Source organism: Lynx rufus, unplaced genomic scaffold (genome assembly GCF_022079265.1).
Source record: "Lynx rufus isolate CCGP_SWC_20201006 ecotype Redwood Valley unplaced genomic scaffold, mLynRuf1.p SCAF_25, whole genome shotgun sequence".
NCBI lineage: Eukaryota > Metazoa > Chordata > Mammalia > Carnivora > Felidae > Lynx > Lynx rufus.
The window spans coordinates 6,346,085-6,483,638 of record NW_025814840.1 but is presented as its reverse complement, the minus strand read 5'-3'; the positions used below and the strand labels follow the sequence as shown (position 1 = coordinate 6,483,638).

Sequence of the window (137,554 nt, the reverse complement as noted above, 5' to 3'; positions counted from 1 at the left end):
TGTTTCCCTAAGTGCCCTTATCCCTCTGAATTGTGTCTCCTCTCCTCAAGACTGGTTCTAAGTGAGTTTCACTAATCAAATTCATCCCCAAAACCCAAGACTTGCCGTTGGTGTAGATATTAAAACAAAAGTGTTAGTGGATTGGAAGTCAGTCCTCAAAGAGCAAGATCTAAAATTCATTTATCTGTTCTTTTATCGCTCACTTACTCGTGGACCCATTCAATCACACAGTATTTATTAACACCTACATACCCAGTATTGTACTAGTGTTGGGCCTTGATAATTAGTTATCATATTTGAGATGAATGTGTAAGTGTCAAAAGGGGACCGTTGGTGAAGAAGAAAATACTCAACTGAGGATATCAGTTTTGGAAGGCATTTAAAAAGCAGTCGTCTTCAAGTCCTATCTCACGTGTAATCTGTGTTGGGTGCTCGAATTTTGGGGGAAAGAGGCTCCAGACAATTTGGACAAAGTTGTTTCAAAAGTAATTTGAGGGCCTTATGAAATTCCCAGTCCAACGTCCCGAAGAATGAGATAGGACAATCTGACATTGATTACCTGAATGTACCAATTCCATTTAAAATTATCCAAGTTAACTGGAGCTAGCTCCCAGGCTACAAAGGAAATTTCCCAAACCCAAATCATGCTTCTGTATGAATGGCAGAGCTTTAGCATTTTAGGGAAAAATCAACCTTAATTTCAAAAACAAACTCTACAGCTTGAAAATAGTAATGATGCTAATCACGATGAGACTGACATTCATCTAGCTGTGACTCAACATGCCGTATTGCATTGGAACAAACCCGGAACACTTTTTGATGACCCAGGGCTCTGGTTCTATGCGAGTTCACGGCTGGAGAATTAGCTCATCAGGATTCCAAAGGGTAGCGATCATTTTTCCTAATGACCCGCACTGTTTGCTATCACAGTTCAGAGTCTTCCCAAGAGCAAGGAATTCTGAAAGTAGTTGACCTTAGATAAATTATATCAGAACTGATGATAAAATTGTTCTCATGACTCAGAAGCGTACTGAATTTTTTCCCACTACCTCCATGCCTCCCACTGCAACTTTCCTCAGTGGACCTGTGAGTCCCTGTCGTTCACTTGGACCTGTGCCAAGCCAGACACTGCATTGCCTCGTACCGATGCTTCTGCACCAGCCCTCTGTCCACCAGGACTCCTGCCCCCAAAGAACCCGCAGAAACCTGTCTGCACGCCCGCTGCCCTCTCTTCCAATCCAATTCCATTTTCTGCATTTTGTATGTAAAAATAAGACCAGATCCTGCCGCTGTAGAAACCATAGCTATTCACTCGTGCGTAAAAGAACACCACAAAAGAGGCAGTGATCTGTTAACATACAAACCTAGATCCAGGCTGTGTCATTGGATCCAGACTGTGGGGAGAAAGCCCCTGAAATTGGCGGCGAATATGGGGAAAAGGGGGCTGCTTGGGGGGGAGAACACTTCTGCAGAAGATTTTGTGTCTCATGTCAAAGTGTCTGCATTTTGTTGTATTACAATTTTCGATGAGTATTATATCAATTGCTTATATTCAATATAAGACTTAATAATAAATCACTGAATACAATTGTGAATGTATGGTCTATGGAGAAGTGGAACACTTGTTTTTCTTTTTAAAAACATTTTTTTAATGCGTATTATTTTTGAGAGAGAGAAACAGAGTGTGGGTGGGGGAGGGGCAGAGAGAGAGGGAGACACAGAATCAGAAGCAGGCTTCAGGCTCCGAGCTGTCGGCACAAAGCCTGATGCGACGCGGGGCTCAAACTCATGACCATCACGGGGCTCCAACTCACGAGCTGTGAGATCATGACCTGAGCCGAAGTCGGACGCTCAACCGACTGAGCCACCCAGGTGCCCTTTGTTGTTTTTAAGAGATGGACTGAACGGTGCTGGATTCCATGTGGGTCAGGTTGAAAAGTGATATGGATGGTCTCTGTAAGTAACCACCCAAACATAAAGGGTCCACTTGGTCCGTTCCTGCGCTCCAAAGATGTGTTGCTGGAAAAATACATACGGTTGAACATATTTTAGGACTAGGGCAACCAAGAGTTTCCTAGGCAGGTAGTTATCTGTAAAATTGTCTCATGAGCTAATTCTGAAGATGCTAAGAATGACTATATTCGTGAATATGTTTCTCCAGGTTGCCTCCTCATACATCTCCAGCATAGGAAGACACACCGCCCTTTTTTTTTTTAATTTTTTTGTAACATTTATTTATTTTTGAGACAGAGAGAGACAGAGCATGAATGGGGGAGGGGCAGAAGGAGAGGGAGACACAGAATTTGAAGCAGGCTCCAGGCTCTGAGCCATCAGCCCAGAGCCTGACATGGGGCTCGAACCCACAGACCACAAGATCGTGACCTGAGTCGAAGTTGGACGCTCAACCGACTGAGCCACCCAGGCGCCCCAACACACCGCCCTTTTCTAACATCGGTGCCTGGGTTTCATCTTTAGCCAACCAGTTTCGTCATTAGATGATCCTTTTCATGCCTTTAGCTCTTCAAATAATGATTTTGCTTCCGGTATCCCAATGCCACCTGCTGGTTTATAGTGGCTTTTGGAACATCATGCCTTACATGAGGCCACAGAGGAAAATTTGCATGTTCGTTACATAATTAGAATGTGTTCAGCTGTAACAGCATATTACTGGTCAACAGGGGTCCAAGCGCTAAAGACATTGACAGTCGCACATAGCAATGTCTTAAGGTGACCAGTTCAGGTTTGGTGCAACCACTCAATGATGTCACTGCTTTTTTTTCTTTTTTCTTAACCTATTAACTTTAATTTTTTGGCTGTCGCCTCAGTCTAAAGAGACCTACCTTGTGTCTTCATGCCATTGTGTGCAACAGCAAGAAGGAAGGGGAGAGTTCTTGGAATCTCTTTTTGGAAGGTGAAAAATATTTAGTGGGAACCCGAGTAGAATTCCCTTTCCATTTCCTTGTCTGGAATTGTGTCACATAGCTTTAAGGGAGCCTGAGAAAGAGAATATTTGGCATTTTCTGCCTCTAGAGAGGGAGACAAGTTATGATAGCATATCTGTTTTAGGAAAGAACACACCCTGGGGCTTGATGGTGACAGGGATTGTTTTCTACATTGTAAAATATATGCATTCATTCAGCAAGTTCACACTGAGCGACTGTATACTTTGTGGGCATTGTGCTACCCCCTGGCGATACAGTAACGATCAAAGCAGAGCAAGTTCTTGCCATCAAGGAACTCAGACTTAATGGAAGGAGCAGACAAGTAAACAGGCGATTCTGTACAGAGTGACTCATACTGCTGCAGTTTAGGGTGTTAGAGATGGGACCTTATATGGTCTTGGGGAGAATGCGGGAGGTTTCCTGGAGTAAATAACGTCTAAGCTAGGACCCAAAGGATATTAGCTAGAAGAAAGCTACTGGGGTGTGTGTGTGTGTGTGTGTGTGTGTGCGCACGCTCCTTTCCATGCATGGATGCAGGATGACTAGACTATTTCAGGTAAGGGGAATATCAAATAGCTAATCACGTCTGTAGTTCTCATGCAAGGGAGGAATGGCCAGAGAGGTAGCACTGAACTTCACCTTCATAAATAGCAATTTGGTTTTACGTTCATATTAGCATTTTCTCCCTTAAGACCCTTCATTTATTATATGCATGTGCTTGAATGTATTTTCCTTTTGCTAAACTAATAAAACACATCTTTTATAACTAAGGCAACTGATTTTCCCAGTCTCCAGTGACATTGGGCATCACCCTTCTGTCTTCATAGTCTGTAAGTGTTTCTTGGAATTGGATTTATTGACATTTCTTTTGCTTCTGTCCTCATGTTTCCAAATCTTGATTTCCTTTTGCTTTTTTGTGCCTATGAAGTGGGATATTACAGCCAACAAAGACCACTCTCTCCCTTTAGATGGAGTCCAGAGTTCCAGCCTACATCTTTTAAGTACTTATCAATACTAAAAAAACTGACCCACCCACATAAACTTCAAAGTACCTCGGTGTACGTAACTTCAAGTTATCGGAGATCCAGGCTGTGTTGACCTTTTTCTGGCTGTGTTTTAGGATAATGAGCAATCCAGAGACCTGGGATATTGGCTTAACACTAGCAGAAGAGAACAAGTCTACCAGCCCACTTTCTGGAAAGATTGACTTGACCATATTGCCTGTTTTATTGGCGCTTCCTTATTCAATACAAGACCAGGGTAAGCTAAACGAACCTAAGAACTTAACATCTCAGCAATTACAACCTTGCAAAAAAGTCCAACATGGACCCACAACATTCTTAAATGGCATTTCAGTAAACTAACACGATGATTTTATAGATAAATTTGATGGCACTACAATGAGGAGAGTATGTACTTTGTCCTTCTGAAACTGTGGATGGTGTTGTGCTGACCTATTGCAACTCTTTTATCAGTTTCTCTTAGCCTCAAGTCCACAGATTCAAAATAGTTTATGAGGACTGAGGGATAGCTTTTAACCATGGGACATAAGTTGTATAAAGTGAAAGAAAGAATCTAGATTTTGCAATCTGGTCAACTTGGATTGAATTATGTCTGTGACCTTGGGAGGGTTACTGAGCACCCCTGGCTGATAAAATGGTGTAACAATAATAACCTTGTATGATTGATATGGGGTCATATAATTTAAAGGCTAAGAGAGAAAGCTAATTGGAAACTAGCAGGAAAACTAGTTGGTTCAAACTTGGTTCTCCCATTTATTCAGTGTCCAGCCCTGAGTAAATTAATTTCTTAAAGCCACAGTTTCTTAATGCATCTCAACTTCTTACTATATCAATGAGAATAATAAAAGCACTTACAGTTTTAGTTTGTGAAATTAGAATAAGGTAAAGTTGTTGGCAGAGTGTCTGGCATATGGGATATGCTTAATTTATTTATTTAGCATAATTAATTAACTTAGCAGTCACTGAGTTTTATGTAAGATGAAGCATATAAATGTCAGGAAGAGAGTAGGAAATAAAAAAATTTCTCCATTGTGAACTGAATCCATAACTTGCTCCAGAGACATGCTTTTCCTGATCTTTTGACATCTCCAATATTAGTGTAGGAAGAATTGGAATGGGTGACAACTGAGGCTATGAGAGTGGTCTAGACTGAGAGGCAATGGAGGTCAGAACCAGAACCACTTCAGAAATGGGTCAGAAGGTGGGAGCGTATAATACTCTACACACAAAATGCTCTTGAGTTACTGATTGATGGGGCGGGGAGGGGGGCAAAGACAGTTTAAAAAAAAACCCTAAAACTTTGGGTGACAGTAACAGTAAAAACAAGTGCCAGAATGAAAGGAAGAGATTTTGAGAGGCATGAAGGCAAATCTGGGTTTGGATGGCTGAGACTTGACAAGACATCCAGGTGGCAAAGTCTAGCACACAGTGAGAAATGGGGAGCTCAGGTTTTGCAGAGAAGTAGGGCAAAACAGAGAGATACAGGAAGTGCCCGTTTCGGTCCAATAGCAGAAATGAAGGAATTTGATGAGTTACAAGAAGGAGAGCAAAGAGCAAGAATAAGCCTGGATGACAGGCCCATGGGGAACACCTACTTTTAGGAAGGGACAAAGGAAGGAGGCCCAGAAAAGACTGTTACTAAGAAGAAGAAGAATTAGAAGAATTAGGAGAGTAGGAAGAGAGAACTCCAAGAAGATCAATTATATAAAGGTTGTAGAGATGCTAAAATGGTTAAGAATTGAGTTAAGGCTTTGTAACTTGAGCGTGAACACTTTCTTAAGAATGGTAGAAGGTGGGGCGCCTGGGTGGCGCAGTCGGTTAAGCGTCCGACTTCAGCCAGGTCACGATCTCACGGTCCGTGAGTTCGAGCCCCGCGTCAGGCTCTGGGCTGATGGCTCGGAGCCTGGAGCCTGTTTCCGATTCTGTGTCTCCCTCTCTCTCTCTGCCCCTCCCCCATTCATGCTCTGTCTCTCTCTGTCCCAAAAATAAATAAACGTTGAAAAAAAAATTTTTAAAAAGAATGGTAGAAGGCATATGCCGGAGACAGTGGGGGTACTACAGGGTTGATGGGATGTGGCAAAGGCAGTGGCCATTCCGTATCTTCTCCCCCATCCATAGTGAGAGTTTGCATTGGTCACAGGGACAGGACTCCATTTTCAGGCTGGCTGTGTCCTAGGACTGCGTCTGGCAGCTGGGAATAACCATCTAAGTTCTGTTCGGTGGGGTGGGAGATGTGAGATGTCCTATTTCCCCATTTGTGCACTCAGAAGGGACAGTCATACACTCCTTTGTCTGGCTCCCTTCCTAGTAGCTGTGTAACAGACATGGTGGACAGAGCTGGGGCAGCCACCTTGAGCCCACAGACTGAAGCTCCATGTCAAAGATGGCAATCTTATAAAAGACATTGGGTCCTTGATAGTCAAATCATCCCTTGACTCCTTCATTTCAGATGATTGAGGGGGAAATAAATTCCCACCTCATGTTTACTATTCATGTCATTGTTAGAACAGCAGAAACCTGTATTCTAACTACTATACTGATTATAGACTCCACAAAGGCTATGATTTAGACACTTTCTTCTACTGTGGCTAAGATAAATATCAACATATTTGTGTAAAATCAGAAAGCAGATCTTTACTGGCTGGCCTGGGGGACATGGTATGGTGATCTCTTTCTATTTTTTGACTCTCTGTTATGGGTTGAATCATGGCCCCCCAAACAATGTGTATCTTTAAAAAAATATGCCACATCAAGGGATACACACAAGGAGAACGCAGCATGAACGCGAAGGCAGAGATTTGAGTGTTGTGTCTACAAGCCAAGGAATCCTAGAAGATTGCAAGTAAACCGCCAGAATCCAGTTGAGAGGCATGAAGCAGATTCCCCCTCACATCCCTCAGAACAAATCAACCTGCTGACACTTTGATCTTGGACTTCTAGCCTCCAGAACAGTGAGCCAACAAATTAGTGTTGTTTAAACCATCCAACACCTGGCGTTTTGTTATGTCAGTCCTAGGAGACGAGTGCACTGGCCAATGGATTAGTTTGCACCCTATAGACACCTGTCAGATGAGATCCTTGGGTGCCTTCCAGTTTAGAAGACATAGTCATTATGTCTGTTCTTTACTCTTTGGGACAATATGGTCATTTTATGGCAACTGGTCTCATCTCTCATTGGTTGCCTGCGAGTGTCACCTGTCACCGTCACCATCAAAGACTATATAGTAAATTCTGAAACTAATTTACATATCATAAAAAGCCAAATGACTCAGCTATGATGCAGCTCTAACTAAAATTTGATGGAGAATAAACATTCCATATTTTTGGAAATTGATCTTTTATGGGTTGTGGATGAGACCATGAGTATCTATTATATAAGATGACAGAATCAGGACAAATATAATGACGCATGTTTATTCTCACTTCTTATTGAACTACATTGGTTTTTTCCCCTCTCCGATTTATCATGCAAGTGTTATTAGCTCTGAAGCAAATGAAGGACATGTCAGTACAGCGTCTATCATTCTGTTTACATGGTGGCAAAGCTAGCAAGGAATCATAACATACTTTAGGAATTTGGCAGTGCTAGTTTTAAATCAAGGCAGAAGATGATCTTTACCATGTATTAGAGAGGTGTTGCAAAAAGTAGTAGCTGTGAATTTTTATTCTCAATGAATAATTGACTTAATGTTTACGTAAATATTTCCTCTTTTAAGAAATGCTTTTATAAACGAGAGAATGCTTTGAAGATTACTGAAGAGAAATCTCATGTTTGGAGGGATCTTATTTTCTTGGACTTAACAAAGTAGTATCTCAATATCCACGTTTTACATAAAATCAACTGGGACCCGTTGGGAAGTTTCCTCCTGGTTGGGTGCCATGAAACCCACCCATAGGAGTCTGATAATCTCCACCATGGTAGGAACATCGTGAGAATGCCGTCATGATTACAAGCTCAGACTGTCATAGGGGCGCCTGGGTGGCTCAGGTGGTTAAGCATCTGACTTCGGCTCAGGTCATGATCTCACGGTTCATGGGTTCAGGCCCCGCATCGGACTCTATGCTGACAGCTCAGAGCCTGGAACTTGCTTCGGGTTCTGTCTTTCCCTCTCTCTCTCCCCTTCCCGCATTTGCACTGTCTCTCTCTCTCTAAAAAATAAATAAACATTAAAAATTAAAAAAAAAAAGGTTAGACTGTCATTGAACTTTTTGAGACCTCAGGACAAAATATTATGGAAAATTTGAAACGTACAAATACAGAGAATAGTACATTAATACCCCATATATTTCAGCATTTGGCTTCAGAAATTATAAACAGCTTGCTCTTTGTGTTTTATTTCTCCCTTCACATTTTGCTGGGTGGGACTGGGGTCGAGCTGGACTATTTTCCTTATAAAATTTTAGCATATTTCTCCAACAAATATATTTTTTTCATTTACTTAACCAGAAGGTCACTCTCCTATCTTAACAAAGTTGACAATAACCGTGGTCAATTTCAGCTAATAGTCCATGGTCAAATGTTCCTGACTGTCTAAAAAATACCTTTTTAGGGGTGCCTGGGTGGCTCAGTCAGTTAAGCAGCAGACTTCAGCTCAGGTCATGATCTCATGGTTTGTGGGTTCAAACCCCGTGTCGGGCTCTATGCTGACAGCTCAGAGCCTGGAGCCTGCTTTGGGTTCTGTTATCTCCCTCTCTCTTTGCCCCTCCCTTGCCTGCATGCTCTCTCTCCCTCAAAAATAAACATTATAAAAAAGAATAAAAAAATCCCTTTTTATAGTGGGTTTGTTTAATCAGGGCCCAAGCAAGTTCTGCACATAGCATTTATTAATCTCTTCAGTCGCACTTAATATATAACATCTCTCTTCATACCATCCTCTTTTTCAAGCTGTTTAAGAAACCATGGTATCTAATAGATTTTCCTACATTATGACCTTTTGCATCTTTATGATGTGTTTTAGCTTATTCCTCTACCTTTACTGTTTCCTGGAAACATTAGCTCTAAATGCTTGACTAGATTCAAATTAATTTTTTTTTTCTTCAGGCAAGAATACTTTTTTGGGTGGGCTCTTTATTTCCTAGTTCCTAAAACAGGAGATATATAATGTCTGGGTGTCTCTTTCAAGTTAGGATTGACCTGACTTTCGGGAGTCGTCAGGCTGACCCATTCATTATAAAAGTCCCTGTCAACTTTTGAGCTTTGGGTTTCCACAGGCAAAAATCATCGTTAATCAGATCCATTATTTCTTTAGGGATTACAAAATAGTAGTTTTCTTTTTTTTGATAACTTTATTGAGATATAATTGACAAGTAAACTTGTAATATATTAAAAATGTCTAACGTGATGATTTGGTGTATGTATATATTCTGAAAAGATTCCCAGCATTGAGTTCATTAACACACATCACCTCACATATGTACTTTTTTTTTTCTTTTTTGGTGAGGACACAAGTTCTACTCTTAGCAAATTTCGGCTATGCCACACAGTACCATCAACTATAGTCACCATGTTTTTCACTAGATCCTCAGACCTTGTGTATAACTTATAATCACCATTCTACTCCCTGTTTCTGTGTTTGACTTTTTTTTTTTTAAGACTCCATGTTGGGGCGCCCAGGTGGCTCAGTCGGTTAAGTGTCCAACTTTGACTCAGGTCATGATCTCATGGCTCGTGGGTTTGAGCCCCACGTCGGGTTCTGTGCTTATGGCTCAGAGCCTGGAGCCTGCTTCAGATTCTGTGTCTCTCTCTCTCTGCCCCTCCCCCCACTTGCACCCTGTCTCTCTGTCTCTCAAAAATGAATAAACATTACAAATTAAAAAAAGAAAAGATTCCATGTAGAAGTGATACCGTGTGGTATTTGTCTTTGGCCTATTTCACTTAAAATAATGCCCTCCAGGTCCATTCATGTTGTTGTCAATGGCAGGATTTCCTTCTTTCTCATGGTTGAACAATATCCCATTGTATATTTAAACCACATCTTTTCATCCATTCATCCATTGATGGACACTTCAACATTCTTCCATATCTTGGCTGTTGTGAATAAGACAATAAATATGAGAGGTCACCTATCTTTGTGATATCATGTTTTCATTTCTTTTAGATATATACTCAGAAGTATGATTGCTGGATCACACGGTAGGTCCATGTTTGATTTGTTGAGGAACTTCCATACTGTTTTCCATAGTGGCCACACTAGTTTACATTCCCACTACGAGTGTGTAAGGATTCCCTTTTCCGCACATCCTTGTTACCACGTTCTCTCTTGTCTTTTTGAGGCTAGCCATTCTGACTGGTGTGAGGGGATATCTTTTTGTGGTTTTGATTTGCATTTCCTTGATAATTAGTGATGTTGAACCTCTTTTCATGTACCTGTTGGCCATTTACATGTCTTCTTTGGAAAAAGATCGACTCGATTCCTCTACCCATTTTTAAATTAAATTGTTTTCGTTTTTGTTATTGTTGATAAGTTGTATAAGTGTTTATATATTTTGGATTGTTAACCCTTCATCAGATATATGGTTTGTAAATATTTTCTCCCATTCAGTACGTTGCCCTTTCATTTTCTTGATAGTTTCTTTTGCTGTATAGGAGCAGTTTGATGCAATTCCACATATTTATTCTCATTTTTGTGCCTTTGCGTTTGGGTTCAGATCCAAAAAAATCATTGCCAAGACTGATGTCAAAGAGCTTATTGCCAATATGTTGCATTTTTATACACCAATAATGAAGCAGTAGAAAGAAAATTTAAGAAAATAATCCCATTTACAATTGCACCAAAAATAATACGATACCTAGGAATAAACATAACCAAAGAGGTGAAAGACGTATGCTCTGAAAAATATAAAACACTGATGAAAGAAATTGAAGATAACACAAAGAAATGGAAAAAAATCCCATGCTCATGGCTTAGAACAAATATTGTTAAAATGTCTGTACTACTCAAAACAATCTACACATTTAATGCAATCCCTATCAAAATACCACCAGCATTTTTCACAGAACTAGAGCAAGCCATTCTAAAATTTGTGTGAAACCACAAAAGAGCATGAATAGCCAAAGCAATCCTGAAAAAGAAAAGCTAGGCTAGAGGCATCACAATTCAAGACTTCAAGTTATATTACAAAGCTATAGTGATCGAAACAGTATGGTACTGGCACAAAAATAGACACATAGATCAATGGAATAGAATAGAAAACCCAGAAATGGTCCCACAACTATATGGTCAATTAATCTTCAACAAAGCGGGAAAGCAGTGGGAAGAGGACAACCTCTTCAACAAATGGTTGAAGAATGCAGAAGAATGAAACTGGACCCCTTTCTTACACCAAACACAAAACAAAACCAAAATGGATTAAAGACCTGAATGTGAGACCTAAAACCATAAAAATCCTAGGAAAGAACCCAAGCAGTAACTTCTTTGACATTGGCCATAGCAACTTCTTTCTAGATAGGTCTCCTAGGGCAAGGGAAGTAAAAGCAAAAAGAAACTACTGGAACTTCGTCAAAATAAAAAGCTTTTGCACAGTGAAAGAAATAATCAACAACACTCAAAGGCCACCTGAGGAATGGGAGAAGGGCTTTCAAATGACGTATCTGGTAAAGGGTTAGTACCCAAAATATATAAACAACCTATAAAACAGAACACCTCCCCAAGTGAATAATCCAATTAAAAAATGGGCAGAAGACACGAACAGACATTTCTCCAAAAAAGGCATTCAGATGGGCAACAGATACGTGACAAGATGTTCATTGTCACTTACCCTCAGGGAAATGCAAATCAAAACCACAATGAGATATCACCTCATACCTGTCAGAATGGCTAAAGTCAACAACACAAGAAAAAACAGGTGTTGGTGAGGATGGAGAGGAAAAGGAACCCTCATGCACTGTCGGTGGGAAGGCAAACTGGTGTAGCCACTCTGGAAGACAGGATGGCGGTTCCTCAAACAGTTAAAAATAGAACCTACCCTACAATCCAGCAATTGCACTACTAGGCATTTATCCAAAAAATACAAAACACTGATTCAAAGGCATACATGCACCCTGATGTTTATAGTAACATTATTTACAATAGCCAAGATATGGAAGCAGCCCAAGTGTCCATCAATTGAGAATGGATAAAGAAGATGTGGTGTATATACACAAGGGAACATTATTCAGCCATCAAAACGAATGAAATCTTGCCATTTGCAACAACATGGATGGACCTAGGGCGTATTACGCTAAGCGAATTAAGTCAGTCAGAGAAAGACAAATACCATATGATTTCACTCATATGTGGAATTGAAGAAATAAAACAAATGAGCACAGGGAACAAAAGAGAGGGGCAAACCACAAAACAGACTCTCAACTACAGAGAAGAAACTGATGGTTACCAGATCCCAGGAACCAGGTTACCAGAGTTCAGGGGGATGGGGGAAACAGGTGATGGGGATGAAGGAGGGCACCTGTCGTGATGAGCACCGGGTGATGTAGGGAAGTGTTGAATCACTATTTTGTACACCTGAAACTACTATTACACTGTATGTTAACTGGAATTAAAAAAAAAAAAAGACCCATGAAGTAATTATGGGAAAACACAAACATCTGCTGGTGGTTAATGCTGGATATATAGGTATCCATTATGTTATTATTGTTTTGATTTTTTCTAGATGTTTGCGGTACTTCACTGACATTTGTAAGAAGAGCGCAACAGGCGGAGGTTAGCATGACCGTGAGGATGGGGGGAGGGAAGGAGGGACTCAAAGTAGGACTTCAGATTTGGGTGACAGTGCACTTGCCACGTGAGAATCAGGGATGAGCTGGTGGGTGACAGCAGCACTTCTGGGTCCATAATATTTATTTTTTATTTGAGAGCGAGAAAGAGAGAGAGAGAGAGTAAGACAGCGTACGAGTGGGGGAGAGGCAGAGAGAATCTCAACCGGGCTCCGCGCTCAGTGCCGAGCCCAACGTGGGGCTCGATCCCATGACCCCGGGATCATGACCCGAGCTGAAATCAAGAGCTGGACCCTCAACAGACTGAACCACCCAGGCGCCCCATTGAGCGCATGATATTTAAAATTCTGGCTGGGTTTCATCTACAGGTGCCCCAAAGCCCACTGGAAATGCTCATTCTGACATTATCGGTAGTTTGGAGAAGAAAAGTAGCAGGATGATGTTTAAGAGTTTCACCTCAGCTTTTCCTGAAGCACTTTAAAATTTTTTTTTTCCAACGTTTATTTATTTTTGGGACAGAGAGAGACAGAGCATGAACGGGGGAGGGGCAGAGAGAGAGGGAGACACAGAATCGGAAACAGGCTCCAGGCTCTGAGCCGTCAGCCCAGAGCCTGACGCGGGGCTCGAACTCCCGGACCGCGAGATCGTGACCTGGCTGAAGTCGGACGTTTAACCGACTGCGCCACCCAGGCGCCCCCTGAAGCACTTTTAGAGTGACAAATTAGAAGCTGGAAAACCCGGGGGTTGGGGGTGGGGGGAAGAACATAGAAAAACCATAGAAAATTCCCGAAAAAGCAATATTAATGACAGGACCTGCCATTGAACTCGAAACTGGTACCTGATTGTCTTCAAAGCCAAGGGGTAAAAAGCCTTGGCACGTGCAGGTAGTGGCGGGGGCAAGAACATCTGGAGGACTGGGCCATTCTGGGCCAACAGAGCAGGATTTCCTGGACAGTAGGTCCGCAGTGCCACCTACTGGGGAAGACAGGAAACAGTGCAAAGCCCGTAAAATATGTCCCATGACACACGGAGGAAATCTTTTGTTTTTTACTTAAGACCACATAATTTAACCAGATAATTTAGCTGCACTTACCTGATGATATATGTTTTTGTTTTTGTTTTTGTTTTTGTTTTTTGCGACAGAAATCACGAGTGGAGGAGGGGCAGAGAGACAAGGGCAGAGAGAGAAAGAATCCCAAGCAGGCTCTTCACTGCCCTGACGCGGGGCTTGAACTCATGAAACGTGAGATCGTGACCTAGGTGGAAATCAAGAGTCAGACACTCGATTGACTGAGCCACCCAGACGCCCCTTACCTTATGATATTTTAATAGGTGAAGCCTTTTGAGAAGCTTTTACACCATTTTTAATCTAATATGAACAAGAATCATGAGTAGGTTGTCAATACATGTTGAATCATGGTTTCATTTTTGTAAATTATTATTTTAAGTGATAGAGTTGAAGATTAAGAACCCCAAACCCCCAACCCCAAAGTGTACTTCTGATGCCCTTCTAATCACAAGAATGTTGGTTTTAGGAGGTAAGCAAGTCTGGGAGGGAGAAGAAAAAGGCAAGCGACATTTGGCAAGGGTCTCTTGGGTTTTGCTCCAAAGTGCTGTTCCCAGGACTGTTTCTATCAGTGTCAGGAAAGAGTCTCATGATCTGGTAAGTTTGGGAACTACTGTGTACTAATCCCTTTCTCACTGACTCACAGGGCACATTAGAATAGTAGAGGTTTTTAGATTCTCTGAAGGCAAGAACTCTGTTTAATGCTAATTCAATGTTTCCTAAACTTAGTAGAACACGACTTCTTTATTTTAAAGCATTTCGATTTGGGGCTCTCACGTGCCAGATACAGTGCTAGGTGCTTGGTATACATTAGCTGATTTACACCTCATTACAGCCTGTGATTTGACAGAGAGGAAGATGCTGAGAGCCGAGGGGACTTTTGCAGTGCACATTTTCAGCGGCAGTGCAGGAACTGAAACCCAGGCCTGCCTGACACCTGAGCAGAGGCTGTCCCCAACGTTGCCACATGGCCTCCTGACACAACATTGTGGTTTCACATGGCCGAGGGCAGGCTCTTCTGCTTGGCAAGGGGTGGGGTGGTCACAAGAGCCCCCATTTTCAGCTGGCCTTTCTCTGGGGTGAGCACTTGAAACGGTCCTCTTGGAGAAGCAAATGATTTGCTTCTCCTGGACATTAGACATCGCAGCCTGCCTGTGACAAACGTGCTTTGTCACTCCTCACGAACTCAGCCGGCTCTTTCCAAAGCTGGCCTCATTTTGCAGGATACCTGGTGAGAAAGGATGTCTCTAGGGGATTGGTAGTTTGCACACCATGCATCGGCTCTGGTTCCTTCCCAGGGCTGTACCGGGCTTGGGTTTTGTAGCCCTGAAAGCAGAATTTATAGCTGAATTCTGCGAGATTCAGAGTTCAAAGACATCTCCTGCGGGGATCATGGATTTTGTACGTTACCAACAAGGCACGGTTGGGAGAGAACAGACAGTTCCAGAAGGTCACCTGTCCAGAAGCTATTTTGAGGCAGACTATTTTGGGTGCTTTATATATGAAAGTTGAATGAGAGCAGGCCTTTCGATCTCTGTGTCCTCACACGTGCAGAGGAAGCAAACGTACCTCGCTCCTCAGGCTGGACTGAGTCCCAAAGGGGATCTCAAAGGCCTTCATTCTCTCATTCCAAATTGTTGTCAGCCCATGATACTCAACAAACACCACCGCATAAAACACAGCTGACCGTTTGTCGACATGGTAGAGGAAACCTCTGTGTCTGACCCATGTTTTAGAAAATATTTTGGATCCCCTCCCCCTGACTTCAAATGGTGGATTCAAAAGAAGGCGAATTTAGGAAGTTTGAGGACACAGGGGGAAATCTCAGACTTTTTACGTGGATCAGAAATATGATTACGACATGGGGCACCTGGGTGGCTCAGTCGGTTGAGTGTCTGACTTCGGCTCGGGTCGTGATCTCACGGTTTGTGGGTTCGAGCTCCGCGTCGGGCTCTGTGCTGACAGCTCGGAGCCTGGAGCCTGCTTCGGGTTCTGTGTCTCCCTCGCTCTCTGCTCCTTCACCACTCATGCTCTGTCTCTCTCTCTCTCTCAAAAAAAAAAAAAGAAAGAAAGAAATATGATCATTGCATTGGACGTCCATACATTGGACGACAGAGTAGTGAACTGCCCTGGGAGCCCCCAAACCAAGGTCAAAGCTCCAGGGCTGGAGGGCAAGCCTGCCCAGGTCTCTTTGCGTGAGGAGACCAGGAGCTCAGAGGAAGAGAAAATTAACTCTTGGACTTTGGCTTCTCCACAGGACCCCTCTCAGTTTTAGGGGAGCCATGTAATTTTTGTTAACGTTTATTTTTGAGAGAGACAGAGCACGAGCAGGGGAGGGGCAGAGAGAGAGGGAGGCCCAGGGCCTGACGTGGGGCTCGAACTCACAAACCTCGAGACCATGACCTGAGCTGACGTCGGACGCTCAACCGACTGAGCCACCCAGGTGCCCCAGGGGAGTCATTGAAACGCCAAACCTAAGCCTCCTCCTTACTCTGCTTGTAGAGACGCAATAAGATATTTGAGTAGTAGAGAGCATATTCTAGTAACCACTCCATGACTCCGTGTGGTTGAGGACTCCTTGGCTGCCCCCCGACGTTGCTGGTTACTAAGGTAAACGCAGCTCCCTGGCTTCTGGTGTGTGAGCGCAGTCCATTGGCCTCTGTCGCTCTGGGACCTGCCACCCTCGCATATCCTAGCGCGTGCAGCTCTGTGACCGCCTCTCCTGTGTCAGCCCCGGCCTGTGGGGGAGAGCCACGAGTACATTCTTTACGGCGTGTGCTCTGGGCCGTCCGCTGCCGGGGCTTTTGGACGCACAGTCTCTCCAGCCGGCATGCTGCCTGTCTGTACCTTTTAATTTCCTCTACCATTTTTCAGGGCAACTCAGGCATTTCTGCTTCAATCAGAGCGGGCCATCATTTCCTCCAGGCCCTCAAGAGTCACCTGTTACGTGCACGGGGATATTATCCAGGCAAAAAACCAAAAAAAAAGCAGAGAATCCTGCTCTTTGCCACAACACGGATGGAGCTGGAGGGTTTTATGCTAAGTGAGATGAGACAGACAAGAGAAAGACAAACGCTGCTAGATCTCATTTCTATGTGGAATCCACACACACCCAGAAAGGGACTCACAGACACAGAGAGCAGACTGGCGGTTGCGAGGGCTGGAGGGTGGGGGCTGGGCTGAATGAGTGGATGTGGTGGAAAGGCACAGAGTTCCACTCGGGAGAGAGGTAAGCGTCGAGCGCGGCAGGGTGACCCTGGTTAGCCACACCGTGTCGCAGATTTCAAAGGTGCCAAGAGGTTTGAGCGTCAAGGTTCTCGCTGCGAGAAAAACATTGGAAGGATGGGAGGCGACGGATGCGAAACCAGGCTTCCCGTGTGATCCTGTCACGATGTCAACAAGCACCAGTTCATGGCGTGGGCCTTAAAGTAATGCAATGTGGCGTGTCTAGAAAAATGTCGTCGGAATCAGGCAGAATAATGCCCCGCCCCAGCCCCAAAGATGGCTGTGTCCTCATGCCTGGACCCCGCAAGTATGTTACCTTACTCTGCAAAAGGAACTTGGCAGCTGTGACCAAGGACCTTAATGTAATTAAGATCAAGGATGGGGGGAGCGGTCCTCAGCTACCCAGGTGTACCTCCGTGTGATCACAAGGGTCCCTATTAGGGAAAGACGGAAGGGGGCGGCCAGGCAGCGAGACTGAAGGTACCGTACGAGGAGGGGGGGCCACAAGCCAAAGAAGGCCAGCAGCCTCTAGAAGCTGGAGAAGACGAGCAAGCAGATTTCCGCCCTGTCTCCAGAAGGAACACAGCTTTGCCAACGTCTGGATTTTAGCAAGATCCGTTGTGGCCTCCTGACCTCCACAGCTGCAAGACCCGAAACGTGTGTTGTTTTAAGCCACTAGAGCTCGTGATAATTTGCAGCAGCAGAGAACGAATACGGCCCGTGCCGGTGAGTGTGCCCCTTCCTGAGGGATCAATCCAACCCCACGGGTCCCCCTTCGTGTCTGCCTCTGTCTGCCGGGTCATTTTTGCCATGCCTGCTGGGGATATAACTTCTTTCCTCTCTTATCAGCCCCAGCATGCGTGAAGCATGAGTTATGCTGGAGTGGACGTCCCTGTTGGCCAGGCAGTCAGGAGATGGGGTGGAGCACTGCCTTAGGGGGACATCTGTTGCCTTGTGGACAAACTTCCCCCAGCGTCTTCCCATCCTGGGGAGATGCTAGTTCTCCGGAGGGGCGGGCCGCTTCGGCAAGCTTTTGGTGGGGGTGGTGGGGTGTCTGCAGAGCCAAGACCCTTGGGGGCATCCATTCCATATTCCAGGGTCCCGTGTTTTCCCAGCCAGAGCCATGGTTTTAGCTTAACTGCCCTATTTTGGCTGAGTATTTATTTCTTTTAATTTTTTTCTTAATGTTTTTATTTATTTTGAGACAGAGAGAGACAGAGCATGAACAGGGGAGGGGCAGAGAGCGAGGGAGACACAGAATCCGAAGCAGGCTCCAGGCTCTGAGCCATCAGCACAGAGCCCGACGCGGGGCTCGAACCCACAGACCGTGAGATCGTGACCTGAGCCGAAGTCGGACGCTCAACTGACTGAGCCACCCAGGTGCCCCTTGGCTGAGTATTTAAATGTGAGTATGGAAAGGCGGCTGGAGTCCTGCAGCTTTCGCTATCAGGTTCTGAATATGGCCCTCAGCTGTTTGGCTTTTCTGCTGCAAGATAGAAGCCACCCGCAGAGGCCCTGGGGTTCTCTCGCTGAGCCTGGAGCCCTTTCACACCACCCGTGGGGCTTTAATACAGCCTGGGAGTGACTAAGCCACTCCCCTCGTCTTTGCAAGAGTTTTTCCCAAACACCCGAGTCCTTGTATGTTGAAGGCGTTCCCTTCCGCCAGGGCTTCCCCTCCCCCCCCCCCCCCCCCCCCCCCCGCACCGCTTAACCCCGGTGGCATCTTTAGGGATTAGGCTGCCGGCGGTGCAAAGGACTCCGTTGCATTAAGGATGGGGTCGTCCCTGCCGGCGGGATCATGAGAGAGCCGTCCTGAAACCTGACCACATAGCCTCTTGTCTCAGACACTTCCGGTGTCCCCTGTGTCAGCCGAGAGGCAGATGGCCAAAGATTAGACAGGCAAGAGATCATCCCTTGAGGATGCAGGGAGGGCGCGGAAGCAGGTTGGAGAAGCTTCAGGGCGGATCTGGCATCGGTGAAGGGAGAGCAGCTGACGATTCACAGACCCAGTGCCTTCCTGAGAGAGTCTAGGTAGGGCTGATGGGGGGCCTCCGAGCAGAGCTTGCGTGATAGGTGACATCCACGCTGGGCAGGGACGGTCCTGTCCCAGTGCCCCTGCTGCGCTCGCTGTGAGGGCGACACCCGGAGAAAGTGTGGCTTGCTGTGACCCATGTGGTGGACCCAACTGTGGCGGGTCCTCCCTTAAAGGAGGTGTGAGTGGCAGCCCTCCATGGCCTTGGAACGGTCGGTAACGTCAGTTCCTGAGTGAAGCTGCGAACGTTTGAAACGTGACAGAGCCGCTTATTAGCTATGGGATCAATTTCCGTAAGCCCTCGTTGTCATGTCCGAAATCGTGAGTTCGTAAGAACTATCTCATGGGCGAGCTGTGAGGCTGGAGTGGGTGACTACGTGTGAAATGGGTCGGACACCAGTGGGCACACAGAAGGGACATCAGAAACGGCAGCTGAACAAATCAACAAACCAGGACGGTGGCTGGAGAACCCGTTTTCCCGTTTGAGCCTACCTATTGCGCTAGGAAATGCTGTAGGGTGTGCACCCTTTCCTCTTGATACACGTGACAAGTGATTAGTAAGAGGCCCCTAGGCACCCCCATAACACTTGGCTGACCTTGGGATGCCACCTTCACTCAGGAGTGTTCTGTGAATTCTCTGCAAGCCTCGCAAGCTTGACAGGTGTGGTTACCGCACGGTCCCTTTCACCGCATTCCCCTTGTGTCCGGGAACTCGGATTCTAATGGGGAGACACAGCCGTAGGAGGAATAATCACAATGCAAGGCAAGATGGAGAGAATGAGCAAAGGGGGAATGAAACATGCCGAGGTAGTAAGAGGAAGGCATTCTCCCAGTGACGGGATCAGGGAGTCCTTTAAAGGGGAGACTTTACTGTATTTGAGTTGCACCCTAAGGCGGGACGTAACTTTCGAAAAGTGGGAATAGCTAAAAAGATAAGAGGGATGGGGAGGGAGGTAGACGTGGGGGAGACACTTGAGCCATAAGATGTCGCTGGTGGAGAAGCAGAAGAAGCTTGTCCTGGGGGTTTTGAAGAGGTGAGTCCTAGAGCAGGCGCAGCGTGGGAGCAAAGAAAATAGGACAGGAGACACCTTTCGCCAAGATCACTGTGGACTTTCTATTTGAATGCCCTTCAAAGTCACTGGGGAGATACAACAAATGAATTCCTTAGCAGCTGTTTCTTGAATGGCTGTGAGAGTGAATTGAAGAGTTGGGTTTTATCAGGGAAGAACAGGAAAGGGGGTGCTGGACATAGTTCTTGTCTGGAAACGGTTCCCCCGTTTGTAGCATAAACTACAGATGGAAGGTGGGAGAATCCCTGGCCAGATGGGAGATGCCATCCGCCTCCTCCGATGGACTATGTTCATGGGTTTAGGATGCGGCAAACCTAAGCCGGTCTTCAAGATAAGCTATCTTACTGCACAGAAAATGTTCACTGTCCTCATTTTCGATGTTAAATCTTGCTAAATTAGATTCCACATTTCTTTACTTGGTTAAGCATAGGACTCTAAGAATAATTTAATCGTTAATGCCTCAGGATCGTCATGGCAGGCATGAATTACGATGCTGGGCTGTATGGAGTAAAACATTGAGAGTTTAAAGTGTATCAGACTGGGTCGCCTGGGTGGCTCCATCAGAGTTAAGCGTCTGACTCTTGATTTTGGCTCCTAAGCAGGCTCCAGGCTCCGAGCTGTCCGCACAGAGCCCGACGCGGGGCTCGAACTCACGGACCACGAGATCATGACCGGAGCCGAAGTCGGATGCTCAACCGACTGAGACAGGTGCCCCCCCAAATTAATATTATTAATTCTTCTTTTGCCTCCTTTCTGCTGCCGACTCTTGATAAAGGGCATTTCTATTATGGTCAGTTAATTATGGAAAGATTAATTGGTGGATCTTCTGTAAGATGTGGCTTCTAGCCTCAGCCCTGCCCCCAAGTAGTTATTTTATTTTTGGCATCATGTAACTTCCTCACCCTGATTTCCACCCGACGGAGAACACTTGTTACGTCCGATTCCCTTTCTTCAACTGAGGTCTGTTCAGCAAGACAAAGGGCCTCCAGGTCAGAATTCCCCAGGCTGGTCCAAAGTGTCTAAGTGTCATTAGCCAAGGTGACCACTGGATGTCACACTTGATCTAAGTTGCCACACACACAACGTCCCGTGCACGTCGGCTTGGACACTCTCAGGCTTTTAGGAGTTGAGTAGACCTTAGTGATCTTTGAAACCAGAGTCAGTGGCCGGCGGCTGGCAAGTTTTATTTCGCGTATGCTTTATTGTTTTTCAGCTTCAATGGAACTTGAATTCGTTAAGACTTTGTCCTATTCTCCAGAATCCTCCTTGGGCCCTAAACTCACTTGGGTTATTACCCAGCAGGTTCCTCAAGGCAATAAAGGGGGGAGCACCCGGTCTCACTTTACAGGGAAGGCGACTGACCCCCAAGACACCTTCACAGTTTGACCGAGGACACAGGTTAAATTCATAGTAAACGTGGGACGGGAACTGCTGTCACTCGACTCCCAGGTTGGCCTCTGGCATTGAGCCTGGCGCTTGAGAGATATATCAAGATTATGCACCTTTAGGATATTTTTATAGTGCAGAAGCAGATGAGATCATTATGTAGCTGAAGCTCTCTCGTAGCTGAAGCTCTCTCCTAACCTCCGTCCAATCCACAAGCTTCAGAAAACTTTGGCTGTCACATTGGCATTCTATCGGATGTTTTCTCTCGTGCATTTTATTGGGGTTGGGGCTGTGGTTGGACATTGGAACGTGTTTCCCAGGGCACTTAGCAGAGATACATCAGGCTAACAATAAAGTCCACAGCCGCTAACAGGAAACCAGTAAGACAAGTCAAGGGTCACGATTTATCCCAGCTCTTATCGGAAAAAGCAAGCCAACAGACCTCACTCTGAGTACTAATAAGTTACAATGTAACCGCACACACACGTTTAGATTTTCATAACTACCAGAGGGAGGATAGGCTAATGTTGCTCACAGTCTACCCGTTACCTTTGGAAAGAGCAGGTCAGAGAGGGTCACGATCCCTCAAAGTTTGACTTCCCCCGTCGTGTTCTCGTTAGAAGAGCAGAAGGTTATTTCTGGGATTATCTCAGCAGAACTGCAAGCCTGCAGGACTACTGAGATAAGAGTAAATCAGGCTTGCCCTGAAAATGTTTCACTGCCCAGGGCACCTGTCCCTGGATTCTGCTAAGTGTGGGGAGGTTATGGTCCCTTCCGTGGGCACCAGAAATACGGACGGTGGGCCATGCCTGTGTCTTCAGTTGGTGGGAGTTTTGAAGGTTCATAAGAAAGCAGGCTGGCAGTCTCTTTAAAGTCTGGTTTGCAGAATCTCGATGTCAAGGAGTAAAGAGCGTACTGTAGCCTTTAGAAGGGGAGCAAATATTAAAGAGCGTCACGTCCACTCACTTCAGATCACAGATCATACTCACAAAGCCAACCACTGCAGCCAAGATGATGAACACAGCCATCCCCCTTCAACGTTTTCTGCTGCTGTCTGGCCACCCATCCGTCTTCTCTCCCCCAGGCAGCCACGGGTCTGCTTTCTCTCACTGTACAAGGGTCTCCATATTCTGGAACCTTACATAAATGGAAGCACACAGTGTGTACTCTCTTTTCGTTTGGCTCCCTTCACATGGCATACTTCCTTCGAGACGCCTCTGTCGTAACACATATCAATAATTCATCCTACTTACTGCTGGGCAACATTCCTTGTATAAATGAGCCGTAATTTCTTTATCCGTTTATTCACCTTGTTAATAAATGGGTTTTTTCCAGTTATCAGCTACTACAAATAAAGCTGCTATGAACATTCACGTTTAGGTCTTCCTATGGGTATAGGCTTTTGTTTCTCTTGGGTCAATACCTAGGGAGAGAGGGGCGCCTCGGTGGCTCAGTCAGTTAAGCGTCCCAACTCCTGATTTCGGCTCAGGTCATGATCTCATGGTTCATGAGTTTGAACCCCATGTCGGGCACTGTGCTGACAGCGTGGAGCCTGCTTGGGATTCTCTCTCTCCCTCTCTCTCTGCCCCTCCCCTGCTTGTGCTCTCTTTCTCTCTCACAATAAACAAATAAACGTTAAAGAAATACCTAGGTATAGAATAGCTAGATCATATGATAGGCATGTATTTAACTTAAAAAAAACAGCTTTATGGAGTTATATTGGATATATAGTACACTGGGCATATTTAAATGACAAAGTTTGATAAGTTTCAGCGTATTTATGTACCTGTGAAAGCATCACCACATTTAAGACAGTAAACGTATTGATCACTCAGAACCATTTCCTGGTGCTCCTTTGTAATCCTCCTTCCCTTCCCAACCTCAAACCCAGGCAACCTCTGACCTGTTTTCTGTCAAAAGAGAGTAGTTTGTATTTTCTAGAATTTTAGAGAGTGGAGGAATATGGTGTGTGCTATTCTGTGTTTGGCATCTTTCATCCAATATAATTATTTTTAAATTCATCCACGTTGTAGCAAATAAATAATTCATTCCTTTTTTTAAAAAAAATTATTTTGAGGGAGCGAGAGAGTGAGCAGGGGAGGGATAGAGAGAGAGGGAGAGAGAATCCCACGCAGGCTCCGCCTTGTCAGCACAGAACCCGATGCGGGGCTTACAAACCGTGAGACCATGGCCTGAGCCAAAATCCAGAGTCGGGTGGCTTAACAGACTGAGACACCTGGGCGCCCCATCATTCCTCGTTCTTGATAAGTCGCATTCCATTAAATGGGTGGGTTTTTGGCTGTGACAGAGAAAGCCGGTAGGAACAGTCATGTACAAGTTTTTGAATGAAAAGAAGCTTTCATTTATCTCTGGCGGGTCATTTGGTGAGTGTGCGTTGCAACTCGTGCACATGCTTTCCACACTTGGTATGGTCTGTCTTTTTTTTTTTTTAATTTTTTTTTAATGTTTTTGTTTATCTTTGAGACAGAGACAGAGCATGAACAGGGGAGGGTCAGAGAGAGGAAGACACAGAATCTGAAACAGGCTCCAGGCTCTGAGCTGTCAGCACAGAGCCCGATGCGGGGCTTGAACTCATGGACTGTGAGATCATGACCTGAGCTGAAGTTGGATGATTAACCGACTGAGCCACCCGGGCGCCCCGGGATGGTCTGTCCTTAATCTCAGCTATTCTCCTACGTGTACGGAGCTCTCTCTCATGGTCTTTGCATTTCCCTGATGGGGAAATGATATTGAGTATCGATAATGATATTGAGTATTTTTAAATGTGTTTATTTGCCATCTGTACATGCTTTGGTCAAGTGTCCATTAACGTCTTTTGCTTATTTTTTATCGGATTGTTTCTTTGTGTTAAGTTTTGAGAATTCTTTACGTATTCTGGACACATGTCCTTTGTAAGATACCTGCTTTGCAAAGATTTTCTCCTTGTCTGTGGCTTATTTCACCTTCTCTTGTAGACCAGAAGTTTTTGATTTTGAGATTCAATTTATCAATTTGTTCTTTTATGGACTATGCTCTTGGTATTGTATCTAAGAAATATTTGCTTATCCTGGGGTCACAAAAATTTTCCCTTATTAATTTATTTATTGCCAGAAATATTTTTATTTTTTAACGTTGACTTATTTTTGAGATAGAGCCAGAGCACAAGCAGGAGAAGAGCTGAGAGAGAGGGAGACACAGAACTTGAAGCAGGCTCCAGGGTCTGAGCTGTCAGCACAGAGCCTGATGTAGGGCTTGAACTCGCAGAGTGTGAGATCATGACCTGAGCCAAAGTCGGACGTTTCGCTAACTGAGCCACCCAGGCGCTCCATGAGCATAAGGTTTTAAAATTTCTTTGTCTAAAAATATTCCTTCCTTTTCAATTTTCTAGACGAGTTTATATAGAATTGATATTTCTTCCTTAAATATCTGGCAGAATTCATCAGTATAGCCATTGAGACATGATGCTTTCTTTGTGGGGATGTTTTTATCTACAAGCTTAATTTGTTTAAAAGCCATTGGACTATTCATGCTATCTATTTCTTCTTGATTAGACTTTGACAATTTGTGCCTTTCAAGGAACTTACCCATTTTGTAAACTGCTCGATTTCTTTTAATGTATTTGTTCATAATTTTCCTTTGTTATCTTTTTAATATCTATAGAATGTGTGGTGTATTAGTAACTTGTTGTCTTTTCTCCTCTTTTTCTGATCAGTTTGGCTCGCGTCTTACTAATCTTACTAATCTTTGATTTATCAAAGAAATAACTTTTGGTTTCATTGATTTTCTTTGTTGTTTTCCTGGGTTTTATTTCATTGATTTTCATGCTCATCTTTATTATTTCTTTTCTTCTGCATGTTTTCATTTGCCCTCTTTTTCTATATTAAAAAAAGATTTGAGACTTTCTTTCTAATATATATATTTAGTGCTATAAGTACTCCTTTGTGGTATCCCGGATATTTTGATATACTGAGTTTTCCTTTACGTTCAGTTCAACATATGTTCTAAATTTTTTCTTTGACTGAGCCAACCAGGCACCCTTTTCCAGATAGTCTTTCTGTTACTGGTTTTCAGTTTGATTCTATTGTGATCAGAATATACTCTGTATGGCTAGGATTCTTTGAAGTTCTCTGAGATTTCTTTTACGGCCCCAAATAAGGTCTATCTTGGTAAATATTCTTTGTACATTTGAAAGGAATATATGCTTCATAAATTATTGAGAATAGTATTCCAATCTCCAGCCATAATCAGGCATTTTTTTATTCTCCTTTTAATTCCCTCAGTTTTTGCTTCATGTATTTTGAAGTTCTATTATTAAGTGTACAAACATTTAAGATTGTTCTGTCTTCTTCAAATTAGCTCCTTTATCATTAGGAAATAGACTTCTTTATTCCTGGCCATGATCTTTAACATGTCTTTTTGAGTGTTGTTGTTGTTGTTGTTGTTTTCTGAGTACGTGTACCCTGGGGTGAAAGTGGAATTTATGTCCATTAATACACACATTTAGCAATTTCCCTTCCCCACTCTACTTTCTGAGATTTCTCTTATGTTCTGTCTCCTGGGACTCCTTTGCCTCGTGTCTTTGGCTAACAGGATGTGTTTCTCTCAGAGTTCTGTCTTCCTGTGTTCTCATGCAGCTCTGTATGGCTGGGTCTGCTCTCTGGGTGAAGTGGCAAGGGAAAAGAGTGAAAATGAGGATTCTTTCCACACTCTTCCTCCTCTGCCTGGATACTAGAATCTTCTCTGGGGTCTCTGTGCTGCTGCCACTGCCGCTGCCCCCTTGCAAGGAGGTCAGGGGCGGGCAAGACAGGGAGAGAGAAAAGGAGGCTAAAAAAGGAAAAAATAAAGACAGTCCTCCACCCTCCCCCGCCCTGCTGGGTTCTTTCTTTCTTGGGCCTCTGGTCAGAAAAGGAGATTTCTCTTGGACGTTTTAGTGTTCATACTTGTAAAATTTCATTACCCTGAGGTTAAATCCTAAGAGATAAAGGAGAAAAAAAAAACCCACCAGGAAAGCTCACTATCATTATGGATCGATCTTCAAGTTTTGACTTTTCACCTCAAGCTGCCTGCTAGAATTTTCTATTGTCATCAGCGGGAGAAATCGACTGCAGTTGGATTGCTTGTTTGTACAGCACCAGAAGTCTGTGCGCCTGATTTTTACTTGTTCCTTAGAGAAGGGGACCCAGACAGTTCCATCAGAATCCTATGTCCTGTGTCTAGAGTTTTGTAATGATAATGACTTCTATTTATTTGGTTCTTACCATGTCAAACACTGTGATGAGTATCCTAATGTACATTGTTTCAAAAAATTCGTATCATAACCCTATGAAAGAGATATTGTAGCTTCTCTTTAATGGATGAGGAAAGAGAATCAAGTGGATTAAGTTTTTCCCATGTTCCCAACAGTTGGTAGTTGGCAGAGCAGACTCCATTCTGACTGGCTCCAAAGCCCGTGCTCTTAGCCATTCTGCAAGTTCGCATGGGATTAAAAAGAACAATTGGGACTATGTGGAACTGGACTCTCAACGGCAGAGCAGCAGGTCTCAGTACACAAACGCGAGCATGAAAGAAAAAAAATTATTTTTCTGTAACCTAACTTGATTTTTTCCTGAGCTCCCATCTCCGGGGGCGGGGGGGCAGGTACAAGCAACAACTCGCCCACATTCGTCCTTCCATTGTTGAGATTGTGCAACAATCATTGGTGTCCTACAGAGTAGTGGGGATGAATCCAGATTCCCTGCATTCTTAGTTTTTCAGATCTCTTTCTTCTCTCTCTCCCTGTCCGCATTCTATTTGGGGGATGAGGGCGTGCTTTCTTCCCCTCGCTTTTCCACGGTACTCTGTCTCTACCATAAATCACTTTCTCCCGGTCTTTCGCTTCCTCCCCAAACCCTGTAAATTCTTTGAATTGCTAAGGCATTTGGAAGACCAGAGCCAGAAAGGTCTTCTGGCCTTCCAGTGAAAAGCAGTGATAGGTGGGCTTGCCGAGGAGAGAGGAAAATATAGTGAGAATAGAAGTAAGTTGATATCTTTCCTTCTCTTTCCGTGCCTTCCCTTCCCCTTCTTCATTTCCTCTCTCCCTCCTTCCCTCCCTCCCTTCTCTCCCTCCTCCCGTCCCTCCTTCCTCTTCTGCTTCCCTGGGTCCTTCACTCTCTCGCTTCATCCCTCCCTCCCTTCCTTCCTTTCTTCTTCCCACCCCTTCAGCATTTGTGAGCACCTCCTGCGAGGTATGTTCAACTTCCTTAGCTTTTATTCTCCTCAGCATCGAGCATACGCTCCTGCATACTGACAACAGCAAGTTATTCATAAGCTCAAAAATTGGGTTGGTTTCGCGGGGTGATGCATGCCAACGTTGAACGACTCTGTTATACACCTGAAACTAGTCTAACACTGTATCTTAACTAACTGGAATTAAAATAAAAACTTAAAAAAATTGGGTTGGTTCCTCTGACTTTGCATAAGAGCCTCGGTGACTCTGCTGATAAACACATTGGCATTTGCTGTAACTTTATAGCCTTTTTGCTGTTGTAGCCATTATCTGCTGTTCCCAGCAGATTATCCTGAAGCTTAGCAAATTTAAAATACATTTATTATCTCATGACTCCTGTGGGGTGGACATCTGGGTGTAACGTAGCTCGGTGCTGGGCTTCAAGACTCTCTCCTCGTCCGTGATCGCTATGCTAGGCCCGGCTGTGGTCCGTCAAGGCTCCACCGAGGCAGGACCTGCTTCCAAAGCCCAGTCATGCAGTTGTGGGCAGCGCTTGGTTCACAGCCTGTCGGCTGTAGGCTGCCTCCAGTTCCCTGCCCCACGGCCCTTTCCATAGCACGGCTCCTGGCGTGACAGCTGGCTTGACCAGAGTGAGCGAGCGAGACCCAGAGAGAGGCCAGTGAGATGGGGAGCACCATCTGTTACAACCTGATCTTAGAAGAGATGTCCCGCATTCTAGTCATCAGAGGCAGTCACGGCCAGCTCCGGCCTGTCTTTACAGAAGATGATTATACAATGGTGTGAAGATGGGACCCGTGGAACCATCCCCACCACAGATGTACCTTCAACGGGTTACGAGACTTCGAGAAACTCTGAGCTAAACGAACATTTCCCCTTTCGTTTGGGAAGGGAGGCATTCCAAGCCCAGTGCCAGATGATCTCATGTGCCATACTTCGTTTCACCCTCACACCTTTCCTGTGTTGTAAATACTTGTGGCAAGCTCTGTTGGTTCTCCTCAGCGTTCATCATTCCATTCTTTCATAGCAAAATACCTCTTTATGGTGGCCCAGATAAGGACTACATTTCACATCCTTTCATGTGCCTAAGCTCTGCCCAATGGGATGTAAGCCAGCGTGAAGCGTGGCAACTTCCAGTGCATCTCCTTAAGGGAAAGCTGCTTAGCTGTCCTTTCCTCTCCTTGTTTGTTTCTATCTTCTTCTTTCCTTCTACCGGGATGTACGTGCCATCATCTTAGACCATGAGATGGAGATCCTACAAGTAAGGAGACAAGAAGAAAGACTTTCTGTTCGTAACCCTGTGAAGCCTTCTGCCAGCTTTGTACTACTTTTGGGACTTTTGGGGCCAGTGACGACAAGTTGTTGCCTTATTTAAACCGCTGCCATTTTGGATACTGTCACTGGCAGGCCAACCCAGTCCCAGCTAATTTGGAATTTAGTACTTAGAAGTGGGGTGCTACCTGTAACAAAAGTCAAAATACGCGGTGTTGGCTTAGGGCAGGGTTGGCAAACTTGTCGTAAAGGAACAGATGGTAACTATTTTAGGCTCAGTGGGCCACCTAGGGTCTTGTCACAGATTTTCCCTTTATATTTAAGCAACCTTTTAAAGTGTAAAAAATGTCTTGGCTCAGTCCTTTAAAAAGATAACAACCGTTCTTAGCTCAAGGACCAACAACAACAACAACAAAAACCAGGTAGCTGGATCTGGCCTTTGAAGGATAGTTTGTGACCTCTGTTCTTTCCCATCAGGGATCAGCACCTGCCCCCAGGGCGAATGTCGACCTCAGAGCCCACTGACCTTTCTGGAGTCACGTTTTCTTATCACTTGTAGTTTCTGGGTATTTCTCTTGTTTTCTTTATTGATCGGAAAGTAATGCACTTAATTGTTGAAAGTTCCCTTTACCCTCAGAAGATAGAGCAGAGGGAACTTTTATCAGAGATGCAAATGTAAGGAAATCACCAAAAGGATACCTGCTTTTATAGGTCATTACTGTTTAGGTATTGACTCAAGAAGAATAAAGCTGTAGTTTTCAGGAAAGAGAAAATAAATCGGCGACTCAGGCTGGTACTTATTAAAACTTTATGAGGTTACATGAAAATTCAATCGAAATCATCTTGTCATCTTGAAGGTACACTAGTCATCACAATACTGCATTACTTCTTAGTTCCTGTCATTCACAATTGTAAGGCACCGGCTCCGTTGCATTTACATCTTCGAAGCCAATGATCACTGTCCTGATGAATGGATGTTGTCATTTTACTTAGTATATTCAGATAGACCCGGGTCCTATAGGATATGGTACTCAAAGTACAAAAACAAGCGCTCTATGCACATTCTTTAATACTGTTTCTGTTTCTCCTTTTCTTTGGTACCTCAGCTAACTAACGTCACAGAAATCAGGTCGATAGTACCAAAAAGGAAAAGAAGCAAGAGATTGTGTAACACCTGGAAACTAGAAACACAGTTTGCTGACGGCATTCTCTTTGTTGGGAGGAGGTAACGATGTCTGGCTGTAATGCAGTCAGAGAAATGAGAAAGCAAGAACTCGGGAAGGAATAGAAAAAAAAATACCAATAATTACACTAAATATTTAAACCACTGATAATGATGGATTGATGTAAAGAGACTCATCTGCGGCTTTTGTCCCAAGATCCCCCAAATCTCTTAGGAGTTACAGGAAAAAGTGCCAAATTTCAAAATAAAATTGCCATTTGAAAAGAGCATGTATCCTGCATTGCAAATCATTTCTTGCAAACCATTTAGGTGTAGCTCAGGCTTGTTCAAAAGGTTTTTGAATTGTCTAAACACGAGTATGTTTAGAATCCAGAAATAGTTAATAACAAACTGTTTTCAAGTGAATAACAAAGTCTGGCTACCTGTTCTTTAACATCATAAATCAGTGGGTGAACTTGGCAATTCCACGTTTCAAAACATGTGTTTTTGTTTTGTTTTGTGTTTTACAAAACTGCCCGTGTCATGTGCTGGTGAGGATGTTCAGCAACTAGAACTCTTCTGGTTTTTTTTTTTTAAGATTCTATTTTTAAGTAATTTCTACACCCAAAGTGGGGCTTGAACTCACAACCCTGAGATCAAGAATCATGTGTTTCACTGACTAAGATAGCCAGGTGCCCTTGCTGACGTCTGTTTTAAGTCTTCTGCACTGCTAACGAAGATTGTTTCCTCTTGTTTTTTGCACTATCTTTGATATTTCTCCCGGGAAAGAGCTTTGAAAACTCATTTTACTTAAATCGCAATTATAACAGGTCAAGGGTGAAAGTCATCTTTGCCAAGGCTTACAGCACCCACCTTGTATTTGACACTAATGGCTGAAACTTAAAATTGAGAACAGGGTTGATTTAATTTGGGGGATTCCGACTAAGTGAAAAAAGCTACCAACGGGTGAACTTCAGTGCAATTACACTCAGTTTGTAAAAATGCAGACGATGTGTCATGGGACCGTGTACTGTGCTGTGGAAATACACACACACCCGTTCATAGTTTCCGGCAGAGGAGAAGGTGCATAATAAATACAGACGAATCATCCATTCTATGAAATAGAGGCCTCTGGTTTATAGCAATAGAGATTATAATTTGTTTAATTCTTACTATCAGCGAAGAAAATAATGAGAGAGTAAAAGGAAGTTCTATAAAAAGGGAAGTATCTGTCAGTATTCTTCTCCATTAAGACATATTCAACACTTTATATGAGATTATATGAGGATAGTTCATGAGCAACAGTAATGTCGACGTGAGAGGCAGATATTTGAGCAAATCTGTAAAACATGGAAGGGAAAAAGCAGCGTGCCTTTTATGAGGAAGGCTGATGTTGGAAGCCCTTCCTGGTTTGCAGCATAAGGAGCTTGGTTTAAGGAAGAAAGGAACTGCCAAATCCTCCAAAACCCTCCCAATGCCCTACCTTTCATCTTGTTCCCTGTCCCATCTGGCCCCAGTGGCAGAGCTCAGGACCCAGAGCCCAGGGGCTTGGGGAGGACGACCAGGACCAGAAAGGGGTTGGTGGTGGGGTCGCTGGGTAGGGAGTGGATTGAGGGTAATCATAAATGAGAGGACGACACGTTTCTCTCGCTTTCTCTCTGCTCCTACCTCCGTCAGAAAGAAGTCAGTTGGGCATTTTCCTTTAACGTGCACCTGTTCTGGAGAGGATAAAGCCAATTCTATAAGATTAAAAAAAAAAAAAAAAAAAAGGAACGACAAGAAAAGAAAAGGAGCCAACAAGATGAGGTCACTGTATAATTTGTTGTCTAAACTGGGACACATTTGTGAGTCTGAAGGGTTATTGTTAATATTGATAAACAGGGCTGTCCCGGCAAACAGAACATACTGTCATCCCAGAGGGACATAGTTAACCCCGAGTGGGGTTGATGTTCTTCAGTCTCCAAGAAGTCTCTGAAGGCAGCTTATTTTCTTTAAAGTGCTGTTTCTTGGCACCTCCCCTTCCCTTAGACAAAGTAAGGAGAATGCAAGGAATATTCTTCTTGATTTCTCTCCCCAAACAGGAGAACAGTGGGAGGAAGGAGGTGTAGAAGGGTTCTAGATCTCATTCCAGGCATGTTCGAATGAATGGGGGCTTCTGGTTTCCAGGCAAATGAGTGAATTATTTTTCACTTCCAGATTGTTTACTAGTTTCTTTTCACCATTAGCTGAAGTATAAGGCTTTCTTTTTCTCTTTTCTACAAAACTGAGGTGACCTGAAAATGCCTAAAGTTCACATTCTCCCATCAGTGAGTGTATGTGTTCAAGATACGCACTATTCTCCCTATTAAACGCACACATTCTATTTCCTGTAGAAATATTGTAAGAAAAACCTGGCTTGTAAAATGGACATTCTCTGTAGAATTTTCTGTAGAATTCGGTAGAATATTCTGTATGAATTTTCTGTTGAAAAAAGTTTTTGTATGTTCTACTCCATAAGCAAAGTGATCTGGCATGGAGGTCAGAAAGTCTCATTTCTCTGATGGTTTTTTACTCATTAGAGCAGGACATGCTTGGCTTAGTCCTAACATTGGCAAAGGCAAACATCGATCCCGGTGGATACGTGACATTTTCTATGACTATGTTCTTGTAAAGCTTGAAGCATTTTCAAGACATCACTAGAATGAAGTAGAATTTCAACATCATATTTGGTGATCAGTTCAACAAAAAGCAGTAGGTAACTATTCCATGTCAGGTAGGAATATTGGGTCCCTAGTTTCTCTGTCTTCCAAGAAGTACATTGAAACTCCCAAATTTTGCCATTAATGTTTTCTTGTAAAAGTATTTACCACAAAGTTTACTGTAAGTGTCATACTTGAAGCTCGGTTTTGTCGTGGACAGAGGTATTTATATATAGGTAAAAATGTATCCCCAAGATGTAAAAGATATAAGTTGTTTCGTCTCCTGGGTATTTCTGTACGAATGAAGTCAAGGAGGCGATGAATGACCATGGCCTTGTGTGAACCCTGGGGCACACTGCTCACTGTTAGTTGTAAGTTATTTGGGGGAAATCTTGGCTGGTCCTGGAGCTATGCAACATTACTATATTTTATCAAACTCTGTAGCTTTGGATACAAAAACAATTTACTCCAAATACTGTCTTTACTGACTCTTCTTCTTGAAAAGCCACCCTGGAGAATCTCCCTGTCCCCATGGATTCAAACTGTGACCCAGTTGTCCAAGGCAGAACTAGAAAACAGTCATTTAAAACATACTGTGAAAATGGACATAAATCAAAAATTACATTGAGGCAATATTTATGAAAAGCTAATCAATGTGAATGGGAGGTTGTGTTTACAAAAACTTTTAAGTAAAACTAAACCTAATTTCCTGCATAATGATTGCATAGCCGTAATAGGTATTAAATTACATAGCTATTAATACATAGCTATAATTTGATCTCCATTCACCATTAAAAAGTCCAGGACCTGTGGTTTGTTAGATATTTTTTGAAGTCAATGTTTTTTTAACATGAAGTAGCTTTCTAGCAGCATTTTGGGTGCTTTTACGCCAGCACAGTGTGGTCCGGCATGATACCAGGTTTGGGCACAGGTGGGAGGCAAGAACCGGCTATGTAGGAAAACTGTATCTTGCTACAGGTAAAGATGGTCTTCTAGTTACAGTAATGGGGTGGGAGAGAAATATAGCAATTGGAGAATAAGCAGCACTCTTACGGGTAAGAGAATAGATATCTAATCTCACTACTGTACCATTTCTCGTGAGTAACGGCGGTTAATTTTAATTTTCACTAAGCTATTAAGTACCAAAACTTAGAAACTCAATTCTAATTTACTAGATGCTCCTAAATGATTGGTTCGGTACTCTGTTATCATTTGGTTGGTTTACTCATGTTAGTTTCTTCTGTGAAGAGTCTTTTCTAGGAAATAAGAAAGCAAGAAGTAACAAAAAATAGATTTGATGCACAAGGTACAATAGGTATTAAACAGGTGCTAATTTCTGACGTCCAAAAACATCAACATCATGTGAAGTAAACCTGTGGCCCCACACTTGATTTTTAAACCTCTCATTTTTTTAAAGTTCCAAACTCATTATAGCTGGAGCTGTTCTACACGACTCAATTTGGGCAAAGTCAATACATATGGCACTACAGACACATTGATACTTTCTACGAATAGGTTCTAATGGAATTCAAAGTATTCTCTCGATTTTACTAGAATGAAGTAAAATTTCAGCAAAAAGTAAAACCATAGTTACTCGCTTGAATACAATCCATCCTTACGAGGTAAATGTACGAATACCTGTGTTTCCTTGGTGTTCAAGTGGCAATTCTCGATACTTTGCTATTTTTGTATGGTTAGGCTTCTCTTCTTAGCCGTTAAAAAACTCATTATGATTTCACCCAGAATAATGATTTTTCTCATAAAAAGATTCCTGTGGTTAACTAACTGTTCATTTTGATTGACGAGACATGTAGAAGGAATCTTTTCTATTTCCAGAGATTTTAAAGAACATTAAAACTTTTGCTCTTGGAGTTTGGAATGCTTTTTTGGACTCAGTGGGAATTTGCCTGCCTCAACGTAATTACTCTTTTTGAGTATAAAAGCAGGTCTGCCCGGGAATGTAGATTTGGACCTCAAAATTGCTTATGGAGGAATTTTTCACTTCCTCGTTTTTAAAACTAGTTTGGTCCAAAAGTTAGTTTGAAGCCAGTATGAATTATATTCAAATTTGTACTTTTTATGAGACGAATATGTGTAAAAATATGATTTGGCTATTTAGAGAAATTTTTCTTGCATTTTTCTATTTAATGAAAAAGAAATAAAAAAGGAAGACATTAAGGGTTGAAGACAGGGTTGAAATGGAAAGATTATGGCCATTCCCAAAGTTAGTTGCACATTGAAATCACCTGAGATTTTTAAAAAGTACCGAGAATATCACCCTGTGGTATTCTAATGTAATCCATATGAGGCGCCATCTTGGTAAAGGCATTCTGAAAAGCCTTCCAGGTGTTTCTGATGTGCAGTTAAGTTTGGGAGCCACTATCCTAGGGAATATGAGGATCAAAATGTAAAGTTGAAAGCACCGGGTCTTTCAGAGTGAGCTTAGCCTTGAGGCCTTTGATACCTGATTAGAATTAACAGAACTGAAAGGTTCCAAGGACTTTTAACTCTTATTGGAATTTAGCTGATTTTGATTGGAATCTGGGCTGATTTTGGATCCCAGGATCCCATTCAAGAGTTGACCAATGGTTCTATGTTTTCATGTGTATGTCTTCCTTTGAGTCCTGTAGAATTTTTACCAGGGCCAAAGGATTTTTTTAAATGGAAATTCTGGTACTGTAGGTCTTAAACCACGAATGAGACTGAAACAGTAGTGATAGGTGTTTGGAGTTCAGACCTGGGTTATTTCTGTTTTGATACAGACGCAGTCATTTACATGTATGGCAAGAAAGTAGAGCTTTCTGCTCCCTCCATCCTGGTTTTTTGTAGCACCCGTATCCCTAGAAGATGTTCCTGGAGAGAGGCCTGAAGCCCTCGAGGATTTTGGTAAACAGCACCCTGGCTGGGTGTCTAAGAATCAGCTTCTGATCAATCGGCAGTGGTGGGTGTAAGGTTTCTGTGCTGAGTTCAAGACCAAAGGGCTCGGACACAGTAAAGCTGTCCGATACTTGTTGAAAACAGAAGGGAGGAAAGGTAGAGGATTTCTGGGCAGATTTCATGCGAGTGGGTGAGACAGTCCAAGGCTGACCCCACGTCAATATAACAGTCTCTGAATGCCGGACGGTGGACTGGATGCTGCAAAAAGTCCAAAGAAATGAGAGTGGATCTTCACTCCTCTGTTTGAAAAGACTTCACAGCCCCTTTGCTGAGTAGGAAAAAGCATCACAAGTGAAGATCGGTAGATCTGATGCGCCTTTTTATGGTTTTAGGCACGAGCCACGTGAGACAGATATGAAAACAAATCAATGTGAACAAGCGAAAAGTTTACAAGGAGAAGTCCTTTTACGCTGGGGTGATTACTGTGTTGGGGGACCATTGGCAAGGATGGGGGTTCCAGGGAAGGAGAGGTGCGGGCCGATGAGTTTAGTAAACAGTGGGCCCGGGTTCATTTTATCGTTACCTGCAGCACATCACGCTGACTTCCACGAGGTCCCCAGGGGTCGAGGGGGCCACGAAGATGCTGACCTAGGACAGACTGACCCGGGGCACTTTTTGGATGGAAGTGATGCTGACCCCATCAGACCTTGGGCAGTCTTTCACGGACCCCAGCCTGAGGACATACCCCACGCGGCGGGCAATGCGAACGCCTTTCAGAGAGCGTCCTCCCCTGCCCCCACCCTGCCTGTTTGTGACTCTCTGTGTCACAGAAGCAACTGTGAGCCCAGGTTAAGACTCTGGAATTCACATGGCTCTCTTTGTTGTTTCTGGCCCAGGTCTGCTGACCCCTGAACGCTTGCTGGTTAACAGGTCTCTCTTTACACTGTCAGGGTTCAGAAACCCGTCACCAGGTCCCTCAGGAGCCTGGGAGAAACGACTGTTGGGGCAATGGTTCTTTAGCTTTCTGTTAGACAAAAGCCTGCTTGACATTTGATTTCACTGGGAATACAGCCTCCTATCATGATTCTACAATTAGTATACACTAACCAGTCTCGGGCAAGGCATCGCTTTAGGAAAAGTATTACTTGTGATCTTAAGGAAACTGAGTGAGAGGTTTATTTCTTCCGGATAGAGTTGTGTGTGTCTTATTCTTAAATTAAAAGAAAGATATCTTCAGAAGGCTCCATATCCATCCCCTCGGGCAGTCACTGCAAAAGTGGGGTAGACCTCATACGTCGTATATGCTGCTAAGTCTTGTCCAAGGGTCACCGCTTGCTTGAGCTGGGCCGCGGACACAGGCGCACTTGCGTTAGGGACAGCGTATCCTGGAGAAGGAGGCAGAGAGAGCTTCAGCAAAGGCATCCGGGCGTCCTCCCTTTTGGTTAACTGTCTTCTTTTTGGGATATGAAAGTCTGACGTCGCTTAAAGCCAAAAGTTTAATACGTCCCTCTAAAAGAGTGAACTCCTGGGGCACCCGGGTGGCTCAGTCGGTTACGCGTCCGACTTGGGCTCCGGTCTTGACCTCGCGGTGTGTGAGCTCAAGTCCCGCGCCAGGCTGTCTGCTGTCAGCCCAGAGCCTGCTGCTTTAGATCCTCTGTCCCCCTTCCCTCTGCCCCTCCCCCACTCTCTCGCTCTCTCTCTCACAAATCCACATTAAAAAAAATTAAAAAGGGAACTCAGGAGACATAATATCTAGACTCAGTGACTTAGGGGACAGCGTTCCTCGAAGCGAGGTCAACTATGTGTGCCCGATCCACTTCACGCTTGCAGAATCGGAAACACCAGAGGTCGAGTCCGAGAAACAGAAACTTACCAGGATGCTGAGTTAATTACACTTGAGATTTGGGTCTTTATCAGAGGGGTGCAGAATTTACAAAGGAGGAGAGGTGATTGAGAGGTTGGCAGGGCTGGAGGAGTGGGGGCTCTGTGGGTCTGATTTTGTGCCCCCCCCATCTGAGTGAAATGTTAAAAACTCATTGCTTTTGCCCAAAAAGGACATATAGGGAGTAGGTAGACCGGTAGAAAAAATACTGAGCGTTTTCGTGTATTTCTACGTAGCACCGTAAAAGCAAATCCATGGACTGTTTACATTTAGACCCGACCGTGAAGGGCAAAGATCATCTTGCCTCTCCAGCAAGCTGTCTAGAGGCCACGATGCTTGTCCTCACCCTCAGACAACTAAGGGGTTTGAGTGGTGAGGAGGCCATCACGGGCAGTCACATTAATATCACGTCTGGCTGATTAACATCGTGTTTAGAGAAAAGGGCCTAACAGCTGTTACCTAAAAGCAATGTTTCCCTGTTAACATTTTAGATCAAAATTAAACCGTTTCTGAGACGACCCAAAAAGTGTGCAGGTGACAAGAAAAAGGGAAAAATATACTTAAGCAACAAACGGGGACCTGAAAAAAAAGAAAAAGAAAAGAAAAAGAAAAAGCCCATTTGGCTTATGTGCCGTGGCCGTCATCCCAACCCCAGACACATTGATTTCTTTCTGGTGGCTTCTCAGGAAGTGGTGGCAGGAAACTGGCTGGACTGTTTTTTTAAAAATTAAATCCACTCCTTGGCTTGAACACTTTGGCCAGTAATGCTGACTAAGGCACGACTGAAGTTCGGTCTGTTTTCCAACGAGATGAGAAATGTGTTACCGATTACTTCCCTGACTTTGGAAATAGTATTTCTGAATAAGTGAGTAAGAAATACACATGTGTGAAGAGAGCGTGTGCATGTGTGCATGTGTGTGTGTGGTGTAGATTCTATTTTAGGGATTTTGAATTTTCTTCTTCAACTTGGCTAATTTCCCAAGTGCAAGAGTGTTTGGAATTTAAACAGATTCTTCCCTTGTGACCCATTATTCTTTGCTTGACTCCACAGCAAAGTTATAAGAGAGGCTCTCAGATTCTCAGGCGTCCCCAAGACAACTCTCATGCCCTAAATATTTTTTACTTCTTGTGGGAGCAAACAGAAGTGAGGACAAGAGCAAACGTTCTTAGGTAAAAGCAAATCTTTTGCAATGTGCAACTGGAAAATTCTGACAGTGGCTCATTTGTTTTTACAGTACATTATTTAAGTGGCTTTGGGGTGCAGCTGTCCACAAGACAGGGGCTGACCCTTCTCCCAGAACCGAGAAGCCGTGGCACAGGACCCCCAGGAGACTGACACGTCAACACCCTGTTGTGTGGGAATCGAGCACGGGCCTGATGGCCCCAGCGAAGCCCAGGGGACCTGCCCTGTGCGTTGGCAGCTGTGGTCTTGGCAACCTCGTGGGGGCACGCCACACATCTTCTCCACGTTCTACAGAACAAAGGTGGCATTGAGGTCACATTCACCGGTTGCAACCTTGCTTGCCAGAATGGAAAACACATTCGCGACTTTTGAGAAACAGAAGAAAATCAGAATGGGCCCAGGTGTTATGTTGGTGAGCAACAGACAGTTCTCACGCCTGTACGTGCCCAATATACGAGTGAATGCATGGATTGACAGAAATGCCCTATTTCTGGGTCCAGTCGGATCTCTTAATTTGTTTTAAGGGAGGTATGCCAATGCAGTGACTCATGACCAATTTCTTCAAAAGAAATGAACTTTTATTTGCTAAAACTGAATGGAGTCACTCAACCTAACTGTTAAGGAAAAATTTCCAGAACAAATTTGTAGTCTGGTTTCTTTGAATCTCTAGAGGGTTCACTTTTTAATTGTTAGCATCGGTTGTAGGTACATAATAAATGGGGAAAAGTCTTTTAAATGTGACCCTGGAGGCGTGTCGATCTACAGACAGGCTTTATTCTGAGCAAACAGTGCGCTCCAGACCAAAATTATAGAGCAGATAAAATGAGGGCTGATTATCCACATATTGAAAGGATCTCGATCTGTCTCTGACTCTCTCTTGCACACAGAGTTTTTGACTTAAAATAACTTAAGAAATGCGTGGTCTACACGATTCTTCCAGAAAGCAAAGCAATGAAAGTCAAGTTGAGTTGAAGATGAGAAAAGTGCAGATACTCCAAGGGCTCCTTAAAAGCCAGTTGACCTTGGCCAAATTACTTCATCATCCCTGTCCTTGGTTCCTTCAGCTCACAACGGGCATTATGCCACAACCTACCTCTTGCGGGGTCCTGAGCGTCACTGATATAACATAAAGCATGCGGAGCATTTAGGTGAGAACCTGGCGTGCCCTGAGCGTTCGAGTGAACATCAACTCTTAATAGGCCGTTCCAGCCTGTCTCACTGAAAGTGAAAACCCAAGCCGACCAGATGCAGAGGCTGGCTCTTTCGAGATCACGCTGCTACTCAAGCTGAGCTGAGCCTCGCCCCCGCTCCTCCCCCCCCCCTCACTCCTCTGTCCTACCTGAATGGTCCACTCACCTGGAGAGTGTCTTTGGTCACAGGTGGTGTAAGTCAGATTTCTTGTGGGTGGGGGTCATAAAGAGCTCTAAGGGTCCATGGTCCCAAGGGAGGGTTTCCCAAACACGCTGGGTGGGCTGCCGTGTCCGGCACAATTTTCCGTACCTGGGAAAGCAGCGGCGGCTGCGGGGGCGGTGGGGGCCTCGGCCCCGTCGGTGGGGATGCCCAGGGTGTGGAGGGCGTGCTCTGCCGCGTAGGTCTTGGCTTCGTCCACGTAGGCACTTAGCTTCGGAGGCGTGAAGGGGTGGCTGCAAGACATATCCAGTCGGGGCAGGCATTTAAATTTGGGGTGCTGAGGGCTGAGATGGGAGCAAAGCTCTGTCGCTGTTAGTGTTTGCAGATGAGCAGATAGTGGGGTTTTGTGTGCGTGGTTTTCATTCTCTTTGCATTTAAGACTTTACGTGTGTGTGTGTGTGTGTGTGTGTATGTGTGTGTGTGCAGGGAGATTTGTGACCTGACCCAGGACCTCAGCGGTGGATACGACATTCCTGGGGCACACGCCTAACGCACCGCGTGGCTGTTCAACTGCACACGTGAACCAGGAAAGTTCCTAAAATGTGCAGAGACGCGGGCTTGAGGCGGGGATACCCACTCCCAGAGAGGACCTTTAATCCAAAATTTAAGTGACCGCGCACGGTGTCATGATGTACAACGTGGTGATTTCCCATGGTTCAGCCTGAACGCTGCACAGGTAAAAGACGGGCGACAGTTTTCATTTCCGTTACATTTTACATCTGCAGTTTCTCATTGGTGGGTGATGCTATGCAGTCTTCATCGTCTGTTTGAAACGTGGGGCCTTTGAGAGGCTGGCACCTCTATCCCGCTACACGACTGGACGTTTGCATTTAATGAAAATTGAGTAGGCAGTAGACTGAAATATTTAGCTTATATAGATAGTGACAACGTAGGGGCACCTGAGTTGCCTAGTGGGTTCAGCGTCCAAATCTTGACGTCGGCTCAGGTCGTGATCTCACAGTTCGTGGGATCAAGCCCCGTGTCAGGCTCTGTGCTGACCGCATGGAGCCTGCTTGGGATTCTCTCTCTCTCTCTCTCTCTCTCTCTCTCTCTCCCCCTCTCTTTCTGCCCCTCTCCTGCTCATGCACACCTTCTGTCTCTCTCAAAATAAATAAACATTTTCAAAAAAAGATAGTGACAAAATACACTCAATTTACCGGAGACTCTTACTCTAAAAATCTTAGAAAATGAGGAATTTGGAGATGTTACGCACATGGCAGGATTCTGGCTGGCCAGGGCAGGAATGGTTATTTTGTATAAGAATAGTTGCCGTTGATCTTGTCCAATGGCCGAGTGCAGCTGATACACCGGTTGTCCCCAGTTATTTTTCTGACAAATTTCTTCTAATATCTATGAGAGTTAAAACAAAAAAAAAGTGATTTTCCTTCCAGTTGTCGTATTTGCACTATTTCATCAGCTTTCAGGGTTTTAAACTCTAATCTTCAGTGTTGAAGCTAATGTAAGAAAATATAAAACGCCACATGGTTTAATGACTCGTACAATTTTAAGATGAACTCAACTTGAACTCCATTTAAAATGTTACATCTATTAATTCACAAAAATCGTTTCACGCCATTTATTCTAATATGTTTTTAGTTCAGTCCATTAGCTGTAACTTTTTCTTCTTCTTTTTTTTTACCCATAGCTTAATTCTATGATTTGTTAGATGTATTTATTCCATTAAAGAAAAACTGACATTTCAGCACTGTGTGGCTGGATTTCCTCATTACCCTCAATCCTTCTGTCTACAGCAGTTTAGAGAAAATAACCTAAGAATATATTCCTACTTCATGTCGTTTGTCATAGGGTTTTAACTTTACATTTTTGTAAAAATCAAGGTAAAAAGTTTAATGGGTTACTAGTTACTGGGATTACAACTGCTGACTGTACGGGACAGTCCTTGTCTCTCTGCTCCTGGTGGGCGTTCGTGACTCCACCGTGGAACTGTTAAGGCTCCAACTCTGTTGGTTTGGGTTGGCACAGCCTTCAGTGTCTAAGCTGTAGTTGTAGAGATTCAGTGACAAATTAAAGAACTTTCGTTAGTTGCTAGAGATGGTTCCTTACATATTACTATAAACCAGGACCAACTTCTGATCTGGGTTGAATACAAGAAGGAGAGATTGTCCCTCATGCTATGACAGCTCATAGAACTATGACATGGAATTTATAACAATTACTATTTTTTATTTTCTTAAAAGATTTCCAAGTATCTTAGTTCTTTAATAAGGTGCCTTATTTTAAATTTTAACCCAAGATAGATTGGATGACAAGCTTTAGTGTTTTCTGAGCAAGGCTTCATCATGATTTTATTACAATTAATTTTATTACAATTAATTGGCTTATGTGTCAGCTGTCTCTTACTGGATTGCCATATGAGTTTTGATGGCAAAGACCGTATTATATTCTCTTTTCCATCCCCAGCACCTAACACAATAGTGGTGCGTGATACATGGCCAATAAATGGCTTTTGAATAAACAAATGGTTGCTGTTTACCACTCTGATAGGCATCTTTATTTTTAATGGCCTGGGTAAGGATAGCAGCAACCTTAGATGAACTCATGTGGATGTGTAAGACAACCATCAATCCTGCAAAAATAGTACTCAGGATGAGCTGTTAGAAAACCAAGTTTTCCACTTGCTTGCAATCATAAGGCCTACTTCCATTAACTTGGGGGCTTATACCTTTGGGCCTGGAGTAGGAATGTTTCCTTTAGGGTCCACAGACTGTACCTCTGAACAACCGGTTACTGGTTCCTTAGCCAGTGTGTCTACAGGGAGACCATCAGAGGTACTGCACACCCACGGGCTAAGGGTTAATATACATCCTGTTTTGTTTTATTTTTACCCCTGTTAATTCATTTTCCATACTGGAACAGCTTTTATAACTTTTAATTTTCCAATAATAAAAACCACAGCCTCAAGCAGAAACATGGAGCTGTGGAATGAGAGCATTAAAAATTCCCCATAATCACTGCCCAACTATAATTATTGTAGCAGACTTAATTGGATAGGAGTGATGGCATCTCATAGTTAATATGGGTAATGATATCACCATCGGCAGTGTGGTTTTTATCTCTTAAACATAGTGTTTCTGGGGAGTCTGGGTGGCTCAGTAGGTTAAGTGTCCAACTTTGGCTCAGGTCACGATCTCACGGTTTGTGGGTTCGAGCCCGCATCGGTCTCTGTGCTGACAGCTCAGAGCTTGGAGCCCGCTTTGGATTCTGTGTCTCCTTCTCTCCCTGCCCCTCTCCCACTCACCTCTGTCTCTCTCTCTCTCTCTCTCTCTCTGTCTCAAAAATAAATAAACATTAAAGAACCCCACAGTGTTTCCAATAAAGGATGTCCTTTATTGGCACATAAGAGTGGTCTATTCATTCCCTGTCACGAATACTCTCCATTAGCCTACTCCCACACAGTAGGCATTTATTTTGAGTCAGGGTCTTTGCTGCACTTTATTTGCATTTAAGGTATTGGTTAATAATTCTTAGTAGGATCTTCGTTTTCCAGTTGTTCAGATTATTTAGGGTGTCAAACTTCATTTTTAAGAAGAAGAGTGAAATGGGACAGTGACACTCAATGGCGGGGCATTCTCTCATTGTGTCGATTGGCCACTTTATCTATGTAAACAAAACAAAACGAGCAGTGGCCCAAGTAGGGATCAAGTCAAATCATTTGACGAAAGGTGTACGAAGGTCTTTGGCCTAACTTAAGGAAACTATCTCCGGAATAACATTACCTACCTGGGGAGCAAGTTTAATTCCCTGGGGTTTTAAAGTGACAGGATTCATTGGGGTGAGCTCCATCCCAGGTAAAAGGTCGTAGAGTTTGTCTTCTCTCTTGTCTCCCTTGACCTGGTATCCACGACCCAGGCCTGTGTAGGTCAAATAGCCACGGCCACCTAGTCTTCTTACTCCCGCAGCCCCTACAGGTACATTCATGTAAATTTCTAGGAATGTAAGAAGGCATTAAACTGAATCAAACCACCAGAAAATCACCCTGAATCTTACTGAAATGGAAAAGTTAGCCCAAGTCCCATTGATTACCGCCCTGACGATGCACAGAAAACTCTAGGATTCTGATGTAATGAAACTCAACAAAAGGTAGGAGTCGCCACAGGTGTGTTTTTGTGTTTTCTTTTTGACTGGGGAAGAAAGCAATCCTATCAAAGCTATCATCACTAAGTACACGAGCAACTTTAAAACTTTGGTACAGAGAAAAATTTTGCAACTTCTGTCTGCAGTTAACCTTTTGTTGATATTTTTCTATAGGCTAATAAATGTTGGGAAGGCATTTATTTCAAGATCCCAGCATGTTATGACCACATGTATTAAAATAAGAGTTGCATTTTTATCTTCGATCAGGAAATCAGAAATGAATTCTAGCTTCCCCAATAGTTCCGTCCCCAGTGATCAGTCAGGAAATGGAACATTGAGAAAACAGGTTTTTAAGTTCACTATTTTCTGTTTCATGGCCTGTCAACGTGAGGCTTAAATTCCCATTGAGTTTCATTAATAGATTCCTTTTGATTTTTTGTTTTGCTGTGTTGCCACTTTGATTTCCTACTGATGGCATAAAGTTGATAAAAAAAATTAAATTGATTACCCTTCATCCATGAATCTCATTCATTGATTTCCTTTCTTGTTATAAGGTATTTTTTTTCCCTTGGAGTGGAGTTTGTTTTTTTCCTACATTACAACTGGTTGCCAATTTATATTTAACGTATGCATTATTTCATAATATGATTTCAGATTACAAATTCGTAATATTTTAATGACATAATTTGCCACCACATAGATAGATTATACCGGAGGAAAACCTGATGATTTCCTTAGCATTATAATCTTGGGTAGAGTGATTTTATGATGATTATGGAAATTTTAAGGCTGTTGAAGACTAGAGATCTTAGGATGGCCAACTCAGTTTTCCTGAAAAATAGTAAAACACAGTAAGAGGATAGTTTCCACAGTAATTTGACATGCCCCTTTGCTTCTAACTAAAACCCAAGGATGGGATTTAAATACACAGTTTGTTGTCAAGTTGCCCAGAATGGTTTCATATTTGGAAGACAGAACTGGGATTCTTTTGGCATTAACTACATCCTAGCAGGACCATTCTGAAGGACCCCATTAGGCAGAGACAAACTAGTTTACTAGAAATTTTAAAAAAATGCTTTCCTTTTCATCTATCTTGCTTGAACTGAGCCCAGAACACTGATTGAACATTTGGAACTCTTATAGGATTACATAGGAAAGATTTATCATTTAGTAGTCAGTCTTTTTTCTATTTGGACCTTACTATTTAGTTCCCCATATCCTGGAGAAATAAGTTGATTTCCTCACTAGTGTGGCTTTTTAGAAGGCATAGCACATAATCCTGGGAGGAGGTCAAATGAAAGCATGTCATGTGTCTCTTAGAACATGTTTATGATAATTTGATTTATATATGAATAGGCCCCTGAGTCGCCCTCAAAGGCACATGTGCCTTGACGTGTTTTTGCTATTTGACATAACTGGTTTTCATTGGCCCATCCTTGCTTTCATTTGTAAATTTTCTGATGAGTCACAAATGACTGCAATATGGTGGTGGTCCAATGATAAGGGAGAAGCTAACTATTTAGTCTGTACAAACTTTATGCACCCATGCGAAGACCAAATGTATGCATTAGACTCCTTTGTGCTATGTCCTGACCAAGTTTTTCCAATAACCAGTTGTAATGTGAAAAAAGATTTTTATGAGAGGACAACTATTGATATAATAATATTTGATTTTTCATGAACAATTTTCCAGTTCTTTTCTCCCGGTGGACCCATCCAATTTGTCTAAGGCTATTGCAATACAAATCATTTGAAATTGTAGAGTTATTCCAGGGCAAGAGCTGATGAGCATTACCTCTAACAGAAGGGGCTCGGATAATGGCCCTGTTGCCAAGATGTCCTTTAGTGGCTGGGAAATGAAGGCTGGGAATTGCTGTATAGGCCTGAGGGGCATAGAAGACAGGAGCTCCAAGGTAGGTTGTGGTGGGATCGTAAACATGGCTCAAAGAGTAGGTGTAGTCTCCTTGCAGCATGGCGCCCCTTCCGCCCGTGCCTCGGGTGTACCTAACGTAACTGTCCTTGTCCACTGGTTTGGCTAGGGTCACTTCAATGGGGGAACCATCTAGCACCTGTTGTAGAGAGCAAAGAAGAAACAACATCAGAAGATATGAAGGCAACCCAGTGCGGCTGAGCCCTAGTCTCCTGAGCGTTAGTCAATTTGCTGCTCTGTTCGCTGTTTCGCTTACACATATCTTGTCTCTTTATCGGTTCACGTTTGTGGGTCAGTTGAGTTTTCCTGAGTCGTTTTGTTGGTACATTGCACATAATATGCACCAGGTTTCACAGTGACAAACTGACCACCGTCTTCTGACATACAGGTTATAAATTATGTGAATACAGTCATTGCAACAGAGAGTTATGTGATATTTTTATGAGATATATATGTTTTAAATTACATGTTATGTAATTCTAAGAAATTTTAGGTTAATAATGGGTGGAACATAATCTTTACTACTTAGCACAGCACAAAGAAGGTGAAAGGAAACCAATAAAGAAATCTTATCAGTTGTTAGCACGTTGGCACGGGTAGCCTCGTCAGGTCGTTCCAGCTGCCAGCCAGCTAAATAGCTTACTTCTTCTTCTTTTTTAAATGTTTTGTTTATTTTTGAGAGAGAGAGAGCTAGAGCATGACCGGGGGAGGGGCAGAGAAAGGGGGACAGAGGATCCAAAGCGGGCTCTGCGCTGACACACTGATTGTAGTGAGCCTGACGTGGGGCTTGAACTCATGAAACATGACATCATGACCTGAGGCGAAGTCAGACACTCAAATGACTGAGCCACCCAGGTGCCCCTAAATGGCTTACTTCATAGAGCGGCTACACAATAGGTAAGTTTTTACTAGAAAAGAAAAGAGACTTAAAAATAGGGCCTTACTCAGGGAAGAGGGATCAAGGAGGCCACTGTACTTTCCCCCCAGGAACCCGTGAAGCAACCTTTTGATCTGTTGCACAGCTGGGAACTGGCAGAGAAACCAGGGGAAGCACTGCGATTTCTCAAGTCACGCACTTCTTAAAACGTGTCCTCAAGAATTATTGGAGCGGTGTTTGCTTCCGACGCAAGTTTCTAACATTTTGCAAACAGATCTTGACGTGGAAGATAATGGATGTGTGTAGATCTATGCGCGCCACTCACTTTTCTCTCTTGCTTGCCAACATGGACAAAGATGGCTCTCAACAAATGCTTGACGGATTGACGTATTTCTTATCAATGGGACAAGGTGTTGCGAGGAAGCATTTGTAGCTTCCTCTGAATAAGAATGTTGTGAGCCTCTATTTTTTATAAAGAAAAGGAATGATACGAAGTGTTCCTGCAAGGATTCTCTGTCATAGCAGCTCGCCATTTGGTGAGAGCCTCAGTCCATTCTGGGGTCATTGAGGTTGGCCGGACAAAGTTGTGCTTCTTGGTTGTTGTGACCATTTTGGTCAGCCTTGGGGCAACTTGTTCTTAGTTTCCTATATCTGCCCTACTTTTTAGCAGCAAGAGCCAGTCTTGAATATGTTAGTTGGAATATACCGAGAGAGAATCCTGATGATATTCACCTATCTTTACAATGGTGTTGATATAATTAGAAGCAACAGATCAGAGTATCAAAGGAAGGGGGTGGTCTTGGTAATAAGATTCTTTATCTTCAGTCCTGTCTTGAGGAAGGTGAGAGAGACCCAAATAGGTCTCTGCTTATAGACCTTCCTATCAAGAGACATTTTTAATGGAATGATTCTTTACTGCAAAGTCAGGTTCCATACTGTAATAGAATTTGTGCTTCATTGTCCCCATAGGAGTGGTTTTAAAAAAATTTCTTAACATTTATTTATTTTTGAGAGAGAAAGAGAGAGAGCATGAGTGGGGGAGGGGAACAGAGAGAGGAGGACAGATTATCTGAAGCAGGCTCCAGGCTCTGAGCTGTCAGCACAGAGCCTGATGTGGGGCTTGAACTCCTGCACTGTGAGATCGTGGCCTGAGCCAAAGTCAGACGCTTAACCGACTGAGCCACCCAGGCACCCCTTGAATGTTTTAAACTCAGTATTGTCTTTTAGTGATTTGCTCTAGACGTTTCAAGACCTAGGGTGATATATTATTCATCGGTATATTCCCAAGCCCCGAAAAATTCCTTACACATCACAGACATCCACAAGTATTTCTAAAATAGAGAACCACATGCAAAGCTCAGTTCATCCCCTTTGTCTCTAAATAGGTTTCCTTTCCTGGCTTCCCCCACAGTATCATCCTGATCCCCCATATTGAAAACCAGCCAATGGCTCCTGCTCACTCCGACATCCAATCAGTTCCTGGATGTTTTCTTTTCTTTCTTTTTTTTTTTTTTTAAAGTTTAACATTTATTTATTTTTGAGACAGAGACAGACAGAGCATGAACGGGGGAGGGGCAGAGAGAGAGGGAGACACAGAATCGGAAGCAGGCTCCAGGCTCTGAGCCATCAGCCCAGAGCCCGACGCGGGGCTCGAACTCACGGACCGCGAGATTGTGACCTGGCTGAAGTCGGACGCTCAACCGACTGAGCCACCCAGGCGCCCCAGTTCCTGGATGTTTTCAATTCATGCCCCATAGCCCTACGTGGAGATTTCTCCTACTTTCCTTTCCCGCCCTCCTTCAAGCCCTTATTCAAAATGAGAGAGAGAGAATGGGGGAGGGAAGGGCAGCGAAAGGAGAGAGAGAGAGAGGGAGAACCTTCAGCAGGCTCCATTGTCAGCGTGGAGCCCAATGTGGGACTTGATCCCATGACCCCGGGATCATGACCTGAGCTGAAATCAAGAGTTGGATGCTCAACTGATTGAGCCACCCAGGTGCCCCAAGACATAACATCTTTAAAAAATATACCTAGCTTATCTAGCTGTAAAATTTGGGAACAATTTGAGAATTTTTGCATCGTAATTATTTCAATGTAATTATTAGTGCTTAATTTATGACCGTCTCTTCTCAGCATTCATCATGTATCCTCAGGAATGTTCTCAAATGGAGAAACTGACCTATGAATTGTTTTCAGAGTAATAACAGCTTTATGGCACTAAATGTGATCGTCGATAAAGACGAGGTGGTGATTTGCTTCATGGACGTGTATTTAAATCCGCACGAATTTCTGCTTTGCAGTTTTTGCATTTTGGAGTCAGTACTTTCTCTCCTGCAGGACTCAAGGATGTCTGTGGACCCCAGATCGGCCCCTAAGCCCAGCCCCCCGTGACCGACGAACCTGCTCTGGGAGGTACTCCCTTAGCTGCTGGCCGTGTCCTTCGGCCAAACACCCCTGCTTCTTTCTCCCAAGGAGACCTGCTCCGTCCAGTCCTCTCTCTCTGAGGTTTCCTGTGATGTCTCCCGCCCCTTGTCACCTTGACCCCAGGGGTGCGGTGACCCTCAGCTCCTCCACTCTTTTGCTTCCCCTTCCCCGCGCTCACACTTCTGTACTTAGCCCCTTTGCCAGCTGGCTGCTGTGAGGACTGACTGGTGCAAAGCCCGACAGGCGACACAGCCCTGCGTGCATCATGTTCTAACGGAATCGCTCTACTTCCACCTTCCTTAGTCACTTCTTGCACTTTCCAAATTCTGTGCCTCGGAAACCGCCTCTCCATTTCCATGTGTTTTGATTTGGGAAATCTGCCCAATTTTTATGGCTTCTTATAGTTACCATCTTCTCATCTCCACGAAGATTTTCTGATTCTGAATGGCTCATTCCTCCTCCCTTTGGATATACTCACCATTTTTTATGTGTATATGTGTGTGTGTGTGTGTATACATATATATACATATATACACATATATATACACACATATATACACATATACACATACATATATACACATACATACACATATATATACACATATACATATATATACGCATATATACACATATATACACATATATATAATATATATATGAAACTTATTTGGTTGAACTATGAAAGATGTGTGTGTACTTACGTACATATACATATACATATACATACACATACATGTGTATACATATACATATACATATACATATACATACACATACATGTGTAAAGATGTGTGTGTACTTATGTACATATACATATACATATACATATACATATACATATACATACACACACATATGTATACACATACATGTGTATACATATATACACATATACATATATACACATATACATATATACATATACATATACACATATACATATATATACACATATACATATATACACATATACATATATATACACACATATATAATATATATATGAAACTTATTTGGCTGAACTATGAAAGATGTGTGTGTACTTATATACATATACATATACATACACATACATGTGTATACATATATGTGTATACATATATATACATATACATATATATACACATATACATATACACATATACATATATACACATATACATATATATATAAACATATACATATATATACACATATATACACATATATATACTATATATATGAAACTTATTTGGCTGAACTATGAAAGATGTGTGTGTACTTATCTTATATACATATACATACACATACATGTGTATACATACATGTGTATACATATATACATATGTATACACATATACATATACACATATACATATATATACACATATATACATATATACACATATATATAATATATATATGAAACTTATTTGGCTGAACTATGAAAGATGTGTGTGTACTTATTCCTCTGGTAGACTTTTAGCTTGCTGACAAGTATCTTTGGGTTTTTTTTGTATCCCAGACATTATTTAGCAAGATAAGTGGTCTATAGAAATGTTTTAGCATTTTTTTTAAATATTTTTAAAATTTTATTTATTTTTGAGAGAGAGAGAGAGAGAGAGAGAGAGAGAGTGTGAGCAGGGGAGGGAAAGAGAGAGGGGGAGACACAGAATCCAAAGCAGGCTCCAGGCACTGAGCTGTCAGCACAGAGCCCGACGCGGGGCTTGAACTCACAAACTGTGAGATCATGACCTGAGCTGGAGTTGGACGCTCAACTGGCTGAGCCACCCAGGTGCCCCAAGGGTTTTAATGTTTTTTGCATTGATAAGTAAATATTATATTGGTTTCTATTTACAAGTCAGGAGAAAGGACTTAGAAACTAGCTTTTTCCTGGACCTTATTCTTGGCCAGGTGAAGAGACCCAAAGCCTTCCAGAGTAGGGAGATCAAAACTCTGAGGGCGGACTGACAGCAGTGAACTTGACATCTTTTCTGGTCATCAGCCTCCAAAATACTGCACTACTGAGGTGATAATCTCTCAAAGTAATGACAGAAAGTTGCACCTGAGAAAAACACCTTGAAATAACCTACGCCAATACTCCAATCCCCCACTTGGGAAGGAAGTTGAGGGGCAGTGACTTGTTCAAATCAGCCCAAATTAGAGACAGGGCTGGACACAGGAGCCACATCTCCATGGTGTTTTCTGTCGCTGACTCTTCTGTTCATCTTCAATGGATCGAGGCAGTCATGTTAGAGGTAGAGAAAGCCTGAGTGACACAGACTTGTGGGATCGTTCTTTTGAACAAAATTTCCACACCAAACTTGGGTGGAACTTTGTGTGTGTGTGTGTGTGTGTGTGTGTGTGTGTGTGCACGCACATTGTCCTATATTACCTTTCCATTTAAAGCTTTCATTGCCTCAACTGCATCCTCTCGACTGCTGAAATGCACAAAAGCATAGTCGCGGATTTTCTTTACCCTCTCCACAGCACCTGTAAACAGAGAGAAAGTAGCCCCATTAGCAACCTTGAGACAACACCGAGAATGGTACATTTTAGCATTTGGCTTCCAAGAGTATTTGATTTTTTTTGAGACTTATTATTTAGGTTAAGTTCTTCTTGAGAATGTTTGCTATGTCCAGGTTTACAATTGTACACATTCAGTAGAAGCTTTTGTTTGTAATTTTTTTATATCACCTATATTCTTCCATATTATTATAGATTTGTGTTTTCCACTTCCTAGATTAGAAGACCTTTAAGAGTAGAAGCATTATCTTATTTTGTCTCTATATAATGTAAACAATAGTAACTTATACTTGGTAAAATATTTTTTCAATTGTTTTGAACTATTGGTCATCCTATAAATATATATTTAGGCGATTACCTTATAAAATTTTATGGCTTTTCCCCCAGACAAATATTTTATTTCTTTTGATTTATGTAGTACAACTTTAGAATTAGGAGAGACTTTAGCAATGCTTTACTTTAAGCTTTTAGAGATTCATTTGACCTTGGGTGCCTGGGTGGCTCAGTCGGTTAAGTGTCCAACTCTTAGTTTTGGCTCAGATCACAATCTTGCAGTTTGTGGGTTCGAGCCCCGCATCAGGCTTTGTGCTGACAGTGTTGAGCCTGCTTGGGATTCTCTCTCTCTGTCTCTCTCTTCCCTTCCCCCCCCTTGCTCTCTGTCTCTCAAAATAAGTAAACTTAAAAATATTAAAAAAAAATAAAAATTCACTTGACCTTAATTTATTTTTAACTTAAAGATTAGGAATCTAAGGTTCTAACAAGGAAGGTGAGCTTGTAAGGGTTCACACAGCTAGCAACTGGAACTCTGATCTCTTAACTGCTTCTCTGATAGTCTTTTGATTAAAAAAAAAAAGGTAGTTTCTGAAAGAACATTTGAAAACCAAGATAGTTCTTTCCCTGCTGTTCATAATATCTACATGTTGGAAACAATGTAGATATCCAAGAATTCTCCCTTGAGGAACATCTTTTACAGAAGCACTCCTATATGCAAAAGGATCATATATGAGGACGTTAGCTCTCACTATTGTGGTAGCAAAAATAAAACAACTTAAAGTCCATTCTCCTGAGGGTGATTAAATCTGGTACATTCATATCAAATGAAATAAGTCTTTAGGGGCGCCTGGGCGGCTCAGTTGGTTAAGCGTCCAGCTCTTGGTTTCGGCTCAGGTCGTGATCCCGCAGTTTGTAGGATGGAGCCCGCATCCCACTGTCTGTGCTGACGGTGTGGAGGCTGCTTGGGATTCTCTGTCACTCCCTTTCTCTCTGCCCCTCCCCCAACCCTCTCTCTCAAACAAATAATAAAAAAAAAAGAAATGAGTCTTTAAAGAGAAAAGATAGACCTATGTATGCTTACACGGAAAGATTTAAGACCTATTGTGAAATTCAAAAATTTGTAAAATAGTATAATTTTGTAACATTTATGTTTTCAAAATCCCAACCCATATATATATATATATATATATATATATACACACACACAGAAATATGGATACACACACACACACACACACACACACACACAGAAAGAGAGCTGGAAACATAGAGACCAAACTGTTAATACAGGTTATGTAAGGAATGGGGAGAAAATTTGCAGAGAATAAAGGGGGCTTTCACATGTTAATTTATATTCTTTGGTATTTTACAAACATGTGCAATGTTTATTTCTATTGTTTGTGTAATAAAAAAATAACAAATCGACCTGACCTATTTTAATGTAGAGAGACTGCTGCAGGTGCTAATGGCAACATGAAAATAAAAAAGAAAGAAACGTTTTACCAACACGGTTGAACCTTGTATTTTACCTTGATTATGAAAATGTTGTTAGAGAATATTGTTGCCTACTCAGTTTTAAAAATAGAAGTTTCGGGGCGCCTGGGTGGCTCAGTCAGTTAAGCGTGTGACTTCAGCTCAGGCCATGATCTTGCGGTTCGTGAGTTCGAGCCCCGTGTCGGGCTCTGTGCTGACGGCTCAGAGTCTGGAGCCCGCTTCACAGTCTGTGTCTCCCTCTCTCTTCCCCTTCCCCACTTGCACTCTGTCTCTCAAAAATAAATAAACATTAAAAAAAATTTTAAATAGAAGTTTCACCTAGAGTGAAGGTAAAATGGAAACTTCTTTGACATTAACTTGTTAGTAGTTTAGCGTGACGACTGTCCTCTTTTAGTGACACTCAAGTGGGTGTGTCTTGAGAGATGCGGTTTCTTCTCCTCTCCTTAAGTTCCCAGACATCACATAGGATGGGACACTTTCCCAGTGGGGTCCAGAAGAGGACACGAGGGTTCTCCTTTTGTCGCCTCCCTATCAAAGCTCAGTCATCTATCCTATCAGATTCAAGGTCACAAAGACAGACATTTTACTCTGCCACGTGGTTCAACGGCTATATGTTATCTTCTTTTGGAACAATGGTAGGGCTGTGTTGTCAGGATGATGTAAAACCATCATGGCCCTCTCTCTTCCCTCTGCATCCAGCCCTTGACTTCTTCTGGCAAAGGGTGTAGAGAGCAGAATTGTCCGGCTCGGCGGAGAACGTACATAAAGGCAATTGAGACCACGAAGCATGGGACACGTAATTCCCTGAGTTTCCAGCACACTGTCTTCATTCCTCCAGGGTCGGGGAGGGTAATTTTCATGACGTAACCCCATGGCTTGTCCTGGTGACTGAGAAGTCAAAGGTGGGCCCATAAGGACCTGTGTCTTTCCAGTCTTTGCTCTGTACGTTCTCCAGTGCTGTCCTTCATCTGGGCTCCACTAGACTGGTAGCCCCCCGAGAACAAGACCTCCTTTGGGGCCATCTCGGTACTGTCTTCACCTAGGTCCTACCTCCTCCCTTGTGTACAGAGGATGCTCTATAAATAGACATGGGACGAACGAATATTACTAGTCAATTCGCACGCCAACTTCCGTCGTTCATATTAGTTAGGTGGCATTTCAGATGACAATGGATCTAAATGTCCTCAAATTCTGTTCGTAGACAAGGAAACAGACTGGCATTTTTGAGCAATACTGTCCAGCTGCACCTGATTTTGGAAATGTTACTGTATGAAAATATAGCCCCCTGAAACAAATTTGAGCGTGTGAGCTTGGTTTTCTCTACAATGGTATTAACCACCTGGCTTATCATCGTATGCCCCTTCTTTAGTGTAGAGGAGTTTGTTTACTGATTGATCATCATCTGGCAGAGGGTGGAGGAAAACAAAATGCCCGTGGTCATCGTCAGCAATGGTAAAAAGACTCTGAAGTCCTAATACAGGGAATTAGAAAAATAGTACTCTTAAGAGCAGCACATCAAGTACCTGAAGAGAAACACACCTGGGATCCCAAGGAAGATTATCAGAGGGGTGTGGTTCTCCAAGTGTGGTCTTCTGACCAGCAAGTATCAGCCTAGGTCCACCCCCGACCCATGATTCAGAAACCATGGGGCGGGGGAGCGGGGATGGGGCGAGGTGGCCAGCAGTCTGTTTTCACAAGCCCCTCCTGCTGATTCTGACGCTAAACTGTTTTAGAGAAATCAGATTTTGTAGAATGACTATAATTGGAATTTCCGTGCATACCCTTAGGCTATGCTGGGGAAGAACATACATTTTCAGCCCCAGTTCCTGTTCTGATTGTCATTGATCTCTCTGAGGGGCAGTACAATATTTCCAGGCTAATCAGGGTTAAAACAAGACGGTCGAATATTTGCCAGGAATATTCGGGCTTTTCCGAGGGACCCAAACTTTAAATAGGATTTTTAAAGCGTTATTTTCCTGTTTCTCCCCATATATTTTCCGAGAGAAGTATAAACACACCCTTTCCACTGGAAAATAAACCAGTTCAGCTCTGACTTTTTATTCCTAATACAGCAGATGTCTGCTAGTTATCCATCCCGTATAATTCATATTCTCTTGTGGAGTGCCAAGAAGCCACCACACATCATTATAGAGCCCTGAGTTGTGCCATCAGAGGGAGAGAGGTGGAGAGGGAGAGAACGCTAGCATTTATTATCTTCATTATAACTAGTAGGACAAAAAAGCAAACAAAAAAAGGTCGTGTTTTAATTAGATCAAAAAATACCATGTACAGCTATCATCACCGTCCATTTCTAGAACCGTCTTATGAACCCCGACTGAAACGCTGTGTCTATGAAATAATTATTTCTGAATCCTTTGTCCCCTGTCCCTGGGTAACCACCATTCTGCACTCTGTCTCTACGAATGTGACGACTTTAGGTGCCTCATATAACTGGCATCAGACGGCGTACGTCCTTTTGACTGTCTTGTTTCACTGGGATAAGGTCTCTGAGGTTCATTCAAGTTGCGCGTTTCAACACTCCCGTATGGTTTAGGTCTGAGTGTTGTTCCGCTGCTGGTAATCGTATGTTCCTTAGTACCCAGCGTGTAGTTTTCCACAGAGGCGGCACCAGTTTTGTATTTCCAGCTACAGGGCACATGGTTCTAATTGCCCCACAAACTCCCCGATGTTTCTGTGTCTTCTTCTTGTTCGATTACTGCTGCTACTCTTGCTATCTTGGGAGGCAGGAAATGGCTTTGGATTACATTTTCCCGGTGCATAGCGAGGGATGTTGAGCATCTTTTAATGGGCTTATGGGCTATGTGTATGTGGTAATTGGACAATAGCGTTTTGTGGACAAATATATAGTTGAAGTTTTACTTGTCTTAATTTTTAGCTGTTGACTTATTGGTGCACTTGATATACTTGGGATGTCGATCCTTTATCGGCTATATTGTTTGCGGGTGTCTTCTCTTATTCTGTGGGTTGCTTTTGCAGTGTTGAAAGTGTCCCTTGATGCACTTTTTAATTTGTATATAGTTCATTTAATTTATTTTTCTTTGTCGCCTCTACTTTTAATACCATCCAAGAATTTATTGCCAAATCCAACGTCCATGAAGCTTTGCCCTGTATGTTCCTCTAGTGTTTTTATAATACTAGCTTTGTTTTGATCAGTCTCTGATCCCTTTTCATTTAACTTTATACCTCATATCAATCCAGTCCAACTGTGTTATTTGCATGTGGACGTGCCATTCTCTCAATACAATTTATTGAAAAGATTGGGAAAAAAAGTATTGAATAAAAATAAGAAGGTCGGAAGTCAACACAAAGCGGGAGCAGCATCTGCACATGCACATCTCATTCCTCTGCCCACAAATGCGTCAACTTTCGTATCTCAGCTCACGCTTTACTCCTCTTAAACACGAGTCTCTCTGCACCACAAGGGCGGGCTGTCATTACTGTTTTTCTTCTGGAGTATCTTGAACTCCTCCCACGCATACCTCACACCTGTTCACTCCTCCCACAGTGCCTGGCACATAGGAGCTACTCAAGTAATGACAGTTGAATGAATGAGTGAATGAATGCAGTAAGGATGGGGCATGGAGGTCACAGAGTTGTGAAGAACATGGTCTTGGCCAGACCTGGACTCTAATCTGGGATTTGCCCCTTGCTAGTTGTATGACCCTGAGCATGCTACTTAACAGCTCTGGGTTCTGGTTTTCTCATTTTTACGATGGGAGGGACAGAGTAACCTATATCCTGGAGTCATGGTGCTGAATAAATGACACGTGCTGGGAAAGTGCCCGTGGCAATGCCTGGAGCATAAGTGAGCAGTCAGCAGCCAACCACTTGCAGTCTCTATGTTAGTAATGGACTCACAGCTGGAGGCATGGGGCCACACCATTATACTAGAATGGCAGGAAGTTGGCAGAATTCCCAAAGGCTGGCAAACAAAGAATCTGGTGAATCTTTCAAAAGCGAGAAGTGGCATCCTTACTAATTATCTTCAGAACAAATCATCAGCTTATTCTATTACACCTGACATGGCACCCAGAGTTGGCAACAGGAACACACAAGGGAAACGTTCTCCAGCCGACTTAACATGATGGCACCATGGCTCATGCTTATCAACAAAGTAGAGAATTACTACCTGGAGACAGAAACATTTTAATTTATGAAAAGGTGTTCCCACAGTGATAAACTTAGCCAGAGCGTGTCCCAAAACATGCTAATTCCACAAGATGATTAGCCAAAAAAACGAGATCTGTACTCCAAAAATTTGGGAAATGAGGCATCCTATATCTCTTCTTTTGGATACTTTCAAAGCATATTAGAAGGTTAAGGACTCTGATAAGTCCCACAATGAAAAAAAAAATCTGTTTGATGTTGGTGAAGTTGTTGTTTACAAATTTATTTGACCATGGGTCTCTTTTATCAGTAGCATCTACTAACAGTCCATAGAATTAATGTTCCACAGAGCTGGCTTTGGGAAATGATTATTTGGACATTGTTTGGTGAGATGTTTTACTGTCTCACTGTTATAGTTCCCATATGAGAAAAAAGTGATAAGGACTGAATCTCAGGTTCAGTTCCTTCCTCCTCCTCTTCACCCAAATGAGTCTCCTAGAATTAATTCTTACCTCCCTCCTTATGTACCTAAAGTCACAATCATGTTGCATTAGACCAGTGGTCCTCCACTGGGGGCAATTTTTCCCTCCAGGGTAAATGTCTGGAGACATTTTTGATTATTACAGCTTGCGACTGGCATCTAGTGGATAGAGGTGTGGGATGCTGTTAAAATTCCTATAATGTGCAGGACAGAGTCCCATGACCAAGAATTATATGGCCTAAACCATCAAGAGTACTGAGGCCGAGAAGCCCTGCCTCAGATCCAGAGTTATGGCCATGCATTCATCAACACAGTCAATATTTAGTGAGTGTCTACTATGACCTGGCACAGAGATAAGGGCTGAGGAGACAATAGAAGCTAAAAAACTCTCTTGGAATTTATAGTTTAGTGAAGGCAATGTGTGTTAATTAAGGCATCACACAGATAATTGTAAAATTATAATGTTGATCAATGTTATGGACCACATGTCCCTATTTTCTGATCCAAGGTTGAAATATGGTGTTTGTAGTCCTCATGCAGTTGTGAGAGTGCCACACGAAGCCTGCCCTGTTTAAAGTTATGGGAAGTCATCTCAAGCCTAAGTGTTTTCAGAGCACATTTCATAACAGTCATCTTATATGGTATGTCCCACCTGGTTTAATATTGTTGAATTCTTTCTCAATCATCTCTTCAGAAGTAGACAGCATCAGGTTTCTCACATACAGGATTTTCACCGAAGACATTGTGTCTTCGTCAACTTCTACTTCTGGTTCTGCCCAGTCTACTGCGATAGGATGTCCCCATAACTGAATTCTTCCTGTTCAAAAGGATCACAGGTATGATTAGTTATATAGAAACCAGGACAATGCCATCTCGGTTCACTGAGATGGCCTTTTAACTTCAGCGGATGCTTATGGTCTTGACTGAGCACGAAGACAAATATTAAAAGAGGTGGATACTGATTTCAAGAAACATTCCAAATAAATGGAAGAGCTGACTAGAAGGGACTTCTGTGTGACAGATGGTTTACAGTGATAATTGCATACAAAGGGAACCGGGATGTGGTTTGAAATGGGGCAGAAATGAGGCCACGATGGGCAGGTTTGGGTCTTTGAACAGCTCTCACGGGGAAAGTTAAGTCTTTGAAAGTGAGATGGCAGAAGAAGAGAAGGGAAACAATGGATTTAGGGCTTGGACATAGAGTCTGACTTCATGAAGCATTAAGGTCATTAGGGAGTATGTCTGCTGCTTCTAGAATCTGCGTGACCAGGTGCCACCACCGAGCAGTCTAAAAACCCATGGTGTGTGGGCAGGAGTGAGCAGGGCTCAGGCAACCCTGGTTTGTTCTCTGTCCCTTATGCTTGGTCAGGGCTCCAATCATCTGTGTTCATGCCTAGTTCTCTGGCTGCACATGGGCAACTTGGGAATTGGCAGAAACATTCTTGATCCCGATTGAGAAGACAAAGAGTAATGGAAGGGTCTATGATGAGAAACCGAACTCTTTTTAAAGGGGTAGTTGTTCCCCATGACTACGTATATTTTTGTATTTCTACAGTTGCAATTTATTGAGTGTCTTGCACTATATACTGTGTTTTCCATATGCTACCTTGGTTCCCGCTCACAGTAACTCTCTGGGGGAGGGGAGTGACTGTCTCAATTTTACAGAAGAGGAAATGAGCTTTAGAGGGATGACTAACTTGCCCAGACCCACTTCACTTCTTCATGGCTCCTTTGTGTTTTGGGGTTACCCAGCCCTGGACCCCTACACAGGGCAGAGCCCAGCTGAAGTGATGGGGGGTCAACTCAACTTCTAAATTTGATTGGAAGTCTTGTGTGTTTTTTATTAGTTGTTTTGGAACAAGCTACAGCATGGAAGCAATAAAAAGCTTGAGAGAACACAATCAGAAATTTTAAGTGTTGGTAAGTGTTCAGTTCAATTATTATTCCACATGGGAGGCAATTATTTTCAATCAAAAGGCATCTTTTTATTCTTTGGAAAGCAGTTAGTGAAACCATCTGTGGCACTGACTCCCTGAAACCCGAACAAAAAAGAGACACATTTACATGAGTTAGCTAATCCCAGAGAGGCTGGTTCTTGTGGGACCCCAGTGGCTAGCTACCTGCCCTGCATCCCAGGGGATAGTTTTCTTCATCTCTCTCTTCCCTCTTCTTCCCTTTGCTCCCTTCTATTCCTTCCTCTTCCTTTTCCTTTCACTCCTTTTGCTTTGTTTTCCTTCCCTTTCTTTTCTGTGCTTTACATAGTCCTTGCTGACTGTCCTAGCCCAAGATCCCCCTGGTTTCTCTAGCTGAGGGCTTCTCAGCATTGGCCTCAGACTGTAAGGGCTTTGAGAAATACCCAACCTGAGTCCCACTCATTTTTGAGCTGGACCCAATTCCTTTCCACTTGCAACACTGGACTGTTAAGTTTTCAGAATTGTGTGAGCCAGTGGATGCCATCTTGGTAGTTAGAAATCAGCCACAGTGGGACTGTTAATACCATGGGAATCTACACATACTACAAGGCAGGACTTTGGATTTTCTCTGGGAGTTGCCTGTTAAAGATTGACCAGCTCAGGGGCGCCTGGGTGGCTCAGTTGGTTGAGCATCTGACTCTTGATTTCAGCTTGGGTTATGATTTCACGATTCGTGAGATCAAGCCCTGCATTGGCTTCCACCCTGTTAGTGCTATTAGCTTGGGACTCTCTCTCTCCCTCTCTCTCTCTCTCTCTCTCTCTCTGCCCCTCCTCTGCTTGCACTCTTTCTCTCTCTCTCAAAATAAATAAACCTAAGTTAAAAAAAAAAAAGATTGACCAGCTCATCACCGACCCCAGGACTCTCCTTCCCAAATTTGATATGAGTGGTCTGGGTTTCAGGATTCTTAAAATCACCTCAGTTAATTCAGCCAAAGTTGAGAACACTGCTCTAGCCTTCCTGGCCTGGAACTACAGTCTGCCTTCAGCTGGCCTGAAAATCTGCAGAAGGCTGAAGTGGACAGAAATGAGAGGAGGTACGGTAAGCAGTGATCTCAAACATCCCCCTGAAAGTCAGTGTTGCAGAGGGATTTGGAAACATGGCCTCTGAAGCCAGACAAGTTCAAACATCAGATCGCCATCCTGGCTAGGACACCACCTTCCTAACCATCAATCTCTTCATTTATAAAATTGGGATAATCAAAGTCACTACCCAGTGCTGTTGTGAAAATAAAAGATGATACACATAAGGGACTTTTTTGTTTGGTCTCTTTTCTTGTGTGTCAAGTTTCCTCAGAGTGTGTACTCTTTGAGTGAAATAGTTAGGTTTGATTTTTTTTTTAAGAATTTCCTTCAGAAGAGAGCAAAGCACATCGTAGAGTCTTAGTAAATGCTCCCGTGCTGAGTGGTTTCCACGTGTACTTGTTGACTTCCCATGCAGGTGATGGCCAGAGCCCTTAGTTGGAGGATTTAGCACTGGATCGCAAAACTAGCTCCACTACAAGATCATCTGGAAAACTGAAAACACCAGTGCCCCAGAGAAGCAGATTCAGCTGAGGAGAGATTGATTTGGTTTCTGGTACTGTTTAAAAGCGTCCTCAGGTTATTCAGATCTGCGGCCCATGAGGGACAGTCATTGACTTAGATTGCAGGTTCTCAGACTCATGGTCTCAGAAGCATAGCATCTTGGGAACTTGTTACAAAGGCAAATTGGCAGACGCTATACCTGACCTTCTGACTCCGGAACCCTGGAGGTGGGGCCTGGTTAGCTGCACTTTGACAAACCCTCCAGGTGGTCCCCGTGCAGGCTGATGCCAGGGCTTTCCTCAGAGTATCCTTTGAATGTTCTGCTGGCCTCTCAGTTGGATGCAATGACTTTGTTTGACACACGCCTCTGCAAACTTGCAATGTCCAGAGAGGGCTGCTGCTGTCACCTGGCAAGGTAGGTGGCTGGGAGGCAATACATCGTGTTCGACAGCAATTTTCTGTCTGTCTCTAAGTCTGAATCAACGAAGAGGGAAAAGCTTCTTGTGGTCCTTGCTTATCACGTTTAGTAAAGATCTCCTTCTTTCAGACTAGGCCCTCCAGAGGACAGTGACCGAAATCCTCTGTTGTTGACTGTATGGTGAGGTAATAGGTAGAGTGTCCAAAGGGGCAGTAGACTGCGCAGGTAGAGAGAAGCACTTTCATGGGTCGATATGCTCTTTTCTTTGAGGACAGGAAGTTGAGGGGATATTCTAGTTCTTTAGGAACACTGGCTCCTGAAAATTATCTTTCTCCCATTTTGGACCGTCTTTCACTGCTGTGCTCCCCAACCCCCTTGGGACAGAGTGGCACCATTCAATCTCTCCACACATAGAGATCAAATTCCTACTATTGGCAAGAATTGTAGAAAAGATGACCTGATATTTGGAAACAGTGACCTGAGGGTAATGTTCAGAATGGAGTAGGCAGATGGTGGGGTACGTCCAGAAGAACAGAGCGGGAAGAATAATCTCGAGTGTTTGAAAACAGTCTATGTTTGGGAATAAATGTTTTGAGACTCTACGGGTAGTCTGAGGTCAGTATGGATACAAGAAACTTTTTCGTGGCAGAACTGTTGAACAGAGAAGAGTTGAAGAAGACACCAGAGATGAAGTTCAGGTCACCAAAAGGCTAAGGGTGCCTCATGAGGAGGGCCCACGATTCTCTGTGCCTGGGTGGCACAGGTCTGACCATCGGGTGGTGACGGAGTAGTGAAAGGAAGCATCGACATTAAAAATGCCCATCTCTCTAAAGGACTCAGCAAATTTGGGGGCTGTTTCCTATCTTTTCCCTTATAAGCTGCCTCCATGAAAATATGGATAAAAAGTCTTCCCCAAGATCAGAAGCCGTCTTCCAATTTTGCAAACTTCTAGAGGGTGAATGCTCTCATTGAGTTAACACTTGTTTATGTTCTGAAGTATAGTTGATACCCATGTTACCCTAGTGCCAGGGGCAAAACATAGTGACCGGACAACTCTATGCTCACCACAAGTGTCGCTACCATGGCCCCATACAACGCCATTGACTACAACGTCATTACAGTACCATTGACTACATTCCGACTCTGTACCTTCCGTCCCTGTGACTTCATCATGGCTTTTTTGTAAGGATGTGTACGTGGACAGTGTCAATCTAGGTGGTGGTTGTTTTGTCTTTAATTCTCATGGCTTTTCCATGGTGTTCAAGAGAAGAGTTGACTCCAATGTGTCCACTCTGGCATTCTTGAAATCCTCTCATTTTAGTATCGATTCCTCTTAATACCTTACTTTGTGTAAATTTTGGTGACTATTTTAGAATGAGCAGAGGACTTTCAACAATTTACCCTAAGCTGATCTGACTGAGGGAGGGCCTTGTTGGAGTCTTTTAATCTCTGGAATTGGTGGCTGTTGCCCAAACAGGACCCACCCTGTGGTTGTAGCACCTACTAGGTGCCTTTCTGTGGAGGGCTGTTATTTCTACCCCGCCCCCCAGCCCCACATTAGACATGGGGAGTCACGGTATGAGTTCATGTCACTTAATTGCCATCAGGCTAATGTGTCGCTTGCAGGCTTATTCTACATTGTAATGGACAACCTCCTCCATTTCTAGTAAGCCTGACAACAGCATCTGTATAGAAAAATAACGTATATATTCACTTTTGAGAAGATTCCTCACTTTAACACCTTGTTACAGGGCTGCTGCAGCTCCTAGCTCTGGAAGTCCCCAGGGCAAGTGCATTAGACTAAGGGCATGTTGTCCAGAACCCATTCTGTGAAAACTTCAGGGAGCTTAGTCTACGGTAACATAGATAAGAAGGGGAAGGGAGTTAGGATAGCACAGAAGCAAAGCTCCAGAGCAAGCCAACCACACCCAGCAGATACCTCCTCTGCAGGGCACACGGAAGCCTGAGGCAGAGCAGAGGAACCTTCTCTTTGGGGAGGGGATGCCAACCTGGCAGCAGCTTCCTTCGGGCCATGGCAGCTGTCCGATGACTCTCATACTCCACGAAGGCAAAGCCCCGGTTTCTGGTTTTATCTGCGGCGCTCGGGTAGACAATGACGTCGACGACTCCTTCGGTGACCTTTTTCATCTCTGCTAAGATCTCTTCTCGCTTTTTGGTCTTGGGGATCCCCCCGACAAACAACCGGCAGTTGTCCACACTGGCGCACACCCCTAAGAGACGCCCGTTTCTGCAAAAATAATTAATGAACAAATGAATGAATGGCATTCTGCTTGGCAAGAATCCTGTGTGATTGAGGTTTAAGAAGTTGAAGACACGAGGGGCCCCTGGGTGGCTCAGTCGGTTAAGCATCTGACTTCGGCTCAGGTCATGGTCTCACGATTTGTGGGTTTAAGCCCCATGTTGGGCTCTGTGCTGACAGCTCAGAGCCTGGAGCCTGTGTCGGATTCTGTGTCTCCCATTCTCTCTCTCTCTCTCTGCCCTTCTCCTGCTCATGCTCTGTCTCTCAAAAATAAATACATGTTAAAAAAATTTTTTTTAAATATAAATAGCTCTTTAAAAGCTAAGTCCACCTTGGGGTGCCTGGGTGGCTTAGTCGGTTGAGCGTCCGACTTCGGCTCAGGTCATGATCTCCCGGTCTGTGAGTTGGAGCCCTGCGTCAGGCTCTGTGCTGACGGCTCGGGGCCTGGAGTCTGCTTCCGATTCTGTGTCTCCCTCTCTCTCTGCCCCTCCCCCATTTGTGCTCGCTCTCTCTCTCCCTCTCTCAAAAATAAATAATCATTAAAATTTTTTCCAAAGGAAAAAAAAAAAAAAGAAGTTGAAGACATGTGAGCATGGACCTGATAAGTCCTGCAGATGTGACATGTTTGGTCTTCATAGTGTTTTCTCACCACCCAGGATAATTCCCGGTACTGGGGCTGCTGCACCTTGGCCCACGTTGCTCACACTGCCTGCCTGGGTGGGGACGGTCATGAACTTGCAAACCTGGCTGCTCCCTGTCCTCGCCAGCCCAACGGGGAAGCTATTCTGACACGCCTTAGAAATTTTCACATAGCATCTTACTTGGCCTACGCTAAACCTGTGATATGGGCAGAACAGGTGCTGTTTCCATTTTCCAGATGAAAAACTCGGGGTTCTGAGAAATTAAGTGGCTTGCTTCAGATGGTAGAGATCTTAAGGGAGGAAATTGGCCTCCGGACTCTCCGTTCAGTTCCTGTTTCTTCTCTATGGTGTTGCTGATTAGCAAGTTAATGTTCATCTCCACCGGCAGAGTGCAGATTAAGCTTTTCTGGGGGGGACATTTGGGGAAATGTGTCAGAAATCTTTTGTATATGATTTGGGGGCACATAGTGCCCCTTCTGGGAAAGTGTCTTTAGGGAAGACTTGAACACCAACATTTTTTGTAAGGATATTCACTGCTATTACTTAAAATAGTCCCCAGACTGAGGGTTGATGGGGGGTGGGAGGGAGGGGAGGGTGGGTGATGGGTATTGAGGAGGGCACCTTTTGGGATGAGCACTGGGTGTTGTATGGAAACCAATTTGACAATAAATTTCATATATTGAAAAAAAAATAGTCCCCAGATTGGAAATAATCAAAATATCCCAGCATCCAGGACCGGCATAAGGCCTCTTGGCTGAGACGATATCGACTCTGAGGTTGGACGTTTCCTCCTTGTGCACCATAACAGGCTTGTCACCCTGGATTCTTCCTCACTAAATCCTAATGGCCACCGTTAGGTCATCTAAAAATGCCTCTTCATCTTTCTAAATGTCCCTTTGGGTGAATGCTACTGCTCCTGGCTGAGAATCACTGGTGAACAAGAGACGGGCATTTATACCGTAGAATGCTCGAAAGTCATTATGGGTAGTAATGTAGAAGGGTATTTATTGGTTAAAAAAACGGCTCACAATATGCTGCTGGCTTCAAAATAGATGGCAAAATACATATATGAGGAGACCATTTTGATGGACACGGTGCTGAAAACCTAGGAAGGAACTAAAGAGCCAACATAGTGATTATCTCGGGGCAACGGGGTTATGGAGGAATGGTTTGCACGTTAATGTTTTTTTTTTTTCATTTTGGCTTTTGCTATTTGTTGTATATCAGGCTGTGTGACTTTTCTTTTAAATTTTTTTTTCTCAACGTTTATTTATTTTTGGGACAGAGAGAGACAGAGCATGAACGGGGGAGGGGCAGAGAGAGAGGGAGACACAGAATCGGAAACAGGCTCCAGGCTCTGAGCCGTCAGCCCAGAGCCCGACGCGGGGCTCGAACTCACGGACCGCGAGATCGTGACCTGGCTGAAGTCGGACGCTTAACCGACTGCGCCACCCAGGCGCCCCACGTGTGACTTTTCTAATAACAGGAAGTTATTAAAAATGGGTAAAGTTCCATTAACAGAAATGACTTGTGCGTCATGAGCAGAGGCGCTCAGCTGGGTGAGCGGGGGGTTGCCCTGCTTTCTGGGAGCTGGTGGTGTCGAGTCCTGTGCAGGTGCTGTCCCCAGGACAGGGGCCCTGCCCCGCTGTCCTCCATGCTTTGCTGAAGACCTGGGGACCCAGTATCAGAGGTGTGACAGGTCCATTACAGTCTGGTGGACATTGCCCCAGGAATGTGGTTTTTCCTAGGGGTGGGGGGGGGAGGGAAGGGTGGATAAAGTAATCTTCAGGATTTTTGTTTTTGTTTCGCTTGCTTACCTTCAACCCCCCTCTATTCCAAGATACTATTTCTTTAGAAAGTCTCTTCTTTTTGAGGGAGGGCCAGTCAGGTGTCAGTGGCCAGCAGGTGGAGCCTGGAGCCTCCGTGTCCTAGTTTTAAATCTGTGTGGTTTGTCCTGCACTTTCCCAGCGCTGCTTGGAGATGAAAAGCCACCTCTCACAAGCTGAGGGCACGGCTTTCATGTCTCTAGAAGCCAGGCATGAGACAAATCTCCGTGAATATTTGCTGAGGAGGAGGATGATACGACAATTGTGGGTCTTTTCCGCATAAAGAACCTTATCAATCCCCTGAGAAAGGGTGGCTAAGAGCCAGTTGAAGTTTATCCTTCTCTGCGAGAAAGGTTCTCTCTCTGGCAGGACTGATCCAAGGCAGAGCGGGAGCAGGTGAGGACGGCTCTAGGGTATCTATTCTTCGGCTTCATATTCTATTTATCCCACACTGTGATTTTTAAAGTACCTCTGTGCCTTCCCCTTGCTTCTGGCATCCAACCTGAACTTTGACTTCCACCAGCTTTCTCTTTCCCGATGCTTTACAATATCCTCGTCCTCCTCCCCCTCCTCCTCCCCCTCCTCCTCCCCCTCCTCCTCCCTCTCCTCTCCCTCCTCCTCCTGTCTGCTGTAATCATCAGCAAACACTCATAGAGCATGTGATCTGTGCCAGGCACTGAGCTTCGCTGCATGGTCTATTGATGTTTCACGATGCCCCCACGGGGTAAGTATCGTTTTACCTCTTTTATAGTTGAAGACCCTGAAAGTCACAGAGAATTCTGTTACGGGTCAGGGACTGTAATGGATCGATTGTGTTCATTATTCATAGCCTCTCTCTCTTCCCAAAGCACGGACAGGCCCCAGGGTGTAACAACGTGTTGAGACCCGTGCTGATTCCCTACGTAGCTGAGTCGACATCCGCCTCAACTTCAAAGCTATTTTGGGGATAACTCTTGCTCTTAAGATGTCTAGGCTCCATGAAAGACCAAGGAGTGGGGACTCTTCCGATCCCCGGATCCCTGTGGCTGGAATATTTAAAAGTTATATTAAAATAGAGCTTGCTGTGGCCCTGTCCAAAACAGTTCAGGGGTGCATGATTTTCCGCGACAGATGCCGAGAACACGTGAGTAATTAGGTGCCGATGGTAAAACTTGCTGCACGAGGTTCCAGGATTTCTCCAAAGGCACCTGTGCTCTGATCTCCTGGTTCCCATGCCAGACAACCCTCCACATTCCAGACAGAACTCTTTGGGATCCGCGGAGGCATGTGCGGAACTTCCTGGATACCTTCCTCCAAACCCCGGTTCCAGGCTCTGACCTTGAGATGGGGTGGCTGGGCTGTTACAGTTGCCAATCCAGTCAATCTCTCGGCGGCTGGAGAGTTTTAAGAAAAATGACCCGGTAATTGATTTTACAGAATTATGAGGATAATACGTGACTTATTTGGGGCGTAGAGGAAGGAAGTGAGGGAAAAGATAATTGTAGGAAATCTACTCTCTATTCACGTCTAGGATGACAATAATTTTCAGAGGCAGAGAGGAAATCAATGAAAACCGCATCTTGGAATTGATGAATGTGCTAATATGTAAGAGTTCTGTCATTTATTGACCTGTTACCAAGTTCCACACACTGGAGTAAACATTGAAAAATCTTTAGAGTATCCCCACAATAACACCTGTGAAATGAGGACTCATATCACCACTTTAGGGAGGAGGACATTGAGGCTCAGAGAGGTTGTGTCACTTGCCGGCACTCAGGCGAAGCCTGTCTGACCCCAAAGCTATTACTTTTCAACGGTTCCACTAATCTTTCTTCCAGGTGGCCCAGGACTTCCTTTATGAGAGGATTCAGGACAGTTCCCTCTCTATGTGAAGGTGTTAGAACTCCGTTTCGTGATGCTAGTCATATTTCCAGCCGATAAAAGCCAATTATTGATTGCACAGGGCCGATTGTGCCCTGGAACCTTCCACTGGTCCCATGATTTGCAACATCACCTATGTTTGGCTGGCTCTGTGACATCTGTCCTGACTCTGATATCATGCAGACGATCACCTCTTCAACCGCTCCCCCGAGACGTCTCGCGTGAATCTCGAATGTAAATCCACCCCAACTCAGCTCTTCGTGTGTCCAGCAGGCTATTCTCTCATTCTTTCCCATCTCAGTGACTCTATCTCATCCACAGATACTGGGACCCACATCCTAGCTTTCTTCCCTGAATTCGAACATCGCTTGCACTCTCAATCCAATATGGAGCCCGTCTTGTCTGTGCAACCTCCAGAAGGCATCCCAGATTTGGCTTCTCTGAGCACCTGCACTGCTGGCCCCTGTACACCTGCCATCATCTGTCGTCCAGACCTAAATGAGTCTCCCGCTGCAGCTTCCCCCTTTCCATCTTTGCCTACCTGTTACTTCACCCAACAGCCGGAGTTCTGGTGTAAAAAGCACGGACCTAGTGAAATGTTTTCCCCTTTTTATTAGAATAAAAGCTAAATTTTGAATCACGGTGTATAAGGCTCTCCAACTGCATCAGCTTCAACTCTCCCGTCTGTTTCCACCTCCTTGGTGCTGTTCTCTAACACACTGAGCTTGTTCCCACTTGGGAAACGTTGCCCTTGGTGTTCTTATTCTCTGGAATCGTCTTCCTCCAGGTCTGGCTCTGACGGCTGACTCTTTCCATTCAAGTTGCTTGTACAGTTTTACTTTTCCCGGAGGGCAGGTTCTTAAGGACACCAAGTTAGAGTAGCCATTTCCTTGCAGGTGGTTTTATTTTTTCACTCTTGATTTATCTTTTGAGTGTAGTTGACACACAATGTGACATGGCATTCAAGTGCTATGAAAGCCCAGAGTGCCGTGCTCACCACAAGCATAGCTACCATCTGTCACCGTAAGACGCCGTTACAGTACCATCGTACCCTATGCTGTGACCTTCATCCCTGTGACTTATTCACTCCGTGACTGGAAGCCTGTGTCTCCCCCCGCCTATCACCCATTTTGTTCAGCTCCCCCAACCCCGGCAACCATCACTTTGCTCTCTGTATTTGTAGGTCTGGTTCTGCTTTTTGTTTGTTGCATTTGCTTTCTTCGAGTCCACTTATGACTGTCCTACTCTTAAACAATCTGTATCCATTTGCTTACAGGGAAAGGTATCCTGATATTTCCAATGTGTTGAACAGTGCCCAGCACATATTTATGCAGATCCGTTGTCTGCTTCATTTTCCATCAGGAGAGGCGGGTCTTACCTAATTTCATAGTTGTTAAGTTGTTTGATGGCGTCCTTGGCTTCTTGTCTATTTGAGAAAGTTACAAATGCATACCCTCGATTGTTGCCATTAAAATCCATCATCATCCGCATCTCATAAATTTTACCCATCTGCAGGGAAAAGAGAGAGAGAGAGAGAGAGAGAGAGAGAGTCCAGTTTGTCTATTTGTCCTTCCAAGTGAAAACACACCCATGCAACGTTTTCTGAAGTCTTACCTCTGCTATGTTTGACATTTGCATCCCGTGTGGAACGCTTTGCATAGTTTCATGCTGGGTTCGGATTTGCTATCTGACTCACGGGCAAAGTCAAGTTACATAAAGAAAACGTGTACACGTGGCATTTCAGCCTGACTTAACAGAGTATGTTTTCAACGGAGTAAATGGCCTTTCATCATTCAGTTATCTGTGGATCTATCCCCCATCCCAGGGACCTGAAAACGCGTTTGTCCTCAGAAGGACAATGTCTTGACAGATTTGTCCTTGCCCTCTACATTGCCTCTGAAGTTTCCATAGTTTTCTCTTTCCTTGGTCATACTCCACCACTGATGTTTAAAACAAAAACCCGGATGCTCGTTTGAAACCTTGCTGAGCTGATTTCTTAGCTGTCTTTCTGCCACCATGATCTCAAGATGTACAGGGAAGATGTGATTTAGAGGACGATCTGGGGATTCCTGTTGTTTTTTTCATCTGTAGGCTGAAGGTCAGTGCTAGTCTTACGTGACTGGCCCAACGTCAGGACCTCCACAGTAGGAGGACACTCACCATATCCCTCTGGCCTCAGATCTTTTGCTTTGCCTATAAACTATTCCTTCTTGCTACCACAAATCTTCTCCGGCAAGCCAGGCTCAGTAATTTATTATTGCTGGCCGCTGTACGATGAGTGACCCTAACAGGCCAGGCATATACAGGGAGAAGAGGTGTCATTAAATGTGTGCAACTACCCTGGTGGTTGGTTACCCCTTGGAACTGCCTCCTCCCCATTTTCAGGTTCAGTATCTAAGATTCTTACTGGATTAAATCCCCATAGTTTGTGCACATGCCAAATGAGATTGTTTGTACAAAATTAGGAATGGTTCTGAAACTGAGGCTGACTTATACATCCAAGCGATTTTGGCATTTAGAGAAAGAAATTTTTTCTAAATTTTCTATGGGGCACCTGGGTGGCTCAGTCGGTTAAGTGTCCGACTGGCTCGGGTCATGATCTCACAGCATGAGTTTGAGCCCCACGCCGGGCTCTGTGCTGATGGCTCAGAGCCTGGAGCCTGCTTCGGATTCTGTGTCTCCCCCTCTCTCTGCCCCTCCTCAATTTGCACTTTGTCTTCTCCCTCTCAAAAATAAACAAACATTAAAAAAATTTTAACTTTTCTAGGAATGGGGCTGTTGAAACACCACTTGGTAAAATAATAAAAATAAAATTTAATTTTGTGTCCTCCCTGTAAGTTTGGGTTTAGTGACAGCGTATCGCTTGGAATTAAAACTGAGGAAATGTATTCCTTAACTATATAATGACTTTGAGAAACTACATTATTAATCTTGTTGATGCCTTAGGGCAGACAAATTGAAAGCTGTAGAAGGAAATTTCATTCTGAATCACTATGTATGGATACACCTTTGAGCCACGACAAGTGCACGCATTCTTTAAATGCAAAGGGTATACTTTTTAAAACCGGATTAAAATGTCAAGTTGGAGAAGTATCTTATTCTGGAAGGTTGTTGTAGTATTATTATAGACTGATAGCTATCTTGCTGCGAACTCCATACGTCTGTGCCATTTCAGATCAAAGATCAGAATTTAAAAGTTAGCAGCAGCAGTTCAAGCTGTCAGTCAAGGAAGAGCTACATCAAGTCAGTGGCATTAAGGGGACAACCACTCACAGGAAGGTTTTAACTTTGTCCATGTTGAGGAACAGCAGTTGGAAGAGACACCATCACTGACCAAGAACGAGTGTGAAACAAAGCGTGGAGTATTTTCCCCTTGAAAGATTAAAAAAAAATTAAATTTGGACTCACTTTTTCACATAATGGTATAAGTTCATCCTCAAAAAGGTCTCGTGGAAGTTTCCCAATAAAAATCTCACAGCCCCTTTCTGGGGGTGCAGCATCCCAGCCAGGTGGAGGTCCACCATATTTTCTTTGCCCGTTTTCCTGCAAATCCAGGAAGAGGGAGAGAAGAAAACAATAAGACCTTTAGTTTGAGTGCCTCAGTTATATTCGAAGTCATGATAAGGAACAGATTTATCGTTGACAAGTAATAGCTGGTCAGAGGATAAAATCAAGGTCCTTTACGTGGATTTTAATACCATGCTCTGTGCTTCAGCAACTTGCTTGCAATAAGTGTCATGAAAATGTGTCAAGCGCTGGACAGATATTATTATTGTTGTTCACACTCACCAATGCCTGACCATCGAAGGATTGGACAATAATTTGAATCTGAGGCTCTGCTGTGGGGAGTCTGTGGGGTGGCAGTAAGGGTTCTGGAGCTGGGCTGCCTGGCTCTATGACTCACTAGCTATAGGGCTTTGGGCAAGTGGCTTAACTTCTTGGAACCTCAGTTTTCTCATATACAAAGTGGGGATAATATTGGCTTTTTGATTAAGGGAGATAATACATCAAATATGCGTGGCACCGTTCTTGGCATCTCATAGCCAATAGTGATGAATTCTCTTCTCGTCTCCCTGAATTCAGGCCCTCTCGTGGGCCAAGGGAGGGAGGCCATGGGAGCCCCTACATAGAAACATTGTGGATTAACGTTTGAAGGTGTGGACTGGCTAATTTTGGGGGTAGCTAGTGAGAAACCTAAATCTGTTTTCAAAGCTGACAGGATGGTGAGAGGGGTTTACTAATGTTGGATCTCTTTGTGGGGAACAGAGCTGTTCTCAGTCCAAATAGAATTTCCTACTCCTCCTCCTCCCTCCTCTTCCTCCTCCTCTTCCTCCTCCTCCCCCTCCTCCTCCTCCTCTTCCTCCTTCTTTTGGCTTTGTCTTAACTAACCCTTGGTGAAACCAACCAACCCTTGGCCTTCTTTGGGAAGGAGTAGTTCTGGTTCTTTTCTTTACTAGACATTAGATATTAAAGATAGCATTACTGTCTTTATTTTTCCAGAAGTTAAAGACTGGAAAGCAACTTCAGGGGCCCCATGTGAAGTGTGGGCCTGGTCCACCACTGCTGACCTGGGATAGTGTATTTGCTGGGGAGGGTCTTCTTATTCCCACTTAGGCAAAGCCAGAGATCTTTGTCTTTACACCCTTATTATGATTTTTGGAGAAAGGTGAATATAGGGGACAGAATGACAGTATTCATTGCTAACTTCTACAAGTGATACTTTAAGAAGTTTTAAACTATAAGAAGTTTTAAACTATAAAATGACATACGTTGTTGGAGAAAACAGTAACGTAGAAGAGGAAAAACACGGTAAATATATAAGGTAAAAAGAAACATTTCCCAGTGCATCACCCTACCCATCTATAGAAGCAGTTAGTGTTAAGTTTTTTTGCGTTTCCAAATATTTTTCCATGTAGATTCTTAAAAGTCAGATGTTAGTTGTTTAAAGACCTTGTTTTACAGGATTGTTTAAAATCAAAGGTAAAGCGGCCGCTAGTTTCACTGTTAAATCTTTCTGTATCCCAAGTTGAGACTTCCTCAATTATTTTATAAGTATTAGCACAAAGGCTTTTGGATCACAACGTAAATTACGTCTCTGGTTGTGATCACTTTTCTATTCCTAATTTATATCATGTTGCTTTCAATTTAAAAAAAGGGCGTCGGATGGGTGTTCTACCTTTGCCTTGATTATTTTATGCTTCCGACAACTGGGTGTTTCTTTTACTAAGTATTTAAACATTTTCCTCAAGAGTTCTCATCCTTTTTACCTTCCCCTGTATTTTTGCAGAATCATCTAGCAGCAAAACATTTACATCACTGAGAAATGAAATGTTTTATACTTATAGGGGGAAAAAACTCCTTAAGAATTCAGTGAGCTGTATCTTAACCAAGAATTTATTGAAAAATATGAAGTTGATATTTTCAGAGATATATTAAAAACTTCTATTTATTTCTTGTCTAACAGAAACCTATACGGCACTTGCTATATACCAGACGCTGTCGTAACCCTTAAAGAACGTCACAGGTTCAGGACCATGGCTCTCCTCGTTTTACCCAAAACACTGAAGCCTAGGCAGATTAAGTAATTTGCTGAGGTCACATGGTTGGGAAGAGGCAAAGCTGGGATTTGAACCCAGGCAGTCTGGTTTCAGAGACCATCAGCCTTATCCCCACATTTTGCCTTGTTATATGGAAGCTTAATCATTTATAACAGATCCATACCTTTAAACACTCATTTAAGAAAAAAAAAATCAGCATGCTGTTAAATGGCAAGCTCTCTGCTGCATTTAAAATCCTTTCCAATTTCCAATCATTTTATTACACAAATTTTGGAAGGACATATCTAATATCTGTTGCCTATAAGGAGGCATATTTCTTTCACCAAAGTAAAATCCACCTTCTTGGTTTGACCCTCACCATTTGGTTGATGATGATCCCTTGGGGGCGATTTCTGTGTATGTTAAATGCCTAGAGGTCTAGTCGATGGATTATTGGAATACACAGCATAAATTTGGTAGTATTTTTATTCTTCAGGTTGAAGAAACCCAACTTTTATCCCATAATACTAAAGTAGCGATTCCAGAATTTCTGATCTGTCAGGCTTTGTCTGACAGTTGGAAAATAAATAGGCAACCAACAGATTGACCTTTAAAATTTTCCCTTCAACTTTCTTTCTTGATATAATTGCTAAAAATATCACTGAACTATTTTGTGGACGTGCATGGGAGGCTTCATCTGCTTATGAGCCAAGATGACTGCACAGGAGAGCTTATTGTCTTTCTATGGTTTCTATGAACACTTGAAAAAAATTCCCCAAGGATATTTTTGGGGATCACAGAGTCTGGCTGGTTCAGAGACACCTCAAAATTCATGCCTGGGGGAGATCTGTTCTACCCACCACCCACTGGACTTGGAATACACCAGGCTGGAAGTCTAGACCAATTTAAGACCACGCTGGGCGTTAGTCATGGTATTAGAATAGCTGTCCATTACTCAGAAAGGACAGTTGGGAGCTGTATTGTTGGTATTTTTGGCACTGTTTTTATAGTTAAGGAGTTTAAAATAGATAAAGCCCGCTTATAATGGCTCTTTCCCCGACTGGCTGATGTCCTTCTCAGGGGACACATTCCCTCAGCACAAAAGTATTAATAGTTCCGAGAGAGAGAATATAGGTTTTTGTTTTTCTTGAGAGGATGTTCATTAAACTCTGGGAACCTGTACATTTCTAATGGAAGATCTGGAAACCACTTACTGTCTGTTATAATGCATACATACATAGAAACCTTCAACTAGGTAAATGACAAATTGAAGACCTAATTCTAACTATAAATCCAGGGGGTTGAATTCACATATTGGATGCTGAGCCTACCTAGTCATTCAGTTTATATATCAAGAGTATTTGAAAGTTCCCCTGTCACAGATTTTAAATCTTTCATTATGGAACCGTAGAGTCTTTAAGAAATGATGTATACCATGTTGAGTGAAACCACTCACACTTTCATAAATGATTGTAGGCAATGAATCTTAGCATGAGGTCAAATGGGCTGAGTTCATTTTGACCACCTGGCATCTGCTCTTTTCGTACATCTGGGGAATCTGACCAAAATTGCATTTTCCTACAAGAGTTAAGAAAGGCCAGGGGGCGCCTGGGTGGCGCAGTCGGTTAAGCGTCCGACTTCAGCCAGGTCACGATCTCGCGGTCCGGGAGTTCGAGCCCCGCGTCAGGCTCTGGGCTGATGGCTCAGAGCCTGGAGCCTGTTTCCGATTCTGTGTCTCCCTCTCTCTCTGCCCCTCCCCCGTTCATGCTCTGTCTCTCTCTGTCCCAAAAATAAATAAACGTTGAAAAAAAATTTAAAAAAAAAAAAAAAAAAAAAAGAAAGGCCAGATACTTGTCATTCCAAATTCTTTTGCAGCTGGGACAGTCATGGTTACAATAAGGTGAACTTGAATTCTGGTGTAGGAATCATACTGGTGTAAACTTATAATGTCGAGCACCCATGATATATTTTCTTATTATTCCAGATTTGTGTTGTGGTTTCCTAAAACCATACTTCCTAAAAACCTTAAACCCCCCCCGAAAGCTTACTCTTAAATCTAGTTCTCCAAATTTATAAACAAACACTCTTTTAGTAAACTTCTTTCCTGCATAATCGGCAGGAGTTGACTTCTGTTATTTATACACAATAGTAGCAGGAAAAAAAAAAATCCCACAACGCTTAACCCTAATTGAGTTACTGTGCTAAGTATGGGCTTTCCATGTATTAACTCGATTAATCTCAACAAACCCAACAGGATGATAGCATTCATCTTAGAGATGAAAAATCCAAGGCACAGACTGTGTCCCAAGTCACTCAAGCTGTAAGTTACAAAGACAAAATTTGAATCCTAAGCCCTATGCCTGTGATGATATTTTTCTTTGGTTTTTATATTAACCCAATATGCTCATTTTACAGATGAGCAAATTGAGACCAGAGATATTACAGGGCTCACCTAAAGTCACACTGGTTTAATTTCTTGCAGAAAACACTAGTCTGGGGGTCCAATAATTCTCAATCTGGTGAATTTCACAGGACATATACTGGTTAACAGTCACGAAAGCATTTTTCTCATAATTCTTCATGTTGCACTATGCCTACTTTTTTCATTCAGCTTCACCAGACCTCGAGACCAGATGGTTTGTTGTCTCCTCTTAGTGAGCCCATTTATAAACTGGAAGGAGATTAATTAATAAACCCTCTTACAGTCTTCTTCTTTTTTTTAATTTCCTGAACAGTAATTTTAATTCCTTGAATGATTCTTTGGAAATGATCTGTAATCCTCATCGTGGTTGCCTTTGGTCCTTTGTTTTTTCTTGCCAAGGGGAAGAAATTGTGTACGGTCCCTTACTAAACTATTTTCAGATGTTCTCTTGCCCATTTTCCAATTGCTGATGTTTATATTTATTTCTGTTCCTGTTAGCTCAGGTGCTGGACGGTCCACTCAGGCTTGGTGGCATTCGTAGCCTTTGCAAGCATGCCAGTCACCGGGGCCATGGCCAGAGCACTGGTTCAGAGGCCAGACTCTTGTAGACTGTTCTCAACAGTCAACGTCAGTGTATCAAGAACATCTTTCGGGACTGCGTCTTTTGAAGTTTATGACTTAATACCGTGTGTTCCCAGTTATTTGTAAGATTGAATAAAGTTATTAGGCATTATTTCTATTCCCACCTATATACCACCTATATATCTCCTATGTCATAGGGTTCAAGGCAAATGTAAGAGTACTTAAATGAGATGCACCCAAAGGATCCTCTTAGATGTGATTTCACTTTTGGTCTGCTTATGACCTTTCTGTTGTCTGAGGACAGCACATGGTGATGTGGGGAGCACTCATTTTGTTGATTCTATATAAAGATAATCATCTGTTTGTGTTTTAATTATTCACTCTCACAACTTAACATCAGTGACTTCAGGTTGGTAAAATCTATTTTAGGCTGAGAAATTTTAGGGAGCAGAGTTTTTTAAATTTATATACCGTTGAATTTGACATGACCCTTATTAGTTACATATTGGTTCTTAATTTTTTAATACTTTTTTTTTGAGAGAAAGCGTGTGAGTGGGGGAGGGGCAGAGAGTGGGAGAGAGAATCCCAAGCAGGCTCCATGCTGTTAGCACAGAGCCCGATTTGGGGCTCTATCTCATGACCGTGAGATCATGACCTGAGCAGAAATCAAGAGTTGATGCTTCACCGACTGAGCTATCCTGGTGTCCCCCCGCCCCCCACCAATTATTAGCTATATTTTTTACAGCCCTTTAAAAGCATGCTCAATATGAATGTCAGGTATTACTTTTCTACAAATAGAGCAATAATAATTGTGATGTAAGGGCTGAATAAATGGGATGTGGCAATTGACAGAAAGCGAAACCACATCTGGAAACCGAGAGGAAAAGCTAAAGCAGGGATATAATAAGCAAGTACAAATTGAACTTTCTCCTCACACAGCTTTGTGTTTCTGAAAACGTGGTGTGTGGGATATTACGTAGTTTACAGGCCGATGTTTTATCTCAGGAGGCACTTTATTGTACATGAGAAAACATGTAATTATATGAAACCTGTGGCTTTTCTGTTTATGTAAGTGAGAGAAAGTTTACTTATAAACTTAACTTGAATAGAAATGGCTGATTCAATGAATTCTGAATAATATTCTTGGTGGCGTGCATTCATGGCAAAGATCACAAAAAGAATCACAAATCGATTTTGGCTCTTGGAAACTTACTTCACTCTCCGCAGAGTCCTTATGTTTCATCGTACAAAAAAAAAATATATGCTACAGTTCTCCCATGAAAATGACTTTTTTAGCAAATTAGGAATCACGTTCTTGTTTCACTTTGGAAAGCTGACTTTTGAAGGCCTGTTGCCTAGCAAAACACTCCTAATGTCATCTCAGGTCACTTGTCGTCTTACGGAGGCAGAACTAATTGACATTATCAAGTGCTGCATTTAATAACCTGTAATAATTTCCTTTTCCCTTCAAGGATTACATGTGGCAAACCATTCTTTTGGAATTCAGCAACTCGCTATTTGAAGCATTCAAAAGCCAACAGCCCTTTAAACATACCTTGTATCTTGTAAAGCTTTTTATAATACACGTTTCTGGCCAATTTCATGGGAATAGTCAATTCAAGAACATCCTTATGAAAATTTCGAAATCAGAAAAACTTTTTGGAGTGTGCCTGCCTTTACTAAGAGGAAAAGTAAAATGCCAACTCACTTCTAAGACCCTGCGTTCACATTTTGCAACAAAATCCACCTAATGATGGACCCCACGGCACTTGTTTGTGTGACACCAGATTCACCGTGCTCACGCCTCCTTCTGGCTCCAGGCACGTGCGTGGACACACTGCTGAAATCTATAAGAACCTCTTGATCCCATCCAAGAAATAACTGGGTGACAGCTTTGGTGATTCCTTTATCCTTTTTGGGCTTTTACCTTTCAGAACGTGTGATTTATTCAATAGGCCCAATTATGGATTCAGTTCGCCTTTTTGAATTGAGTAATATTCCGGTAGACGGAGATCTGGTTACATTATACAAAGCTGTCCACATTACAGATAAAGACATCGGTCCACATGCAGGTGAAGAACTTTGGTTTGAGGGACCGACCTCTTATCCTGTCCTACCTGGTTCAACGTATGCCAAGAATGTCACCTAATGCATTTGTTTTTTGGCACGAGAGGAATTTTATACGGTAATTATTCTCCTTACCAAATTCCCCGTGAATTTTAATTTCTGGCAAGCTGAGGGATTTGAGAAGACACGTAGCCTTTCCTGACTTTAAAGTCTTTGTTTATAAAAGAACAGGGCTGACTGGGTGATGGCAAAAGTCTTGTGAGGGTGATAGAATGCTCCTGAAAGGAGGCTACCCTGACTCCACAGTTCAATGTGGGACAATGTCCAGAGGATGTTTTGTGAGTTAGTCAAAAGGACCCTTAAAGGGAATGCTGTGGAAATTTAAAGAACCAATGTCTTTCTGATTGCGTGTCTGCTTGATACCTATCCTATTACTTAAAGACTTTCTTTGCATCGGTTTCTTTTTCTTAAAGAAGCTTAGGCAAAAAAGAAAACCTAAATCATTCTTATAAGTGAAATAGCAAGATCCTTTCGCACAACTGGAAGGTAATTATGAAAACAACCGTACACGAGGGAAATCATGATCACATTGTCGCTCGGCTTATTGTCTAAAATCTCTGAGCCCGAGTCCTGTCCTCGGTGTTTAAGAAAAGATCAGCAGGGGCTGGGGAGGGGTTTAAGATGTACCTCCAACAACTAACTCTTCCTATCAGAAAGCCTGAAGGAGGACGGAAACTACAGTTGACCTTGGACCACTGGGGGTTTGAACTGCGCCGGTCCACTTAGGTGCAGATTTTTTACGGTTCTGTAAATATATGTTCTCTTCCTTATGATTTTCTTAACATCTTCTGTCTAGCTTTATTGTAAGAGTACTGTGTATACATATATATAATATATCATATTAGTTGGTGTTAATTGACCTTTTATGGTCAGCAGTAGGCTGTTAGTGCTTAAGTTTGGGGGAGTTAAAAGTTATAGGCAGAGTTTTGACTGTGTGTCGGGGGTCAGCACCCAACCCCCACACTGTTCAAGCGTCAGCTGTAGAATAATTCCTACTCTGAGATTCAGTCACGTAATGCTGTGTCAAGGCTCCATTTAACATCATCTCCGCTCTCTCCCCTGCACCTCTGAAACAATGTTGAAAAAGAATCGCAAGTATGAAATCCTACACAGATTCATGACTGCATGTTGTGTGAGCTGCCTTTTTTAGTCCTTGCCTATGTTGGAAAGCTATCTTTGAATCTCATGACAAACTCTCAGTTTCTTTAAGTGAAGAGTCACTTATTTTTGGTTCACTATTATACTTATTTTGAGGAGCACCTGGGTGGCTCAGTTGGCTAAGTGTCTGACTTTGGCTCAGGTCACGATCTCACGGTGCGTGAGATCAAGCCCTGCATCAGGCTCTGTGCTGATGCCTCGGAGCCTGGAGCTTCCTTCGGATTCTGTGTTTCCCTCTCTCTCTCCCCTTCCCTACTTGCACTCTGTCTCTTTCTCTCTCTCAAAAATAAATAAACATTAAAACTAATTTTAAAATATTTATTTTGATAACCCTTAATACTTGTTTTGATCAGTATTAAAGAAACAATAATTTGAGAAGTCCTGAAGTTGCCTATAAGTGAAGTCCATAGTCCCAAAGAGCTGTCCATGCTTCTATATATTTGAGTCATGAAGTTGACACCTATCTTTACATGGAAAACCCCATGTGCTTGTAGTTTAAGGAAAAACACCATCAGACGTAGTTTCCCAAGATTTTGAACCTTATATTGAAGAGCTCATAAATAACCAATCCTCTTTGAAGCTATTTGAGGAGAATTTCATTGATGTCTGCAAATAGCTTCGGGAATGCATTTCTATTTCTCAGGATCCTGAGGTTCCCGTCACCTGTCAGGCATACGTTTTCCTCAGAAAGATTCGTGGGACTATTGTGTCATTTGGAGTCTGCCATACCATGCTGTGGCACTTGTGGCTCGTAGAAGCAAAGCTTCTTAGGAGTTTCAAAGTTGGTCTGTGGGTGGCTGGGGTGAGAAGCTTAGGGAAATGTGTGTCTGTGATGATAAACTGGCCCCATCCTGTTCTCAGGCTTAGTCTCCCTATTTCAAGAATTAGTATTAACACACTTGGTGAATGACTTATGTCCTTGGATAGCCGGGACATGAGCAGGTGGTCACAGGCACTGGAAGGAAAAAGTAGGACCTGGGAGCTATATTTTACCATGAAGTCAAATTCCTATTCCTGTCCCCAGGACTTTGTGTGGTGGCTGGGAAGGAATGCCAATGCCACAGTGTTTTCCCAGCTGCCCCTCTTGGTGCTAATCTGGATGAAGCCAGTTGTAAACACTGGGATCCCAAGTTGCTTATTTCCATTGCATTATTCATAAGAAAAAAATTGCAACTTAAGAACTACCCAAGTAAAAGGACTAAGGTACGTCATACAAAACCAGAGAGATGAAGGGAGTTATTTTGGGGGCACCCTTAGAGAGGGATGGTATCCCAATCCTATTTATATTTGATCTAACACTATCCTTTCCAACTTAGGACTTGTACCTTTACGTGAGTTTTGTTGAGGAGGTGAACAAATTATAATTAAGATATACGGCTGTATTGAAAGTCCATGTAAGAGAATATGCACCACGAGCAAAGTTCGAGGGGTGGGAATTAAGCTGTATTTTGTCCCTAGTGTGAGGGACCTGTTCCCAGGAACCCAGGCTCATGGCTGATTAACAGAGGGGAAGGACGGAGTCCACTCATTTCTCTAATTTATCTGGTGTAATCTTACTGGGTCTTCGAAAGTAAGATACACTGATGTCTTGGCTGTTCAAAAGTGCTGTGCATTTTATAAATGTTTTGGTTCAGTCGTCCTGCCCAAGTGGTCCCCTCTGCCAAGGATGGTATTTTCTCTGGCTCCTTGCAAAGTTTGTTTTTGTTGGCACACGTCTTCCAAGTCCTGGCATCAGTGTCCTCTTGCTTGAAGAGGGTCACCTGCCATTCTCTGGCACACGACCGGTTTATGATACTTGTGGCTCTTAATGTGATCTGTGGTTATTTGGTTTCTCAGTTATTTTCTGCCTGTCCCTTGAGAATAACCTTTATGAAGGCAGGACCCATGTCCCTCTTTGTGGAGTCAATGAGCGAATGAGGGCTCAAGCTGGAGCTGGTGGGGGTGGGTAGGAGAAATAGGGGCCACCTGCTTCATTCCAGGACGTTTAGACACTCATCTGTGTTATGGGGAATTTTCTTAAAAAACAGCGGATTTGCCTCTAAAACAAAGTACTAGAGTAAGCATTAGAGTTGGGGGAAGCAAACTTTCTCTGTCAAGGGCCAGATAGTTGATATTTTTGGCTTTTTAAAAGACAACCCTTTAAAAATGTGAAAAATCATTCGTAGGCTGAGATTATGGCAAAAACAGGCAGGAGCCAAATTTGAGTCATGGGTCCAGTTTGCTGACCTCTGGGTCATGTCTCTACTGAATTGTATAACCCTGGGGCTTGTTTTCTGACTGCAAAATGAAAGGGTTGGACTATATCAATATTAAGCCAATTTCAAACATACAAAGATTTGAAAGACCAGCCTGATGAACCCAGGTACTACTATCCTGCACCTTTAATAATGAGGTTTTCTCCATGAAATTTCCCCAATTTTTCTACTGCTAATGGAATGCTGCTTAGAACATTTCCCCACTTCATGAGACTTTTTCCCCTTATAATAAAAATAGTCCATACCCACTATAGAAAGTTTGGGGGGGGGGGAAGAACATCAGGCAAGAAAAACTTACCCTAATCAGAGATTACATTTTATTACTTTTCAGGGTTTTTACCATGTGTAAATAATCTCTCAAAATATTATTTGGAAGCTGTATACAGTTTTGCATTCTGATTTTTAGGTAAACATTCATGTTTGGACATTTCTCCAAGACTTGCTTTGAAAGCATAGTTTTACATGACTATATAACTGGTAAATGGAAGGGTGATCATATTTTCTGTGAGCGGTAATATTTTATTGGACATTTAGGATATATCTAACTTTCAACATTGTAAATTTCACTATGAGGAACATCCCTATGTGTAAATATTGGTCCTCACTCATTAGGTCAGGGGATGGTCTGTTTTTTTTTTTTTTTTTAAAGATTTTTTTTTTTTTCAACGTTTATTTATTTTTGGGACAGAGAAAGACAGAGCATGAACGGGGGAGGGGCAGAGAGAGAGGGAGACACAGAATCGGAAACAGGCTCCAGGCTCTGAGCCATCAGCCCAGAGCCCGACGCGGGGCTCGAACTCACGGACCGCGAGATCGTGACCTGGCTGAAGTCAGACGCTTAACCGACTGCGCCACCCAGGCGCCCCGGGGATGGTCTGTTTTATCACTCTGTACAGAAAGGTAATGCCCACAGCTGTATTCCTCACTCAGTGCATTTTTAATTTTGGATAAACTTTCATTGCAACAACATTCTACGCATTTTAGGTCAGACACTACATCTTATACTTCTGTAACCCCAAGGCCTTCCACTTGCACATTGTATTCAATAGTAGGGACTAAGGAAACAAAAACTAACAACAAATAAAATGCTTTATGTGTGCTAAAAACAGCCATTAGATTAGGAATGTGATGGGGGGACGCCCAGTGGCTCAGTGAGGCATCCAACTCGTGGTTTCAGCTCAGGTCATGACCTCACAGTTTGGGGGTTCAAGCCCCACGTTGGGTTCAGCACTGCTGGTGCAGAGCCTGCTTGAGATTCTCTCTCTTCCTCTCTCTCTCTCTCTCTCTCTCTCTCTCTTTCTCTTTCTCTCTCTGCCCCTCCTGCACACTCTTTGTCTCAAATATAAGTAAACATTAAAAAAAGAAAATAGATTATCAATAGGGTAGTTGAACAAACAGTGCTAATCCACACCATATTTTGAACTATTTAAAAATAATATAAAAGTATGGGAATACATGATAAACGTAAGTATTTATAAGTAATATCATATCAAGTATCCTACTTTAAAAAATATTCAGGGGTGCCTGGGTGTCTCAGTGGGTTAAGTGTCAGGCTTTAGCTCAGGTCATGATCTTGTGGTTTGTGAGTTCGAGCCCTGCGTGGGGCTCTGTGCTGATGGCTCGGAGCCTGGAGCCTGCTTTGGAGTCTGTGTACCCCCTCTCTCTCTGCCCTCCCCCGCTCACACTCTGTCTCTCTCTTTCTCTCAAAAATAATAAACACTTAAAAAAATTAAAAAATATTCAGACTACTCGAGGGCAATCTTTATTAAATCTATTTTAGTTTTAATAGAATTAAAATTGATGTAAACTGATTGCACCTTGGGCAGGAAGTTTTCTGCAAACGCTCATCTATGAAAACATAATATCTTTCTGGTGTTATAGAGAAAATTCCAGGTGGGAGGACCATCACATGCCAGAGTTTATGACCCACGTTATTAATGCATTCTTGAAGAAAGGGTCATCATAATCTGATTTCTTTTCTTTGACTCTCAAAAACATATTTGTTTTGGGAAATTTGGCAAGTTCAGTTAAGAATGAAAAAGTAGGGGGGTAGAAAGCACCTCATGTAATTCCACTGTCTGGAGACACAGGGTGCCTGCAAGGAAACAGCCAGCATACTTTCTTCCAAAATATTTCCACTCGGCCCTAACGCAAGTGTGAAGTTGAGAGTTTAACTCGTCACCATCACACAGACTTTAGCCACACTTATTGAACGTCTACTAAATGCAGGGGACCGCGTGAACTTCCTTGTATTCTCTGAGATACTTTGATAAAATTTTCAGCTATGGATATCCAAAGATGTGCTTTACGATATCTTTTTTTGTTTTAAACAAGCGGGTGTTTTCAAACCCTCAAAGGCGCAAGGTGTTGTATCAGTTGGGATAGAAAAGACTGGCTCGTGTTATTAAGTAACCTGCAAAATTCTATTTTTGACAGCTGTATTTGTCCTGCCGGTGATAAGAGAGCACCAATTAGTCACCCCCTGGCTTTTGAGTTCTTGTTTTGCAAGTATTCAACGTTCCATCCCACAGGCTGCAAAGATCCAACAAAAAGAAATCTTCCAAAAATCTAACTGGCAGGCACCATAAAATTTTAAATGGCCCTTTTGTGGGTATGCTCCCTGAATTGTACTCAGATGTTTCTTTATCTTAAGTTCTTGTGCAGGGATTTTTATTGCCATTTTTTATTATTTTCTAAAACATCTATTTTTTTTTCCTTTTTTCAACGTTTTTATTTATTTTTGGGACAGAGAGAGACAGAACATGAACGGGGGAGGGGCAGAGAGAGAGGGAGACACAGAATCGGAAACAGGCTCCAGGCTCCGAGCCATCAGCCCAGAGCCCGACGCGGGGCTCGAACTCCCGGACCGCGAGATCGTGACCTGGCTGAAGTCGGACGCTTAACCGACTGCGCCACCCAGGCGCCCTAAAACATCTATTTTTGAGAGAGAGAGTGCGTGAGAGAGTGTAGGCGGGGGAGGGGCAGAGTGAGAGAGGGGGGCAGAGGACAAAGCAGGCTCCACGCTAACAGCAAAGAGGCTGACGTGGGGGCTCAAACCCGCAAACTGCAAGATCATGGCCTGAGCCGAAGTCAGATGCTTCACCAACTGAGCCACCCAGAGACGGCACCCTGTGCAGAGACTTAAAAAAGGAAACCTGTTCACTCTTGTGTGGATCCTGAGAAACTTAACAGAAGACCATGGGGGAGGGGAAGGGAAAAAAAAAAAGAGGTTAGAGTGGGAGAGAGCCAAAGCATAAGAGACTCTGAAAAACAGAATAAACTGAGGGTTGATGGGGGGGTGGGAGGGAGAGATGGGTGGGTGACGGGCATTGAGGAGGGCACCTGTTGGGATGAGTACTGGGCGTTGTATGGAAACCAGTTTGACAATAAATTTCATCTTAAAAAAATAAAAAAAGAAACCTGATGTTGCCCTCTGTTTTTGAAGGCGGAAGTACGGAGAAGGTTGGAGGGTCTCCCCTAAGTCCCAAAGCGCCGAGGCTGTGCCTCCAACGTGCTGTTCTCCTCTTCCAGTCACTTACTCCAGTCTGCTGACCAGCGACCGGATTGAACAGATACCAGGATTGCAGCGTCGTGACCAGCAGCTTTGGGGTAAGACCTAGCCAGTATTCTGGAAATTAAGGCCAAGGGTAATTAAGGGACGTATGGAAGATCGTACACCTGCTATGTGGCCAAGAATAGGTTAAACCACAGGTTTCCAACTTGAGGTCTTGAGTGGCTTCCTGCACTTTGCAGCCAAAATCAGGAGAGCTCTTCCAATTCACTCAACACGGTTGTCATGTACATATTTAGACCCTGATCAGAGGCTTTTGATTGGGAGAGCTCGACTTGGCAATTCTAGGTTTTACATTACGGAAGAATTTCTGACCCAAGAGTCATTCTGCTAACACAGAAATAGCATTACCTAGAGTGAATCATGTTACCAAGTTTAGGCTCAACCAAATATTGTTTGCATGCCTTGGCATGCTAATCACTAAAATCTCAATCATAAAGATAATATTATAACAGCTCTTAGTTCTGTATAATCTTGCCAGAAATTCTGGCTAATAGCCATAGAATTATAGCCTGTAAATCGTGGGCAAGCTACCGAATCAATCGTGCCTTGTTTTCCTTATCTGGACACTGGAGATGATCATAGTGTCGTTGTAAGCACCCACCTGCCCCCTCCCCTTCGCTTCGGTCCCTTCCTTCTGCTCCAGCTCGGAGTCAGCAGGTGTAGTTTGCAGACTGGCATGGGAAGTTAGGCTTCGGAATGCACAGAGGAAGAAAGCGGAAGCACCCTGTACCCTGACATACTTGCGAAGGGAAGTAGCTATAACTTGGAAGTTTCTCTCATACTGCACCAGACCTATTATTATTGAGTGGAACTTTTTTTATTACCTGCAAGTTACCAGAAAAGTCATGAGGCTTGCCCTGAATTTCACTTGGGGGAAAAGGACGGACCAGGGCTTAGAATAACATTGAACAGACGATGTACATTGTTTTGTGATCAGTTCTCATCAAGTTCTGCTTGTTGAATGTAATGATTATATATTCATCGTTTTATTTAATAATTTTCTTCAACGCATTTAGGTTTACGATGTTGAGGTGTTGTAAATAATGCCACCCTCGACAGGTTTATAGACATTCGTAGCATTATATTTGGACCTGTACAGATTCACTTCCAGAAGAGGAACATCCTTATACATAAATATTAAGAAATTGGGGTGCTTGGGGGGCTCAGTTGGTTAAGCGTCAGACTTTGGCTCGGGTCACGATTCTGCGGTTTATGAGATCGAGCCCCGCGTCGGGCTCTGTGCTGACAACTCGGAGCCTGGCGCCTGCTTCGGATTCTGTGTCTCCCTCTCTCTCTCTCTGCCCCTCCCCTGCTCACACTGTCTCTCTCTCTCTTTCTCTCTCTCAAAAATAAAAATAAACATTACAAAAAAAGAATTTGCTTTCAAAAGGGTACCACCACTCTCTTTGCATGAGTGTTCCAGATACAAAGAAAGTAAAAAGAAAAACTTAAATATTTTTGGTAACGTTTCAACATAACTACACGTAGTACACTTGGCAACAATCTGACAAAGGAATATGTAATAAAAGGACGCAGCATATTTAATTGTTATCCATATGAAATTTGTATTCTGTGAAAGCACGTGGGTTTGGTTAAGTTAGAAAAGCATGTGGTTGATAGAGTACAGCTGGGAATGAAAATGCGTTGTCTGACGGTAAAAATGGCAACATTTTTTCTTCAAATAAGATAATTAATATCCCTAACACTAGTTTTCAATCTGTCATAACCTCTCTGAAGGAGGCTTTCATAGAAACCATGATCTATAGATAATTCTTAATGATCACTGTCTGTAAACAACCAGTTCTAGGACTTTTTTGTTTTTCCTTCTGCTGGAGATGGGGAGAAATTATTACGTACTGTGAACTTGGTTGGGTAGCTGTTATGAGAAAACATCATGGAACAGCTAGGATGACCCAACGGTCAGTCCTGGGACCCCACATCTACATCTTTCCACATCCCCAGTAGGGAGCTTCTCTGGAAACAGGCTAGTCCTGGGAGAGTTTGCTCTCTGCTGATTCTTGAATCACTGGTGTGGGTCTGCTTCACAGAAGGCTTTGGGTGGTAGACACCAATGGCCTTTTCAGAGACCAAAGCCATCTTTCAAAGCTGTGATAGTGTCTCTGACTGTGAACCCGGATTCTGCCTTCAAATGACCGGTGAAGGTTAAGCTGATAACCCAGAGTAGAAAAGACCATCGCCATCCAGGGTCACCTACAACCCTGAAATGACGTGGCTTCTTCCCCCCCCAGGAAGGAACATCCGTCAACAGTTACACGACCGACCGTTCACATTTTGCACCTTAGGAGCACGAATATTCCCACCATTCAGTGGATTCAGTGGTAGGTCTCAGCAGATATCACGAGAAGCTCCTACCTGGACCAAGCTATATCCTGTGCGCTGGACCAATGCGCGAAGGGCTGCTTCCTTCTGGGTTCCGCTCAATCCATCCCCGGATTTGTGATTTGATTCCATTGAGAGTGATTATCGGCAAAAAATCAGGTTAATTAGGGTTGCTCACTGAAACCAAATTTAAGATAAATTAAGTAAATTACTGTTACCAAGTCCAAACTTGTCCTTCTCATGAAGGACATCTTCAGGAAACATTCTCTATAAATAAGCCATTAAGGTTAGAGCCACAAACAGCCACACACAAACACGGCTGGTTAGATGTCCTCCTTAAAGAGTTTCGTTTTTTTTTAAATATTCAATTTTAGTTGGAATTTAGAAGTCACAAATGAGTAATACCCCTTCTCCAATGAGAACACAGATCAGTAGATCTCAATGCAATTATTTTAGGATGTCACCATATGCTCAAAAACAAATTATTATGTCAATTAAAAATATGCAGAATGGGGGTGCCTGGGTGACTCAGTGGGTTAAACGTCTGACTTCGGCTCAGGTAATGATCTCACAGTTCGTGGGTTCAAGCCCCGCGTTGGGCTCTGTGCTGACAGCTCGGAGCCTGGAGCCTGCTTTGGATTCTGTGTCTCCTCCTCTTTCTCTACCCCTTCCCCCCTCATGCTCTCTCTCTCTCTCTCTCTCTCTGTCTCTCTCTCTGTCTCTTAAGAATGAATAAATTAAAAAAAATTAAATATGCAAAATGGTCCTTGCAGATCATCTATCGCTTAGACCACCCGGGAGAGGACACTAAGCCCTTTGCGAAAAATCTAAGAGATTATGAAAGCCTACGTATGTGCATGCTTATGTAGGTGTGAAGGTGGAATTTCAGACTTTTATTGTCTATACTTTTTATTTGGGAACCAAGTTTGAACTCCATTCCAAACGTGATAATTGCTCATTAGAGGTTCACAGGGTAAGGGTGTGGCCATCTCGAATGGTCCAGGCTGTGGTAGCAGGAGGCCCTGGAGGCTCCCGTGTGCTTCGGGCCACACGCTGATCTGCTGGCTTGGCGTGAGGGCTCAGTGAAGGTTCTGCACTGGGCTTTCCCTCTGCTTACTGGGCTTTGCCAATGGGGACAGAAGAAGTGTGCTTTACAGTGATTTGAATCACGTGTAGACTGAACGCCATTCGCTATGGGCCCTTCAAAAACTTTTCCATGCTATGCACTGAGATTGCCTACACTACTTTGGGTGGTCATTTAAGGGTTCAGAATGAAGGCGCCGTTGATAATATATGGAACGAGTACAAAATTGGGTGAAAAGGGAAGCTGCAGGCATCATGTCGATAAACTACAGATTCACAGAATTCTCTTAAGGTAATAACTAATAGATAAGCATCATCTAGCAGCTTCTAGAAAGCAATACTTGCAAGAAAATGTAGAAAGCCAAAGGAAAAATGAGATCCCAGAGCAACTATTCGTCAGCTATTACAGGGACAGAGCAATTTCATGCTTGGCATAAAAACACGGCCATTGCTGCCCTGGACTCTTCTAGTAATTCTTGCTTGCGTCTAACCCGGGTCAACCCCAATTTTACTTTTTCATTCTCTCAAGCAGTATTTAGTCAGTGCTGTCTGCACACCAGCTTCACCCCCTGCCCAGCTTTAAGGCCCCTTGTCTTAGTGAAGTGCGTTAAGTTAACGTACCAGTTTCCGTCGCAATCCTTTGTGAAAGGCAGTGTTCCCCCCTCCCCCCGCCGACCCCTGCAGTCCTAACTTTGTATCATGGCAAAGACAAATTAGAAACTAGTTTTCTAATAGTGGTGATTTGGGACATGTAGCTTTCCTGACACTTTTATCATATAAATAACCGTTCTAGGGATGCTACACAGTGGGGATAAAAGGAGACCCGTATTTGCTTTATAATTCTACCTGAATGCTGACTACAGTTATGTTAACTGTCTTTTCTTCAGGATACTCTCAACAACCCCCCCCACAACTGCCCCCCTGTGCTGGATTGAACCCACAAAAGCAGAGAGGCCCACGGGTGGACTGGGGTCCGGTGATGTCAGCCACATTTGTCATCATATCTTACGGATGTCTGAAGGCCAAGCCTACAGTCTTGTGGATTTGTAGATTTGCTCTTTGCCGACCTTCATGTTTTCCAGCAAAAAATAACAGTTTGTGGTGAAATGACAAGTTTTATTTGCAAAGCCTACCTTTAGTTTGGTTAATTATTAGTCAAGATAATTGAAGACACTTTTCTGTCACAAAGGTCTTTTGGTCACGTGAACTCACTCTGACATGATTGAGAAAATCTGTAGAACATCGCAATACAGTGTCACGACTTTGGAAGTCAGGTCAGGGCGCAGAAATAGAATTCAGAATTTGCTACAAGAGACATCCAGTCTTCCATGTTTATTTCCCAAAAACAATCCCCTTTCCCAACACTGACCTAACCTGAAGGCTGAACTTGGAGCCCAGATAAATATTTCTTTAAGCAAGTCAAACTTCTGTTAAATCTGGTCAATTTGGAAGAAAGATGGCATAGTGCATTTTCTAATTAACATCTTGTAACTGTTCCGATCTGAGACCACTGAATTTTGAAAAAGTAGTTCCCCAAGTAATTTATGAATGCGAGAGGATTAAAACCTATACATGGCAGGCATGAGGAACATAAGGAGAGCACTCATGAGTACTAAGTATATGAATATACTTCTCAATAAGTAAGAATTGCTTATTTATTAAAATGTTTACTGAGTACCTACTATCATGCAAGAATTTTTCAAGACACTAGGAAAACAGCAGAGAACAAAACAAACCCATCTCCCCTCAAAACTTCACAGAGTTTTCTAGAGGGTGAGAGAGGTCATAAACAAGTAACACACACAGTGTGCTGGTGCTAATTTCTGAGGAGAAAAAAAAAAAGGGAAAAGGGATACAAAATGTGTGTGTGTTAGTGGAGAAGGTGAAATGTTAGCGTGATCCTGACGGGGGGAATTTGGGGAGAGACCTGGTGACGTGAGGGATGTGTTTCGGGGAGACCATTCCAGGCGGAAGGCCTGTGAGCATAAGGACCCTGAGGTGGGAGCTTGTTGGTGGAGACGAGGAGAGGCTGGGGCTGAGTGAATGAGAGCAGAAATGGGAGTTATGAGAGAGATGATGGTGGCCCAGGCCACAAAGGATTTTGTAGGTCACAGGGAGGACTTTGGCTTTTGCTCTAAGATGTGAAGCCAGAGGATCAACAAGATGTTTAACAGGGTCATTCCAACATGGAAGGGAGTCGGGCAGGGCTGGGACTGAGCTGGGTAATGCAAACATGTTAGTCCTGTTTTTATGAACGTGTTTGTGATTTTGTTCATTGTGATGCTTTTGGCACGGATTCTGCTTTAAAAGATCTTGCATTAAAACATGACTTGGCCTGACCCATGAGTTTTTCTGACATTGCATGTGAGGTAGTGCCTGAATCACCTCGCGCTTGTCAGCAGAAGGCTCATGGGGAGGAGGAGGTAGACCAGTCAGAAACCATTGTACCTTCAGGGCAAGAGGGAGTCGTGGCTTCAGCCAAGAGTGGTGAGGAGGGGCCAGATCTTGGATGTATTTTACAGGTGCATTGGATGCATCATGGGAGAAAAACAAGATGAGTCAAGGATGCCATCCAGTGTTCTGGCTTGGGCAACCAGAAGAATAGAACTGTTCTCAGCTCAGATGGGGAAGAACAGATCTGCGGAAGGTCAGGAGCTCCATCATAAGCATGCCCATCTGGAGATGCCTGTTAGCCCCATGGAGAGGCTGAGTGGACAGTCAGATACATGAGCCAGAATTTTCTGGGAGAGTTCCAGGCAGGAGACGTCAGCTGGGAAGCTGTCTCCCTGGAGGTGATACTGAAGCTGTGAAGTTGAGTGAGATCATGTACAAGCTAAGTGTAGAAAGTAGGTCCAAGGACTGATCTCTAGAGCACTCCAACTTTTGGAAGTCAGGAAGACCAGGAGTAACCTGCAAAGGAGAATGACCTGGAACAGAGAATGGCAGAAGGGGAACCAGATGAAGGAGGTGGATGGAAAGCCAAAAAAGAAAGGATTTTGAGAACGGATGAGTGACGAGGTGTCTGCGTCCTACCAAGTCAAGTAGGGTGAAGCCCAAATAGGGATGTAGACCCTGGAGCTAGACATCTGGAGTCAAATCCTCATTCTGCCTCTCACTATGAGAGGAAGAAAAGAACTGGAAAGTTCTTTAACCTCTTGGTGTCCATGTGTTCTCAACTCAGAAAGCAATAGTATTTCTCTCAGGGTTGTTGTATTACATGAGTAATTAAGTTGAAAGAGCTTTGGAAGAGTTCCTGGCACATAGTGAGAATGAGATTAGCATCAGGCACAGATATCTATGATTTTAAAAAATGAGAAAGGGAGAGATGGCATAGTCACCAGGCACTTCAACTTCTCAGGATCTGCAGTAAGACATTCCACAGTTTCTTGGAAAAGCATTGTTACCTAGATGTTAACAGCTGAGAGAAGAACGGGGCAATGGATGGAAGTCAGATGGAGAGAGGTCACCATCACCATTACAGGCAAGAATGGGGGGGTCCCCATCACTGCCTCAGTGTGGTAGGGAGCACGAGGGGAGAACACGCCAGCCCAGGGCTTGGTTTACACATGGCCTGGGGCAAGTGCTCCAACACGACTTGCAGTTACCACCCGTGACTCCTGCTGGAGGAGAGCAGCAGAGCGCCCAGTAAGTTATCTATTATGTTATTTTAATTGTTATTATCATTAATCTCTAATTCTATGGGGTAACATTTCAAAATCACTTTCTGGGAAGATATAGTCCTGGGTCTTCAGCATGATTAATGGTCCCTCCAGGACTAGATTCCTTTCTGGCATCCTAATGTACCTGCCACCAGGGGCTGCCATGTTTTCTCACACTTGCTGGCTCCCTGCTTGGAATGCCATTCCTTTCCTTTGCCTTCCCACATGTAAGCTTCACTGCATTGGCCCTGTTATCCTTCCAGACTGGATTGAAATGTCTGATGTGATCCTTCCTTTGATACCCTCTCTTGGGTAACAGTACCACCCCCTTAATGCTCTCAAGAAAGTCTCTATATCCCTGTACTGTTGGACATAATCTTGCAATTATCTGCTTACATGGCTGTCTTGCTCACCACATTGTGAGTGCCCTGAGCATAAAGACTACGCTGTATTCACCTTTCTGTGCCCAGAAGGCTCAGCCTGGCACTTTGCTAAGTGCTCAATAAATAACTTGTAGAACCAACGGAAGACCTTGGGTGAGCATTTTGTAAATGACAATAACCTACACTTGATCTGAAGTAAAATGAATCTGCGTCAAATCTCCTACCACTTATTATTCTTCTGGTTCCCATCACTTCCAGAAAGTTCTACCCTGGGCTAAATTTGCTTTTTGTGAGAAATTGATGTCAGTGTTTTCACTGCATTTATGAACATGTTATCATCTTTGGGAGAGAGACCAGAAGAGTAAAACCGAAGAAGAGTACAAAGGGATTGAAAAACAGAGTTGACATTTCAATTCACTTTTCTTCTTTTCAATGCCTTTCTGGTTTTATATTTGCAACATTGGTGACTATTTGATCCAGACAAGAAGGGGGCTAGAAGTTATTGAGGGTTCAAGATTTCTGCCTTCCCGAAAGTCACAGGTTGAATGGAATGAACACCTCCCCTCCTCACTTGGTTGAGATTTTTCAATAGAAATTTCCAGAGTGCACCGTTGGGCAAGGTCAGAGCTTGCTGTCCCTGGCTCTTGACCCTGGTGGCCTCAGGTGCCAGTGGGTCCTGGCTCAGGGAAGGTGGCAAGGAGACAAAGATAAGGAGAAAGAGGCATGAGAAAAGCAGGTTGGGAAGCAAACTCTGACTTTTCTGCATCTACAGCTGTGAGGGGCATACACAGCAGGCTGCCCTTTCTATATAACCTTCATCTCTCAAGAAGAAAAGCCTCTGTAAAGATTGAACATGTCAATCAGGCTCACATAGAGAACCAAATTGTGGAAGGAAAAAGCACGAAGGGATTTGAGGTGACAGTTGTCCGATTCGCCCAAAGGTCTCGCAGTGTTGGAGGTAAGCACCCTCTTGGAACATGAGTTGACAGCTATGGCAACAGAGAAAGGGGGAAAACAAGTTTGTTTTTTGAAATAGTAAGTTAGGCAAGACAAAGGTAAGAAGTGCATGGTGGAGAGCGCACTGAGCGCGCGGGAAGAGTAGCTTGGAGAGGCAAAAGCAGCTGCGGTAGGGGTAGTAAGAGGCCGAGAAGAACAAAATGGAGAGCAAGGATAAAGACAGGGGTTAAAGTGAGTGGGTTTCTTGGTTTGCAAACTAAACGAAGTCATTATCCTCCATTTCAACCAAAAGGGCAACGGGTATGAACGTCATATCCGCTTCACTCCAGGCACTACGCTAGACGATTTACTCAGGAAATGGAGTAGTTTGGGTAATGGTCTAGTTTCTGGACACATGTCATGGACTTTTTCCAAAGAGGAGGAAGAAGGACACTGTGTGGAAGGACAGACGCTTTCTGACCTGGTAAGCAGAGTCAGAGGTGTTCTTTGGGACCTGGGCGAGCAATGTGCCCTGTGTGCATTTCCTGCCAGTGGGTTCCCCTGGGACCTTTCCAGACCCACGCCAGGCCTCCCCAGCGTTTGGTTGTGCACCCAGGTCGCATGACGTAGGCTGGACGTGACCCTTACGCAGCATGCAAGTTGGACACGCGGTTTTATCGTGAGTTTCAGCCATTCGGTATCTCCTGGGAATTGTACACAGAAGGAGTCCCAGACTGTATCGAAATGGTTTGTGCTGGACGGATGACCAAAGTTGATGTATTTGCTTAATGACGCTACGTTAAGGTTACCGTGCATTACTTGATAACGAAACAGAAACTAGTTCTCATATTCTCCTTGGAAATACTTACAATCTGTCTTAGGTTTACTGGGAAGTGGATTCAGGTGAGAGCTCGTTAGTCGGCCACGCATCCCAAACCAGAGCAAAATTAATAGAGAACGCGCGTATGTCAAATTCCAAAATGTAGCCATAAAAACATCCCGCCAAGTCCCAAGATGTGGTGTCTTATTTTTAAGAATCAATAAAAATAAAAACCAGCTAAAAAACTAAACCAGAGCCCCTTCTAGGTTATTAAGGCATTAGTAATGAATCATGAATTAATTTGGGCCTGGCCAATTTGGGCTGAGGCAAGGCTTAAAGTAGAGAAAAATAAAAGTTGTTCATAATAGATACATTAGCTTAGAATTATCGAAAAAGTCCTCCTCATGTATTAGGTTACACGTCTTCAGAGAAAGACAAGCTTGCATGGCAATTGTTGTCCTGCCACCAATGATTTAACTTTTCTAAGGCCCTGGTTCCTGTTCCAAGAGCAGGAGCACGGATGCCTAACTTGAAGTTAAAAGTTGTCTTTTAGCAAAGGCTTAAACATCTCAGAGAATGGATATGGAGCACCCAGTAGAGTGCTGGGGATACAGGAAATGCTCACTGAATATTTCCTTCTCGTTCCTTCTCTGCTGCTCTGGGTGACTTATCTCAGCATCATCTGTGGTCCTCGGCATGGCTAGTCTCCCTCTAGAAACTGTCCAAGGTAAAGAGAATGCAGTATTGAATGTGTTATCTTGACCTCTTTCATGTTGCTTTCATAGTTGATCTATTTTTTTTTAATTTTTTTTCAACGTTTATTTATTTTTGGGACAGAGAGAGACAGAGCATGAACAGGGGAGGGGCAGAGAGAGAGGGAGACACAGAATTGGAAACAGGCTCCAGGCTCTGAGCCATCAGCCCAGAGCCTGACGCGGGGTTCGAACTCACGGACCGCGAGATCGTGACCTGGCTGAAGTTGGACGCTTAACCGACTGCGCCACCCAGGCGCCCCTATTTTTTTTTTTTAATGTTTACTTGAGACAGAGAGAGAGAGAGAGAGAGAGCGAGCACAAGTTGTGGAGGGGCACAGAGAGAGGGAGACACAGAATCCAAAGCAAGCTCCAGGCTCTGAGCTGTCAGTACGGAGCCTGACATGGGGCTTGAACTCATGGACCACAAGATCATGACTTGTGCATGACTGAGCTGCAGTCGGATGCTTAGCTGATGAGCCACCCGGGTGCCCCAATAATTGATCTACTTATTTCATGTATTTATTGTCACTTCTCAGTAGGAAAAATCCTGAAGGTATTCAGTGTGTGTGTGTGTGTGTGTGTGTGTGTGTGTGTGTGTTATACAGCATGTTAGTGTTATAATGAAGATTGGACACAACTTAAATATCAGTGATTAAGAAATATTTGAATAAATGGTGCAGTGTAGCTAATAAAACTGATATTCTAGTACAATATTTACTTTAGATATTTGTGAAATAGAATTGAGTAGTCTACAAAACAGGCATAGTCTGATTTCATTTGTGTTAACTTTCATACTCATAAGGAATTATAAAAGGCTAACTGGTTATGCTTGGGTGGTAGGTTAACAGATTGGTTTAATGTTCTCATTTGACTATTTTTAACTTTCTACAATACATAGCTCTTACTCTAATAATTAAAAAATAAATGACGCTAATAAATGAAGGTCAATGGAAACAAATCATCAAAAATAAAGATGCAGTCAAGATTCTATTCTGAGGAAACTGGTGATCATTATTTAGAAAAAAAAATACTGGAAATTACTACAAGCATCCAACTAAAGAGACCAGAGAAAGAACGAAGTAGACTTTATGAAATCTGAAGGAATCCAAGTAAAAGGAAATCAGTGAGACAGAAAAATCTGTAGACTTGATAAATGTAAGAGCTCATCGAAAAGGTTGGTAAATTAGCACCTCTGGCCAACCTTGATGAAGTGAAAGGGAGAACCATATTTTAAAAACAGGAGGGAAAAATGGATAGAATCACAGGCAGAGAGACTTTTAAAGAAGAAAATGTTTTTATCAATACACTGACAAATATGGTAAAGTAGCCAATTACCTAGTAAACTCAAGGGTAAAATAAAAATTTGAATAGGCTGATAACCACACTTTGTAATGAAAAAATTCACTGTCTTCCTCCTAAATAACACAAGATCCAGATGGTTTTCTTGGGCAAGTTTTAGAACTCATTTAAGAAACAAGTAATTCTTTGACTATATAAAGCCTTATAAAACAGAAAATAATGCAAAACTGATACTAAATCCATCAATAATTTCATATCTCTGATACAAAGCCAGACGGAGATATCACAAAATAGAAAGCTCTAGACCCCAACATCACGTATAAATCTAAACACGGACTACAAACAGCAGAGCATCAAAATACAAATATACCATAGACACAATGGATTTCTTACAAAAACACAAAGACTGTTCAACTTCAGGGATTCTTATTAGTTTGATCCACATCAGTGATGAAGAAAAAAACATGATCATCCCAGTAAATGTAAAACTAGCACTCCCTTAAATTCAACACCTACTATTGGTTTAGAAAAATGACCCAACTCTTCAAGTTAGCCGTAGAATAAAACATACTTAAGTTGATGGAGAGCACGAGAAACATACAGAATAGCGAAACACCGCAATCACTCACCCTCATCAAAAGTAAGTGAATCGACTATGCAGGGTGGTTAGAACAAAGGCATACTACAAGAACAGTTACAAAAACGAGTTCCTCAATGAAGCAGAGATGGCAAGTGAAATGAAAGAATCTGAACCATATAAACAAAATTTGTAAAAATATAATGTGGACTATCCACAATCGTTATGAAGAAAATGACAAAATTACATTGAAGGATCTAACGCCTGGACACACGAAAGTGTTATTCTCGAAAGATATCCATTCTCCCCAAATTATTAATGTAGTGCAATACCAATTTAAGACCCAATAAAATTATTTTTAAATATGCCACATTGAGTCTAGCATTGATCGGGCAGGAAAACCATTCAGGAAGTACCACAACATGTACTAAATGTATAGTATTCCTGGGAACCAGCCTTAATTAATGGTTAAAATTAAAACGGGCACATGAATAGACAAGTGGATGAATGGAGTGGCAGAAAAAAAGTCTAGACCTTTGGTTTTGTTTATATTTGAATTTGCCACTAGGTGTTATTTCAAAGGCTAGATCGTAGACACTTGGAGAAAAAAGTAAAGTTTGCTTACCATCTAACAGCATATAGCCAAATTTTAAGTGGATTAATGAAAAAACCTTTAAAAGCACTGTATAACTACTAGATGACAAGATGGAACATTTTTATACTCTTGTGACGCAGAAGGGCTTCTGAATCAGGCATATCAACAGCCATAAATGAAAAGACTAACAGATTTGGCTATGTAAAAATTACAAATATCCGTAACGGTACGAGAAAGTTAAAAAGCCATAGACAGGAAGAAAATGATTGCTATTTTTATACAATAGACCAAGAATCAGTATCTTTAATATACAAAGAGTGCTTTTAGTTCAATAATAAAGAGAGTCCCGCATCAGTGGGCAAATGAGCAAAGGGCAGGAGCAGTTAATTCACAGAAAAAAGAAAAATCGTTTGTAAACTTATTTAAATACTCATCAGAACCAAAAAGTTAAAATAAAACAAAAACACAAGATACCTTGTTTTTGCCTATTATGTTGCAAAATTTGAAAAGATTTTAAATAATGAATAGAGCTAACATGTATCGAGCATTTCTATGTTTCAAAAACTTTAAACCAAATTCATTTACTGCTCATAAAAACTCAGTGGGGTAGGTAGTATCATTCCTATGACGGGTAATAAACCAAGTTAGAGAGATCGGTTAATGTATCCGAGGTCACCCAGGTGACAAGGGACAGACCCATCATTTGAATATTCTGGGGCCAGAGTCTGGGCTCTTTATCACTATAGTCACCTTAAAAAAAAAATAGGTGAATGGTGCAGAAGGAGGAGGGAGATTATAAAACCTCTCCAGCTTCTCCTTAAGAGTCTTTGTAAGAAACCTGGTGACACCACAATGCAACTGATGAGGCAGATACCGTGGGGTTGTGTCTTCTTCCGCTTCCACAGGGACAGATGGTTTTGGTCACCTAAAGCACCAGGGTAACTTGGCCTGTTTGCTGAAAAGAAAAGGAGCTTTTATCATCTAAGTAGTGCTGTGGGTAGACTGTGTGATGATTCACTTGGATGCATGCAGGATCTGATCTCCTCTGGACATGGTCCAAAATGGATACATGGTCATTGCCAGCTCACTGCTGTGCACTTGGTCACACACACCTGCCCCGAAACCTTATCCCTCACGCTTCTGGGCAGAACGTGGAGCCTTCATAGATGACCAGGTGATGTATCACTTGGCAGGATGTGACTTGAATTCCATGTTAATTTCCCTTCTTAAAGTGTGGGTTCCTTCTTCCCATTGACCTTTACTCTTCTGGGTTGTAGACCGCCAGAGGGAGTCGGCTATGAGCCACATGTCTGACGTAGCCCAGCGATGGTTAACAGACACAAGTACAACTATTTTGGGAGCAGGGTCTCCTCTCTGTCCCTCTGTCTCCATCTTCAAATGTCCACCTGCATCCTCTTTTCCTTTTCCTATCCCTTACTCTCTCTTTAATCCCTTTATTTTGTTCTCTCTCCTTCTTTGGTGACAACCCTGGCCAAAGAAACTGCTGATTCCACCTGGAAGGTACATCCTACTTTTTTTTTTTAAATGTTTTTATTTATTTATTTTGAGAGAGAGAGGGATAGAAAGTAAGCAGGGGAGGGGCAGAGAGAGAGGATCCCAAGCAGGCTCACACTGTCAGCACAGACCCGGCATGGGTTTGTGATCCCACAAACTGTGAGATAAAGACCTGAGCCGAAATCAAGAGTCAGATGCTCAACCGACTGAGCCCCCCAGGCACCCCAGGTACATCCCGCTTTTAAGACAAGGTGTTAACAGCTGTAGAGAGGCAGTGCTGGTGGAGGCTACTTTGTCAAGAGACAGTTATTTTTGCAAAGATGCTTCGGGCCAGCTGATACTTTGATGATTGTTTGTTGATGTTTAAATCTATCCATCATCTTATTTGGAGTCATTTGAAACACTACATAGAGTAACTTAAAACAGCAAAACCTAAGATACAGGGGAAATTGTACTGTCGTAAAAATATTTATGGGGAAAATGAAACAATACTAGAGAACGATCAGTTGGAACAAGTGATTTAAAATTATCAGAGAAAATCAATAAGGAGATGTACAATAGTCAAATGATTATATTGTGATTTATGTGTGTTCCTTGTCTATACAGATATGTATATACATATATATCTATACACATACACACCTGGACTGAATTTCAGCATTATAAATATGCATGGGGTGAGAAGGTATGTTTTATTTCAATTTTTTTAAAAGTTTTTTATTTTTGAGAGAGAGAGAGAACAGGGGAGGGGCAGAGAGAGAGCAAGAGAGAGAATCCTAAGCAGGCTCCACACTGTCAGTATGGAACCTGATGCGGGTCTCAAACTCAGTAACCGCGAGACCATGAGCGGAGCCAAAACCAAGAGTCAGATGCTTAACCGACTGGGCCGCCCAGTTGCCCCACTTCTTTTTATTTTTTTAAGCACTAATTCAAAACCAGGAATCAGACACAATCTCAGTTGAGAAGAACAAGTTCCCCAAACTCTTGGGAAAGTTAAGCGCGTCCATCTGGTCCACAGATGATCATTCTTGCAACACCGGTCCTGACATCTAGATATTCTTTTTTGTTTTGTTTGAGGGAAAAGTAATTTCACATAGACAATATATTTTCACTTAAAAAGTACATTTGAAATTGCATAATTTGTGCTCCAATGGAAACACCTCCTGTTTTGTTTTGTTTTGTTTTTTTAAAGCATATTCTTAAGGAGATATAATAGAGGTACATTTGATCTGCTTGAAAACACATTACCCATTTCTTTGCTTACGATGCCCTTCAAATACCAACAAAAAGCCATTAAATCCCCGGGCTTTAGCCTGAAACTGTAAATTACACAAGGAAATGCAGGTGAGGAAGAATTAACCTATGCATGTTTTGTCAAAATAGGACTTTGAGATTGAACTGCAACTTTCCTGAATTTTAGCGAGTCCTATTTGCTCCCTTAAATCTCGCCCTCCTCAATTTTTTACCATGCTCTGAGAAACAGCTTCTCTGTAATCTTCTCAGAGGAAGTGTCTGGTTTGAATGCATTCCTTCATCATGACTTGAGAAGGAGGGCCCCAGACTTAAAATATTGTACCACGATACAACATACTGCAAACTGGCCCAGAGAAAGTCATTTGAGAATTGCTCTAGCCAGGTTGAGCTGACAACAGAGAAGGCATGCTGGGGGAGGGACAGACGGACTCCCTGCCTCTGGCTTGACGTTATAATCATGTGTACCTGGGATGCATCCTCCCCACCCTGGAGGGACCAGATTCACCTGGTCTGGAGCGGGGCCCCAGAAATGGGATGATGTAAGCCTCCAAAGTGACACTGATTGGCCGCTGAGTTTGAAACTGTTGCATTAAGCTCTAGTCCATCCATGTTAAATGTCAAAACAAAAACATGGGCAGCAATGGAATTTACCCCACCTGGCAAATAGACGGGATAGACGTCACATTAAGACAAATGTATTAAAGAGAAGAAAAAGCCTATAAAAAAAAGGTAGAGAGTAGATCATAGGAGAAAAAAGGGGGATGGTTCCAAATTTTCTCTAATAATTATTGACATTTGCATCCTTTCTGATGAACAGATCTTTTCCTAAGCTAGTATTTAGAAATAAAACCTTTGAAATGCCCCCCTCCCCCAAACTATGTTCTTACTAGATTCTGGCTCAAGTGGTTTGCTTTCAACTGTTTCCATGAGGACTGGCCAATGAGGTACTTATATTCCCACTGTGGCTCACATGTGGAGAGGAAGCAGAAGTGAGACCGAACGGATAGAGAGTGGGCAATGAGGAAAGAGACTGGGAGGAGACCAGAGGAGGGAGGCGCTGAGCCAAGGTAACAGGGGAACCCCCTCTGCAGGTCCAGAATCACTCCTGCTGATACCCTGAAAGCCTCTTTCTCTGGAACAGGAAGTCTGATCTTGGCTTTTTTCCTGCCTTGAGTACATGTATATTCTCACCTGTTGCTCGTCTTGTACTCCTCCCCTCATCTCCCACCCCTTGTTCCGTTACTGGACTCAACCTGAGCTCACGGTGTACAACGCACGAGGCCCCACCTCTTTCTGGCTGCCTCAGTCTTCTTGAAAGATCCCTTGCAATATTCTCCTGCTCAAAAGCCCTCATTGGCCTCGTCGCGGACTACAGAGGAAGAATCCATTCCCCCAGCCTGACTTCTGTGCCTGCTGTAACCTGGCCCTAAGTCTACTTTCCTGGTCGTGTTCCAGGGCAAGTCCAGAGTATCTATTCTGTGCTTCTCCCACACACGCCAGTTGCTTCTTAGGTTCTTTGTTCCTCTTTGCCATTTGCCTTGCGCCTAGTTCCCCGCTTCCTTTCACAGTCTTCCTGGCCGAGACAAACCCAAGCTCCCTCTGAATGCGTGCCGTTATATGGGTATACGTGTATGAATGCACAAATGTGTGTGTGTAGACATGGGTGTGTACATACACACAAGTGTGACTCAACTCCTGGCTGCCAGTGTCGGTAGTGTGGCATCGCACAGGAGACTTCTCCGTACACCACTTTCCTTTTGTCACTGACTCTGACCCCATCATTTTGTTTTATTGTTTTTTATTTATTTTAGAGAGAGAGAGAGAGAGGCAGAGAGACAGAGAGGGAGAGAGAGAGTGAGTGGGGGAGGGGCAGAGAGAGAAAGGGAGACACAGAATCTGAAGCAGCTCCAGGCTCTGAGCTGTCAGCACAGAGCCGGACGCCGGGCTCAAACCCACAGACCGCGAGATCATGACCCGAGCCGAAGGCAGATGCGTAACCGACTGAGCCCCCCAGGTGCCCCATGGGCCCACCACTTCTTTACAAATCCTTCAGCCTTGGCTCAGCTTGGATGAGAATATCAGAAACTCTGAGAGAGAGATCTTCCAAACCTGACCTCTGGTCGGTAATGCTGAAGACTGAGAGATGAACAAGTCTTTCAATCCAAAAATGATCTGAGAAAACTTGAATAGTAGGTGGGAATCGCATGTGCAAGAGGAGGGAGGGGGTGATGGGGGAAGAAATGGAGAGCTTTGCAATCAGACAACATAGGAACTCTTGACGCCATTAAGTTTCTACTGTATTGGCTGATTTTATGCGTCAACTGGACGGGGCCGTAGGGCGCCCTGACATTTGACCAAATATTATTCCAGGTGTGTCTGTAAAGGTCCTTCTGGTTGTGATTAAGTTTAAATGGTAGACTGAGTAAAGCCCCTCCCCATTTGGTGGTGGGTCTCATCCAATCAGTTGAAGACCAGAATTGAACAGAAAGCTTAAGTGGGAGGGAACCCGACCTTCCCGGGACATCAATCTTTTCTGGACCTCAGACTTGAGCTGAAACCCTGGCTCTTGTGTCTCATGCCTGCTGGCTTTCAGACTGGAACTACACATCATCTGTCCTGGGTCTCCAGCTTGCCAACTTCAGGGCTTGGGGCTTCTCCGCCTCCATAATCATGCGAGTCAACCACTTACAAGTAAGTGGAAGATAGATACATCTTAGAGGTGCTAGTAACTAGTACTAGTATCTTAAGGTACCAGAATAATGACAAGAACAAAACTGCTTTTGTATATGCACTGAAATTCCAATTGGAATACCAGCTCTGTTTCTCCAGAGAACACTGGCTAACGCACATACACATATGGTTTCAGTGCTGTCACGTTTCTAGTAACCATAAGATTAGGCTGCAGATGGCTATTGTGTCCTCTTCACTCAGTAATGATACCCAACTCTTCCCACCATGCCTGACCCTCTTAAAGATCCCTGGGAAAGACGATGGGCAGACTTTAGAAATTCTAGAGTGGCCTTAGAAGAACAGAATTTCTTTGCCCATATGTTTAATTTCTAAGTTGATGTACACATTGGGAAAGTGGTAATCACAGCATGTGATGTAGATGTTTTTCAGCCTAAAAGCGGATGTTTATTCAATAGCTCTGGGACCAATTATTTGTGCGGCAGATTATAGGGGCCTGACGAGCTGTGAACACTATATTTCATTCATTCTTGGACTCGTGTTATGATGTCTCTTCTTTCCAATTGAGATTGTCCTTTTGAACTTAATTGCTGCATCTGGTTTCCTCGGACCAATTTGGAACAATTAGGTCGAACACTTAATTCTCACCATGACTGCCAAGCACTGATTAATAAAACATGTTTGGTCCTTGAGTGAAGCTTACAAAAATCCAACTATCTAAAGCTCTATATGGCAGTAACCCTGAGGCAATCTGATGCTTGTAATGAAAGATAGCCTTATGTTTCCTTTCAAAAAATTAGATTATGGAAGTTGTGATTTTATGCAACTTACATGCCATGGTATAAATTGTCTGTACTAAGTTCTTTGTCCTTATTTCTATTCAACCACTGAGGTCTGACATTTTTCGGTCTCTTAATTAATTAATTGATTAATTAATTCCCATGGCCATTAATTAGCATGTATGCAACCATCATTTCATACCTGGATTTTGTCTTACCATGACCTCTGGCCTTTTTTCTAACTCTAACATCCTCTGCATAGCACTCGTTAATGTTCTCAACCATTTTGTTATGACATTTTCCTACTAAAAGACTTTCCATGGTCCCTATTCTACAACTCTATCAACCTATGTCATCACCTGTCAAATGCACCCAACTTTATATTTCCAGTGTATAGCTTCTCTCTACTCAGACCAGCCCAGAAGCCTAGGAGTCAGGAGAAGAATGGAGATGGAGACTCTAGGGGACAGAGGTATACATGAAAACAGCACAGACGGTGGAGAAGTTGAGTATAGTTGGAATGTTGAAAGTTGAGTGTAGCTGGGATGTTGAAAGTTGAGTGTAGTTGGAATGTTGAAAGTTGAGTGTAGTTGGAAAGTTGAATGCAAGTGGCGTGGAGGGGATCAGGTTTGGTAGTGACAACAGGTATGGCCAGTGAGGCAGGCAAGAATGAAACCAATACTGGCACGATGGAGTTTTCTGGACTTCTTATGAATTCGGCATGGAAGAATTCCAACAGGTCCCTGTGTACTTTAGGAAGATGATTCCGCCAGTGTTGCGGACAATGTATTAGAGGCAGAAAGAGTAGTCTGGGGACCTGTGGGGAAAAAAGAAGTGTCCAGCTATGGCCAGCAGTGAGGATGAAGAGATGGAGAACCGGAGCCTTCCCAGGGACAGACACATATCTTTCAGCTCCAGGCCCAAGCACCGAGCCTGACACTTAGTAGACACTTCATCACACGTATCTGCTGAGCTGAACGGAAACTTCCTATAGCCTCTCCGACTACTCCAGACTTTGTTCTCTCTGTCCTAACTTTCTAGTTTCACCACATGATGACAAAATACACAGTATTTTGCCCTTTGTTGTTTATTATCGATTCCCAGGTTGGAGGGTGGCATAGTCGGCAAACCAAGGGATCATGGGTTTGGACCAACTCAGTTTCCAATGTTGGAGCTCTACCCTTAAGAGCTTTGTAAACTTTGGTCAAGTTGTTTAACAAGATCCCAGTTTCTTCATTTTGAAATTGGGGATCATGATGCCTACCTCATCGTGTAGCTATAGTGAGGCAAAAAGCTAGGACAAGTACACGGCACAGACTTTGGTACATGGTGCTCCATGATGTTTTTCTTTACCTCTTCTACTGTCTTGCTCTCCCCAGTCAGGTGCCTCTTTTATTCCACAGACAATATTATGAATCTGTTATGTGCATAGCAATGTGTTTGGTCTGCGAATTGAAAAATAAATAGGATACCTTTCTTGCCTTTCAGGACCCCCTAGTAAATAGTATTCATTTTTCCAGCAAAGTGAGAGACTGTGGGGAAGGGAGAGATTAATAATCTGGGGCCTGGGATGGGAGCTCTAGGGAAACCTTTCACGGGCCCCTTGAAGTGATAGGGACAATAGTACTTCTTTGTGTCCAGCACAGCATCTAGAAGAATGCTGAGCTCAAGCAAGGGGTCAACCAGTCAGCCCCGGTGGACAGAGTAACACAGTAATCCCAAGGGATTACCTCTTCCTGACCCTCTACCCACCATTCCTCTTTATTTTTTACTTATTTTTAATTTTTTAATGTTTATTTATTTTTGGGAGAGAGAGAAAGAGTGTGTGTGTGTGTGAGCAGGGGCAGGGGAGGGGCAGAGAGAGAGGGAGAGACACAGAACTCGAAGCCGGCTCCAGGCTCTGTGCTGTCAGCACAGAGCCCGACGCGGGGATCGAAATCATGAACTGTGAGATCATGACCTGAGCTGAAGTCGGACGCTCAACTGACTGAGCCACCCACGCACCCCAACCCATCATTCCTCTTAAAGTAGATGCTAATCCCTGACCCCCTCCTTACCAGTCCCGATGCTCCGTTTGGCCCCTGCCCCCATAATTTTCTCTGTTGCCCTGCCTTTGCGGGGGGGGGGGGGGTGGGGTGACTGATTTGGCAACAGGTTGTCTTCTTTTAGGCCTTCATTTTTGTCACATTAATAACCACGCTATTCTTCAATCTGCATCGTCGTGAGTGGCTTTGAGCACTGATGGGTTCTTGGTTGTAAGGATGCAAATAAAACAGGCCGAGAGGCTCGCACTCTGGTGTGAAGTCCACATTTCTATTCCGCTTCCTTGATAATTAGCCAGGTTCCCTCAGATCATTTTATACTGACTTAATTAGGAGCCCCTGCCCGTGATGGAGAACATCTCTGCCTTGGAGAAACAGCAGCAGTGTCAGGGAGAAATTGTCCCTAATTTGCTCCACAGGCCAGTGTCGAGGAGAGTTATTTCTGAGCCGCCTGACCTCTGGTCTAAATAAAGTTCTACAGGTTGACCCCAGGGCCCATCTCTCTCTCTCTCTCTCTCTCTCTCTCTCTCTCTCTCTCTCTCTCTCTCTCTCTCTAGTCATTTTGTTCTAGGAAAGCACTGCATCATCAACCCAGGAATGAGATGATTATTCTAGATGCCACAGCCCAGGTTTGTGCGCACCTGCTTGCTATTGTACTAAGCACTTCGCGTGTAATTTCTGATCTCATCCCCAAGGTAACCGTGATTTTACAGGAGAGGAAACAGGCACAGGGAAGTTATACCATTTGCTGCAGGTCACATTGCTGGGAAATGGTGGGGCCGGGATTCAAGCCCAGCCACTCTGGGTCTCCAGCCCCCAGCTTTAGCAGTGCCACTGTCTTCTCTTTGCTCTATGCTGTGCACGAATCTGTCCGTTAGACCACCGTGCTTCGGGGAATCCTTTGAAATACTGACGTTCTAAATTATTATTACAGGAAGTAGTTGGCTTTGCAGCTTGTTTTGAAAGGCAAGTGAAAATAAGAGTTTCTAGACAGGATAGGTTTTTCTCCTACCTTAAAATACCCTAAAGGGCCACGTAATAGCAATTCTTGGAAGATTCCAATTCTAGTCAATGCCCCTGTATTATGTATCTGTTCTGTAGTGAGGGAGAGACATGGGGGAAATTTCCTATCTGATAAGTGTGATGCTCAAATGTCTGTAATAATAATTCAACATTAATAAACAAACGCTTCCTCAAAGATCAAATAGCTGCCCTACAAATACTTACATTCTCCTCTGGTTCCCTAGGACACTTCCATCCTTGGCCATTTCTCTCCTACGTGTCTCCTTTCCTATCGTCACAACCTACTTGTCCTAAATGCCGTTCCTGCAAGGCTTGACCGGGCTAGTTAATTTGCTAAGTGATTTTAGGCTAACGTGTTCCTGAATGTGAACACCTCCAAGTGTCCCTATCATTCATACCCTGTATCCCGAGTAATTTGTATTCTACTATGGAAACATACTCTTATTATCCTAAATGAATAATTCCATTGAGGCTGGTGGGCCTGCTATTTGGGAACATTTGGTCTCAATTTAAAGCTCCAAACTAGGTCAGTTTAAATATGGGACTCCCTTAGCATTTACAGACCTAGCAGCCCAGTTATTCTGTCCCTGGGGAGAAGAGTGTGTCCCCCAGCTGGGAGGCGCCCGTCTTGAGACACAAGCAGAATGTGGGCCTCGGGCAGGCATGTCATTAGGACAATTACCCTGCAGTGCTGCAAACCCCTCCCTGCGCTCCTGGTGCCCGTGCCTGCGCATTTCTTCTGCGGTCTGGGCCTGGCCCTCTCACTAGGTCACGAAAGGGGTCTCCTTCAACTGAGTCTCTGGCTGCGTCCATCTGGGAGTCTGGGCCTCTCGAGGACGGTGGGACTCAGAAGGCCATTTTCCTCCCAACCACAGGGGCCTGTTAGTCTGCCTCCCGGGATTCGTGGAGAGACTCAGGCTGAATACAGGGGCGGTGCAGCGAGGGCTCCTATAAGGCGCAGGGCCTGCCTGAGGGTTGGGGGTCTGCACTTGGGTTCTTACCCTAACAGAAAAATGTCTTTTACCCTGGGAAACTCCTTTAGCTTTTCTCTGTCCAATAACGGAACTCCAAAATTTAGTTGTGGTTCCAAGATTCAGCCCTTCTCGGTGCTCCCTTCATGCTCTGTTTTCAGAGCACTCCGTGCCGGCCGGTTGGAGCTCACTCCTGTTTCCACCGCTTTTTGTTTTATTTTATTTTATTTTACTTATTTTTTAATGTTTTTATTTTGTTTTAGAGAGAGAGAGAGAGCAAGCAGGGTTGGGACAGAGAGAGGAGACACAGAATCCGAAGCAGGCTCCAGGCTCTGAGCTGTCAGCGTGGAGCCCGACCTGGGGCTGGAACCCACGAACCATGAGATCATGACCTGAGCCGAAGTCAGACACTCAACCGACTGAGCCCCCCAAGCACCCCTCCACTGCTTTTTAGCCTTGTGCAGCCTTGGGTACGTTTCTCCACATTCCTAAGCCTTGGCTTCTTTATTGGACGAACCGCATAGCAATAGCACCTATTGCACAGAATTCCACAGGGTCAAATGAGTTAGTGTATGTGCCCGGCATGTGGCAGGAGCCCACATGGCAGGAGCTAAGGGCTATTATTCATATCATTGTTGCCATCATGATAGGGTGCCAGTCCTGACTAGTTGGCCATAAATGCCCGCCTTGGGAGGCACTGCTGGGGATCTTCAGGAAAGAGGGTTCCCGACACAGTCACTTCGATGGGCTGGCGTCCCCCCTCCATGGTATCAGAGCCTGTTCTCTGACTTCCGTGGCAAGTAATCAAAACTATTAGGTTTAAATAAATCCAAGAAGCCCATCTGCTTCAGGCAGAAGGTCCCAGCTAGAAAGATGAGCAGTCAACTCAGTCCCCGCATCAAAGCTGGATGGAAGAGTGCTGAAGATGAGTTGAGGGGGATGAAAACCGGTCACCTTGATGCATGATGTCCTGCCAGTGTCCTGCCAGTGTCCGTTATTCCTCTCACCTTCCACGGGGATTCTCTTTACTTTTTTTACGTTTATTTATCTTTGAGACAGAACCAGAGCACGAGTGGGGGAGGGGCAGAGAGAGAGGGAGACACAGAATCCGAAGCAGGCTCCAGAACGGAGCTGTCGGCGGCCCCGAGCCCGATGCGGGGTTCAAACCCACAAACTGCGAGATCGTGACCTAAGCCGAAGTCAGATGCGTAACTGACTGAGCCACCCAGGCGCCCTATTTATTTGTTTTTGAGAGAGAGGGAGAGCACAAGCAGAGGAGGGGCAGAGAGAGAGAGAGAGGGAGACACAGAATCCGAAGCAGGCTCCAGAACTGAGCTGTCAGCACAGAGCCCGACATGGGGCTCGAACCCACAACCACGAGATAGGACCTGAGTCGAAGTCGGACGCCTAACTGACTGAGCCACCCAGGTGCCACCTTTCCACGGGGATTCTTATCTTTTCTGCCTAGTTTCATCTAGGCTCTTAGTTAACTCAGCACTGGGTCAGTTACATCCAGTACGGAGGTGAAGTCTCCATACGTAATCTGCCCTCTGCTGCGGAAGCCCAGCTCGGCTGCTAAACTCTAGTGGCCATGTTGCAGCCTCCTCGCTCTGTACAACTGGACAAATGAGCAATGACTCGGTGACCTTGAAGAAAGCAGGCATGCTGAATTGACAGTGAAGAGATGTGGCACTAGAAAAAGTCCAAATGCTTCTGTATAAAGTGTTTTGTAAACTATTCTATAGAAATAAGGTATTACAGTAGGTAATTCTGCCATGTAAGTATTCTTTGAATCATTTGGGCATCCCAAAACAATGATCATTTTTTAACCGCTGGAAGAAGAGGAGGAATCACTGTATCACTGAAGGCGGGGGTTTACTGAATGGCAAACCAGTTTGGCCACTCTGTTGTTCCATGCGGCCAAATTGTCGTGTGCTAATTCTCTTAGCCATGTTATTGCCGGGGGCGCAGCCCTATACCTAACCTTGCAAACTGGAGGGGGTTAAGTTAGTCCTTATTCTTGCCTTCCTCTTAATAGTACCAGGGATGGAACCCTATTGGAATAAACAAACCTGGAAAATACTTTCCATATGATTGTTAATACCTACACATATAAAATTCCAGGTACCTATCTGCGTAAGGAAAAAAAAAAGTAAGTTTATATATCTTAAAAAAAATCAAATTAAAGGGGTGCCAGGGTGGCTCAGTCGGTTGAGCACACGACTCTTGATTTTAACACAGGTCATGATCTCATGGTTCGTGAGTTCAAGCCCCATGTCGGGCTCTGCGCTGGTGGTGGGGAGGCTTGTTGAGATTTTCTCTCTCTCTCTCTCTCTCTCTCTCAATCCCTCTCTGCCCTGCCCCCCTCCCCCAAAATAGATAGATAAACTTAAAAAAAATCAAATTAGCAAACTCAAGATAGCAGCATGTTTTCGTCAAGGCAGCCATTTTTGTAAAGGGAGATCTCTAAATTTTCGGTTTGGGTGAATCAAAAATACTCCACACAAAACCTTAATTGGTTAAATTAAGACTTCTACATAGTTCTTAAAGCTGAGGTCCTCGTTGGACTGGGGTGGATGGGCTAAACTGATTAAATGAGCTCTCCTGATCCCATCAGCAGGACATTTTACAGCTGCCTGGACCCTACAGTGACGCTTCTCCTTCTCCGGATGCTTTCCGGGGGGGGGGTGGGGACTGTTAGAACTGCACTTTAGAGGAGCCTGGTTACTGTTTCCATGAGTAAGATCAAATGGTGTTTACCCTCCGTCGATCAATACCATCTTGTTTGAACGGATTGAGTCACTTAGAGACACATAAGGTAATGAAAACGATTGCGCAATGGTACCCAGCGTCCTACCCCGCTCGCCGAGGGATGACAGTATTTTAAGAGCCGGTTCCCGAAACCGACGTGTCACATCGACTGGCCGTGTGGTGAAATGAACACCCGCTTGGGACCGGATGCCCTGTGGGTTCTCTGCCAAGGGCCCTGGGCTTTTAGCTGAGCGCTTCCTTGAGCAACCTTCTCTAAAACAAAAGGATACTCTGCTCTGTTGCCGTTGCTGCTGTCTGTGTAGAATAAAAGAAAGTCAGAGGGGTTTTTTTTTTTGTTTTTTGTTTTTGTCTTTTTGTCCGAATAGATAGAATATGGTTACCATTGGTGGCTGATCAGAACTTTATCGTTTGTGTACAGTTTTCGATCGAAAGCGTATCAGTACAGTCTAAACAAAGAGCAGCTAAGTGGGGCGAGTTTCAGGAAATTTTGCTGGAGGTTGTTACAAACAGAGACATGGGAAGAGGACCGCGTTTTGCTGAATTCCTACCGTGTGCCCCGGATGGCGCCTGAACCGTTTGGCTATGTCATCTTGTTAAATCCTCGCTAAATTCTGTGGGGTGGGTCCTACTGTCCTTGCACACTTGAGGAATCTGAGCTCAGGGAAGTTAAGTAGTGGGCCCGAGGCCACACAGCAAGGGGAGCTTGGGAACAGGCCTTCCGAGCGAGCTCTGTCAGAGGAAGAGTCTGGTGTTCTTTCTGTAATGAATTTGGAAAGTCTCGAAGAGAGGCATGGTCTTGTTTGTTGGGAGATTGCTAGGCTCTCCGGTCCCTCGGATGGTTTCAGCTGGTTCCGGGTTTAGGGGCTGCAAAAATGTTTGTTCTTTCTCAATCTGTGTTCTCAAGAATACCATTTCTGAGACATGTCAGTAGATGTTCCCGAGTGATGTTCTGTTATAGATGAAGCTCAGGAAGCAAAATACCACCCACCCCTAGATGCTCACCAGAAATGGATACGTCGACACGCGCAGTAAATGCCTAGCCCCCCGGCAAGTACAATTACAATGGTTTACTAACTGGGTGATGTCGAGCCTGGTAGGTAACTAATCTGTGCTCAATTTTCTCATCAGTAAAATGTTATAATAGTGTCTTACCTTCCATGGCTGTTCTGAAAATAATGTAGATAAACAGGAGTGGACTGGGCGATACGGTGCTTAACAAACGTCTGCGATTATTATTACTGCAAACATTCATGTGATAACATTCACCTGCTTTAACCTAACTAACTTTCCTCAACTTGACATTGGGGTTACTTCTGGGGGGGGCCACATTTATTAACATCCACTGAATACAGCGTAGGACATGTTGTATTTGAGACAACACAGAGTCAACTTGGGATTAGCCCACTGAAAAATAGTAACTAAATATTCAATAATAATAACAACAAACAACAACAACAACAACTATTCAGTGTTTCCCTATCCATCATGTCAGTTCATATTTGCCCACTGTTTTTCTTTCTTTTCCTTTCTTTTTGACAATTCTCTTTCCCCTTCCCTTACACCTGATAAATAGTGAGTTGGAACAGTAAAACGTGAGAATGGTCTCAAATGGGCAGTATTAACATGATTCTGGAAACGATGGCCCTGAAAAGTCATCTAGTCACTCATGTCTATTAGCCCGTATTTGGCAGGGGAAGGCCTCAGCTCCCCAACAAGTAAGCCCTCTCATTATCTCCAGATCTACATTCCTACTGTTTATACCTCAGCACATATTACCAAGGATGCTTCAGACCAGACCAACACATCTTTGGAGCTTTGAAATCATAACGAAAGCTGAGTCCGTCAATGTGTGTTTTGCGAAACACTAATCGGGCACCATGCACAAAAATGTTCTGTTCCTCGCCTCCTGGGAGATACCCAATGCACATCTGACAAGTCCTACTGCAAATACACCTGTTTAACTTGGAGCCCCATTTCTCCTTCGCATTTATTTTAACCATCATGGCACAAGAGTAATTCCATCAGAGTTTAAGAGATTTCTGGTAGGAATGGATATTCCTGGTAAGTGCTCTGACTGCCATCTTTCTTTAGAGAAAATCGCATCGTATTTTGGTTGTGAATCATCTTTTTGGGGTGAACAGAATGATCATGTGAAAATATATCTGCTGCGGCACTTGCCCAAACCATCCCCAAAGGAAAAGCTCTAATAATCGGCTATCCCCAAGGCTGAGGTTTAACACACTCAAAGCCAATCATTTTCCATGACTGTTTTTGTTTTGTTTTTTGTTTTTTCTGTTTTGCTAGAATGAAAAGCAAATAGCTTAGGCTGTTGGTGAGAGGTAGGATCCTGGCAAAAGACACAGAGAGAATTGACCGAGGTGATTTTGTGTGGGTTTCTTTTCTGTGGGGTTTCACATTTTAGATTTTGGTTTTTGGTGGTTGTGAAGGATAAGAGAGAGGGAAGGAGAGACTTGAACATACAAAATCTCAAGTATAGTAGGGATTGTGATCTACACAGAGAACTCAGAATCTGCTGGTGATATTAATGCTATTTCTCCTGTAATTACATTTTTTTTTTAAATGTTTCCGGGGGTCCTAGGATCAGGACAGCCAACCACAGTTCTCCCAGCTGTCTGGCTACTGCTAAATATACTTCTCCGACACATCAGCCCTGCACTTGAACCTAAAGCGGTAAATCTACTTCGCAGCTTCAGAATTTGATTAAACCAAGTAGTGGAAGATGGCTGCCATTTCATTCTGAGATCATATGATGGTCCCAATCTGTTCTTTGGTTTTCGGGTTGCTCCATTCGTATGAAAACAGCCAGAAAGCACCCTGAATTAGGCTCTAGGGTCGAAGAGGGCAGAAGCTGTTCTCACTGCATTCCCATGGAGCCACCCTGCACAGTTTCCCAGAGCCGAAGCAGAAAAAGCAAAACACATGCACCGTACCTGAGCGATTTCAGAGATCCCCACCCGGAAAAGGTTTCCTTGATTATGGCGAGTTCAACGTGTCACTCTGGTTATGCCCTAATCATCATATCAAACTCCAAAGGTTCAGTGGCTTTAGGTTTGGTTTACAATTGCTGGGAGTTAAACTTTAACCCGCCCTGTCCCTCGCATCCACGCAGCCCTTTGACCGGATAATTGGGTCACCGCAGCCCAGCAGAGTCGACAACACGACCGTGAGCATTTGTTCACAGCATCAAGATACGTTTTGCACGAAACACCAGTGGCGTGAATATGATTTTGAGGCCGTTTTCGTGAGTTGCGTATTGAAAAGAGTGGAAATCTCTGCAGTGTGCATAATGGGGCTTTTATTTACGTTAGCTCCCTTGTTTTCTGTTGCATCAAAATGACATTAAGTCTAAGGTACATTTGGGAGAAACTTTTTTTTTTTTTTTTACACTTTTTATACCACTGTGGTACACGGAGTAAAGTGTGGCGTTTCAGGTCAAGCATGTAGATACATGTTGGCTTACAAGGAGAATCTACACAAAGCGTTTGTATAACCAAGCAAGTAGGGTCCGATGGGTTGGGGAAACACGCTTCTTTTTACAATAGCTGCTCATCTCCACCTTAAGAGGGCACGGTTACTGCGGACGCACAGCGATGAGCCGTGTACTGGGTCCTCTGGGATCTGAAGCTGTTATTCGTGGCTTGAGATCTCAGTGGTGACTGCATTTCTTTTCTGAAGAAATTTTTTTATTAAAAAAAGTTGTTTAATGTTTCTTTCTCTTTGAGAGAAGGCCGAAGCGTGAGCGGGGAGGGGCAGAGAGAGAGAGAGGGAGACACAGAATCCGAAGCAGGCTCCAGGCTCTGAGCTGTCAGCATGGAGGCGGATACGGGGCTCGAACCGATGAACGGTGGCGTCGTGACCTGAGCCGAAGTCAGATGCTTAATCAACTGAGCCACCCGGGTGCCCCAAGCATCTAACTCTTGATTTTGGCTCAGGTCATGATCTCACGGTGCAGGAGTTCGAGCCCCATATCAGACTCTGCGCTGACAGAGCAGAGCCTGCTTGGGATTCTCTCTCTCTCTCTCTCTCTCTCTCTCCCTCTCTCCCTCTCTCTGCTCCTCCCCCTCTTTTTCTCTCTCTCAAAATAAATAAACTTAAAAAAAAATTAAAAGCAAAAACACCACAAAACCAAAGCCCTCCGAATTTTGAGTAAAATTTGGCTTCTAAGCCGCAGACCTCCAAACCAGATTTAGAGGCTACCCTCACTTGGCTCCAGTTCAAGTAAGAGGAGTCTGATTTTCCGGGGTGACAACACAAGTTTTGCCCTGGAGTTGTGCCCTGGGACTGGGCTCTGGGGGAAGCACTCATGCTCCAGGAAGCCACACAGCTGCACGAGGGACACATCCCCGGACAACCCTAGGGGTGGGACCCCCTCCGAGCTGTGTCCCTGGAGTTTCCCGGGGAAAGCTCAGTCCGGGTTTGCACGGTTCCCGAGCGAGCGGGGGATCCTTACCATGCGTTTGCGGAGAACTGTGGGGGAGATGTCAGTCCAGGGACAGTTTCCTTCGCTGTTTTGTGGGGCAGGTGCCTGAGGTAGGTGAAAAATGGAGACGTGGAGGGAAGAGCCCTGGGGTTTCAGGTATCTCGTGGAAACAGAAAAACACAGCAGGTAAAAGATGGCATTGATGAACCAGTTATAAAAAAAATTGGCTTCTCATGTGAGGGGTCCTGGCATTCAACAGGACAGGGCTGTGCTCATGTGAGACCAAAGGGTTTGGAAAATCAGTTAAAAGAGCCCTAAAATCTGATAATTAGATTGGCCAATTGACATATTAGCCAGAAGACCAAAGGCAGTAATGAATTTGGTGGCATTAGGATGTTGCTGGAAAGTTTTTCCTTTTTTATTTCCTAAGTCCTATCTCCTTGCTGCGATAGGGATATAGCAGTCTGTAGCAAAGAGGGAAATCATAGACAATGTCTTTCTGGAGGGTACTTAAGGGGACAGCCTGTGGCCCTGGGACCAAGGGAAGCCACACTTGTGACCCTGATCCCATCAGCCCAACCAAGGGAAATAACTGTACCCAGAATGGCCGGGGTTAGCCCTTCTGGGCCCTCGGTCTCCTAGGAGGGACAAAGCCATAAGCAAATAAACCGTTACACGGTGTGAACAAAAAGCAAATCGGTTTCAGTAGTGGCTGGTGAATAGTTGGTCATCTGACTCTTCTACAGTCACCCAGGACCTACTAAGCATCGTGTTACATGGGTGGTTATTTAAAATGCAGGTTGAGTCTCTTAGCTGTCAAATCGTTAACCTGGGCTGCGGCCAACATTAAAGCAGAAGAGAAACGGTCAGGCGAATTGTACGCAGAAGGGGTACGTTCATGAAACTTTGGTTTCAGGTGCGTGTGTTTGTGGGCATGTGTGTATTGCTTATGATGAAAAATTTACACTAAGGCACAATTTTCAAAGCTTCAAAATAATATGTTAGTTTTCAGGGGTTCAGTGGTTGACCAACCAGATGTAGAGTATACTCATTAAAAATTTTTTTTAACGTTTTATTTATTTTTGAGACAGGGAGAGACAGAGCATGAACAGGGGAGGGTCAGAGAGAGGGAGACACAGAATCCGAAACAGGCTCCAGGCTCTGAGCCGTCAGCACAGAGCCCGACGCGGGGCTCGAACTCACGGACCGAGAGATCATGACCTGAGGCGAAGTCAGCCGCTCAACCGACTGAGCCACCCAGGTGCCCCTAGAGTATACTCATTAAGCAAATACTCACCACAACACTCCACTAAAGGATAGTTGGAACAAGTATTACAAAGGAGGAGTACAGGATGCTAAACGCAGCATTAGACACAGGTGGAACTGGGGAGGGGGGACTGAGGAAAGTCTTCCAGAATGTCTGAGACCAGAAGGGGGAGGGCACGAAGGTGGGCATTAGAGCAGGTGGAAGCAACACAGTGGATGCCATGAATTTGAATGACTTTGGCACAAATAACTGATAGAGGCCATGTGTGAGGGGGAGAAAGAGGCTGGAGCCCAGTAAGTGGCACTGGGGACCTTCAGTGCTACCCCCGGGCAAGGGGGAAGTCCCTAGAAGGGTTTTAAGAAAGTGAACCATGTGATCGATTTGTGTATTTGGGGTGTAGAGTTGAGAGCAAATTGTTGGGGGATAGCAGTACCTGCCTCTCTCCTTTTTTTAAGTCAAAATATGTTTGTCTTAGAATTATTCATACATATATATATTTGTATAAATTATATACATTATAAATATAAATACTCATATATACAAATAAGAGAGATTTGGATTCGAGGCAGGAGAAGCATCTGACAGACCATTTGGAGAGAAGGTGGCAGGTGAAGGGGGTTGATCAGGGTGCTGGCAACGGAGCAAGAATGAACAGACGAAGGAAGAGACGTGCATAGCTGTCTGCGATCGGTCCGTAGTAGGTGCTCATTAAACGGTAGTTATCATTTGCATGTGAATTTCTTGGCTTGTGGATTCTAACTGATCTTGCCTGTAATATCCAACTGTCTTCGCCACCCAGAAGAGCTGGCATATTTAGGTAAAAATCATTGATTGTTTATTGATGGCGTAGGTAAAACATAAAACCGTCAAAAACTTCAAAGCCAAAGATTACCAAGACCTAGAAGTTTCCCTTCTGGCCACAACCCCTCCCTCTCCTACCTCAGTGAAAGATTTCTTTACTGTCGTCAACTTCCTAGGAACTCCAAGTACATTTTGGAAGGGGGTATTTAATGAACTGGAATGGAGTGTTCTAGAAAATGAAAGGGCCATGCCAGACACACTACACAGGGCAAGCGTCTTATTCTCTTTCCTGGTCCGATGTGGGGGAAGAGCTCTGAGCAAGGAGCTGGTACTTGGGGAAACCAGTGCTAACGTCGTCCCTCGGGAGCTCTGTCACCTTGAGCAAGCTTCTGCCCCTTGTGCGGGTCTCCGTGTCCTCGCCTTTGATGAGGACAGCATCTCCCTCAGGATTATGGAGAGGGTCAGATGAGTTGGCATGCGTGAAACTGATTTGAAAATAACAGGGTGCCATCAGAGCAGAGTGGAATCATTACGGAGCAAGTTAAACCTGCATCCTCAAGGCTGTGTCAGGGGAACGTCTTCATCTGTGAAATAAGGACTTCTAGAATGTAAGCCTGCTCCTTCAGAGATGCGCGGCACTTTGAACCTAAAAGCTCAGTGCTTATTCTTACTGCCTGCGAGACGGGAAGAGGGCGGCACTGAATTCACAAGGTTAGAATCCGTCTGTTCTCTAGCGTCCCATCTCAGGATTTTAGACCTTGTGAAACGTATTGGTTTTGTAACTACAGCCATCTAGTGTTGATTGATTAAAACATGCACATGCTCGCGGACATATACACACATGAATGCAGGTGCGCGCGCGCGCACACACACACACACACACACACACACACACACACTCACACTCCTTTGTTTTGGGCTCTAGGAAATTGCATTTGGTTCTCCTGACACCTTTGAACGGTATTTTCACTGTGCCCTAGTTGTAGGGTGAAATGACTCGAGAAAGTATCTGAAGTCTAGGTTCCCTCTAAAAATCATGGAAGCAAGTGGGATACTCCATACTCTGTCTTTTCCACGTGAGTGGAGGGGCGCCTGGGCAGCCCAGTCAGGGAAGCCATGGCTCTTGATTTCAGTTCACGTCATGATCTCATGGTTCGTGGGTTTGAGCCCTGTGTTGGGCTCTGTGCTGACAGTGCAGAGACTGCTTGGGTTTTTCTCTCTCCATCTCTCTTTCTCTCTCTCTCTCTCTCTCTCTCTCAGCCCCTCCCCCCAAATAAATAAATAAACATTAAAAAAATAAATAAACATGAGTATCCTCCTCATGTCAGTCCCTGTTTCTTCTCATAGTCAGTCTTAGGTTTCATGAATGATCTTGAAATTAGAGTTTCCAAATGTCTCATTGTGTTTTTTTTAAAGCAATGTTGAGTTCATCCCCAAAGCAAAAGCAAATATTAATTTTTGTAAAAGAACAATTTTAGAAAAAATTTGATCACCAATCTGGTGATTTTCTTTATTAATATCAGAAAACACCAATCATTGGTGATTGGCTCACACACGAGTGAGCAGGGGAGAGGCAGAGAGAGAGGGAGACACAGAATCTGAAGCAGGTTCCAGGCTCTGAGCTGTCAGCACAGAGCCCAACGCGGGGCTCGAACCCACGAGCTGTGAGATCATGACCTGAGCCGAAGTCGAATGCTCAACTGACTGGGCCACCCAGGCGCTCCATAGAAGTTCCGTTTTGTTTCCGTTGTGTTACTTTTCTTCGTCTTAAGTTCCATCTTTTATTTCATAAACATGATGAGCATATTTCTTTTATAGCCCGTATGTGATCATTACAGTCTAGGAAGCGATTAGCAGTCGAATTCTTCTCTTTGTTGTTTCTGTGGACCCTCTCTGAAGATGCCACATGTCCACATAGGTCGTGGGGTTATGTGCAATAGAAGCTTTTTATATGTGGGAATCCTGGATCTGAGTTTGCCAGCTGGGTGGTGAGGGAGCGTCACTCCAGAGAGGCTCTATGTGGGCTTTCCCTGGGACACATTTCTGTCTTGACTTTCTTACCTCGGGATTTCTGAGACTGCAGGGTACAGATGAGACATGTGGATGTGTGTGTGTGTTTCTGTGTAAGTATATATATTTTATAAAGAGATGTAGATACACCTTATAGCTATCTTAAGATGGGCATAAGGAAAGGGCAGTGGTTAAAAACAGGAGAAATTTGATCTCATTCAGAGGGAAGATTGAGACAGACAAATTCCATTTTCATTTCCCTTCGCCAGGGGGCAAACATTTTCCAGTTTGCATTTCATTTTGGGTGGTGCAGCTCATTTAAGAGTCCTGGCTCCCTTACTTTTTTTTTTTTTTTTAACGCTCCTTAAATTTACATTCCTTCCTGTGAGTTCAGCTAGGCATTTACGGGAACATTCTATTTCCTATCTGCATCTCCACATCTTTTAGTGGAAATTATATTAATTTGAATTTATTAATTAATTTGAATTAAGTTTTGATTCTTATAATAGGAAGCCCCAAATAGCAGTGATATAAACAGGATAAATTTTTATTTCTTTTTTAAAATGTTTGTTTATTTTTGAGATGGAGAGACAGAGTGCAGGTAGGGGAGGAGCAGAGAGAGAGAGAGGGAGACACAGAATCTGAAGCAGGTTCCAGCCTCTGAGCTGTCAGCACAGAGCTGACACGGGGCTCGAACTCCTGAGCTGTGAGATCATGACCTGAGCCAAAGTCAGACACTTAGCCGACTGAGCCACCTAGGTGCCCCTATATACATATATTTTTAAAAAATGTTTATTTTGAGAGAGAGAGAGAGAATGGGGGAGAGGCAGAGAGAGAGGGAGACAGAGAATCTCAAGCAGGCTCTACACCATCAGCACAGACCCCAGTGCTGGACTTGAACTCATGAGATCATGACCTGGGCCGAAATCAGGAGTCTGAAGCTTAACAGACTGAGCCACCCAGGTGCCCCATTATGTAAAATAAGTCAAAGGAGGCAATGGCAATGAGAGGTAGCAGGGGGCCTATGGGATTTTATCAGGGACTCCTTCCTGTCCTCAGCTGCAATGTGACCCTCATTTTCATACACTGGGGTCCTGCTTGAGTTCATCAGGACAGATGAAATCCAGAGGGTAGGGTCAAGAGAGGGGTTAGAGGTCGTGTCCCTCTCTTAAGGGAGACTCTCCTCAAAGTCCCACTTGACAATTCTGGCCACGTCCCACTGGTCAAAATTTGGTCTTCTGGTCTCCCAGATTGTATGTGGGGGGACTCTTCTTCCAAGGCTGCCCCAAGTAAGACAAGGTTCTTTTACAAGGACAGAGTCGAGGTGGACAACCAGTCTTTTCCATAATGAGAAGTTTCTCAAGATGTCTAGCCTACAGGATTGTGGCTCTAGGAACGATTTTCATTGAATACTTGTATCACACTTGATACTGGGGTCATTGGAGCTGGCGGGCATGGTCTCCGCTCTCGTGGGACTTTAATCCCAAGGGATATATTGTCATGCACATAATAACTTCATCTCTAGGGAGACGTTTCATGTCTCCGAGTCTCCGTTTTCTTCTCTGCATCCGCCTAGGGACTGTTGTGATGGTTAATTTCGTATGTCAACTTGGCTAGGCTATGGTCCTCAGGTATTTGGCCAAACGTTATTCTAGATGTCACTGTGAGGATATTTTTAGGTGAGAGGAGCATTTGAATCAGTAGACTTTGAGGAAAGCAGATCACTCTCCATAAGGCAGCCTGCTTGTGGGCTCCCACTGGGGCTCCTCGCTCGGGCTCCTCCCTCGGGCTCCTCCCTGGGGCTCCTGCCTGCTGGTTTCCCCTGCAGACTATGGACTTGCCATGGCTCCAAGATCACATGAGCCAATTCCTTAAAATCTCTCTCTCTGTGTATATGTATATTTGGGCACACACACATACATGTATACACGTATATTATATACATGTAATTCTAATTATGTTTACACACACACACACACACACACACACCATCTTATTGGCTCTGAAACAGAACCATGACTGGTACAGTTTTATAGATCATGGAATACACAAGGTGAGAGGAGGTCTAGATCCTGTTGTACGGAGGTAGAGAAGGTGAAGTGTTAAAGCTATGCACACTGTTCTCTGAAGTCTCACCAAGTGTGAGCAGGCACTGGAAAAGTAGGGAACTGGGCCAGGCACCTTATTACTAGAGAGTGAGGAAACCCAGCATCCAGGGGACAAGCTAGGTAAGCACCACCAGCCCGTCCTCACACAACGCCCCCACTCGTGTGCATGCACACCCACACGCTCACATGTCCACACTCATGCACATACACACACACACCAGAGGCAGGCTAATATAAAACTTACCTTAGAAATCTGATCATAATAAAACAGAGACGATAAAGTTAAAAATTAAACAACTGAGGTCCAAAAGCATCTGAAAAGCGACAACTCCGTGCTGAAGCAGCCACATTTTGAATATAGAATTTCCAAGAATTATTACCCTCAGACGTACTTGATAGAAATTAGCACTCACCAGAGAAAATAGGTTACCATGAAAAAAAGAAATGATGGGCAGCTAGAAATATTTCAGTACTGCTTGCATTCTGATAATAAGAATGTATTTAGGCATTACTTATAATAGTAATTAGTTTTAAAGCAAAATCTACATACTGCTATGGGTAAAGTGTTCACTAAATAGATTGCTGAAGAAATACTAAAAGTGAACTTGTTGTGTTGGAATGGAATTGGGCCAAGAAAAGAGAAGGACAGGAGTGCTTACTTTATGTATTTATTTTTGAGAGAGAGAGAGAAAGAGAGCGGGGGGGAGGGAAGAGAGAGAGAGAGGGTGAGAGAGAGAGAATATGAGTAGGGGAGGGGCAGAGGGAGAGGGAGAGAGGGAATCCTAAGGAGGCACCACGCTCTGTACAGAGCCTGAGGAAGGCTCCATCCCACGACTCTGGGATCATGATCTGGGCCCAAATCAAGAGTCAGACACTTGGCCGACTGAACCACCCGGTCGTGCTTACTTTAAATTTTGTTCCGGTCCCAGGAATGGCAGTCTCTCTACTGAGCCTGGAAGAAGGGTATTCCCCTTTACCACCTGGGTGGTCATCATACCATTAAAGTGGTCACTTCCCTTCCAGCAGCGGAACTCTGTGATTCTTCCGTAATCTGAGTTCCTGAAGGCCAAGTGTGCAGGTGGGGCTGAAGGCATGGCAAGTGGGGAGCTCTGAGTAGGCTTCCAGATGGAGCTCAGAGTCAGAAGCCCCCATCCACAGGAAGATGAGAGAGGCCATGAAATCTGGAGAGTCTTTAATCTGAACGTCTCCTTTTACAACTGAGGAAATTGAGAAAGAGGCGACTGGGGAGGCTGGTAGAAGGAAAAACGACTCCCACACTTGAATTCCTATTTCGGAACCTAGCGGGTTCTGGGTTTCTGCTGGGGGGTCTGGGTGGGACTCATGGGAATGACATGGCGGACTGTTGATGTCTGGTAGGGTGGTCTGGTTCCTGAGTCAGATGTCCTGCCTCCATAAAATCTAGCTCTCTCACTCGCTAGCTGTGAAATCTTGGTGAAATTACATAAGTTCTTGAGGCTTAATTTCCTTCTCTCTGAAATGGGGCCTTTTGAGAAAAATTATATAAAGCGTTTAACCGTTGTCGGGCATACTCTCAAGTATTCAGTGGATGTTCGCTTTAGATCATTGAAGTAAAACGTGAGCTCCAAGTGATTTAATTCACCATCCAGAAAGGTTTACTAGTGAAGCGGGAAGGGAAGGGTTCCTTTATACTGTTGTTTGACAGAAATATAAAAGAGACACTGTCAGGGCTCATGGTGTATACAGTTTGTGTCAAAACACAGAGTGTGCCTGGTGTTCAGGAAGGTGCTATTATGCCTGAGCCCTGGCGTGAGAGAAGGCGCCTTGTGGTATAAAATGCAGAACAGGTTGTGTTTGCTTTGGCCAGCGAGAACGTTTTGGGATTTTGTTGCTGGAAAAATTTTGGCCTGTCCACACAAATTACTTCTAACCCATTAACTTCACACATCGGCGCACCACTGAAAATAGAACGACCAAATTTTACAACCTCCCCCAATACTGTTCACTCAGTTGGAAAACGAGCTCCATGTTAATGGCAGTTACTTTGGATTTGTTTGCTGCAAAAGAGACATTCAACCAAAACACCAGTTAAAGGCACATTTAATTTGGCAAGACCTACTTTGCTGAGTTCCTTTGAGTTCAAACATCTGACTGCTAACTGTGCCTGAGAGTTGTTTTCATTTTTTCTTCCTTTCCTTCCCTTTCCTTTCCTTCCTTCTTTCTCACCCTACTTCCCTCCTTTTTTTCTCTCTTTCTTTTATTTCTCATCCTTTCCTTTCCTTTCTTTTCCTTTCTTTTCTTTCTCCTTCCTTTCTCCTTCCTTCCTTCTTTTTTCCTTTCTTTCTTAATTTTTAGAAGGAAAGTAGACTGACGTTTTTTCCATCCTGTGAACTTTTTACATTCTCCTATAACTGGCTAGTACAGGCCTTTATTAAGATTTTTTTTAATATATGAAATTTATTGTCAAATTAGTTTCCATACAACACCCAGTGCTCATCCCAAAAGATGCCCTCTTCAATGCCCATCGCCTACCCTCCCCTCCCTCCCACGCCCTGTCAACCCTCAGTTTGTTCTCAGTTTTTAAGAGTCTCTTATGCTTTGGCTCTCTCTCCCACTCTAACCTCTTTTATTTTTTCCTTCCCCTCCCCCAGGGGTTTCTGTTAAGTTTCTCAGGATCCACATAAGAGTGAAAACATGGCATCTGTCTTTCTCTGTATGGCTTATTTCACTTAGCATCACAATCTCCAGTTCCATCCACGTTGCTACAAAAGGCCATATTTCATTCTTTCTCATTGCCACGTAGTACTCCATCGTGTATATAAACCACAATTTCTTTATCCATTCATCAGTTGATGGGCATTTAGGCTTTTCCCACAATTTGGCTATTGTTGAGAGTGCTGCTATAAACATTGGGGTACAAGTGCCCCTATGTATCAGCACTCCTGTATCCCTTAGGTAAATTCCTAGCAGTGCTATTGCTGGGTCATAGGGTAGGTCTATTTTTAATTTTTTTGAGGAACCTCCACACTGTTCTCCAGAGTAGCTGCACCAATTTGCATTCCCACCAACAGTGCAAGAGGGTTCCCGTTTCTCCACATCCTCGCCAGCATCTGTAGTCTTCTGATTTGTTCATTTTAGCCACTCTGACTGGTGTGAGGTGATAACTCAGTGTGGTTTTGATTTGAATTTCCCTGATGAGGAGTGACATTGAGCATCTTCTCATGTGCCTGTTGGCCATCTGGATGTCTTCTTTAGAGAAGTGTCTATTCATGTTTTCTGCCCATTTCTTGACTGGATTATTTGTTTCTCGGGTGTGGAGTTTGGTGAGTTCTTTATAGATTTTGGATACTAGCCCTTTGTCCGATATGTCATTTGCAAATATCTTTTCCCATTCCATTGGTTGTCTTTTACTTTTGTTGATTGTTTCCTTTGCAGTGCAGAAGCTTTTTATCTTCATGAGGTCCCAATAGTTCCTTTTTGCTTTTAATTCCCTTGCCATTGTGGATGTGTCAAGTAAGAAATTGTTGCAGCTGAGGTCAGAGAGGTTTTTTCCTGCTTTCCCCTCTAGGGTTTTGATGGTTTCCCGTCTCACATTCAGGTGCCTTATCCATTTTGAGTTTATTTTTGTGAATGGTGTAAGAAAGTGGTCTAGTTTCATCCTTCTGCATGTTGCTGTCCAGTTCTCCCAGCACCATTTGTTAAAGAGACTGTCTTTTTTCCATTGGGTATTCTTTCCTGCTTTGTCAAAGATTAGTTGGCCATACTTTTGTGGGTCTAGTTTTGGGGTTTCTATTCTATTCCATTGGTCTATGTGTCTGTTTTTGTGCCAATACCATGCTGTCTTGATGATTACAGCTTTGCAGTAGAGGCTAAAGTCTGGGATTGTGATGCCTCCCACTTTGGTCTTCTTCAAAATTACTTTGGCAATTCGGGGCCTTTTGTGGTTCCATATGAATTTTAGGATTCCTTGTTCTAGCTTCGACAAGAATGCTGGTGCAATTTTGATTGGGATTGCATTGAATGTGCAGATAGCTTTGGGTAGTATTGACATTTTGACAATATTTATTCTTTCAACCCATGAGCATGGAATGTTTTTCCATTTCTTTGTATCTTCTTCAATTTCCTTCGTAAGCTTTCTATAGTTTTCAGCATACAGATCTCTTACATCTTTGGTTAGGCTTATTCCTAGGTATTTTATGATTCTTGGTGCAATTGTGAATGGGATCAGTTTCTTTATTTGTCTTTCTGTTGCTTCATTATTGGTGCATAAGAATGCAATTCATTTCTGTACATTCATTTTGTATCCTGCGACTTTGCTGAATTCATGGATCAGTTCTAGCAGACTTTTGGTGGAGTCTGTCAGGTTTTCCATGTATAATATCATGTCATCTGCAAAAAGTGAAAGCTTGACTTCATCTTTGCCAATTTTAATGCCTTTGATTTCCTTTTGTTGTCTGATTGCTGACGCTAGCACTTCCCACACTATGTTAAACAACAGCGGTGAGAGTGGACATCTCTGTCGTGTTCCTGATCTCAGGGAGAAAGCTCTCGGTTTTTCCCCATTGAGGATGATATTAGCTGTGGGTTTTTCATAAATGGCTTTTATGATGCTTAAGTATCTTCCTTCTATCCCAACTTTCTCGAGGGTTTTTATTAAGAAAGGATGCTGAATTTTGTCAAATGCTTTTTCTGCATCGATTGACAGGATCATATGGTTCTTATCTTTTCTTTTATTAATGTGATGTATCACGTTGATTGATTTGTGAATGTTGAACCAGCCCTGCATCCCAGGAATGAATCCCACTTGATCATGGTGAATAATTATTTTTATAAGCTGTTGATTTCGATTTGCTAGTATCTTAGTGAGAATTTTTGCATCCATATTCATCAGGGATATTGGCCTGTAGTTCTCTTTTTTTACTGGGTCTCTGTCTGGTTTAGGAATCAAAGTAACGCTGGCTTCATAGAATGAGTCTGGAAGTTTTCCTTCCCTTTCTATTTTTTGGAATAGCTTGAGAAGGATAGGTATTATCTCTGCTTTAAATGTCTGGTAGAATTCCCCAGGGAAGCCATCTGGTCCTGGACTCTTTTTTTTTTTTTTTCCAACGTTTATTTATTTTTGGGACAGAGAGAGACAGAGCATGAATGGGGGAGGGGCAGAGAGAGAGGGAGACACAGAATCGGAAACAGGCTCCAGGCTCTGAGCCATCAGCCCAGAGCCCGACGCGGGGCTCGAACTCACGGACCGCGAGATCGTGACCTGGCTGAAGTCGGACGCTTAACCGACTGCGCCACCCAGGCGCCCCTGGTCCTGGACTCTTATTTGTTGGGAGATTTTTGATAACTGATTCAATTTCTTCGCTGGTTATGGGTGTGTTCAAGCTTTCTATTTCCTCCTGTTTGAGTTTTGGAAGTGTGTGGGTGCTTAGGAATTTGTCCATTTCTTCCCGGTTGTCCAGTTTTTTGGCATATAATTTTTCATAGTATTCCCTGATAATTGCTTGTATGTCTGAGGGATTGGTTGTAATAATTCCATTTTCATTCATGGTTTTATCTATTTGGGTCATCTCCCTTTTCTTTTTGAGAAGCCTGGCTAGAGGTTTATCAATTTTGTTTATTTTTCAAAAACCAACTCTTGGTTTCATTGATCTGCTCTACAGTTTTTTTTAGATTCTATATTGTTTATTTCTGGTCTGATCTTTATTATTTCTCTTCTTCTGCTGGGTTTGGGGTGTCTTTGCTGCCCTGCTTCTATTTCCTTTAGGTGTGCTGTTAGATTTTGTATTTGGGATTTTTCTGGTTTCTTGAGATAGGCCTGGATTGCAATGTATTTTCCTCTTGGGACTGCCTTTGCTGCATCCCAAAGCGTTTGGATTATTGTATTTTCATTTTCGTTTGTTTCCATATATTTTTTAATTTCTTCTCTAATTGCCTGATTGACCCATTTATTCTTCGGTAGGGTGTTCTCTAACCTCTGTGCTTTTGGAGGTTTTCCAGAGTTTTTCCTGTGGTTGATTTCAAGCTTCATAGCATTGTGTTCTGAAAGTATGCATGGTATGATCTCAATTCTTGTATACTTCTGAAGGGCTGTTTTGTGACCCAGTATGTGATCTATGTTGGAGAATGTTCCATGTGCACTCGAGAAGAAAGTATATTCTGTTGCTTTGGGATGCAGAGTTCTAAATATATGTGTCAAGTCCATCTGATCCAATGTATCATTCGGGGCCCTTGTTTCTTTATTGATCCTGTGTCTAGATGATCTATCCATTGTTGTAAGTGGAGTATTCAAGTCCCCTGCAATTACCACATTCTTATCAATAAGGTTGCTTATGTTTGTGAGTAATTGTTTTATATATTTGGGGGCTCCCATATTCGGCGCATAGACATTTAAAATTGTTAGTTCTTCTTGATGGATAGACCCTGTAATTATTATATAATGCCCTTCTTTATCTCTTGTTACAGCCTTTAATTTAAAGTCTAGTTTGTCTGATATAAGTATGGCTACTCCATCTTTCTTTTGACTTCCAGTAGCATGATAGGTAGTTCTCCATCCCCTCACTTTCCATCTGAAAGTGTCCTCAGGTCTAAAATGAGTCTCTTGTAGATAGCAAATAGATGGGTCTTGTTTTTTTATCCATTCTGATACCCTATGTCTTTTGGTTGGTGCATTTAGTCCATTTGCATTCAGTGTTATTATAGAAAGATATGGGTTTAGAGTCATTGTGATGTCTGTGTGTTTTATGCTTGTAGCGATATCTCTGGTACTTTGTCTCACAGGATCCCCCTTAGGATCTCTTGTAGGGCTTGTTTAGTGGTGACGAATTCCTTCAGTTTTTGTTTGTTTGGGAAGACTTTTATCTCTCCTTCTATTCTAAATGACAGATTTACTGGATAGAGGATTCTCGGCTGCATATTTTTTCTGTTCATCACATTGAAGATTTCCTGCCATTCCTTTCTGGCCTGTCAAGTTTCAGTAGAGAGATCCATCACGAATCTTATCGGTCTCCCTTTATATGTTAGAGCACATTTATCCCTGGCTGCTTTCAGAATTTTCTCTTTATCCTTGTATTTTGCCAGTTTCACTATGATATGTCGTGCAGAAGATCGATTCAAGTTACGTCTGAAGGGAGTTCTCTGTGCCTCTTGGATTTCAATGCCTGTTTCCTTCCCCAGATCAGGGAAGTTCTCAGCTATTATTTCTTTAAGTACACCTTCAGCACCTTTCCCTCTCTCTGCCTCCTCTGGAATACAATTATGTGTAGATTATTTCTCTTTAGTGCATCACTTAGTTCTCTAATTTTCCCCTAATACTCCTGGATTTTTTTATCTCTCTTTTTCTCAGCTTCTTCTTTTTCCATAATTTTATCTTCTAGTTCACCTATTCTCTCCTCTGCCTCTTCAATCCGAGCTATGGTCATCTCCATTTTATTTTGCAGCTCATTAATAGCATTTTTTAGCTCCTCCTGGCTGTTCCTTAGTCCCTTGATCTCTGTAGCAATAGATTCTCTGCTGTCCTTTATACTGTTTTCAAGCCCAGTGATTAATTTTATTACTATCATTCTAAATTCACTTTCTGTTATATTGTTTAAATCGTTTTTGATCAGTTCATTAGCTGTTGTTATTTCCTGGAGGTTCTTTTTGAGGGGAATTCTTCCATTTCGTCATTTTGGATAGTCCCTGGAGGGATGCGGACCTGCAGGGCACTTCCCCTGTGCTGTGGTATATAACTGGAGTTGGTGGGCGGGGCCGCAGTCAGACCTGACGTCTGCCCCCAGCCCACCGCTGGGGCCACAGTCAGACTGGTGTGTGCCTTCTCTTCCCCTCTCCTAGGGGCGGGATTCCCTGTGGGGTGGCGTGGCCCGTCTGGGCTACTTGCACACTGCCAGGCTTGTGGTGCTGGGGATCTGGCGTATTAGCTGGGGTGGATCGGCAAGGTGCACGGGGGCAGGAGGGGCAGGCTTAGCTCACTTGTCCTTAGGTGATCCACTTCAGGAGGGGCCCTGTGGCACCGGGAGGGAGTCAGACCTGCCGGAGGGGTGGATCTGCAGAAGCACAGCGTTGGGTGTTTGCACGGTGCAAGCCAGTTCCCTGGCAGGAACCGGTTCCCTTTGGGATTTTGGCTGGGGGTTGGGCGAGGGCGATGGCGCTGGTGAGCACCTTTGTTCCCCACCAAGCTGCGCTCTGTCCTCCGGGGCTCAACAACTCTCCCTCCCATTGTCCTCCAGCCCTCCCGTTCTCCGAGCAGAGCTGTTAGCTTATAACCTTCTAGATGTCAAGTCCCGCTTGCTGTCGGAACACACTCCCTCCGGCCCCTCCGCTTTGGCCAGCCAGACTCAGGGGCTCTGCTCGGCCGGTGGGCCGCCCCTCCGTCCCTGCTCCCTCCCGCCAGTCCGTGGAGCACGCACCGCCTCGCCGCCCTTCCTACCCTCTTCCATGGGCCTCTCGTCTGCGCTTGGCTCCGGAGACTCCGTTCTGCTAGTTTCTGGTGGTTTTCTGGGTTAGTTAGGCAGGTGTCAGTACAGGCCTTTAAGAACGATTCCAACCCGTTAGGAAATATCCTGTGTCATAGAAAATAAACTGATTCCGAGTTAGATGGAAAAAGCAGGCAGCCAGCTGTGGCAGGTGTGCCGCAGAATCTCTGAACCTTAGTTTCTTCATATGTAAAATGGGAGTTGGCGTACTTGCCTTCAGAAGTGCTATAAGGAGTACGGATTTTGTCCGAGGACCTTACCGCCACGCTGCACACACTAGCATTTAATACATGTGAGTTTCCTTCATAGGCTGATGGGCTCAGGGTGGCATTTTGGAGGAAGCAGTCATGCTCGGGGTGGGACATGATCCCCTCCCCCAGGCAATGGCCCTTGGCAAGCCTGACTCAGATGAGTGACTCCAGTAATGAGTGGTACAGATTTTTCGCTAAGGAAGGAGATCCTTTAAAAAAAAAAAAAAAAAAAGAGAAGTACATCTTAGAATTAAAGCATTAGTTGCTCTTTAATGAGCCTAGATTCAGCTCTTCCAATGCTGCCTCAGGAGAACCATTTATAAATGTGCAAAAACAGAAGTCAGAAGTCAAATCGAGCAATTTCCTGCTCTACCCACTTCCATACAACCTCTCTTTAGGAGCCCTGTTTAAAACGCTTTTAAGGGGTGCCTGGGTGGCGCAGTCGGTGAAGCGTCCGACTTCAGCCAGGTCACGATCTCACGGTCCGTGAGTTCGAGCCCCGCGTCAGGCTCTGTGCTGACGGCTCAGAGCCTGGAGCCTGTTTCAGATTCTGTGTCTCCCTCTCTCTCTGCCCCTCCCCTGTTCATGCTCTGTCTCTCTGTCTCAAAAAGTAAATAAACGTTAAAAAAAATTAAAAAAAGAAAATAAAATGCTTTTAAAAGAACACTTATTAAAGGTTAGAATGGGTGCATCCAGATTTTTTTTTTACAAACGTGTCCTTAAACTTTATTTTTAGAACAGTTTTAAAGGTACAGAAAGGTTGTAAAGACAGTATGTTCCCAGATATCCGGCACCCAGTTTTCTTATTATTAACATCTTCTGTTTATCTAGCACATGTATTACAATTAGTGAACCAGTATTGATAGGTTGTTTCTAATGAAAATCAGTACTTCATTCGGACCTTAAATTTTACCCAATGTTCTGTCCATCCCAGGAGCCCATCAGGGGATACTATATTGCATTTACTCATCATGTCTCCTACAGTGCTTGGCTAGGACATTTTCTCAGACTTCCCTTGTTTTTTGATGACCTTGGTAGTCTTGAGGCATACGGATAAAGAATTTTGTAGAATGTCCTTTTGTTAAAATTTATCTCAAGTTTTTCTCATGATTAGACTGGGGTGATGGATTTGGGGAAGAGCTCAGAGGTACCGTGCTGTTTGAATTGCATTGTTTCAGGAATACATGCTGTCGGCATGATTTCCAACTGTGGGTGTTAACGTTGGTCCCCTGGCTGAAGTGTGTTCAACAGGTTTTCTGTACTGTGAAGTTACTGTTTTTGTTTTAATTTAAGAGAGAGACAGACAGACAGACAGACAGCACAAGCAGGGCGAGGGGCAGAGAGAGAGAGAATCCCAAGCAGGCTCCTGAGGTCAGCTCAGAACCTAATGAGGGGCTCAAACTCACGAACCAGGAGATCATGACCTGAGTGGAAATCAAGAGTTCAGACGCTTACCGACTGAGCCCCCCAGGGGTCCCTGTAAATTACTCTTTATTTTCTCCTTTGTAAATTGCACTCTCCGGAAGGGTCTCCACACACAGTCCACACTCAAGGATCAGGAATTATGTTCCCTCTCCTTCAGGGTTACTTTGTTTGGAATCCTGCATGGGAGATTTGTCTCTGCTCCCCTCTTCACTCACTCATTCATTCATTTATATCCGTATGGACTCATGAATATTTATTTAAATTTTGGGTTATCATCTGATACTATTTTCTTGCTCATAATTGTTCCAGGTTTGGCTGTTGGAAACCCTTTCCAAAGAGTCAGTTGCTCTTTTGAAGTATAGTTTTCACAGTTAATTCTTTAATCTAATGTAGCTTTCTGCACAAAACTAGAAACTTGATGAGGGCAGGGTGTGTGTCTAATTTTGATTGTTTACCTCTGTATACCTAGGACTTAGAGGAATACTATGTTCCTGAAATATAGTACGTGCTCAATGGATATGGAGTGGAGAGATACAACGATGAATGGGTCAAAGAATGTGTCAGACACTGTGCAAGGCACATCACATGCACCATTCCTAAACTTCAAAGTAATTCTGAAGAGAAGGCATTATTCCCTATGTTATAAGTATGCCCAAGGTCGCACAGCCCATAAGCAAGAGCTTGAACCCAAGATTTCATCATTTTATTTACATAGGCAGCCCTGAATATTGCTGCTGAGAAAAACGTCAAGGCTCTCCAAAAAGTCAAATTACAAGGTTATATTCATGTGTCTGTAATCATTATCATTATCATTATTTCTTTCCTTGTCTCTTTCTCTTCCTTTATATTTATATACAACCAGGTACTGTCTGTTGTTGTCAATGGAACCCAAAGAATTGGTATAAATCTCAAGAAAGTATTTAAATTTTTTCAATCCTTGCTTCAGTGTGTAAATGATGCATCCTCCAACCATTTCTCACATATCCCAGTTTGCATGAGAAATTCCAAATTTTGACTAAGCGACATATGCAAATCAATGCAAGTGACTCTGATATACTGGTGAGAGTTGAATAAAGCACCCTTCTGACCTTCACGGAGAGGCTCAGTTGGGACCCTGGGCTTTATTTTATCACTTTGTAAGTTAGTGACAGTGGGCAGTGAGGTATCACGGAAAGTAAATAGGCTTAGGGCATGGAAAGACCAGGTTTGACACATGGCTCTGCCATCGTCCTGCCAGAGACCTCACGTAAGTTCCCTAACACTTGCAAGCCTCAGTTTTCCCCTTCATAAACCAATGATATTTAAAGCAGTCACCTCATAAGTGAAGATTAAGTGGGGCATTGGGTATTAAGGGCATAATACAGTGCCTGTCACAGGGAACTCAGCACATGATCGTTATTTTTTGGGGTTTTTTTTGTCATTATTATTGTTCCCTTTCTTCTCAGGAGATCAGAGTATATTTGGGTGGTTTTTTTTAAGTGTTTTATTTTAATGGAGGACTGGTAGGGAATATAGAGAGACAAGCTGAGGACTCATTAACTGCACACAACTGATTTTGGAGGATGTGTAATTTCAAGATAAGCCTCTATTTTTCTTGAAAATATATTGTTAGCTTGAATATATTTATTCTCAAATTGTAATCTGAATTATAAAGATTGCTTCTAGGCTCTGTTCAACTGGCACCCCTCACACTCTGTGATAAACACGTCCCATGCATTTTTAAGTGACCCTGAACATAGACCATCCTTTACTGCACTTACTTAAGAACACTGTATTCTATACTCAAGGGCGGGGGGGAGGCTCGAACTCACAACCCTGAGATCAAGAGTCTTATGCTCTACCAACTGAACCAGCCAGGAATTCAAGGGGAAAAAAAAAACAGATGAACACAAGGGAAGGGGGAAAAAGAGGGAAGAAAACCATAAAAATCCTTCTAAGGGACAGAGAACAAACGGAGGGTTGATGGAAGGATGTGATGGGGGATGGACTAGATGGGTGATCGGTATTTAGGAGGACACCTGTCGGGATGAGCACTGGGCGTTGTGTGTTAGTGGTGAACCACTGAATTCCTGAAACCAATATGGCGCTGTATGTTAACTAACTAGAGTTTAAATAAAAATTTGAAAGGAAAAAAATATAAGAAAATAAGTGTTTTTTTTGGGGGGGGAGAAGAACATGGTATTTTAAACCAGTGATATCAAACTCCTCTTTGTATGGTGGCAGATAATGAAAACGCTCTTCAGTCAGGTTGGGTGTGTTGGAGAGGGAATTATAATGTGACTATAATGCCTGTTGCCACCAGTTTCTGTGTCCTTCAAGAATTGCTTTCTGGTACCGTGTAAAGTGTCACCAATGATCCATCATCCAAGCAGTAAATCACCGTTGCCTTACAGAATCCTGTTCTTGGCCCTACCTCTCCAGTTGTTTGACATGATTCTGTGACAGCAGGAGGGAGGGTGGCCTCCCCACGGTCATGTTCACACGTTGATGCTGGGGCGGTGCACTGTAACAATAGGGACATGTGTCGGCCCATACACTGTATTGCAGCGATTCTAAGACGCCTATTTTCTACATTTTAATACTTCAACATGCCTTAAACAATCACTGTTGGCCAGGCAGTAAGGATGATGTGGTCATTGCCTGTATATGCGTATCAGTATTTGAAGAATGGTGTCACGGGGCTGGAGGAAAGTCCTGAAGGTAGTCGTGGACCATTCCTTTTAAAAAAACAAAACACCATCACCAGTGGCCTTAATGGTACAGTAGAAGATAATATATGGAAAAAACTAGATCCAAGGAAAGCCAGACTAAGGGTGAAGTTTTGAGATGACCTTGAATTGTCTTCCCTGCACCCTTTTATTATGTATAAAAAAGATATCTAATAAAAATCTATGCCCAAATAAGTCTAAAAGACCTATTTCAATAACAGAGTTTCAAAAAAATCTAAACGTGAGGCCCCTGAGTTGCTCAGTCGGTTAAGCATCCGACTCTTGATCTCAGTTCAGATCATGATCTCACCATGGGGGTTATCAGATTGAGCCCCGCATTGGGCTCTGCACTGACAGTGTGGAGCCTGTTTGAGATTCTCATTCTCTCCCTCTCTTTCTCTGCCACACCCCTGCCTGTGCTCTCTCTCTCTCTCTCTTTCTCTCTCGAGTAAAGAAACTTAAATCCAAATGTAAGAAAGCATTATATCATGGGGATACAGGTTTTTCTTAACAGTGCATAAAACAATGGCATATCTTACAATGGCTGTTGTATTAGGTTTGATAAAATATGGCAGCTGGATGTCCTCAGGTAGCATAGGCTTTTGGTTTGTTTTAGAACTTCTGGATCCATTTTTCAGCCCACACTCCCGGTATATTACGTTAGCCTCATTACTGTAAGGTTGACTCAGGCCTCACATCCCTACAGAGCAAAATCCAGAGGAAGAGAAAGATCTTCTAGGTCTATTCTTCAGTCAACCGTTGTCTGTAGGGAAAAGCCATGCTTGGCTTAAGTCTGGCTTCATAAGCCAATTATTGGCAAAGGAGAACTACATTCTCACAATTAAGAGCAATCAGGGTCCCATCTGAAAACCACATGGGACCACTCACAATGGGGGAAAGGTGGAAAAATGTACAAAGGCAGATATGGCGTCCACCGCAAGGCTTTTCTTTCAAATTGTGTTAAACCAACAGCACTGATGCACTTTTTTTTTTTTTTTGTCAAGGTGCACTTTTAAAGTTAAATACTATTGTGGAAACCAAAATCTCTTCCCATTACCTGATTCAACAAGCATCAAATGTTCTGGTAAGTATCTGTACGCAATGAAGTCTATCTGTAGTCACCATGTTTAAAAATTTTTTTTTTTCAACGTTTATTCATTTTTGGGACAGAGAGAGACAGAGCATGAACGGGGGAGGGGCAGAGAGAGAGGGAGACACAGAATCGGAAACAGGCTCCAGACTCTGAGCCATCAGCCCAGAGCCTGACGCGGGGCTCGAACTCACAGACCGCGAGATCGTGACCTGGCTGAAGTCGGACGCTCAACCGACTGCGCCACCCAGGCGCCCCATGTAGTCACCATGTTTAAATAGCGGCAAAGTTGTAAAATGCTTTCTTGGAGCAAACACGTAGGGTATTTGTGATTTGTTTCTTAAAATATTCCAGTATGTGAATGTTCCCATAGTGTCACGAATGATACCAACATTTCAGAGAATCAGAGTTGGGCGAGGATATTTTAGCTCAGTACCTGGGAAAATGAAACACTGCTCTTTAGGAAGGTGTTTGCTTAAAGTTGACTGGTCTCAGACAAGTGTTTTTCTAACCTGGGAGAGAGAAGAGTTGCCATTTTCTGGATTGGAGAAAAGAGATGGGATCTCTTCTATACCTGAGGTGTGTGTTTTCACTTATTATCTGTTTTACTTCTGGAAAATGACTCAAGGAGACACTGTTGGTGATTTGTAGGTAGAGAGAAGCAGGGTTTTTTTCCGCCCCTGAGACGATAGAATCTTAAATTTGTGGACAAAATGGTCAATTTCCTTATTCATCCCTGGGAGGGACAGTTGGAACTTCTGGGGTCTGGATGATGGGTTAGACGTTTTTGTTCCCCACTGTAGAGTTGGGAGCAGAGGTATCAGAAACGCCAGGAAAATAAGAGCAAAATCTCACTGGTGACCCAAAAGGGGATGTGAATGAATCCCACCTGGTTTTCCAGGAAGACATACTGACAGAGTCCTCAAGACCGTAGACTCTGGTGTTAGACTTGGGTTTCAATTCACTTCTTTTTTAAAATTTTTCTTTAAATGTTTTATTTATTTT

At 43.5% G+C, this 137,554-nt stretch overlaps 1 protein-coding gene across 2 annotated transcripts; it reads right to left on the bottom strand.

Annotated features, from left to right (window-relative positions):
* Positions 1 to 36,901: 36,901 nt before the first annotated feature.
* A1CF (APOBEC1 complementation factor) lies at positions 36,902 to 88,979 on the bottom strand. 2 transcript variants are annotated; one of them, XM_047088720.1, is made up of 11 exons: positions 88,881 to 88,979; positions 72,261 to 72,395; positions 70,231 to 70,361; positions 64,275 to 64,513; positions 59,003 to 59,167; positions 51,844 to 51,941; positions 46,034 to 46,307; positions 43,885 to 44,090; positions 41,357 to 41,493; positions 40,234 to 40,376; positions 36,902 to 37,053 (listed from the first exon to the last, which is right to left on the bottom strand). In XM_047088720.1, exons 1-11 carry the CDS (start codon positions 88,977 to 88,979, stop codon positions 36,902 to 36,904), a joined length of 1,779 nt encoding a protein of 592 aa, XP_046944676.1. The 2 variants fall into 2 exon arrangements, with proteins under 2 accessions (XP_046944676.1, XP_046944677.1); XM_047088721.1 differs by having other exon boundaries at positions 43,885 to 44,066.
* Between the last annotated feature and the right edge of the window lie 48,575 nt (positions 88,980 to 137,554).

Coding starts and splice junctions, on each gene's coding strand:
- A1CF (XM_047088720.1), bottom strand. CDS start 88,979: ATGGAATCAAATCACAAATCCGGGGATGGATTGAGCGGAACCCAGAAG. Junction 70,362..72,260: donor TTATACCATTATGTGAAAAA/GTGAGTCCAAAT, acceptor TTTTCCCTGCAG/ATGGGTAAAATTTATGAGAT. Junction 37,054..40,233: donor AGCCGCCGCTGCTTTCCCAG/GTACGGAAAATT, acceptor CTCCTTCTCCAG/GATACGCTGTCCCTAACGCA.